Raw genomic sequence first — 109,200 nt, forward strand, 5'->3', positions numbered from 1 at the left:
AATCAACACCCCCGAGTCATTCTAACTACCAGAAATCTCGAAGCACAGGCCGGGGGGGCGGTGTGGCAGCAATTTTTCACACCAGCCTATTAATTAATGAAAGACCAAGACAGACTTTTAATTCATTTGAAAGCCTGATGCTTAGCCTCGTCTACCCCAGCTGTAAAACTCAGAAACCAGTCTTACTTGTTATCATCTATCGTCCACCTGGGCCTTACACAGAGTTTCTGTCTGATTTCTCAGACTTTATATCTAATTTAGTTCTGAGCTCAGATAAAATAATTATTGTGGGTGATTTTAACATCCATGTAGATGCTAAAAATGACAGCCTCAACATGGCATTTAATCTGTTATTAGACTCAATTGGTTTCTCTCAAAATGTAAAAGAACCCACCCACCACTTTAATCACACTCTAGATCTTGTTTTAACATATGGCATAGAAACTGAACATTTAACAGTGTTTCCTGAAAACCCTCTCATGTCTGATCATTTCCTGATAACATTTACATTTACAATAATTGATTACACAGCGGTGGAGAGTAGACTTTATCAAAGTAGATGTCTTTCTGAAAGCGCTGTAACTAAGTTTAAGAATATAATCCACCCACTGTTATCATCTTCAATGCCCTGTACCAACATAGAGCAGAGCAGCTATCTGAACGCTACTCCAACAGAGGTCGATCATCTTGTTAATAATTTCACCTCCTCACTACGTACGACTCTGGATACTGTAGCTCCTGTGAAAACTAAGGTCTCTAATCAGAAGTATTTGACTCCGTGGTATAATTCTCAAACACGTAGCCTAAAGCAGATGACTCGTAATCTGGAGAGGAAATGGCGTGTCACAAATTTAGAGGATCATCATTTAGCCTGGAGAAATAGTTTGCTGCTTTATAAGAAAGCCCTCCGCAAAGCCAGAACATCTTACTATTCATCACTGATTGAAGAAAATAAGAACAACCCCAGGTTTCTCTTCAGCACTGTAGCCAGGCTGACAAAAAGTCAGAGCTCTTTTGAGCCAACCATCCCTTTAACATTAACTAGTAATGACTTCATGAACTTCTTCACAAATAAAATTTTTATCATTAGAGAAAAAATTACCAGTAATCATCCCACAGATGTAATATTATCTACAGCTACTCTTAGTACCATTGATATTAAGTTAGACTCTTTTTCTCTAATTGATCTTTCTGAGTTAACTTCAATAATTACTTCCTCCAAACCATCAACGTGTCTTTTAGACCCCATTCCTACAAAACTGCTCAAAGAAGTCCTGCCATTAATTAATTCTTCGATCTTAAATATGATCAACCTATCTCTAATGATCGGCTATGTACCACAGGCCTTCAAGCTAGCTGCAGTTAAACCTTTACTCAAAAAGCCATCTCTAGACCCAGCAGTCTTAGCTAATTATAGGCCAATCTCCAACCTTCCTTTCATATCAAAAATCCTTGAAAGAGTAGTTGTCAAACAGCTAACAGATCATCTGCAGAGGAATGGTTTATTTGAAGAGTTTCAGTCAGGTTTCAGAGCTCATCACAGCACAGAAACAGCTTTAGTGAAGGTTACAAATGATCTTCTTATGGCCTCTGACAGTGGACTCATCTCTGTGCTTGTCCTGCTAGACCTTAGTGCAGCATTCGATGCTGTTGACCATAATATCCTATTAGAGCGATTAGAACATGCTGTAGGTATTACAGGTACTGCACTGCAGTGGTTTGTATCATATCTATCTAATAGACTCCAATTTGTTCATGTAAATGGAGAGTCCTCTTCACACACTGAGGTTAATTATGGAGTTCCACAGGGTTCAGTGCTAGGACCAATTCTGTTTACATTATACATGCTTCCCTTAGGCAGCATCATTAGAAGACATAGCATAGATTTTCACTGCTATGCAGATGACACCCAGCTCTATCTGTCCATGAAGCCAGATAACACACACCAATTAGTTAAAGTGCAGGAATGTCTTAAAGACATAAAGACCTGGATGGCCGCTAACTTTCTGCTTCTTAATTCAGATAAAACTGAGGTTATTGTACTCGGCCCTGAAAAGCCTAGAAATATGGTATCTAACCAGATTCTTACTCTGGATGGCATTACCTTGGCCTCCAGTAACGCTGTGAGGAACCTTGGAGTCATTTTTGACCAGGACATGTCCTTCAATGCACATATTAAACAAATATGTAAGACTGCGTTCTTCCATTTGCGCAACATCTCTAAAATTAGAAATATCCTGTCTCAGAGTGACGCTGAAAAACTAGTTCATGCATTTATTACTTCCAGGCTGGACTACTGTAATTCATTATTATCAGGATGTCCAAAAAACTCACTGAAAAGCCTTCAGCTGATCCAAAATGCTGCAGCAAGAGTCCTGACAGGGACTAGAAAGAGAGAGCATATTTCTCCTGTTTTGGCTTCCCTTCATTGGCTTCCTGTTAAATCCAGAATTTAATTCAAAATCCTGCTCCTCACATACAAGGTCTTAAATAATCAGGCCCCATCTTATCTTAATGACCTTGTAGTACCATATCACCCTATTAGAGCACTTCGCTCTCGCTCTGCAGGCCTACTTGTTGTTCCTAGAGTATTTAAAAGTAGAATGGGAGGGAGAGCCTTCAGTTTTCAGGCCCCTCTTCTGTGGAACCAGCTTCCAGTTTGGATTCAGGAGACAGACACTATCTCTACTTTCAAGATTAGGCTTAAAACTTTCCTTTTTGCTAAAGTATATAGTTAGGGCTGGACCAGGTGACCCTGAATCCTCCCTTAGTTATGCTGCAATAGACATAGGCTGCCGGGGGATTCCCATGATGCATTGAGTTTTTCCTTTCCAGTCACCTTTCTCGCTCACTATGTATTAACAGACCTCTCTGCATTGAATCATATCTGTTATTAATCTCTGTCTCTCTTCCACAGCATGTCTTTTATCCTGTCTTCCTTCTCTCACCCCAACCGGTCGCAGCAGATGGCCCCGCCCCTCCCTGAGCCTGGTTCTGCCGGAGGTTTCTTCCTGTTAAAAGGGAGTTTTGAATGGCAGTTCACCCATGTCCCTTATGTCAGTCAGCCTATTCTCCAATCTCATCATTTAGCCTGATATATTCAAATAAGTTCAACAATATTTTTTAAAAAAGAGGAAAAAGAAATAAGAGGCTTATGGGATCAATAACGTCATGGGATTTCTGCTGGATGCTTGGCAACCAATTAGCAATGATACAGACGTACACCATTTAAAGTCTACTAAAAATTTATGTGTTAATGCATTTCAGGGTCATTGGGGAGGTTGGACGAGACTGGATACACCCTGGACAGGTCACCAGTTTGCCACAGGGCTAACGCAGAGAGATAAAAAGCCATTCCCACACATCAATGGGCAATTTAGAAATAACCAATTAATCGAACCCCACTAACGGTATGTGTTTGGAAGCAAGCTGGAGTACTCAGAGACCAGACATGGGAGAAGTCTGTGAAGGTTCTCAGTCATCCAGGTCATTGTAGTCAAAGGAGCTTGCAAAGAAAAGCGTCTGGACTTCTTTAAGTTGCTTGAAGACGTTTCACCTCTCATCCGAGAAGCTTCTTCAGTTCTAAGGTCAAATGGTGGGGAGTCCCAGATTTAAAGAAGTCCAGACGCTTTTCTTTGCAAGCTCCTTTGACATGGGAGAAGCATGCAAGCACCACCAGATGGTGGATTCAAACCCAAGGACTTCTTGCTGTGAAGCAACAGTGCTAACCACCACACCACCCAGTAAATTTAGTAAACTTTTTTCTTTTAATATAATTTGGCTTTTTAATTTAATTTGGTTGATGATCCTATAATTCATGTTTTAAAATTAACTGTGTTTTAAGAATATTCATGGAATTTTATGATAAAAACTGTCCAACAATAAAATACAACAGAAAGCACAAATATTCACATAGACCATGGATCACTAAGGGTTTACAAAATGCATGTAAAAAGAAAAATACACTCTATAGGGAATTCCTAAAACAAAGAACAAAAGATGCTGAAAATAAATATAAAAAATACAAAAATAAGTTGACCAATATTATACGTGTATGTAGAAAGGAGAATTATAGTAAAATATTGAACAACAATAAACATAATATGAAGGGAATATGGGATGTTTTAAACGGTATCATTAAAAATAATTCTGGACAACAAAGTTATCCTCAATACTTTATCGACAATGGCAATATTATGGAAAACACTGCTGATAAGGTCAACAGCTTTAATCATTATTTTGTAAATATTGGACCAAAACTGGCAGAACAAATTCCTGAGTCACTGCCATCAATAGCCTGTAGTGAAAACCTGATTGATAGGAACCCTAACTCAATGTTCCTCACATCAGTGGAGGAAAAAGAAATAATTGACATTGTACACATGTGTAAATATAAAACATCTACTGATTGTAATGATATTGACATGAAAATCGTCAAGAAGGTCATTGAAGGAATTGTAGGACCTCTAACATATATTTGCAACTTATCATTTCAGACGGGAAAAGTGCCAAACAAAATGAAAATAGCTAAAGTTGTGCCGCTGTATAAAACCGGAGCTAGACGCCACTTCACAAATTACAGGCCTGTTTCTTTACTACCACAATTCTCCAAAATCCTAGAAAACCTGTTTAATAAACGATTAGACAAATTCTTAGATAAATATAAATTACTCTCTGACAGTCAATATGGATTCAGATCAAAAAGATCAACATCTCTGGCATTAATCGAATCAATTAAGGAGATTACAAATGCTATAGATCAGAAACAGTATGCAGCTGGAGTATTTCTGGATCTCAAGAAAGCATTCGACACAATCAATCATGACATATTAATTAATAAACTGGAACGGTACGGGATCAGGGGGGTTGTACTGCACTGGGTGAAAAATTATTTAAGTGACAGGAAACAATTTGTGAAGCTGGGTGTCCATTCCTCATCATGCTTGGACATTGCTTGTGGTGTTCCACAAGGCTCTCTACTGGGTCCAAAATGATTTATTATTTATATAAATGATATTTGTAAGGCATCTGATATATTAAAATTAGTATTATTTGCAGATGACACAAATATTTTTTGTTCTGGGGGGAATCTAAAGGAGCTGCTGGATACAATTACTTCAGAAATGTGCAAAATTAAAAAATGGTTTAACAGGAACAAACTATCGCTAAATCTAAGTAAAACTAAAATAATCTTATTTGGGAATTCCCTTAGAAATGCACAAGTGCAGATTCATTTAGGTGGTGTGGAAATTGAAAGAGTACTTGAACATAAGTTTCTTGGTGTGATTATAGATGATAAATTAAACCGGAAGTCTCATATAAATCATATACATAACAAAATTTCAAGAAGTGTTTCAATCTTGAGTAAAGTAAAACACATTCTGGACCACAAATCACTCCACATTCTCTATTGTTCCCTGATTGCACCGTATTTGAATTACTGTGCAGAGGTTTGGGGCAATACTTACAAATGTTCCCTATCATCAATCTTTCTATTACAAAAAAAGGCCATAAGGATAATCCATAAAACTGGTTACAGAGATCATACAAATCCACTATTCTTAAAATCAAAAATTCTAAAATTCACAGATCTGATTCATTTTCTCACTGCACAAATTATATATAAAGCAATAAATAACCTGCTTCCTGACAATATTCTAAAAATGTTTTCTAAAAGGGAACGGGGATACAATTTGAGGGGGGAATTAAATTTAAAACATCCTCGTATCCGTACAACATTAAAAAGTTTTTGCATCTCTGTGTGTGGAGTGAAGCTGTGGAACAGACTAAGTAAAGATATGAAGCAATATCCGAGCATGGCGCAGTTTAAAAAGCGATTTAAAGATATGGTTTTTACAGGGTACAGGGAAGAGGTAGAGATTTGATAGGGTGTTCTTGTCTAATATTTTCATGTGTGTGCGGGTGCACGGGTATGTTGGTATGGGTATATATATATTTGTAGGTTGTGTATCCTTTGAGGTGTTAATGGGGTTATTGAAAATGTGTATATGTGCGTATGTGTATATACGTATGTATGGATAGATAGAAACATATATGCATATATATATATATAAAAATGAATAATAAAAAAAATACACATGACATATAATGTAATTGCAAGGAGGTATTTCTGTAGTCTATTGATTACTAGATAGTGGAAAAGGGGTGGGATTAAATACCGGTAAGCTTATGCTTCTTCCTGCTCCTTTTTGAACATGAAAGTTATTTGTAGTTGTGGTTGCTCGTTTTCCTTTTGTTTTGCTTTGTTCATTTGTCTCTTTTAATTCTATGTTGTTGTACTTTTTCAACATGTTCAAAATAAAGATTCAATCAATCAATCAATCAAAATAAAAACCCAGGCGTATGACAAAATGACTGCCAAGTGGCGAGACTTGAAGGGTTTTATCAGCTGTGGCTTCACATTTGTCACACAGACCTGAGAGAAGCAATGCTCATCTCAGCTAATGCTCAGTCAGAAAGAAAAGATGCATGTTTGACGTTATCAGTCAGAGCACACTGACCATCCAGCTCATTTTAATCTGACGTTTTGAGAATGCATCTTGTCTCACACGGACAGACTGATAGGCTGCGTAATAACCTGCAAAAGTATTAAAAAAACCACCACTCCGATAGCTGCTGCTACTGATGGAACTTTTCTGTCTAACTGGATGTCATTACCATAATAGCAAAAATACAATACTTTTAATTACACACTGTGTAGAGAGAGGAACACGATAGATAGAATGCAATAAAATGGAAGACACATGTTCACACGTGGTGAGCTGTAATGGAGAAAGGGCTAGTTTTAGTTGTGTTTAGTTTCAAGGTGTTCTGTGAATGACTGTAAATGATAACTAGGGCTACCTAAACTAACAATTCACACACCACGGTCACGCAAACACATGCGCTCAACGGCAGAACATTTACAACAGCCTCACAGCGCACACAGACTTATAGGACACACACGCAAGCCACGCTTATTCATATTAGTGAATATACACACACATAGTCAGACTTATGGAGCCTCTCACCACACATTTTTTTTCTCTTTCTATTTACAAACAAGTGATGTTTCCACATTCTCTTTACCCGTCTAAAAGAAGCTCCCACCGTACATCATTAGACATACACACACAATTATGGGCACACTAAGGTTTGTCACATGGAATGTAAATGGAGCTGGCACCAGAGAAAAAAGGTTAAAGATATTTAACCAGCTTAAAAAACTACAGGCAGATGTTGTTTTATTACAAGAGACTCACAGGCCTGTCACAGGTTTAAACGAACTTAAAACACCTGAGTTTCCTAATATGTTTGCAGCCTGTTATAATTCTAGACAAAGGGGAGTAGCAATTTTAATACATAAAAACTGTAATTTTACAGTACTCGATACAGTTATAGATCCAGAGGGTAGATTCCTTATTATTAAATTATCAATATTTAACAAAAAGCTATGTAAGTATATATGGTCCAAATGTTGATGAACCCTCATTCTTCCACGGATTTTTAGTGCACTCTCTGAACACCTTGATTGCACACTTATTCTTCGAGGCGACCTCAACCTTGGACTAAATGAAGAAATTTAGTCCAAGGTTATTATAGTCTTCATATTTAGACTATAATGACCCTCCCGGAACATCAGCATCTGTTCTATGGGAAGCAGGGAAAGCTGTGATGAGAGGTAAAATAATTTCTTTCTCATCACACAAAACGAAAGAAGAAAACAAAAATATTCAGGAACTAGAAAAAACCATCAAATCCTTAGAAGAAGCCTACGTGTGCGACCAAGATAAAGAAATAATGAACAAAATATGCAAAACAAAACTAGAATTAAATGAAAGTATTAATAAAAAAAACACAATTCCAAAGACTTCGCTTGCAGAATTTTGAACACAGTAACAAATCAGGTCGATTTCTAGCTAACCAGTTAAAAATAAATAAAGAAAAAACAACTATATGTGCTGTTAAAGATTTATCTGAAAACACAATATATGACCCTGGAAGAATAAACAGCATTTTTAGGGATTTCTATGAAACTCTATATTCATCACAAATACACCCATTTAAAAATGAAATTGATCAGTTTCTTGACAACACAACTCTTCCAAAATTACTAGACAGTCAAGCAATGGAACTGGATTCACCACTGACGCCAAGTGAACTCCAGGAAGCCCTGATAAGCATGCCCAATAATAAGGCTCCAGGTCCAGACGGCTACCCTTCAGAATTCTACAAAGAATTCTGGACAATTCTGGCACCAGTATTCCACGGAATGTTGCAGGAAATCGAGGAAAATGGCAGACTACCACCAAATATGAATTCTGCAAACATTAGTCTCCTGCTAAAACCAGGCAAAGACCCTTTATTTCCCTCAAGCTATCGTCCAATATCCCTTATTAATGCAGACCTCAAAATAATCTGCAAAGCTCTCTCAAAAAGGTTAGAGAAGATAACCCCCCTTTTAATTCATCCTGACCAAACTGGTTTCATAAAAGGTCGGCACTCATCAACAAATGCACGTAGATTACTTAATTTAATAGACTACTCATACAGTAAAAAAATTGAAACCACAATATTATCTCTAGATGCAGAAAAAGCATTTGACAGAGTTAACTGGAAATTTTTATTTGCAACTTTACACAAATTTGGTTTTGGAAACTCTTTCATAAACCGGCTAAGAATATTATATAATTCCCCAACAGCTTGTGTCAGAACAAATGACCAGACATCCTCCAGCTTCTGTCTCCTGAGGGGCACCAGGCAGGGATGCCCACTCTCCCCCTCACTTTTTGCAATTTTTATCGAACCACTAGCAGCAGCATTTAGACAGGCTGCAACAATTAAGGGCATAAAATGTAAGAACATAGAACATAAAATCAGTCTCTATGCGGATGATGTGTTGCTTTTTCTCCAAAACTCACAAACCAACCTTTCTGAGGTAATCACTCTAATAAACTGGTTTTCAAGAGTTTCAGATTATTTCAATTAACTGGTCAAAATCTACAGTTCTTCCAATTATCTGCTCCTTCCATAATTCTTCTTCTGCCCCACTACAATCTGGAAATATTAAATATTTAGGTATTAATGTCTCTCCTAAGCTTTCAGACTTAACTAAATTAAACCACATCCCATTTCTAAAGAAAGTAGAAGGCGATCTGACTAGATGGAAATCTCTACCCATATCACTCATGGGAAGGGTCGCCACTATAAAAATGATGATCTTGCCAAAAATAAATTACTTATTTTTGATGATCCCTAACAAACCATCACAAGATTGGTTCAGATCTCTTGATTTGTATATTTCTAAATTCCTTTGGAAAGATAAACCCCCGCGTATCAGCTTAAAACCGCTACAAAGAACCAAGGATAGAGGAGGATTAGATCTGCCTAATTTTCAACAATATTTCTTAGCCAACAGGCTTCAGTACATCTCAGGATGGTTAAAACGTACCTTCTTAAATGAGCCCTGGCTAGATGTTGAACAGGCACTATGCAATAATCTAGAGATTTCTGACCTACCATTTATCAGCTCAAACATCAAAAGACATGAATGCTTTAAAAGCATCAACATCAGCTCTTCTCTGACAGCATGGTGGGAGTTTCTAAAAATAACGGAGTCTTCATTAATCCCATGCAAACGTACACCTATCTGGAACAACCCTGACATATTACAAAACAATAATATGATTAATTTTCCAGAATGGAGTTGTAAAGGAATTAAATACTTAGAACATATAGTAGAAGGAACAGACTTTATTCCATTTGACAGACTAGTTATACAATATGGGATCAACAAGAAAAGATTTTTAGAATATCAACAAATTAAATCCATAGTAAAAAAGAAATTTAATCCCAGTGAAGCCGAATTACAAACACCACTAAGTGCGGCACATTTTCTTACTCTTAAATCCCCTAAATTATTGTCTAAAATATACAGAACACTTTCTAAAATAGATGAATCAATATCCATTCCTATTGCAAAGTGGGAAGCAGATTTGTCAGTTGGCTTAGACCAAAACTTCTGGTCTCAGATTTGCTTAAAAACCTTTAAATTGATTAAAAATCCCAGTCTGCAATTAATACAATACAAAATACTACATAGAGTGCACTATACAGGTCATCGGATGTTCCAGATGGGCTTTACATCTTCCAACAACTGCTCACACTGTCAAGGCAATACACCAGACAATTACATCCACGCTCTTTCGTTCTGTCCACCAGTGCAGAAGTTTTGGCGCGAGATATGTGAAGACTTATCAAATTGTCTCAAATGTAAAATTCCAACCTCCCTTTAGTGTGCTTGTTGGGCAAATTGGATGATGTCACTACAGAAACTAATACAGTCCACATGGTTTTTACTGCCCTATGCATCACCAAGAAAACGGTCCTCATGAGCAGGAAAAATAAAAATAATCTTAATTCTAGCCAATATAGAAACCATCTAATAGATCACATTAGTCTCGAGACAGCCTCTACCACCACATTAGATCAATCCCTCTGGGCTCCTTTGATCGACTCCATCACCTAGCGGGGGTGGGGGGTCGTAGTTTGGTCCCGCCTTCGCCATTGTGGTTGATGTGGAGGTTGGGACGGCTTAGGGCGTCTGAAGAACCCCTAGGGACGTTATCCCTGGAGGGCTTAACCCAGGGGTTGTGGTCATAACTTGGTTAGTGGCTCTGGTTGCTCTTAGAGGGTGTTCTCCTTGTGGCTGCGTGCAGCAGGCCTGGGGGAGGGTCTGTGCTGGAGGACGTAGGGGGCCTCTGGATGTCTGGAGCCTGGATCTCCTCCATGCCTGCTTCATGCCCTGGGGGACGGGGCTATGGCTCTCTACATCCTCTAGCAGACCATTACATGGGGAAACCTTTTGAATACAAGCGCGCTGATCCACACAGGTGTGCACACGGGTGTTCACTGTTCATAGACATAAACTACACCTTTATTGGCTGCTATTTCCAAGCACATTGTGCGCTGTCAGTCCTGCTTGCTACACAACAACATTCAATATTTAGTATTTACTGCTGTTTACACTTAGCTACATTAACGTGATGGTGTTGTGTTTAGTATGTTGCTTTGTTTTGTTTTGTTTTTTTCTCTTCTTTTTCTCTCAACAGGTGATCCAGGAGATTTTTTTTCTCTTCTGTCTCTTTTTAAGTGCCCTTTCTCACTGTCCCTCTTCCCTTCTGTTTTTCTTTTCCTTCATCTTTCTTTCTCCCTTTCCTATCCCTCAGTCATGTCTGTCCCATCTGTAACAACTGAAAATAAAATAAATAATAACAACAAAGGTCGATCAAATGGACCAATACGGCAAGGCCATGATGATCCGTTTGGCAAAGTAAATCCATTAGGTATCCTTGTTGGTCTTCAGACAACAATTCTGACGGCTAAAGAACCAAAACACATACAGCACGGTGACTGCCAATTTAACTTATAAGAACCAGAGAAAAGTGTGAATACAATCAAAAGGATTTAGCTGCTAGCAGGTTATGCAGTTCATTGTGTCTGTATCAGGTGTGATCCAAACTCACCTTCTAAATGACCAATAGGAATGCAGTATTTTTATCATTAATGGAAAAATTGCATTTTACTGTCTTTGATATTTCTTCAAAGTAGTTTTCTCCCCAAAAAATTTCCAGCTTAACCACAACCTCTATGGATTCTTTGCTTGGATTCCCCCCCCCCCCCCCCCCCCCATCAGTAGCACTGGTTTAATAGATGCTTAATGCCTGTTTGATGAATCAAGGTTAATTCTACCCATCTGTCACCAATTAATTAAAATGGCATTATGTGAGAAAAAAAGTCTTGTGTGTCACAAGACTTTCTTCTCTCACTTTTAAGCTCTTGCCCTTTAAGTGCCGATTTAGTGGGATTTAGTTGTGTCACCTGGCTTCCACTTTCTCACATTCATGCATATTCATTCATTCAGTCATTTGATTTACAAGGATTAGTCTCTATAGGTCTCTAGCTCTGCTGTCTCTGGAGAACAAGGCGACAAGTTCAAGAAAAAGAAGTTTACTTTTTCTTGAAAAACAGCTGGAAAAAAGGCAAAGTTACCTTTAAAATTCAGTAACTTGTAGTAAACGGCCAGCAGAGGGCGCTAGGACATAATTTCATTTGACGTCTGGAGGATTTAACTTAAGTAAGTAATTAATTATGTAATAGATTAGCGGCTACTACTAGTACTACAAAAGGATGGCTCTCTTTATTATTGATGCTTTAAATACTGAACATGATGTTCCTCTTACAGACTGCTCACTGGGCTTAACGTTAATTTCTCAGGACGCTCTTATCAGCTGTCGGTAGCTGATAAGAGCACCCTGACAATTAACCCTCTATTCACTGTTTCTCACATCACGAAACCAAAAACTGATTTCCGGTATTTGTCATAAACAAAACAAAACAAAAAACGACAGAGTATATTTAAACTGGTGTAAATGACTTGATGGCTCACAATGTGTGAAACGTGTTAAATCTATTTATTAGGAATGATATGAGGCAGGGGCGATTCTAGGTTCAAACTTTTAGGGGGCCTCAGCTCCCACTCATAATGTCACGTTATTAATATTAATGTAATATGCTGTTTCCAAATGTAATCAGTCCTTTTCACATTTGCAAACCTCAATTCAATTCATTGACATTAAAAATGTTTTTTTTAAAGAGTCGTCTGGCCAAGAGGGCATCAGAGTTTGCAACAAATATAACACTGCTGTTCTATAATGTGACCAAAAAGGATCGGGCTGATTATAATGTAGGTGCAATAAGCCATACATTGTGTAAAATGACATGCCACTGTGCAACCATCAAAAACTATCTTGCAGGCAGGCAAAGGGGGCTCACTGAGCTCGTCTTATAACAGACTCACAGAGGCTCTGGTTAGAAAACTCAAAGGGCTGATGAAAACGAAGGGCTGATGTGTGTGAATCCCAGCCATTTAATCAGCAGCATGAGCTGATCAGACCTGAAAAAGTGTGTTTAATGTGGAGAAAAACAGCCCAGGGCTCATGGTCCAACAGAGCCACTGGATGATGAAATAAGAAATAAGCGGATATATGGCATGAGGGTTTTGAGTGGTCTGATGGTTTTCCAAACTGTATCAGTCATACTTTTAAGTGGGGTTTAATTCAATGCATGCTATTGCATGATATTTAACAGAACTTTTGTGCAAGTGGATCTATTCTATATGTGGCCCGGTCATGGGGAATGAGACAGGACACAGGAAATACTCTTTTGTGGGCTTTTTTATTCTCCGACTGTACTCGGAGGAGCACAGTTTTAATTCTGTAGTTTTGAGTGAAACGGCAAAATTTAACTATTCCACTGGCTCAGCCTAAACTGCCTTTCAGGGTCTGAGACAACAGTAACTATCATATGTACATGTTAAATCCAAACAGTATAGACAACAGTAGTGACCTGTCAAGAAACAAATACAACAAAAAAAGAGAAAACAAAACAAATAAACACATTGTTTACATCCCACAACTTCGCAGGTCAACTGGCAATAAAGTGCACTGTAAACTCTCTTTTAAACATACATTTCTATGGGAGAACATCATGAACTCACTTCGGTTTCTCCACACAGCTACTGTGCTAGGACAAGTACACACGCAGGAATCACACAGCAAGTGATCTCCCCTCTGAATCAAACAGAAACATACAGAGTTATGCAAAGTGAGTAAAAGTATAAACTTAACAACTTTGAAATCTGTTAGGACACTGTAACTACTCACGCCAACCCGCTCTTCAGTCCCTTTCACAGCACGTGACCATTAAACATGCACCCGTCGCGCGTTAAGAACTGTACAGAAATGGTCACAAACATGGAGTCACTGCTAAAGAAACTTAGCTAATTACAGTCTACTACAACACTGGTGACAATATTTTGCAGTATGCTACACTTTTTAGCACATTTACCTCGTGTGTAGCTAGCCACAGAATCTTTTGCAGTCTCTAACTCTCCAGTGCTCCCGCTCACAGCGCTCAGTGTGACACAAACTTGAGTGCATGCGTGCTCTGGCTTACGGCGGCTCTTAAAGGGACAGTATACCCCCAAAACGCGAGGTCTAGTCATCACCATGACAACCCTACAACAGACCTCCGGTAGACAGGCAACCAGTCAAAAACACAATTCCCTCTTTTTAAACCCTTTCCATGCGTAGTATTAGTTCACTTGGCTACATTCTCCCCTGCTACGAGTCAACGTCCTCGGTGACCCCCTGCTCATCCACCATTCCCCTGAGTTTGGTGGTGTAGAGAACCATACCGGCTAACACCTGGGAGAGTACATCTGGACTGAAGGATACTGCATTGCATGCTGACCTAGGTAGATTAAATGGGTTTGTGTGGACCCCTGCAGTTTCTCTCCTACTCCTGCGTATAGCAGGTGTGGGTGGACCGGCCTCCGCTTTCTCTTTCTTTCCTTTCCTAGGAGCTGGAACAGGTTTTGCCACCGGTTCTTCACTGGAGAATCCAATGCTTCCTGGCCCAGGTGGAAGGTAAGCTGCTGGCTCCACCTCGAGGTCATCAGGGTTGTCGCTGCTCTCTTGCCCTAGCAGATCCTCACCCATATTTTCAGTTCCATTCTCCAATTGGTTTCCAGGCTCGTTGACCGTCGGAACCAAGTTCCCAGGTCCCTGAGCCACTGGCAGCTCCATTGGGTACTGGACCTCCTCCATCAAGGCAAACTCTGGATGCTCAAGCTCCGTATCAGACACTTGGTGCTCATCTGCAGAACTGACTTCCTGGTCACGTAGCCTTGGGTTGGGTGCAGGTATAGACCCCACGCATGGCTTCAAGTTAGATCTGTGGACTCTTTTCACCGCCCCTCCTTCCAGTGGCACTACTGTGTATGTTGTCCCTTGGATATCAACCACTTTGTACACAGGGGCTGCCCAGGCATCTTGAATTTTATTCCTTCCTGGTGGTCGGTAACGGAGATACACAAACTGTCCGATGTCAACAGGTGGACAGAACACCTTTCCTTGCTGCTGAACCACTCTCTCTGCAGCCTTCCGTTCGGCAAATTCTCTGGCTCTGGCATGTGCATCCTGGAGACGCTCCTGGTGCACTGCTAACCAGTCCAGTTTGTCATCCTTCACTTCCTCCCGGCCCAACAATGCATCAACGGGTAGATGTGGGTGGACCCCAAACAGCAGGTAATGGGGAGAATACCCTGTCGTTGAGTGCGGCGTGACATTGTAAGCATACACCAGCTCTGACAGATGCTCGGGCCAGCGCCGCTTCTTCTCAGGGGGAAGCGTACGCAAGAGGTTGTGTAAAGTCCTGTTGAACCTCTCACAATGTGGGTTACCCTGAGGGTGGTGGGGTGTTGTACGCGTTTTCTTCACTCCATACAGTTTGCATAGCTCAGCAATCACTGCGCTTTCAAAATTCCTGCCCTGGTCTGAGTGCAGGCGCTCTGGTACCCCATACTTCAGGAACCACTCTTTCAGGATAACCTTAGCTGTGGTATCTGCTTTTTGATCTCGTGTGGCAAATGCCTGACTGAACTTGGTGAACACGTCAGTCATTACAAGAACGTTTTCACGACCATCTGTAGCCCGCTCAAGGGTGGTATAATCAACAGCAACAACTTCAAGTGGGCGGGTAGCCAAAAATGGAGCGTGGGGTGCCTGAACTTTGGGTTGAGGCATCTTTGTTAACACACACCTCTGACATTTCTTCACCCAGTGCTCAACATCTTCAAACATGCCTCCCCAGAAACATCTTTGTTTCAACAATCCCAGTGTGCGTTCGATTCCCTGGTGTCCCATGTGATCATGCACACTCCTGAGCACTTTTTCTTTAAGACAGGCAGGTAGTAGCAGCTGATGGCACTGTCCAAGGTGAGCATCTTCAATTACACGGTATAGCAGTCCATCCTTTTCTCTGATCCGAGGCCACTGCTTCAGTAGAGAACGTACCGGTTTAGACAGACCCCCTCTCTCTCTGTAGGTGGGTCTCTTCTGTCTGCTCCAAAACTCTCTCAAGACACCAATTGTTGGGTCTGACACTTGGAAGCGATAGAGTTCTGCATTGGAATAACCAGGCATCGTTGGGGTGTTGCCCAGCACAGCCTCACTGACTGCTTCCCCATCTGGTTCGGAGGCCTGCAGCAGTCTGATCCTACAAGCCTCAACTCCAGCCATGACAAGATCTGAGCCTAGACTTGTACCTGCCCTTAGCACATTACATATGGCTATAGAGCCATCATATTCTGCATCCTCACTGTCAGGTTCTGCCGTGTCAACTGTTGGTTGCCGAGAGAGGGCATCAGCGGCAGTGTTGCAGCGGCCAGGGCGATACTTAACATCGAAGTCAAACACAGACAGCTGAGCTACCCACCTCTGTTGAATGGCTCCTAAATTAGCAGTGGGTAGGTGGCACAAGGGATTGTTATCCGTTATAATTGTGAACTTGGACCCCAGCAGATAACTCCTAAATTTTTCGGTGACTGCCCACTTTAACGCTAGGAGTTCGAGCTTCATGCTGCTAAAGTTTTGATCATTCTTCTCAGCCCCTCTGAGCCTCCTACTAGCATAAGCTATGACTTTATTCCTTCCCCCCTGCTTCTGAGACAGGACAGCGCCTAATCCAAGACTGCTAGCATCCGTTTCCAGCGTGAAAGGGAGACTGAAGTCAGCATAGCCTAGAACAGGGGCACTAGTCAACTTTCCCTTAAGCAACTCAAAAGCTTGTAAGCATTGCGGTGTCCAGGCTGAAGCAAAAAGCTGTTTAGCCCTGACAGGACTTATCTCCTTAACACAGACATTCACCACATCATGGAGTGGCCCCGCAGTTTGGGAAAAGCCCTCAATGAATCTCCTATAGTAGCTGCAAAATCCTAAAAAGGACCTTAGCTCTTTCACAGTACTAGGGATGGGCCATTTTGCCACAGCGCTTATCTTGTCAGGATCTGTGCTTATTCCCTGAGCCGACACTTCATGACCGAGAAACTTGACCTTGGGCTGGAGGAAATGGCACTTCTCAACCTTAACCTTCAGCCCCGTATCCCTCAGCCTTTTCAAAACAGTCTCCAGTCTCACAATGTGATCCTGGAATGTTGATGAAAACACAAGCAGATCATCCAAGTAGATCAATACAATCTGAAAGACCAAATCACTCATTGTGGCCTGCATAAGACGTTGAAACGTCGCGGGGGCATTACATAACCCAAAAGGCATCCTTAAGTATTCATACAGGCCAAATGGTGTGGTAAAGGCTGTTTTGTCTCTGTCTTTCTCATGTACCGCTACCTGATGGTAGCCACTGGCAAGATCTATGGTTGAGAAGAACTCTGCACCACTCAAGGCATCCAGGCTCTCCTCAATGCGAGGGAGTGGAAACGCATCACGCCTGGTCTTCGCGTTTAGTCTGCGGTAGTCTACACACAGTCTAAGACTCCCATCTGACTTGCGTACCAGAACAACTGGTGAAGCATAGGAACTCGAACTCTCCTGAATCACCCCCTTTCTCAACAGTTCAGAAATGTGCTCCCTGACCTCTTTGTACTGATTTGGTGGAATGCGCCTGTATGGCTGAGAAACAGGGGCTTCATCTACAACAGGAATTTCATGCTTCACACGATCAGTGTACCCCAAATCCTCATCATGAAGTGCAAAAACATCCGCATACCTTTTCAAAAGAGTTCTGACCTCGGCCTGTTGTCCTGGTGTGCCACCTATGTGTAATCTTCCCAATAAGTCCTGTACGCAGCTGTTGGCCCCCTGACAGTCCTTTTGGTTAAGAGTCACCTCCTCGTGGTTGGCAGATATGCGCTCAAATTTCACCTCGCATGGGTCACCCTCAATGCAGCGGCCAGGACTAATAATGCCTAGTCTAGCCTTAGGTGGAAGCCAGACATCCTCTTGTGAGATGTTCATCACCTGTACTGGGAATACCAGGCTGTTAGTTGACACTAGAGTTGGGATCACCAATAAGCCACCTGGGAGCTGAACATTCCCTGGTTCAACCAATGCGCTACCAAACTGCTTGCCATGGCCCCTTGCATAGACAGTGGTCAGGGATGAGGCAGGCACCCGCACTTTGTGTTTGCTTGCAACACGGGCAGTAGACACCTTTTCCACAAGCTCAGCAGCTTGTACGCAGTGGCAGGCCTTCCTCCAGCTGGACTCCAGCTCTCCCCCTAGAGTGGTGTCAAACTCTGAGAGTACTAACTGTCTACATCGTTTTGCAATGTTCATCCCTATAATGCCATGGGGTGACAAATCCAACCATTTGGGATTGTCTCTTTCTGTTTTATCATCTTTGATTATAAGGAAACCACATTCAGGTATAGTGAGCCCCATGACCTGTACATCTAACTCTACATAGCCTAAATAGGGCAGCGGCAACTGGTTGGCTGCTGTGATTTTAAGCCACTTGGCAGTACAGTGCATATCTTCATCCTCTCCCTGGAGATGATTTCTGAAAAAGCTTTCTGTCAAAGTGCTTACATTACTTCCTGTGTCAAGCAGACATCTAAGGGATACACCACCTATCTGGATATCTACTTCAGGGCACTGACCAACAGCATGTTCTAGAAAATGTTCCTTGGTTAGAGCTTCCTTTGAGCCTTCTGACTTGCCTCGCATTGCCCGGCTCATAGCAATGGAGGGTTCCCGTTTCCCGTTAGCGAGGAACTGGACATGGTTGCAGACTGGCTCGTAGGTTGTTGGGGTGCATTACAGTGTCTGGCCATATGTCCCACCCCTTCACATCGGAGACAAATAGGCTGGCCCTCTCTAGTGTACTTAGGCTTGGGCTTAGCTTTAACACCTCTACTGTCTTCAGAACTGGCAGTCTGTGTTGTGAGCTCCCTCACTGCATTAGTTAACTCCCCTATGGCTTTACCCTGTTGTGTGATTATTTTAACCATCTCTTGCAGAGCCATGGTAAAGTCTGTCTGTACATCACTGGTGGAGGTTGTCTTTTCACAGCTTTCATCTGGCCTGTCACTCACTATATTTCTATGTCTGGCCACATTAGTGCTGCGTGGACGATCTTCCATAGTCCACATGATTGCCTCCTCTCTAACATCAAAGAGACTACACTCAGGCTTGTCCCTAGTGAGCCTACGTAGTTCACGCCGAAGATTTGGGGCATGCACACCTTCAATGAATTGATCCCGAAGTGCCAGCTGTGTGTTGGGTACTACATTAGGGGACTGCTGTATTGCAGCATTGAGCAACTGAGAGAGTGCATGTGAATAATCTCGCAGGTCTTCCCCATCTAGTTGGCGGCGTGCATAGAAAGCATGCAAGAGCTGTGGTGTGGTGCGCTTCTCTCTAAATGCCTCCCTCAAATATGAAAAGAGATCACTCGGTTGCTTCACCTGGCCTGCCATACGTAACTTAACTTCCTCTAGGGCAGACCCTTTCAGCTGTGAGAGGATAAAATCGGTTTGATCCTCTCCACGCAGACCCCTAGTTCTTATTGCTCTTTCCACCTCTTCTATGAATTCATCAACAGTGTAAGCATCTTTAGCTGGTTCCCCACTAAAAGGTACAATCACCTTTTCTCTTGGAATGTACACGACAGATCTGGTTGGAACATTACCCATGTTAGCAATACTAGACATAACAGCATCATGTTTCCTACTCAGTTCGTTAATCTTTGTTTGTAGCTCCACCAACGGGTTACCTGCACTGTCAAACAACGAGGCAGCTTGACTGTCTTCAGTGGGGATAGCTCCGGCCCCTGAAGGACCTTCCCCTTCGTCTTCTTGCGACATACTGCAATGTCTCTGAGTCTTTACTGCAGCAGATTCCCACAGTCACTTGTAGATGAGATTCAACAGTCCAAAATCTGTGTCAGGCGCCCTCCTCGTCCAATGGCTGAAGCAGGCTCCTGTTGTACCAACTGCCACTGCACCGAACCACCTCAGGACGTCCACACTGCGATTGCCGCCCTCTGGGAAGGACTGGGATCTTCTAAGCCACTACTGTTGTCTATAAAGCCCCACTCACTGTGTCTCTCTATACTGAAACTCAAAACTAACCTGAGAATCCCACTTCTGACACCAAACTATGTGGCCCGGTCATGGGGAATGAGACAGGACACAGGAAATACTCTTTTGTGGGCTTTTTTATTCTCCGACTGTACTCGGAGGAGCACAGTTTTAATTCTGTAGTTTTGAGTGAAACGGCAAAATTTAACTATTCCACTGGCTCAGCCTAAACTGCCTTTCAGGGTCTGAGACAACAGTAACTATCATATGTACATGTTAAATCCAAACAGTATAGACAACAGTAGTGACCTGTCAAGAAACAAATACAACAAAAAAAGAGAAAACAAAACAAATAAACACATTGTTTACATCCCACAACTTCGCAGGTCAACTGGCAATAAAGTGCACTGTAAACTCTCTTTTAAACATACATTTCTATGGGAGAACATCATGAACTCACTTCGGTTTCTCCACACAGCTACTGTGCTAGGACAAGTACACACGCAGGAATCACACAGCAAGTGATCTCCCCTCTGAATCAAACAGAAACATACAGAGTTATGCAAAGTGAGTAAAAGTATAAACTTAACAACTTTGAAATCTGTTAGGACACTGTAACTACTCACGCCAACCCGCTCTTCAGTCCCTTTCACAGCACGTGACCATTAAACATGCACCCGTCGCGCGTTAAGAACTGTACAGAAATGGTCACAAACATGGAGTCACTGCTAAAGAAACTTAGCTAATTACAGTCTACTACAACACTGGTGACAATATTTTGCAGTATGCTACACTTTTTAGCACATTTACCTCGTGTGTAGCTAGCCACAGAATCTTTTGCAGTCTCTAACTCTCCAGTGCTCCCGCTCACAGCGCTCAGTGTGACACAAACTTGAGTGCATGCGTGCTCTGGCTTACGGCGGCTCTTAAAGGGACAGTATACCCCCAAAACGCGAGGTCTAGTCATCACCATGACAACCCTACAACAGACCTCCGGTAGACAGGCAACCAGTCAAAAACACAATTCCCTCTTTTTAAACCCTTTCCATGCGTAGTATTAGTTCACTTGGCTACATATAGCCTACATCAAGTGTGTCAAACATAAGGCCCAGGGACCAAAATCTGCTCAGCAAAGACTGAAATCTGGCCCACTGGATGATTTTGGAAAGTGTGAAGGAGGGCACACGTTTTGGACTTTTAGGTAAGTTTTACAAGCCAAGCCATCCATACTACACCAGAGTAAATAAGCAATAAATAGACATGGGTTTTTAAAATGTTTACAATAGAAATTTCGTTTATTTTAAAAAAGAGTCCACAGTAAGTTCCTTGAAATTTAGTTGCGAAGACTCGCGAAGACTGCGAAGATTTTTTTCATTTATTACATTAGCATTTCTTTATCATGTAGAAGACACCTGCTGCGAATATTATCAGTCAAATTCAATGACCGCTGAGAAGCGGGTGTAGAAGAACTGAGAAATACAGATGAAATCTCACCTTTCCCCCCCTTAAGATATCTCTGGCATTAAACGCATAATTGAACTTCTTCACACTGACAGAACGTGCAGTCTCGCTGGTTCGACCCACTTAAGATCAAAATGTAAATGTGAGTAAATGTGATCCAGATGTGATTAGCAGCTAATTACAGTTTTATTTCCACAGCAGACCCACCTTCGGTTTCCAAAGGTTTCTAAGGTTCATGTCCCCAGGGGAGGACCAACTTAGTCGTCGGCCTTCCTCCCAGCTCCTGGGTTGCGTCATGCTTGGGGACTTCACTCCAGTGAGGGACCTGCTTTGTGCTTTGTGGAGAGAGAGAGAGAGAGAGAGAGAGAGAGAGAGAGCGGCGTTCCCACCAACAGGACGGGATTCAAAAAAAGGGGGAAAAAAGCACAGCCAGCAGGCAACATCACCTGCAGAGCGAAACAGCGTTGGATTTCCCCGGTGGGAAACAGACATCCGTGTTGTTTTCCTGTATGTCAGAGGCTTACTGCGTGTAGAAGAATTCGCTCAAGTGTCTTTTCGGTGTTTTGTATCAGGAAAAAAAAAGAGGCGCGCAGTTTTGTCCTTCTTGAGGACCCGGGACCTTGTTGACGCTCGGAGCGGGTACGATGGACCGCGTTTCCGCCGGGAATTCGCTCTTGGAGCCGGGCCGTGCGCACACATGGGGACTGTAGCGCTTCCAGCCCGGTTTGTTTAGCGGTTGAACCGTGTTTACTGTGCCGGGAGAGGAGGTCAGGAAAGCCGCGATGCCCACCAGGAACAGGTACAACCTGGTGGATGATGTGGCGGACTCGAGGGTGCCGCTCCACAACGAGGAAGCTTACCAGCACGGGATATATTTCCAAGCAAAGGTGAAGTCCGGAGAGAGCCCGAACCTCCTTAATATGCAGTGTTTTCAGAGTTACATGAGCCTGCTGTGTGCTGCTGGAGCGGCAGGTGCACTGGGCTGAAGTTTGAACACATGGTAGCTTTGCCTGCAGGTCCTCAACCTCACACATTTATTAGTGCACGCATACATCTAAAGTCTAAAATGTTAAAGACGGGACTCGGAGCAGATGTGGGATGACTCAATCGTCTAAAAGCCGATAAAGATAGATGATCATTTTTGATGCTTTGAGTGCATTTGGGAGCTTTTCCCAACTTGCTGAATTATTAAGGTGATCGCGAAGAAACCAGACAGTATTCAGCTTTAATGATTGCTTTTATAGTGGAGATGCAGCTCGTGATTGCTTTCATCATTGGTTGCTTTTTTTTTTTTTTTTAAGATTATTTCCAATAATAGCAGTAATGGTTTGCAATAGATGCGAACAGATAATTAAAACAAAATCTGTTTTCTTAGATGTGGAAGTGATGTTAGATCCCGCTGTTTTTGTCAGATTAACAGTGCAGGACTTCAAAAGTTTCGGTTTCCGTTTATGTGAAACAGGAAAAGAAGCTGAAAATAGCAAATATCTGGCACTTTGCACAAAGTCATATTGATGGACCAATCGCTGTGTGAGTCATAGGCACATGCGTCTTTAACTGTATTCTGAGTCTGTTTGTTGTTCCGTTTGATCAGCAAACCGAAAGGGTTAAAAAAAAGGGAGTGTTTCTGGTCCAAAGTTCATTCACATGGGTGCTTGTATCTTGTATCTCACTGGGCCTGCTCAGCAGCAGGGTGATGTCACTGTTCCTTTCTTTCGCTGAGTGTCCCATAACTCCTCAGCACAAACCTGATATTTACTGTGAATATACAACACTTTTCAGTCAGATAAAAACAGTAAAATATAAAAGATGAATCCCCCCCCCCAAACAAAAACCAAACAAACAAACAAAAAGAAAAATATGCATGATGCATTTCTAAATTCAAACACCATGAGCTGCAGAATGTACACAAGACAATGAGTTATTAAATTTAAAAAAAGGAAAATCCTATTTACCAAGTAAGCAATAAATTAAGGCCAGTGTTGCTGAAGCTCTCAGACAGTTTACTGTAAAATGATAGAGACATCAAAGGCGTCATTGTCCCCAGAGCCCCTTAATTACACAGGCGCGTATTCAAATATATGCAAGCCACAAAGAGCTCATTAAAAAGGCATAGCTTTGCTTTGTTTGGGTTTTTTTTTGTCATACATTAAACACATTTTGTCTTAGAGACACCCTGTTTGACACTTTGCAAAGAAAATCTGTGATTGGCTGTGTTAGCTGATCTGGGGCGAGCAGTACCACATGTTGGAGGCTCGGTGAAGACGGCTTTTTTCTTTTATTGAAGTGAACAGTCTAAGTGATCCCTAATTTTGGTGCCGTTTGATAACACCCCCCCCCCCCCCCCCCCCTACTTGTCTTCGGGAGGCTGTTTATCTTCCAAGGATGAAAATGGAAAAAGAAATTGCACATTTAATCTTGTGAAGGCAGAATGGCTTTGGGAGTAGAAGCACGAGGGATTGGATACACTGATCTCAGTTTGTGGCTAAGGAATATTAATTGTGCAGCTGTTTTCCATGGGACAATACCTGACGCTGATGCTTTGTGTATGTGTGTTTGCGTGTTTATTGCAGTACGTGGGTAGTCTTGACGTGCCCAGGCCCAACAGTCGGATGGAGATCGTGGCAGCCATGAGGAGAATCAGGGTAAGAGCCAAAGACAGTGTCATCCTATGTTTAAGCCTGGAAGCAAAGACACACACACACAGACTCACACACTCATCAGTGTGTGAGTCCAGCGGTGAGTGGGCCTTGATGGAGGACAGAAACTACCTTTACAATAATAGGAGAATCGCACACACAGTAGAAAAAAAAAGAGCATGCTGTTGTCAGAAGGTATTTGTTCCGAGGAGGCAGTGACGCATGTGGTGCCTGGACAGCGTGTCACGGCTTCTGACGTGGGAAAACAATGCAAGGATGAAAAAGTAAAAGGGCTGAGGTGGATTGTGTGGCTCTCTTTGCTGTGTCTCTTTGCCTCTTTGAAAAATGGGGAGGAAGCGTATACATACATGTTGTGACTGCCTTTGAACAAACTCAGCCTGTGTCTTTTGATTTTTGCATTCTGTTGAGCGGATAGTTTTTGGTTTTTTTTCCTCAAATCAGCTTTATAGTATAAGATGATGACCCCCCCCCCCTCTCCGCCCCCCTCCTAGCTATAAAATCATATCATTGTTACTATCATCTTTGCCCCAGAAGGCCGGCGGTTTCATCAGGAAGCTAACACAAAGCGAAATCAGACAGCCAGGCTGGTCCTGTGATCTAAGTGTGACTCACTAGATGTGCTTGGTTCAAACATGACAAAGCTCTTAGCTTTAGCCGAGTGTGTGTGAGCTACTAAAAAGTCATAATGTGTATTTACCCCCCTGAAAAATGCACAAGATTTAAGGACACTCATGCAAGCATCTCTTGGGGGTTCTATGTTTTACCCTTTTCGGGTAAATTTAAAACACTGCAATAGTGTGAACTTCAAATTTGTATAAACATTTGTACAACCGCATTTGTATAAACATAATGCAACCCTACATCTGGAAAAAAGCAGGGTTGCTCTATAAACCTGTGAAAGCTGTTGGGGGGTGACGATAACACACCTCTAAATTTACCACAATTCCAGCAAACCTGTAAATCAATAAAGGTGTAGAGTAAACATGATCATAAGGGTGATACAGCACAGGCTGCAGGTACAGACAAGGAAGGAAGATGCTGCTGGTTGCTACAAGAAAAAGATCATCTTGTACATTTCAAAAATGTACAACACTTGCAACACAGTGAGATCTGTTTACTATGTATTTATGAAGCTCCCATATAAAAATACACAATTTGTCATTAGTGATTATTCATGTTCATGTCTAAGAGTGCGCTCTCATTCGGATGCATACATGTTGGGGTTGTACATATCTGTATATTCACTTCCTTTCAGAGCCAAAGAAAGCTGCTAAAGCTGCAACTATTAGTGTATTTAAAAAAAATATGACGTAATAGGAAATTATTAAAGCTCTGATTTGTGTCAAATAGTCTCCTGATGACTGTAAATATGATAGTGTGGCTGTCAAACAATTTGGTATCATTTTTATAGATTTTTTCATGTGTTCACAACTACATGCATCAACATGCATGGAAGTGTACCCAGGCACAGGGAAAGCATGTAAACTCCCCATAGAGAGTGCCCAGCTGAACATGGGACCCTCATAGTGTGAGGCAACAGTGCTCACCACGTTACCACTGTACCACCCTATTTACCTGATTATTATTCTTTTGCACTTATTTCAATTCATTGCATAGAAAAAAAAGTAATCAAAGATCAAAAATCCATTTTATAGAACAGTCCCACTTCAGCTCTTTTAGAACTTCGCTCTTCTCTGCAGATGGTTGACAGAACAACCATAGAACAAGCCGGAATCACCCACAGACCAATCGTCAAACATAGTTTTGATGCCGCCTCCATCTGACAACAAACACTCTCTGCAGGTAGACAGGCTGTCCACGAGGTTGTCTTTGCACTAGCCCCATTCAGCCGTAAAACACACTTAAGACTGATACACATATTTGTTCCAAAATATGGGCCAATATTTTTTCTTTTAGACTCGTGAAGCATAAACATTTCTCTAGAATTTGTTATGTGTAGTTATTTTTGAGGCCTTGTTAATTCAATTCAATTCAGTTTTATTTATACAGCGCCAAATCACAACAACAGTTGCCTCAACATGCTTTATATTGTAAGGTAGTAATCATACATATGGAAAAACCCAACAATCATATGACCCTCTATGAGCAAGCACCTTGGCGACAGTGGGAAGGAAAAACTCCCTTTTAACAGGAAGAAGCCTCAAGCAGAACCAGGCTCAGGGAGGGGCGGGGCCATTTGCCGCGACCCGTTGGGCTGAGAGAAGGAAACCAGGATAAAAGGTATGCTGTGGAAGAGAGCCAGAGATTAATAACAAATATGATTCAGTGCAGAAAGGTCTATTAACACACAGTGAGTGAGAAAGGTGACTGAAGAAGAAATACTTAGGACAATATAAGAATGCAGTTTAAAAATAATCTTGCTTTATTGTCACAAGACATGGATTATCTGTTTAAACTGCCCAGCTGCTATGTTGCCAGCAGTGGAGAAACTATGCAACATCACCACTTCTTAACTTTAGAAATTTGCATGCAACGGCTGTTATAGATGCCAATACTGATATATTGCCAAATAGCTAATATCGGCCAATATATCAGCCCTAAAGATATATCAGTCGGGCTCTAAGCTATTCCAGCATCCACAACAGTTGTAGAGGAACCGAGTTGTGTGACGTACACATGGTTGCCTACTCACCAGACCTTCTAGAGAAAGCTACCATTTTTAATCAAACTTGTTTCCTTTATGTAGATTTTGTCAGCAAAAACTAAACAGCAACCTAAAAGAATAAAGTCAACACAGATGTGCCAAATACTCCTGGAGTTTATGTTTTAGGTCTGTTTTCCAAGTGAAATGTAATTAGCGTTGTATAGATGTATTTTGAGTAGCCTTCCTTATTTTCACTTCATCCTTTTTTACAAAAGCAAAGAGGCTCGTCTTTGATTTAATGCGCGACCGTTTGGCTGAGGCACTGAGCAGAGACTCCGCGGTGCGAAGCATGATTAAAGAGAGTGAGGAATAAACTGATGGCAGCGGGAGAAAGACTTGGGAGAAGGAAGTCCTGGAATCTAGCAGGGTTGTGCGGTAGCTGGCAGAGCCGTAGTCGTTTCATATCCCTCGGCTAATCTCTTTGGTCTCAGTGGATGTGAGAAAGCAGGCGCAAACATGAGAAGGGAGAGAGGAAGGGCAGACAGCACAGACCATCATCTTTGTATAAACAGTGGATCTGGGTTTGACAGAACGCAGGAGTCGTGCTAGTTTTTGGGTGTTTTTTTTTTTCTTGTTTTTTCACACACCTGCCATTCCCACGGAGAGAAAGTGAATAGACACAATTTTGTATCCTGTGGATCTTTTCAGAGTCGCTTTTTTTGTTAGACGTCCTCCCATTATGGCTGACTGGTCATACTGTGTTGGTTTTGTCTGAATTTGCTTCATTCAGTGTGACCAGTGACATAGAAAGTTTGCGAGTCTGTGTGTGTGTGAGGTTGAGTGCTCTATAATAGTGAGACCTCTTGTATTCTAACAACCTCCACAATCGATTAACGAGGCAGAATAACAAAGGCTGGTGTTGCTGCATCCACACGGAAAGATTTGCGGTCTTCCACGGCTCACTGCCTCAGAAAAAGGGCGTGTGTATGTAATGGAATTTCTTTGGGAGACAAACGTGTGCTATTTACAGGAGGCCACAGACTCTCTACAAAGAAAAACAAGTTTGAGGCTATTCTCTCTCATTTTCCCCCGACCCGCCTCACCCCCCTCTCCACTGCTGTTTTCTTTCCATACCCTCACTCTTCCCCTACCAAAATAGACTGCCTCGATTTAGCCCATCTCTGGCTATCTACTCAGTGCTGACAGGAATAGATTTTAGGCTGAGGGCAGGCTACGCATGCTTCTCTTTGAATTTTGATCGGCCCTAATGGGATTTTAAGCCTCCCGCACGTGTCTTTCAGGATGCATCTTCCTTTCCCAGACCGCCAACAGTCAGGTTTTTACATCCTTTCTTTCTTTCTGCATTTGTCTCTGCGTCTGTCTGGATCATCTCATGAGAAGAGCCCCTGTCTGCCATGCGAGAAGGAAGGATACTTTTTTTTTTCCACGTTCCTGCTGTTTTAGTTTGGCTTCGCTGATTCTGTTAGTCTTCTGAGAGCTTGCAGAACTGTCATGATTGTGTCAGATGCAGATATTGGGCTGTCGAGGGGGATGAACCTGTCACGGGGTACAGCAGAACTTTTTACATGAGTTAGTTTTACTTTGTTGAGTTTTGTTTATCATGCCTATTTTATAGTCAGACATAACTCCGACTGTAGGTAGAACAACTGTTTTGTTTTGGTTTTTGACATGACAGTAGCTGATTGTTGAATAAGTAAATATTGGTGTGTAGTACTGTCATTACTTCTTCCAGTTTCTCCCAGCAGCCCAGGATTTTGTCAACAATTATCAAGCTGCAACTTCAGGGTTTAACAAAAGGACACCCCAAAAACCGCAGTACCTCTAAACACCACGTGAGGCTGGTTTCAAATATGACTCAAATCCTACAGACTTCCATTCAGCTCATTTACACCTTCATAACAAAAGCATGTGCTTAACATAGATACTGCAGGTCCATGGGCACTAACTGAGATCTGTCTATGCTACACCTGCACAAGTCTGAGCCATTTAACTGGAAGTCTACAAGTTTTTTTTGTGTGTGTATTGTACCTTTTTGAAACATTTCCAAGACAATATTATAACAAGCAATATAAACTGATCTGCAGTTGAATGCACAAAAGGACGGTGGCGAAAGTTATCTAGGATGAATTAGCATTTGTTCTAGAATTTGTGATATTTTGTATGATAGCAAGAAAAAGCTAGCTAGTATTTGTCAACTATCAGCTTCGCTCAAATGATTTCTTTGGAGCCCTTTGAAGACACTGATACTTCAACACACCAGAACCAGGAGATCTGGCTATCTTTTATATACAGTCTATGTCAAAAACCATCAAGTCACCAGACAAATTGAAGGAATCTGCAGTCGAAAGCATGTGCGTTTGTTTTTAACCATCTTCTTTAATTCTTCTTGTTCATTCACTCAGTTGTCATACAACATACTGCATCACTGTGATACTGGTCAACTTATTTGGCAGTGGCACAAATCATTTAGAGAATGACTGAAATATTAGTATTCATTTCCTTCCAGTCTGTTTCCATCGTCCATTAATTCTTAAAGGTCAAATTTTGGCAACTAGCCCTAACAACTGTTTTCCCGTGCCTGAAGGCTCCTAAACATACCACTTAGTCATAGCACTTGTGAATGAGTGTGACGTTCATAAATGAGGCATTTCGCTCAAAGCCTCTTGTAGACTCAAAGTTAGATTAAAACACTTCAGATAATCACATAACATGGCCAGGTATGACTGAACTGCAGTCAGGACTCAACATGAACAGTTCCTGAGTTACAGTTTTGCAAAACAGTTACACACCCTGCATGTCCCAGAAAGCCGGGGGAGAAATGAAAGCACAGCTTAATTCCAGGCAGTTGTAGATCTACAGCAAAGTGGGGGTGATTGGTCACCACGTGTGAATGGGGGGGATACTCTGTTTCCAGAGAGGCATGGACAATAATGAGAGGTTATTGTCTTTTTTTTACTTTGTATTCATGCTAGCTTAATGGCAGATGTACAAGAGCATAGTCGGTGACCTATATGTGTAGTGGATTAGACGTGATCTCAGCTTTGAAAGGGTGCACTCATCTTTTGTTTACCCGGGGTGAACAGTGGTACCGTCTTCTTGATTAACAGTAAAAAAGTTACAATTTGTGACCTGCTGCGTTTGAGCCTGGTAACACTAAAAAGTGGCACAGAAGAATTTTAGCTATAGAAAATCTATATTTTGTAAAGTTGATGTCGCCAAGCTTGAGTCACTGTGCAATTAGTCTAGTACCGATACCTTTGTAATGCCACAGTTCTTAGTATTACACGTGCTACTAAATATATTTTAAATCAATCAAATGAACACATTCCAACAAAATTTTTAAATATACTCAAACTGACAGGATGAATGCTATTCTTTTCTGCAGCATCTGGTTATTTTGATGTGACAAGTTGTCTTTATCCTTTGTAAAAGTTGTATTCAGTACTGCAGTTTGCAAAAACTAATAGCAGAATTTTAGGATGCTGAGAAACAAGGCAGAATGTGGAGCAGAGGAGAGAGACTAATTTGTTTCTAAATTGTCACAATCAAACCTTTTTATTCTGAAGGTTATTTGTACCTTTGATCCTCGTCATATGTAACCATCATTCAGAATGAACCAAAGCTGACCCTGATGTGAAGCATTCATCCAGATTTGCTTTGTCTCCTCACAAAATCCACCGATTGTATAATTCAGTGGAATTCGGTTGATTTTGTAGTAAAAATTCAACAGTTTGAAGTGCTCATGAGAGCAGCTTCACTGTAACGTTCACTGGAAATTAATTCACGGAAACTTTATTCCACATTCAAAATATGCAACACAAGTGAGCACTAGCTATTATGTAATATTTGATTTTGTCTGATAGTGTGGTGTATATTCCTGGTGTGTGGGGTAGATAAATATCCTAAAGGGACAGCAAGTCTTTCTTCACATGGTTGGACAGACGGCTAGTAAGTGGTCCCTGTCTCCAGTACCAGCTTCACATGCACAGACACACAAGCTTCTCCTTTCATCATCATCCCTAAGGCTATGCTTTCTTTCAGCGCCACAATTAGTCAAGTCTTATATACTCTGATGTCCCTACACTCACCCGAAGCAACGGAAAAGACATTTCTAAAACCATGAACTCAATCCTGCTGCACAGCCTGAAAGCACAGTTTTCCATAGGCATTCAATGTCCATTAGACTCTGTACCTCAGCACACAGTTCAGGTTTTATTATATTAACCAGTTAAACTCATTTGGAGTGTGTTTTTAGATATAAAATGATTTACATTACGGTGGTATGGTCTCTGAAAGTGTATAGCCAGAACCTGAGCGGTCCTGTAGCCTGCCTATTTCCACTGTTAATGCTGCCACAAAGCCTGCCGTAGCTAATCTCGAGTACAAACACAACTAAAGTCAACGAACCAGCAAGTGGATATGCTTCTGTGTATTGTTGGAACACATATGCCAGGTTCCTGCCAGAAAAGACACCAGTTCTAGGTGGATAGGACAGTACAAATGACCAAATTACCCCCTCTGCTAAAACACTCATTGTGCTGAGATAGACAGAACAGCCAGTCTGCGTATGTGCAACTCTCCAAGGAGAAACGGGGATGAACACCATCTGACAGGTACAGGTTCGTAACATTTGTCTTGTTCTTCACTGACTTTTTAAAATTGTATTTTTTTCATAATGAAAAAATGGTTACCTGCAGTAGCATGGTTCAGTGACATGTGGTGACTGCTGTTGCTGTTTAAGGTTGAGCTCAGTTTAAATACTTTGTACAGTGCTGTGCCCCTGTGTCACACTTACATTTAGATCATCAAACGTATTTTAATATTAGATTTATTAAGGCAAAAAGGCTATTCAAACCTACCTGGCCCTGTATGATAAAGTAATTGTCCCCAAAACCTAACAACTGGTTGTCTCACCCTTGGCAGCAAGGACTGCAATCAAGTCTTTGGGATGACTGGCAATGAGTCTTTCACAACTCTGTAGAGAAAGTTTGGCCCACTCTTTTTCACAGAATTGCTTTAATTCAGCCACATTTGAGTATTTTTAAGGATGAATGGCCTGCTTAAGGTCATGCCAAAGTATCTCAATTGGATTTCCATCCCAGTCTTCACTAGGCAAACAACAGTTTTTAGCAGGAACAATATGCTAATTCAGTGCTGTAGGAATTCAATTTTATGGCGTATTTTCCAATTATGTCCACAAAAGTTTAAATAAGGCAAAACTCAACTACAGTTAAGTTGTCAAATGATTTAAAGGAGCATTGAGAGAAGCAGGATGTGCCAGTCTAACTTGTGGCATTGCCAAGAGTTTAAATATTCATGTAAATGTGTTATTTCAGTCTTATTTAACAAACTAATAAGCATCCCACAAACCTGTTTTTCATCTTCGATGTGGAGGAGAGTACAGTTAAGACTGAGAAGTGTGTAATGAATGTTTTTAAAGATGAGTCAGAAACATTGTAGAAGAAACTGTGAATGTGCTGTTTTCTATACAGGGAGTGCAGAATTAGTAGGCAAGTTGTATTTTTGAGGAATAATTTTATTATTGAACAACAACCATGTTCTCAATGAACCCAAAAAACTCATTAATATCAAAGCTGAATGTTTGTGGAAGTAGTTTTTAGTTTGTTTTTAGTTTTAGCTATTTTAGGGGGATATCTGTGTGTGCAGGTGACTATTACTGTGCATAATTATTAGGCAACTTAACAAAAAACAAATATATACCCATTTCAATTATTTATTTTTACCAGTGAAACCAATATAACATCTCCACATTCACAAATATTTTTTTCCCCTCCTTGTAAATCTCACATTTGATGATGGACCGCAGGTTCTCAATGGGGTTCAGATCAGGTGAACAAGGTGGCCATGTCATTAGTTTTTCTTCTTTTATACCCTTTCTTGCCAGCCACGCTGTGGAGTACTTGGACGCGTGTGATGGAGCATTGTCCTGCATGAAAATCATGTTTTTCTTGAAGGATGCAGACTTCTTCCTGTACCACTGCTTGAAAAAGGTGTCTTCCAGAAACTGGCAGTAGGACTGGGAGTTGAGCTTGACTCCATCCTCAACCCGAAAAGGCCCCACAAGCTCATCTTTGATGATACCAGCCCAAACCAGTACTCCACCTCCACCTTGCTGGCGTCTGAGTCGGACTGGAGCTCTCTGCCCTTTACCAATCCAGCCACGGGCCCATCCGTCTGGCCCATCAAGACTCACTCTCATTTCATCAGTCCATAAAACCTTAGAAAAACCAGTCTTGAGATATTTCTTGGCCCAGTCTTGACGTTTCAGCTTGTGTGTCTTGTTCAGTGGTGGTCGTCTTTCAGCCTTTCTTACGTTGGCCATGTCTCTGAGTATTGCACACCTTGTGCTTTTGGGCACTCCAGTGATGTTGCAGCTCTGAAATATGGCCAAACTGGTGGCAAGTGGCATCTTGGCAGCTGCACGCTTGACTTTTCTCAGTTCATGGGCAGTTATTTTGCGCCTTGGTTTTTCCACACGCTTCTTGCGACCCTGTTGACTATTTTGAATGAAACGCTTGATTGTTCGATGATCACGCTTCAGAAGCTTTGCAATTTTGAGACTGCTGCATCCCTCTGCAAGATATCTCACTGTTTTTGACTTTTCTGAGCCTGTCAAGTCCTTCTTTTGACCCATTTTGCCAAAGGAAAGGACGTTGCCTAATAATTATGCACCTGATATAGGGTGTTGATGTCATTAGACCACACCCCTTCTCATTACAGAGATGCACATCACCTAATATGCTTAATTGGTAGTAGGCTTTCGAGCCTATATAGCTTGGAGTAAGACAACATGCATGAAGAGGATGATGTGGACAAAATACTCATTTGCCTAATAATTCTGCACTCCCTGTATTCAGATTAGCACTCTGTTTTCTATAATGTGCCGGCAGTTTTTAAAGACACACAAGGTTAAAAGTCTTTTTTTCATAATCGCAACAAAAAAGTCTATTTGACCACGTGTCCGTTTGTCATATTACTTAAAATATACGTGCCATCTTTGGAAGTTGTGCTTCTCTGCCTGGGGGCATTCTTCCTTAGCATGAGTAGGCAGATAAAACTGGGCCTATCGTACTTTAGTATCGTTTGTTGGATAATGATTGAGGAAAGTGCTGCAGGCTTTCGAGCTGGCAGGATAGGCTGCCCTACTTCTAAATGTGATTTGGAGTCGCGTGTGCGTTTGTGTGGGTGTGCGCGCCTGCACATTCATTTCACTTCTCTCATCTTCTTCCAAAGTGCTACATATAAAGCCTGAAGGTCTCAATCTTCCATTCCCCCAATTCAGCTCCCCAAGACCCTGATCTTCTTTTTGTTTTACTACCGTATTACTCTCCCTCTCATCATTCCTCTCCTGTCTCAGATGTGCCGTGGTTCAAATATGCACAAAGCAGTTAAGGATTAAGCTCAGGTTGATGCAAACGTACCTCCATCAGTTAGTTACACATTACTCTTGCTCCTTTAACAGCTTCCTACTGCTTACTTGGGATGTCTTGATACCTTTAATGTAGCAAATTTATGATTTCCATATTTGGAGACACAGCTAAAGCATGGCTAATTTCCAGTTTGAATTGAACTCATCAACTCAGGTGAACCAACACTCCTCCTGACATGAATGTGGTTCAGTGTTCTCATCAGTCAGTCAAGCAATAAATTATTTCCTTCCTTCCTTATCTCATCTCACCTCATCTTAGTCACCATCTCTTTCCTTCCCAAAGCTGAGCTCTTTTAACCTTTGTCTGTGACAGTGATATTTAACTTGTATTTATATGGATTTATAGGACTTGCTTGCAATTAGGGCTGGGCCATATCATACCGTTCGATATAATGTTGGGCAATGATAAGAAAATGAAATATTGCGATAGAATATGGGTAAAATGCGCATGCGTAGTGCCTTTGTTTTCATATGCACATGGTGGAAAAAGCACGGCGGCGACGGAGAATGAGAAGGGCGAAAGCGGATCGTTGAATGAAGAGGATGAACCAGAATTGGTTTGTAAAAATGGTGCAACTTCAGTGGTGTGGAACTGGTTTGGCTTTCGTCCGTCAGATACACAACAAAGCACAATTTTTGGTAGACCATGCAAGCAGGAAATACGGCACACTTAAAATCAATCCTTTGATTTTCTGAAAAATTGACAGTGCCCCTTATAATCCGGTGTGCCTTATGTAGGAATTCTGGCTGTGCTTACTGACCTCGAATCGATTTTATGTGGTACACGACGCTCAAAAATCTGTCAAAAAATTTTTTAGTACAATACTACGAAGCCGCACCGCTTGATGGATTTTCGGAGCATTACAGTTATCGTAGTCAGGAGCCTCGCAGAGTGATACGTACTGTGCTTCAACATAATACTGCCTTATTGTGTGCGTATAACCTCTTAAGTTTTGTGGATATTATACATGGTTATGCTGAGGATATGTCGACCAATTTCCACTGGAAATGCCTTTTGGTTAAACTGTCAGCAAGGAATTTGCATTTGCACTGTTAAATTTTTAGCTTTGATGCACATAAAAAACAGCTGCTTTAAGTGAAAATACATTGATGGGTTTTTTTGCACTAATAAAGTTGTGGAGTTGTAAAGTATTTTGTCTTGCATCAGTTATATCGTCAGTGATATCGTTGTTGCAAATTTTCATATGTATATCGTGATAAATATTTTTGGCCATATTGCCCTGCCCTACTTGCAATTAATATATACCTTGTTTTAAGTTGCATGTAAACCTGTTATGCAAATCTAATTGAATTAAAAGCTGTGCATTTTCAAAAGGCAGTCCCACATTTATGTGTATTATGGACTGATACATAGAAAGCACATTCGAGTGTTTAATTGAAGTAAAAGGCACCTTGTTTTTAGCCTCATTCACCCAATCACAAAGCACTTTATTCTGTGTTTGTCTAACATTCACTCACACACTCACATGGGTGGAAACTTAGGGTTCAACATCTTTCCCAAGGATAATTCACATGTAAACATGTAGACCGGAGCTAGGGATTAAAATAGCAACCTTCCAATGACTAGATGACCCACCACGGCTGCTCCACGGTATAATGAGCTCTAGTAGATGTTTCTTCTTTGTGGACAGGCTGTGATCACCTGACCAGTGATACTGGGACTCTGAGGCTTACTGCTCTTTGTGGATATATGAGCAGATCTTACATGAGCTATCACGACTGCTTTCCAGACCCTAGCCAGTATAAAGTTAGTATAAAGGTGGAATTTGCACATTACACTACAAAGTGTTATCATCTTAAATTGAAATCTATAAATTCTGAGCTAACCTGACACTGATGATGGACACCGCAACCAGTAGTTGTAAGATATTCCACGCCTTAAACTTAACCACCTTATTGCAAATGCACTCCTTTGTCCATTGTAGCCTTGGAATAACACACAAATATTATGTTTGTTATTATTTAAACAACAATTCATTAATATTAGATAAAACTATAAATTTCCAGTATCATGTCACTTGCTGAGCAATACTATTTACCTTTGAAAATGTAATAATCATGTGAATGTAATATTATGTGTATGGCGATATTTGTTCAGCTGTTTGAAATAACCTGCCCATTGAAAAAGTGTAACAAGCTAGGTTCTGAACGTAGCTTTATTGACATCTGGATCCACGTACTCAGGATTGATGTAAAGAGGATAAAGCATGTGAGTGTGTGCAGGCAAGACGTTGTGGTGCCACTGCTTTCTGATTTGAATGTATGCTTGGCATCAGCTGGTAGAATCAGCCTGCAGCACAAGAGAAGTTATAAAATGATGTATAAAACTGCCAATCAGATTTAATAACTTAATAACTGAAGGTGCCAGATTGACATTACTTATTGTTCCCACTCATTTGTACCTCTGACGGCACCCACAAGCCAGTGAATGCGATCAAACTAAAAGCAATCTAGCATAATTCTCCAGTTACTGTATCGCACATTGGCAGAGCCAATGATGTTCAGTGGGAGATTTTGTATTAACATAGATATCTTTGAGGCCACAACCTAACATATAATATATATGTTAAGTTGTTGCAAACATATATCAAATTGTTCAAATACTTTGTAGCACCAAACATGTTCACTTCAAGTAAGACGTTTGTTTGGCATAAGGTGAGCACAACGTTCCTTTTTAACATTATTAATTATCTTGCTCTCTTCGACAGTGCATCTTTTATCCTCTCTCTTTCCCCTCGCCTCCAATCGGTCGCAGCAGATGGCTGCCCCTTCCTGAGCCTCCAGCTGGTTTTGCTACAGGTTTCGTCCTGTTAAAAGGGAGTTTTTCATTCCTACTGTCACCAAGTGCTTGCTCATAGGGAGGTCATGTGATTGTTGGGGTTTCCTCTTTGTTATCGTAGGACATTTACCTTACAATAGAAAGCGGCTTGACATGACTGCTGTTGTGATTTGGCGCTATGTAAATAAAATTGAGTTCAGTTTAGTTTGTCCTTTACTCGCAAATTTGTGAACTCACCTAAATTTGATGTCTGTGGCACCAACGGATGTTTAGTAGGGAAGCTAGAGCTCTTCTTTCTTTTAAACAGAAACGTCGTTGTCACTGGATCATTGAACAGTTCACAAACTAGACAAAGCTTGATTATAAACATAATCTGCCCAGCTTTGATGCATACTCTATTACATACAGTGCTGAGAGTGTTTTAAACAATAGTCTAAGTCAGTCTACTGGATGATCTCACCATTTGTGAACTGTGAGTTTATCCAGTTTATCATGTCAACATGTATTATCCACAGTAGCTGCTAATACCACTCTGTGATTGGCCAATACAGGCTCATACTTGTCTATTAACAATATCTTTGTCTTACAAAGAACCGTGTTCCTGCAGCATAAGCAGTATAGGTTAAAATACAGATAAAATAAAAACTGTTGTATTTTTAGTGGACTGACTGAAGACAAAAACATCAAGGCTTTCATGTTTTGTGATTTCCTTTACAGATTTTATGTAACAAACTGCTGCAGTGAAAGTTGGAGAAACTGTTTGCTGCCTTCATTGTTATCTTCACAAGCATCAAGCCATCAGGGCAGAAGAACTGAATGAATAATGAGGGAAGAGACAGCCCACAAGCTGTATAATGATATGCACTGGAGGCTTTAGCTTATTTTGGGAGCAGAATCTCAATTTCCTAAACTCTGAACTCTTTCATGTTTTCTTGTGCTTCCTTTGAATAATTTGATCCCAGCTGAATTTCTGTGTAATCTTTGACTGGTCTGGTTTCTCACTTTCTCTGCCTGTCTTTGGTGGCTTTTGATAAAGCCTAAGCTCCTTAGATCTTGTTCTTTTTTCATGTCTATTTGTCTCTATTTCCTGTCACCATCACCTAGATTAGGTACATCAGACAAGTGCAGGAACATGTTGTAGCTTTCCAGAATGATCCTGACTCCATTATACCAGCAAGCAATTTCATTCTGCTGACCATCTGTAAAAGAACTTTGGACACAGTCATATCAAATGTCAGTCATATCACCAACCTGTGTCTCTGTTGAAGAGCCAGCTATTTGTGAAAATCTAATGAGATGCCCACAGCAGCCATTGGGGAGCACTTGTGCCCAAACTGAAAAATCCCATGAGTAGATTGCCATGAAACTTGTCTCCAGAGAATAAATCCTTTACTTCTAGTGCCTCATTAAGCCCAATAAACTTTATATGGAATGCGTCTGCAGTTACTGATTGTCTTTAAAAAACTAGCACAAACATGAATTCACCCAGAAGGCCATCAGTCAGTAATTTACTTCATTTAGCACCATGATCAGATACAAGTGCAATTTTTCCTTTATGGTGGTTGCTCCATCACGTCCCCCAAAGAGCCAATTAGAGCCAATCATTTTTATGCATTCATGCACAAGAACGGTAGAGGGTCTGTTCTGTTTTGGGGGATTTCACTGACAAATGTCTAGATGTGGTATTTATGAATACTTTATGAATACTTTATGAATGTTGGCTCTCTTTTCCTATTTTTTGCATAGGGGACTTGCTTCTTTAAGGAGCTAAACTAAACTAATATTGCCCCAGATTAGAGCTTGGCAATTGGATATATGAGCTATTTGCAATCAACTGAGTTCATCAGTGTAAGAGTAATGTAGTTCTTCTGAATCTGGTAATGTATGGTTAAGTAATGTAGAATGGAGCGCCAGTGTGGAAATCTCAATTCTTGTCTCTGAACAAGTTATCTCAGCGCTTATGCTAAGCAAGCTAGTTACTTGTAGCTCCTGACTGAGCCTGACTGATATATTGGCAAATATTGGTTATATGCCAATATACTGATATTCGCATATATAATGCTGATAAAAAAAAATAAAGAAGAGAAGTGAAGACGTGGGAGAAACACCCTTCAGCGATTTTATGACAGTTGCATAGTTTGTCCACCAGAGGGGGTTGGAGTCGAGCCAAGGCTGCTGCATTTAGCTTTGCAGCAAAACACCCAAGATTATTTTTTAACTGCACTGTCTAGGGCTACTCGATTATGGCAAAAATGATAATCACGATTATTTTCACTGAAATTGAGATCACGATTATTTGACGATATTTATTTAACCCTTTAAGACCTACTATAGAACCAAGTCCACCAGAGCTTATATTATTTTTTTACATGCTGTAGTGCCATTTGTGGGAGCATTTCAAGTTGCTATACATCAATACAACTGTTATAGCCCATATTTTAATAATATGTATGTATTAAGTCCATAGTAATTACATAAATTGCAAAAAAGTGCAATAAACTACAAAAAAAATTGAAAATCGCTTTTGTTTTGTTTACATATATTTCTACTTGGAGAAATTTAAGAGGTTTATCCCTCAAAACTTTAAATACAATAAAGTTGCAAAAAATAGTTTCCCACCACAGGAAATTTATTTTGAGTGTCTTCATAGTTTTATTTTGGAGATACAGCAATTTTTATATACTGCAGGAAAAACAAAAAACAATCCTATGATGCAAATTTGCAAAGAAAACAGCATGTGCATCATTTCACTGTGGGAAGTGTTACGAACAGCTGATAGGAACGGCAAAGCGTGTTTCTGGAATATTATGTTTTTGTTCCTGCAAGCGCTTTTTATGCAATTTTTGCAAAGCTATATGTGGAACGAAACCGTGACCGAGGACAAGCTGATGGCATCAGATGTAAGTACAACTCCTCCGGTTTCATATGCAAAACAAATTATTGCGCTAGCTTATACGGTTCAGGTTCTACAGGGATTTAACAATAGTTACGCAAAACGGAGCGTGCTGCTCTGACCGGCTTTAAAGGGTTAACAATGACTTTAAAAAAATAATATAAAATAGTGTGCAACACCATTGAAGTTTGTTTTTTTTAAACTCTCTTTTCAACCAACGGCAGTCACTCTCCAAATAACTTCTGCTTAGCTTTCCGAGCTTCCCTCGGGTCCTCTTAATCAGCGGTCTCCAACCTTTTTTGCGCCACGGACCGGTTTATGCCCGACAATATTTTCACGGACCGGCCTTTAAGGTGTCGCGGATAAATGAGGGAGGGGCTAATAATCGGCTCAGTCATTTTTAATGATCGTTGAAAGCCCAGATCGTAATCGTGATTAAAATTCGATTAATTGAGCAGCCCTAGCACTGTCACATTATCTTAGTAATATGCAATTTTTTCAGATTTTTGTGTGTCTAAGAAGAAAAAAAACCTTTTGCTAATATATAAATACAGCTGGGCTCTAAACACCATCATACATCACAGATTGTGAGGTTTTAATGACTGCTGGCTTTTTCATGTTTAAACCCCACCGGTTAAATCCCCCAAATTGGTAATATATTCTTTTACACGACAAACAAGTGTGTATGTGTGTGAGCAGCGTGGGTCCGCTGTAGACTTTCTGGGTAATAAGTGAAAAGGACAGTACAGGAATAGTCCTGGTTATCAGACTGCATACTGCTCATCTCCACTAAGTCCTTTGATTCTGCACAAAAGGCATTCGGTGTATTTGATCTCTTTGATTGCATCCAATCTTCTGCAGTGTATTACTACTGAAGGACCTCAAAGACTCAGGGCCGCGAAATGAAAACACCAAATAAGATACCTGATTAATTTAAAGAAATGAATGCAGGCCAGATTCAGTCTCCTCTTTCTCTGTGACTCCACTCGACCCCTGCCATTTGAGTTTGTAGTTACATTCCAGGTATTGTGGGAATCGTACAATGATTTAAACAGTTCACTTAAATATTATTACATACAGTGTTAACCCTGTCTTGTGGAAGGATGCAGTCAGGTTGGAATGAAATTTGCAGACAGCACTAAGCTGACTGTCATCAATCAATGCCATGTGGTGGCACACTTTGCACTGCCTTCTGTTGTCAGACATGTTGTTGCTGGTGTAGTGGGCTGCATGAGAAGCTGTCTCAGTCATAGATTTAAGCTACTCACGTCTGAGCTTCATGAAAGCTCTCGAACTCTCTTAAAGCCTCCTCAAGGGGACTTTTTGGGGGATGTTTGCATGTAAGGCACAGATGGTGGGCAACCCTGATTCACAGCCCATGTTTGCCTCCCTAAAACAGGGTTAGCATGTGATTAAGCACTGACCTCAAACCTTGCATTGTTCGAGTAAATGGTTCATCACATAGTGTTTCCCCAACACCCAAGATGATTTGTTTTTAGCCCAACAAAGAGACAGCACACAGAGAACAACTACTGAAATGATTAGTATCCATTCATCCATCCATTCTCTTCTGTTTATCCAATTAAGGTTCACAGGGGGTCTGGAGTCTATCCCAGCTGCCATAGGGCGAGAGGTGGGGTCCACCCTGAACAGGTTGCCAGTCTGTTGAAGGGTTTGAAATGAAATGCTTAACAGATTAACAAAAAACTGTTTTACCAGCTATTTTGACAATCAGTTATCAGTTATTCTTAAGATGCTTTATATTGTGAGGTACAGACAATAACAGAGAACACGCCATATGAGCAAGCACTTTCAACTGTGGGAAGGAAAAACTCCCTTTTAACAGGAAGAAGGACTCAGGGACGGGCAGCCAGCAGCCATGAAGGGTTGAGGGGAGACAGGAAAAACTACACACAGTGGAAGAGAGCCAGAGACTAAAAATGACTAATTATTAAATACAAAGTAGTGTGTAAACACACAGATTTCTAGAAGGGGAAATCAGAGCCTTATTCAAAAAAATCTAAAAATATCAAAACATTTTTTCTTCTGGGTCTCAGCTTATTTATTTATTTTTTTCAAAGCAGATGTCAGATATTACATACACAAGTGTTTATTAGTCAGCCTATAGTACCGTACAAGCTCTGTTACAGTATGGATGTAGATCGCTGATGGTTGCCCCCCTGCACTGGGTGCTAAGGGGATTTTATGGCTTGTGATCTGACAGCGTTCATCCCAGTAATCCTATTACTCTGACTGCTGCTTTGCCAGACTACTGCTTTGGACAGAGTCACACTCAGCATCCCTGTATCAGCTAGATGCCTTCGTTTACCCCCTTTCTGTATGATGCCCTGTTGCCCCAGTGGCTCCACCTGCCATTTCAGACACACAGTTTGGTTTCAGTTTTCATTGGTGCTTTTTTAAACAGAAACACTCCGGCCTAGATGGCGTCTTTATTGTAATATAAACCCCTGGCTAAATCGATCCTGAGTGGTATCCAGACAGCCGTGCGCTTTATAAATGACACAGAGGGCTATTATTTGCATCACTGTTGTCAACCATACCGAGCAGGTAAAATTATCCAACAGATTCAGCTGTTCAGATTCATCATCAGGGCCAGATTTCCTTTCCTTGAGAACTGTGTTTAACTATAAAGAATGAATAATTTTTACCCACACTCTTTGGAATAAGTCTGATTATGACCTTCAAAACACCAACAAGTGTTCATAGTATCACATTTAATGTAGATTATTTCCATAATTTTAACAAAACTGCACAAGTTTCAGACACTGTCACTGTCTCTTAACCTCCTAGGACCTGCGTCCACATATGTGGACATCACATTTTGGGTTATTTAGACCAAAATACTCAATTTTGCTCTACAAGGGCCTGATATCCACTTACGAGGACATTATGCTGCTACTGTTCTATCAAAATTTTAAACGAATATCCTCATATGTGGCTCTTATTTTTCTTAAAAACAAAAATAAGGTAAAAAAAAAAATCTGGTAATTCTTTGTTTTTACATTCATCGGGCTCCAATATGCACAAATATCAAAGAGAAATTAAAAATGCATGCTGTGGAAGAGTTCGGGTCCTAGGAGGTTAATGCAGCACTGGGTACTGAGATGCGTGTTGGTACAGTTCGCCCTCGCTTCCATTTTTTCAGATGTCAAGACATGCCTGATTAATTCCTCTGTTTTACACAACGTGTTAAAGCGCACCTGAAACACAAAGAAGTGTGTAACTCACTCTTTTAAGATAAGGGTTTTCTAAGTTGTGAAATAACATGAATAACAGCCTCAGCTCCTCGTTCACCTTCAGCCTGTTTCTCATTGAGTGCAAGTGCTTGGCATGCTCAGGTTGTTCCTTTGTATTTCCTCCCTTCCCATGTGACTAACCCCGAGTAGCTGCCGTCAGCGCCCTGGGACTGGCTGTCCTTTCACCGTGCCTGTCAGTGACTCACTCAAGCGTGCGCCCATTCTCACTCCAAGGGCGCCAGCGCTCGAGGAGTGCCTGCCTTGGCCCGCACTGGGGCTTAGCTGCTTCTTCTGACAAGTCTGCCTCAAGTGTAGTTGAATCCTCTCCAAAGGTACTCACATCTCACGTCACGCTCGCTGCTTACCATCCGCGGAAGGTTTTCGTCTTGACCTTGCCGCTTTCGTTTCAAACGTAACGACACGATGGCGATCAATCCATGCGCTCCGTTGTATTCGCTTCCCAGACTTTCATTCTTTTCCTCTCCCCCCTGCACAGATGCACGAGCACGAGCTGTGATGGTCAATTCTGTCTGTCAGTCACTGTAAACAGACTTGCGGTGTAAGTAATGAAAGCCATTTATCTAGAAAAGTAACAGCTGGAGGTCCCAGATGGAGCTGGTGGAGAGTCGGGACCAGCTGGTGAAGCCTGTATTCCTGGTAGAAGATTGTCACTAAAGTCCCAAAATAAACATGCTGAGGTCAGGTTAAAGAAGAGTAAATGACGGTGAAGCAGCGTAAACAAAGCCCTTCGATCAACACTGTGCCATGTTCTACTGAAGAAAAAAAGCTGCAGTTATTTAACAGCCTCCCGTCTTGCGCGTAAGCCCGCTGTCATGGAGGAGCCCCTATTTAGCAGGCCGTTAAGTATTCTGTTTTCTGCTAACACCAGCTCTCTCTTGAGAAAAGACTGCTGCTGCTCACTGGGGGCTGCAAACAGGAGTAATATCATTACACAGTAGAGAGCAGTCAGCACACGCGTTATTTCTCTTCATTTTGTCCCCTCAAACACACATATATATCTATATATATAGAGAGAGATATGTAACGTCGCCGGGGTAAAGAAAAATAAAACTCCCCTCCATTTCTGATCTAGGCCAAGGTCGTTTTCCGGGGTAATTGCACCGACACACACATTCCTGCTGACTAACGATGAGACGTGCCAGGAGGTCTGGGCATCTCTGCTATCGTGAGAGTCACTCTGTCCTCCCTGTCTGGCCTCAGGAGTGACCGGCAGCAGCAATTTAAGCTCCACTTTCTGTTCAACTCATGCAGCAAAGTACATTTTCTTCATTTTTAATTGAATTTCGTTTTTTTCCCCCAGTAATTTGATTTCCCACCCCTCTTCCAAAAAAATCTTTATTTTCATGTTAAATGTTCAGCTGTTGGAGTAGCTAGTCTGTCTTCCTGCCTCAGTTCTGCTCCCAACAGTCATCTCATTGTACCCTGAATCCAGGAAAAAAAGCAGTGAAATTCCTTGGAACTCCCCAAATCTGGGGAATTATAATGAAGCCGTTGCTAGGTTGCGATCTATAGGGCCTATTGTGGATTCCTGTATGGATTCAATGGTACAACGGGGAGCATGAGTGACCCACAATGCACCTCGCATTCCACTGCTTTTCAGGATTGCTGAAAGCGGGGAAGGGTTGTGAGTGGGAGTCGGGGGTGCGCCCTTCTCATTCCATGATTTTTATTTGCCCAACCTAAAACCCTCCTCATTTATTCATTCTTAAAATGTCCATTAACATCAAGCAGGAGGGGGAAAAATGTCCTTTTCCAACCTCTCATTTTAATTTTCTCAGAAGCCAGAATTTGAAACATGAATCGAGTAATGTTAACTGTAGGACTCGGTGGCCTTTCATTTAGAGGTTGCTGGCAGGTACCATTTGGGACCCGGAGGTTTATTTACAGTATCTGCAGTGTAATTACTTCCACATAATGACTGGGAGCTCTGTTCTTTGCTCTGCAGCCTCTCAAGAAAAAAGGGATATCAGTCACATCTTTGTCTCTTTTTCGTCTTTATATATGTACAGTAAGAATACTAAGAATAGAAAGATTACTGATCACATTCAGGGTGAAAATGGGCGTTACTTGTATACAAACACTATCTGAATTCTCCCATGATCACCATACAGGGTTAATTTAGGTAGCAGGGTCTATAGTATTATAATGTTTCTGATATCTGTATTTAAGGTAATCTAATGGTTTAATGGAGATTTTTAGCATGTAGCATGGTAACATTTGCTCATTAACACTGAACTAAAGGTGCACCTGACTGTCCAGGCCAGTCAAAGTCCTGGCTAGTCAAAGTCTAGCAGACATTTCAGTGATAAAATGTAGCATCACAGTGACGCTCGAGGGAAAATTAGGAAAGGTAACAGGATTTGTCTTTTGGACATGAATGTCAAAGCTGCTGTAATCCATCCACTAGCTACTGAGATATTTCAGTCTGGGACAAAGTCGTGTACTAACATTGCAGGCCTTAAAACCACATGAATAGATAGTCTTACATATTAAAGCTATTTTCCAAAATTTTAGTATCATTCTGAGGGCATTGCAGTTTGTCAGATAAACAATCTCAAGTATCTGATCTGGCTGCGGCTCTCATTGCCTTGAAGCTATTAAATATTTAATTACTCACAAATTGAAAATGCTCTGTAACCTTTTTTTGTCTTGCCTTCTTATACTTTCCTAATAAAAAGTGATTGATCTCTCTCCTTTGGTTTAATCTTCCTCTGTGTTTCTCTGTTGTAAAATAGCTAGCTCAAAACAAAATATAACAGTGATCTGAAATGTTCTACTGAGAGTGAGTTTTCCCTTCCTCGTTTTGTGCACATAGCAACTTCCATCACTATTCTTTCTGACACTTTCATAATAGATTGCAGAGAGGAAACGCTGACTGGAATTTGTTACGCTGTCTGGGAAGACTGATGAGTCTGAAGGCTTAAATGCTCACATCCAGGCTGAGAACGGTCTGAAGTAAATGCTCTCAGTATGTTCGCCTTGAGCTTTTACATTGCTGTAGTACTGCAACACTCACTGTCAGCATTGCAACTAAAGTTTTATGGTTAAAACCTAAGTCTTTGAAGGGAGATTTTTAGCTCATGTGCCTTTGCATGTCTGTTCAGTCTTCATTAGTCATGCACCTTTCATTACATTTCAGATCTTATTCCTCTCACGTGAGCCTGTAAATCTGGTTACCTAAATTTCTCTAACCTAATTCAGAAAGTTTCAGCATCCGTAGCAGCGCGCTAAAGTGAACTAAGCTCTTCTCTGGAATATCCTGAGGGTTTTCAGAGCTGACATATGCAACGGCTTAGTGCATCTTGTGTCATGAGCTTTTAATTGTTTGTTCTGATGTCAATACCGGGAAAACCATAACAATGCAAGTGCATTAAAAAGCCTTAATATTTCAAAACACTTTGCACTTAAGCAAAGAAAATATAAAAATTTCATACTTTGGATGAAGTTGCAAAATCCCACTTTGCTTCACCATAATTCTGGCATAAACTGTGAATTATAAATGAGCTGTGTGAGTGTTCTCACATCCTTGTGCAAGTACAGTATAAAGGTAGTTTCGTGTCTCCTGTTTTGGTATTTATTAGACCTCACAGTGTAGATCAATGTATGGAGGATATTTTTGTTCTATTTTGTATTCCTCTGTCTTACATTAGATTGGTGTTGCAGATTTTTGTTAGGCTTTGGAACTGTTAGTTAGTGTTAGTACTTAGGTAATTCAATTTTCAGTTCAATTCAATTTTATTTATATAGTATTTATATAGGCTGCTATCATGACCGGTTGGGGGTGAAGGGAGGAAGGCAGGACAAAAAATACTTGGAAGAGTGTCAGAGATTAATATTAACTAATAGCTCGCAAGCTAAAGTATTTTAGTCATTGTCATAGCAGTTGTGTTGTTTAGGTTTTAATTTCTGGTTTATGACCAGACACTAGCCTCATGATGCTAAAGTATGACTCTGATGCTAGTTTGCTGCATGTTAGTATTTAGCTCAGAGCACCTCTATGACTGTGACAGTCCTCTTTTTTTAGCTCTCGGTTTTTTTTATTCCTCAGTCTTACATTAGAAATCTGTTGCAGATAATCCGTTTGGTCTTGGAGCCCCAAAAATCTTTCAGAAGTTAATTCTGTTACTTTCAGGACTTACGTTTAGCTTGTAAGCTAAATTGCTTTAATCATTGTCATAGTAGTTGTATAGTGTAGTCTGTACTATCTTGCTGATAGTGATTTTTTACACAGCGTGGCTCTCAAAAAATAAAGAAATGATTTAAATTCTGGTTTATGACCAAACACTAGCCTTGTGATGCCAAAATATGACAGTAAACACCAAGAATGCATGCTAGTTTTTTTTTCTCATGTGGTGAATTTGCCCTGTAGAGTCTATTATTTCTTGCATGCTCCATTTGCCTGTCACTTTGTTGCTGGAACGTGAAAGTGAATTTCCCCAATGAGGGACAATAAAGAATATTTCTATTCTATTCTAGTATTTAGCTGAAAGCACTGCTATGGCTGTGACGGTACTCTTTTTTTGAATCTTGACTAGAATTTCTTTCTGTTTCTGCAGTGCATTTCTCTGTCCTCTTCCACTTTAAAGACCTATTCTCTGTTGAATCAGCTCTCTCAGGACTCCTTTCTGTATAATTAGAGACTGAAACTTTAATCACCATGGATCCAGGGCTGAGAGAGCAGGGCAAATAGACACAAGGAGAAAATCATCACAAAACACGGAAACGGGTGACAAAAATGACTTCATCGAGTCACAACAGTTATTTACTCTGTCTTTGGAGACATTCAGAGTGTGAATATATATAAGGTTAAAATACAACACAGATGTGACTCAGAATCATATCTGTTAGGTCTTGAATTCATAAGGCTCAGCTAATTGCTATTTACTACCATTGTGTAGCTGAATTAAAAGGTCACAATTTCCAGGGGGTCCTTACCTAACAACGGTTGTCTCTTAACCTCCTTTCCGGTTGTCTCTTTGTATCTGCTCGCCTCTCCTCCTATGTTCTCTCTTCCATTTTATAGGCTTCTTACCCTTCTTTGTCTCTATACTTTTATTCACATTTATTTTGCATGCCAACATCTTATATTCTCTTCTCTTCCATTCTTTTTACTCATTCAACGAACTGAAGTATAATCACATTTGCAATATAATATAGAAAATTTACTTTTGTCAGACAAGTTTTTTGCTGAGATTTAGAAGAAAATATATGAATCTGACTGCATTTGGATACATGAGTGTACTTTGGTTTTGGTACAACTAGATAAGCAACTTCAATGATGCTGAAGGCTTTTTTTATATTAAGATGGAGGAAGGGGAGCTGTGGAAGTTGTTTAAGTTGAGCTGAGTTGAGTTTTCTAAGCTAATCACAATCATGTTCAACTCCAATCAACTCCAGGCCTTGAGGGCCGGTGTTCCTGCAGGTTTTAGATGTGTCCTTGAACCAACACAGCTGATTTAAATGGCTAAATTAGCTCCTCAACATGTCCTGAAGTTCTCCAGAGGCCTGGTAATGAACTAATCATGTGATTCAGGTGTGTTGACCCAAGGTGAGATCTAAAACCTGCAGGACACCGGCCCTCGAGGCCTGGAATTGCCCACCCCTGTTCTAGATAGTAAGGTCTCAACATTTCCCCTCTGCAGCTGAATTTCATCTCATATTGCAGGCATATGTTACCAAATATAGTCCACAAAATATAGGCATTTTGGGACATGAAAGATGGATGTTTCCTGCGGCCTCACTGTAAGCCATTATAGCTGGTAGCTCACAAGAGTTGCTTCTTATTTATAACTGATCTGAGTCGACAGGCCAGACTTGCTAACTTCCTCGGCAGAGTGCCTGGCCAGCTGATGAGGTGGAAATGTGTTAGTCACTCTGTGCAGACACAGCTGTTGTGTACTTTTCAGCTAACAGAATGGAGACAAACCCATACCCAAGGCCTTGTACTTAAATGTTGTTTAATTTAGTAGGATAGTTTGTGTTCCAAGAAGAGATGTGGTTCAGCTCTGCAAGGCCACAGTCTTTATAACACGGTACTCGACTTGCATTGCAGCTGAGGGGCTGTTTTGTCTGTCTCTGAGAGCTTTGGCGAAGTGTTTTTTTTCTTGGCTGCAAATGTTTATCGGACTTGATCAGAATTCTTATTGCAAACTGCCAAGCCATTAAAAATGCTGATAAATTAAAGTGCACTGCTGTTTTTGTTTTAATGCTGATAGATTGTTCTCTTAATGCTGCCACCCTGCCAAAGCAAGACATCTCTCACTGCAGTGAAGAACTGGAGTTGTTGGTATATGTGTGCGATGCGACTGTATAACAAGTATGAAACACAATGTCAGAGTGAATTTTAAGTGAAATACAACAACCAAAATCCCTCTAATCACGTTCAGTGTTGGGTTTGAGCACGTGATTGACTGATTCGGTAGATGCATTAATGAGCAGCTGAACAGGTGTATGTAAAAAGTGACTGGTGAATGTAGTTTCTAAGCATTTTTCCAAAGGTATCTGATTTCATCCTGCATGTGTCTTCAGATAATCATCTGCAAGCAAACAGATGGAATTAGGAAATTGCTATAAAAGACTTATTTTCTATGATCATTCACTATTGTGCAGTCTAATTCTTTTTTTTTTTTTTTTTTTTTTTTTTGCCTGTCCTGTTTGGCTCTTTTGCCATCAGAATTGTTGTCTAAAGGCAAAGAAAGATGCCCAACGGATTTACTTTACCAAATTAACCATCCCAGCCTTGCCGTAATGGTCCATTTGATTCACCTTTTATTGTTTATTTTATTTTCACTTACTGAATACGGGACAGACTTGACTGGGGGAAAGAAGGGGAGAAAGAAAGAGGGAAAGAGAAACAGCTGAGAAGAGGGACGGGGGAGAAGGGCAAAAGACAAAAACCAACAGAATGAGCAGAAAAAAAAAAAGAAATAAAAAATGCATATATCAATCACCTGGGTCACCTGCTGAGAAAGAAAAAAGAAAACAAGCAGAAGAGAACAAGAGTAATAGAATAAACAACATCACAATGATATATGGGAATATGACAGTAAATACTAAATATTAAACATTATTGTGCAGCACATAAGATCAACAGCACACAGTGTGCTTTGAGGTAGGAGCCAAAAAGGGTGTAGTTTGTGGGTGTGAACACCCGTGTGTACACCTGTGAGCATGGACGCGCTTGTTTTTTGTTTTTTTAAAAGGTTCCTTCATGTAATGATCTGCTAGAGGGTGTGGGGGGGCCACAGCCCCGTCCTCCAGGGCATGAAGCAGGTATGGAGGAGATCAAAACTCCAGACATCCAGAGGCCCCCAGAACACAAGAGACCAAGGAAGACCAACAGAGGGGCAGCCGCGCCACTGTCCCAGAAAGAGCTGAGGAGAGTCCCAGATGAGGGCTCACTCAGCAGCCGCGGAGCAGAAGCCAGGGGGAGTTGCAGTGACGCGCCCGTGAGCTCCGCCGGCAGCCAGCTGCGCCTGAGTGACCGAGCCCCAGGCCGAGAGGCCAGGGGCACCCCACCTCCGAAGTGGCCCGAGCGAGCCCCAGGCCCCGATAAGCGGCCGCCAAGGAGTGAGCCGGTGTGTACCTGGACGCCCATCCCCGGACACAAAGAACCACCAACGCACCGATGTCTGAGGGAGTCCGCCACTGGCAGGGGAAGTGGTGGTAGGGGGAGATAGGCCTCCAAACCTTGGAGGGCCTGAGATGTCCCCAGAGAGGTGGCGCCTGACACCCAACCTGACATATAGACACAGACATACAGGCACACACATATACAAACATCCATTCCCACCCTCATGCTCTCATATGCTCTTACTCCACACTCAACCAACGTGGAGACAGACATAAAGAGACGCTGTACACACGATCACACTCCCCAAGCGTACTCTACAAACCGGGTCTAGGTACCCTTTCACCTGGAGGGGGAACTGCACCCAGACCCAGGTGGTGTTACCCTTTTCCCTGCGGTGGGGGGAGGCAGACCGCCCCGACTCCGCAGCAGCAGGGAGGCCCCACACTCCAGACCGCAGTCGGACGGCCAACTCCTCCTCCTAGCCCCCCCGCTCCAGCAGGTCGCAGAGAACGGGGGTGAGAGAAGACTCCAAACCTCCCTCCACCCGCTCATTGTAGTGTTGATGCATGTGTGTTCTAAGGTGCATTTAAAACCCAGGAGGGCATGGAGCTACCTGCCAGAGAGCAGCAGGTAAGCGCATGGTCCCTCCTGCTGGCCCTCAATGTCTACGTGTATTTAACCTTGAGAGGTGGGCAACGACGCCAGGGGTGGGGTGTACACCCTGATGGTACTTTTGGTGCAGTCTAATTCTTACTTAGTTAAAGCTCCACTACTGCAGCAGTCACATTTCTATCCTGCAGAAAAGATAAGATGCTCTTTATGTATGCATGATTAATATTCCGATCTACTTTTTTTCATTTACTTTCCCAGTACGAATTCAAGGCCAAGAACATCAAGAAGAAAAAGGTCAGCATCGTGGTGTCTGTGGACGGGGTCAAGGTGATGCTAAGGAAGAAACAGAAGGCAAGCTACCAGAATCCAAAATGACCGTTTTCTCCTGGATTCAGAAATGAAGCACCACCACGAGAATATTAGAACTGAGATATAAGCTCTTTCTTTTCATTCACAGAGAAAGGAATGGACATGGGATGAGAGCAAAATGCTGATCATGCACGATCCAATATACAGGTCAGTGCACCCCTCGAAACAAGTTCATATCTTCATATATAAACAAGCAATAACATCTCATCTTCCCTTTTTCGGTTATAGACTCAGAGGATAAAGCTGCCTGATATTCAGCACAGTCTGTTCTTTGCTCTCTGCATCTTGATGTATGCTTTACCCAAAGTAATTGCTTTGAGTAGACTACAGGTTATACAGTGTACCCCTCTAAGTGGATATTTTGTCCTTTACTGCGGGCCCAGTGGCCTACATTCATAATACATAGGGGACAGCTTATGCATGAACTGTAGTTAGTGAAGCATGTTTCTGTCATTGTTTAATTTTTTTTTAGTCAAACAGTCACCAGTTGACAAGGTGAAGATGTCACCTGCTCCCAAGCGATTTAACTGTAACGTGTCAAAATTGTACTGCATATCAGATGCTAGTAGGAGCAAGGTTTGTGTGCAGTCAGAGATTTGAGTGCAAGTTCATGTAAATTATGGATAAATCTGTGGGAGGATCTCATTTGGCAGAACCACACCTCACCAAGGGTCTTAGTGATGTTCAATGTAATTATCCTTTCTGTGTGTGTAAGTGTGCTTTTTGAGCAGTAGGTCGCTATAATTTGTTTGCCTGCTTCCCAGTGGAGACATTTGACAGTAGAGGAGCTAGAAACAGATGAAACATTGACCTGTGCCAGTTTACTGCACTGGCAGTAGTGTAGTATCAACCACGACATAATGTCTGTACAGTATAAGCCACAGTAGTGTAGTACAGTAGCAGGTGTCTTTGAAAAAGCACTTTGAGCACAGTATTGCTCTTTTACTTGATTCTGAAGAAGGTGAATTATTTGTGCTTGATTAATGGCTCCACACCCTCATGATATAGGATTTTAAGACCGATAACAAAGCCAAGGTTCTGCGATCACGTTAAAGCCACTAATATTTTTTTCTTTTAGAAAAAAAAAGTCCCTTTCAGTTGTTATGTGTAGTTATTTATTAATTAATTTATTAACTTATTTATGCTCTGCCTGGCTCTGCTGATTGTTTGTGACACTCCAAACACACGTTGCCAGTGGGGAAGTTGCAAAGTGCCCTCCGGTGGACAAACTATGCAACATCAACATAGACAAAGTAGTTGAACGGTGTTTCTCCTGTTTTTTTCAGCCATAATAAACGCCAATACTGAATTATTTGCAGATAAGCAAAAGGCAAATATCCTGGCGCTGCTAAATCAGTGGGGCTCCACTCATTTATTTGCTATTAGATACAAATGCCTAATATTAAAAGGCAAGAGAGTTTTTTTTAAATCAGCTGTTGTGTTTTCAGGATTTTCTACGTATCACATGACTCCCAGGACTTAAAGATCTTCAGCTACATTGCAAGAGATGGCTCCAGTAATTCCTTCAGATGCAACGTCTTCAAGTCAAAGAAGAAGGTACAGTTTGACTGGCTCACACGTCTTCTAACCAGACTCATGAAAAGCTTATTATGGGTCCCCGCTATGTCCACTATGATAGTTACAGCCATTTGAAGTTAGGGCCAGCAGAGCTTGGTTACAGGGGCATAGCCGCCTTTAGAGGCAGAAGAAAGAAAACACTGTGCAGAAGACATCAGGTCTGGTAGTTTAGTATTCTGTGATTTTCACTTTGCTGTTTCATTCAAGAATATTTCATTCTGATGATATCAGCTCTGTTATTCGATATTTGGTTTTAAATTTGATTTAAGATTCAATTTGTAGTGGCTTATTTAATATTCGGTGGCTTACCAGATCCACAGCATGCTGTGAATACAGAACAGATGCACTCAAGGACAAAGATTACAGCTGCATATTTGAGACAAGGATTTCTTTACTTTTCCCCATTTTAGGTTCTTTTTATATGTCCGCAGTTTTTTTGCAAGTTACTGCTGCTCTGGTTTTTACATCAGTCATGAAAATTGTGCCACAAAGGGGATTTTGTTTTCGTCCAATTCATAAAATGTCAAAATTACTAATAGTTCATATTTAAAACTTGTATTAGGCTGATCAGTGTAACTGACTTATTATGCTGTACTTCTGCTATAAGCATTGATTTCTATCACAATGTTCCTCTTTTCTGTGGCAGACACAGGCCATGCGTATGGTGCGAACAGTAGGTCAGGCGTTTGAGGTGTGCCACAAGCTCAGCCTGCAGCACGCCGAGCAGGACGCTGACGGGCAGGCTGACGGAGAAAGTGACAAGTCAACAGAGGAGCCCAGCAGCCACGGTGAGGACAACATGATGAGATTTACTAATTTTTCTGTCAGTTCTAATTCAGCTTACTATCTACACGTTTATTTATTTATTATAATAAATATGACATTAAAATGGAGCAGCACTGTTACCTCACAGCAAGATGTTCCTGGGCTCAAATGGCCATGGACACTCCGTGTTTGGGTTATCTCAGAGCACTCCGGCTTCCTCCCAAGACATGCAGTTAGTGAAGTTAGGTTAACTGATGATTCTAAATTGCCCATAGGGCTACAGGTGAGTACTAATAGTTGTCTCTCTCTGTGTTAGCCCTGCACCAGATTGGCGACCTGTCCAGGGTGTACCCCGCGCTTGCCCTATTGCACCTGATCTGAATGCTATAATATACAGTTGGTGCAAAATTTCCATAAAAACATCAAGAGAAAACTGAAAATATTATTACGGTTTTAAAAAAAAAAACTGGGTGATTGCCAGTGTTGCATGTAATGAGGGTAATTTTCAAAGTGACTGAAATGTTATCTGACATAAGAGAGCTATTCATGATGTGTGTGCTTGAAATAGCATTATTATAGAGTTATATAAATTTGGGCCGTGTTTGTTTGATAGGCGCTTGTTCAGTAAATGACTCTTTAAGTTGGACATGTGAGAGAACATCTAGCATGTACCAGATGTGGACATTTTTGTGTATTCCTCTACAGGTCGCACACTGACGGGGGCAGAGCGAGGGGAAGATGAGCAGGACAGCAAACATGAGGGACGGCGAGGAGGAGAAGATCCTGCAGCTGGCAGCTCTCTGTGTGAGAAGGCAGTGAGCGAAATTCTCCAGAGCTTGGCTGAACTCAACGTCGTCAAGCCTGGACAGACCATCATGGTAAGATACTGTAAGACAAAGCTGGAACAGGTTTGACATATCAGGTACATGAACATACAGAAACATGTTGTTTTATTATTCATGAAGCTCAGGATATTTCACCTAATACACAGGTTTTTATTTTATGATATATTTCCCTTTCTGAAAAGCCATCAGTCTTACTCTGTATTGCACACAGAAGTTATGGTAACATTTTGTATGTCAGCATCTTATTTATTTTTCAAACTCACACGATTACATTTGGACAACACGTTAGAGCTGGAAGGGTTTATTTCCCATTTCCAGCATTAAGAGAATGAAATAAATTCCAGCCGAACAGCCTCGTTCACATACAGTCTACTGCAATAAGTGGACGCATACATTCATTTGATTACTGTAGAGAGGCAGTTTTTGTTGTTTTATTGGAGGTAAGGTAAGATGAGCATGGGAGCCAGTCGATGGTATCGGTTCCTTCATCCTCCAGAAACGTGCATATTTTTGCCACATGAAGCCCAGCATTGTCAGGTGGAGCCCAGAACTCATTGCACCAACACAGGGTCTCATGATGGATCCAAGGATTTTATCCCAATACCTAATGACAGTCAGGGTGCCGTTACTTAGTTTGTAGCAGTGTATGCATCCCTCCATGGATATGCCTCCTCAGAGCATCACTGACGCACCACCAAACCAGTCAGACAGATAACATAACGTTCTCCATGGCTTATCCAGACCCTTTCATGTTTGTCACATGTACTCTGGGTGAACCTGCTGCCATCTATGAAAAGCACAGGGCACTAGTTTTAGCTCCACTTCTGATATTTCATGACAACTGCCAGTCGGGCTCCATGGTGTCAGGCAGTGAACACAGGGCCCACTAGAGGATGACAGGCCCTTAGGTCACCCTCGTGAATACTACTTCTGATTGTTTGGTCAGAGACGTTCATGCTGGTTGTCATTTTGTAGCTCTGGCAGTTCTCATCCTTTTACTCCTTACACAAAGGAGCAGATACCTGTCCTGCTGATGGGTTAAGGACCTTCTACAGCGCTGTCCAGCTCTACTACAGCAATTGTCTGTCTCCAGGAATCTCCTCCATGCTATTGAGACCGTGCTGGGGGACAGCAAACCTTTTGGCAATGGCACGTGTTGATGTTGAATCCTGGAGGAGTTAGACTCATGCTACCATTTCAATGGCCTCCACCTACAAAACAGTCAATAATATAAAGCGCCTTGAGGCGACTGCTGTTGTGATTTGGCGCTATATAAATAAAATTGAATTGAATTGAATTGAATACAAAACCATTTCTGTTTTGTGTCCCATTGTTCCCCCTCTGTCGATAATTTCATTAACACCAAAGCAGCTGAAACTGATCAACACCCCCCTAACTCACCTGATCCATATCCCACAAATTAACCGACTTGATGCTGTACTCTGATTAAAAATTCCCCTTTCAATTTAATGCAACAATGAGAAACAAGCTAAAAAAAAAAAACTGCCTTAATTGGCATCATTCATAAGCACAATCTCAGTTATAACAAAAAGTCTGTTTGTTTTGAAAAATCACACAAAGAAGCAGCACAAGCCAGGTCTTACTTACGGAGAGTACAGGGACTATTTCCCAAGTACTTCTATGAAAGAGTACTAACTCTTTAACTATGCCAATATTTTTATTAAACTTGACATGCAAAATTCCCTTACACTGCAGTTTCACATTCACAAACTTGTACTATAAATGCCCGTGTTTTATACGGGAGTATATATTTCCACCACATTTTCCATGTGGAAGCTCCTGTTTTATTTCTGACACTGGCTGTAGGGGTGAGGCAGGAGCTTTCACACTGTAATGATGACTTTCATTTTTGCATCAAACGGCTTCTACCTTTGTAGCTGCAGGGCATCAACTCTGATTCATTGCTTTGGCTCTAGTGGTGTTTTGATACTATAATCTAGGCATATCACTGCCAAATGGCTCATTGAACTAAGTAAGTACAGTATAGTGCTTTCTCATCTACTGCAGTACCTGACCACATCACTGACTGCAGATCTTCATGACTAATAAAAGATGCTATTTGGCAGCCTATTGTAGACATAAAATAACCTGATAACTCTTGCATGAGGTGGGAAATAATAGATTTTGGTTAGATTGTGTTTAACATGTGGCAGAGCTTGAATCCCTGTGAAATTAAAAGCTGACAATGATCTTTCTTTATGGTTTTGAGAGCAATAGGAGGAAAAGATGCAAAGGCTTTGGTGTGTTCTGATGTCTTGCTTTTGGATTTGTCACCAGGACCAAGTGTGGCAAGCACAGTTGTTATCATGCTACTAAAAGAGGGAGAGTGCAATAGGAGCAAGGAACCTGAATATTTTTGCTGGCTGGGTACGGGCGACACTTAATCCCAAAAACCCAGCGTGTTCCCTTTGATTTTCTGAGAAACGCCACCGTAATCCCATTGAGGGGTCCACCAACATTTGCACCATGAAGATAAGCAAGAAGGGAATAAGAGAGAGTGAGCAGCTAGTAAAAAAATAGATGAGGGAAGGAATAATGAGAGATATTGGATATCAGGAAAGACGTAAAGTAAAGCTGACAAAGGGACTGGCTGTATTTGAATGCCAGGATGATAACACTCACCACAAGGGTGGGAAAGAAATGAACAGAAATGCCCCTGACACCATCTGAAGTGTTAAATCAGCTTGCTTTTTTGAGTGTATTTTTTGTTAGACAACTACTAACACTGATTTTCATCAGTTTGAAGCTTTTTCATAACTTTTTTTAAGCTAATAATGTACATTTAAAATGTTATTACCTTAAAAAAGTCTTCCTTAACTAGAATTCTTAAGTAAGTGAACATTTGTTGCCCAATAGGCTGTATATAAAAGATGGACATGGCCACTGTGATCACCTACTGATTTGTAGACTACCATTTTACTTATAGTTTGTCATCTTATGCCTCAGTCACACAGGCCTAGAGACGAGTCGGGGACCCTCTGACAACCTCTGGTCACTGGTGAAAAATGTGTATTCCCCAACTGGTTTGAGAGTGGTTCCTGGTTATTGCTTTGAAATTGCTTATAAAGGGGGCACTGGATTAAAAAGCTCTTTGTGGTTGCTAACACTTTGTTGCCTGTAGTTCGTATGAAAGAAAGCTTGTCTGCAGGCAGTAGTAAAACCCACGCTGTTTGACACAAACCTCTTCAGAGTAAAAGTTGTGCCCAACTTTTACTTTCAAGGCCAACGTTTTCCATTTCTAGTTTGTGTTGCACTTTTACCAGTATCCGCTCGTAGAGCAGTTAGCAAGTGTTTGTAGACATGGAAACTTACATCCAAACCATGGGTAACTGCGGCAAACAGCTACCAAACAACCAAAGATATCACAGAGAATTTTTCAGCACAGCACTTTGTACCTCTTTGAAACCAATTTCATCTACCAAGTACCAACAGCTTCCAGCAACTGTTTGCCTACTGGCAGGGGATGGGTCACTGACTGGTTGTAGGCCTATGCAAATAAAGTTTTAGCAATCAGTTTCACAGTGTCTGCCATCAGCCTCTTACCATTTGATATGTTTTTCCTCTGAGTCTGTGAAACCAGGGCCTTATGTCGCCATCTTGTTTTTTGGTTTGCTTGTTTGCCTCTATTTGAACAAAAGAGTAGCAAAGGTGATGCGCTCTAGCTCTAGCTAGCTAACTTCCCGTGTCCCGTGTTAACTATGATGATTCCAATTTTAATTAGCCAAAAAACAGACTGTAAACAAAATGTATTTTTTGTTGTGCATTTTGATGGTTACTGGTTACTAAGGTGCCGGCCATAGCCTATCCCAGTGGTGGCTTGAAGCATGTGACATTGTTTTTATTAATTCCCATCAACTTCAAAAATAGCAAGGATGTTAGAGACTAAAATGGAAAGCTCTTGTGTAAAATGGACAAAATGGTGTGTTCATAAAGTTATGATCACTATAGTTTGTTGCTCATAGTTGATTAAAAATGTGGTAAAGCAGACTTGCTATGTGTCAGTGTCAGAACCTGTGAGAGCAACATTAGATACATTGATACATTAGAGCTAAAACCTCATCTTTAATGTAATGCCAGTGAGCTGCCTCTCATAAAAATCTGCCTGAACTTGAAAGTACATTACAGTGTTCTGCCTGCCCTCTAGTGGTGAGATGTGGCATTTTCTTTTCTTTTCATTTCATTTTAGTAATAATAAGTGGTGTAATTATACACATATAAATCTTGTGTTTTATATGTTTTACATGTATGTTCTGTCATGAAACCATCACCACACATACAGACACACACACAACCTCCATTTTTTGATGACTGCAAATACCCCAGATGCAGAAACCCACAACCTATCTGCCCTTCTTACTGTGCAAGGCAGGAGGGGAAGTGAAAAGCTACTTAAGGAATGCCCTATATCTCCAGGAAATTTTTATGCTACCAGAGATCATCTGGAAAATCGTTAAAAATGTGTTACAGGACAGATGGAGGCAGGATGGAAGGAAACGAGAAAATCATATGGTAATGAGCATATAGCTTATAGAAGTGGCATTACAGCAGGGGCCCCTCGGGAGCTCAGTGGATGACTATCTTGATCTTGGGGACAGAACAGGAAAGTCTATATCCCGCTAGTATGGTAATTGCATTAATCTGTCCAAGGTCTATAAATAGGTCATGTTATGCAGCTAGGACATGCAGCTAGCAGCTCCGTGGGTTCTGAAGGCTCGAACCTCATACCTTCGTCCCAAGCCAGCCTGTTTTCATCAATAAGTGTGTTTTTTTCTCTCCGTGTTGTTTGTCTGGGGTTAGGACTTCGATCGAAGGTCCCTCTTCACTGTGACATCCCAAGGCATTACTCCCAGCAGCCCTTGCTCTCCTTCTATTACTCCGCTGGCATCACAGCACTACCTGCAGCTTCTTCAGCAGCAGCTGCAGCAGCAGCAGCAGCACACACACGTGGCTGTTGCTCAGGTAAGAATCATATACACACAGTCTTACAGGGTGTACAGCATTAGACACACACAAAAATCCCAAAGTACAGAATACTTTTTAATCCTCTGCTGTACATGTAATAAAAATACAGATTCAGAGCTTTATGATGAGATTCACTGTAACTGGACTTAGCTGCACGTCAGATATTAAGTGGTAAATGTCTCTATTCACACTTCATAAATAACTAACATTTAAAAAATATTCTTTTATGTTTTTTATTATCGTCTTCTACCAGCAGGATTTCAGATTATTAGAGGCACTTTGAAGATGGCATTTCATTACTCAGAATTAAAATAAATGATTTTTGCTATTGCCAGTAACTTTTTAGGTTGATCCTGGCTCATGCTGTGAATTTGCCTAATGGCAAAAATGACTAAACTTCCTTTGGCCTATTTAGAAACGTACATGGATAATGCACAAAAATAAGGTAGACTTTTCTCTGCTTCACCCCAGAGCACATTCCGAATTTGCATAATGAGAAAACAGCAACAAACAGTTTATTACCTGCTTCTCTGTGTTTCTCATATTAATGTTGTCCCACTAGAGGGCAGAACTGACACAGTAATGGAAGGACAGTTATTGCAGCTTAATATCTCACTGCCTGGGCTGAAACATAGACACACAAATGATGATAACAAAACATTTGAATGCAGTAAGTCTTCTGCACCAACCACTTAGTCAGTCTTAGACCCAAACAGCCAGAATGTCAGCACTTCCCATTGCAGTCTAGTTATTATAAATATAGAAAGTAACGTAAATCTAAATTTGTCTCCGCAAAATTCTGGAGCTTATGCCGGGTGCGATGTATAAGAACACTGTTTATGTTTCCATTTTGCACGCTCAGGTCAGAAATGTTCCCACTCAAACAAAACACACCTCGGCCTTTGTTCTCTCTCCAGGTACAGCTGCTGAAAGATCAGATGGCAGCAGAGACCGCCGCTCGTATCGAGGCTCAGGCCCGCGTCCACCAGCTGCTGCTGCAGAACAGGGATTTGCTGCAACACCTGACCCTGCTCGTGCAGCAGCTGAAAGAGCTGGAGGCCCGCGCCCTGAAAGCAACACACCCAGGGCAGCCGCAACAGGAGCTGCAAGCTAATGGACACGGTAGGCGACTGGAGGGGTGACTGCTGAGAACAGCATGTTGCCTTTTGAGTAATTTGTTGTCAGGTCAGGTTGTCTATGTGCTGCGGTCTTGATTGCTCACTCCTTTTTTTTTTTGGCCTGTGGATGAAAGTCACGACACAAGCCACGCTCACTCACCGATTTCCCGCGCTTGCCAGCATTGTCATCTGTGCTTGTGGTGATGGAAGATGAAATTTCAGCATAAACTGTCGAGCAATTCAGCCTGGAGAAATTTAACCAAACTGAAAAGGAGTGTGTGGCTGCCAGCCCGACAGATGACATTTTACGTTGAAAGGACTACTGCGCTTTTATACAGGCTTGAAAATTAAAATCGAGAACCATGCATCAACCCCATACTGTGTTATCCCCCCCCCCCACGCATTCCCGTGTAACGCACAGTGGCATAAATCATACTGTGCGCAGTGGATTAAAAACACTTCCCCTCAGCAATATCTTACTTCTCAGTGAGAAGGTGATGATAACAGCCTTTATTCTTTGTTCTTTTTCAGCTAAAAGAATGAAACTAACTAGAGGCAGAGCTGTCAGTCTCTACATTAGTTGTGTTGGCTTAGAGAAAATCTTGCTGACCTCAGGTGCGGCTGGCCTGAGATCAGTGCACAACCAGATCTTTTTCTATAATGAAAGTTAGAAATCTTAACAAACTATTCTAAAAAGTCTGCATGCTGGTTACAGGTGACTCGTGTCATTAAACCTCTTCTTGATTTGTCTCCCATTTTTTCTGTTTTTCTCAGATGGCCAGCAGTCATCAGGTGGCTTAGTTTCAGCATCAGCAAAGTCCCTGTCCTTAAATCTGAAGAATCACTACAGTCAGACCCTGGACCACCTCATCACCTCCACGCCCTCACGGCTGTTCGAAACCTCGCCCCTGTCGCCCACCCAGGTGGGCTGTGCTGAGTCCTACCTCAATCTGCTTAACATGGAGAGCGGCGTCAAACCACCAGCCTCAGCCAACAATGACCTGGACCCCTTCATCAGAGCAAATGGCGCTGTGGAAGACAAGGAGATGTCCGGCAATGAGATTGTCCCGTTCACATCCCGAAACTCTGCCAGCATGGATGAAAAGTAAGACTGCTGTCTTCATGTTTATTGTAAAGAAAAAGACAATATTGGGTGGCTGGAGTGAAGCAATTACATATACATACATACAGAAATTTCTGTTTTGTTGTAACGCTATTACAAACAACAAATTGGCTTATCCCAGCATTGGGAAATTGTTCATATCACTTCCTCAAATACACAAGAGTGAGAATTCTTTTATACAAGAATTCAGAGAGTGGAGGACATCACATGCAGTTGCCTGAGGGGGGAATTTGGTATATGAAAATTCCTTGGCTATCTAGCCTAGGCAAAGCCCTGCCACTAACAGTTCAGAGTCTGTGCCTTCACAGCAGTGTGATCAACATAGCACTGTTTGTTGGTAATAGCAGCAGCGATGTATCCACCAGATAGTGGTGGGGCGTGGAGATTTTGCTCATCCATCTCCCATGTCCATGATGACAGAAGAGAAATACGGCTTGTATAGTCAATCAGTCGTTTTACATATCAGGAGATAAGAACAAAAATTATGTGGCTTTTAAAATAAAGTAAAATTCAGATGAACAACTACAGATGCCATATTGCACTGTGTAGTTATTTAATTAGTAAAAGTTCAAATGCACATGCTGTGCATAAAAATTTATCTACACCTTCATTGCTTCTAAAGGAGTTAAGAGGGTAATTAGCAGCCGGGTGCTGCTAATCAAATGCATTTGATTTATTCATCATCAGCAAGTGTGAGCACCTCTCTAAAAGGAAACGTTTTGGCAGTTTTGCTGGTCTCGAGCATGCAAGTGTGTGTGTTAACGAAATGGCGAGGAGGAAGGACATTAGCTCTGATCTCAAAGAGGCAATTGTTGCTGTCATCAATCTGGGAAGGGTTATAAAGCCATTTCCACACAAGTTGTCCATCATCCTACAGTGAGAACGATTATTTAAGAGTGGAAAATATTCCACACACTTGCCAGCCTTCCCAGGAGCAAATTCACCCCAAGGTCAGACTGTGCAATTCTCAGAGAAACTACAAAAAAACCCAAGAGCTACATCTCAGACTCTACAGGCCTCAGTTGGCATGTTAAATGTTAAAGTTCATGATTGTACGATTAGAAAAACGCTGGAAAAGTATGACTTGTTTGGAAGGGTTGGTAAGAGAAAGCCTCTTCTCTCTAAAAAGAATGCGTAAGCATGGCTTAAGTTTGCAAAGTTGCACCTAAACAAATCTTGAGAATTCTGCAAAAATCTCCTTTGGACAGGTGGAGGGGTGTTTGGTTTAATGCACAGTGGCACATTTGGTAAAAAACAAACCAAATTGGAACTCATTCCAACTGTCAAGCACGGTGGAAGAGTGGTGAAGATTTAGGCTTAGTGTGCAGCCACAGGACCTAGTCACCTTGCAGTCAGCATTAACTCTGTATACTAGTATTCTAGAGTTAAATGTGAATGATGTGGAGTATTATAAAAAACTGAAAAGTAATAACAAGCAGAACTTTGTTTCAAAGAAGTTGATTGGATTGGTAACCTTTAACGACGCTAGCAGGCGGGTTTTGCTAACTTTGGACTGAACAGCATTAGCTGTTTCTCCTGTTAAGTTAAACTAAGGAGTATAGATTGACATTTAGCACACATATCCTCGTCCAACTTGCTGAACATTTCCCCCGAACGTTAAGCTCCTTTAATGGCCATGCATGCTGCTTATGTCAGTTTGTGTTTGGGGTAACCAGGCTACGCAGCGACATACACATCCGCTAGCTTTCAGTGTTATTAGCGGGGAACAGCTCGACTCAGCAGAAAACGCCTCCAGCTAATCAAAGTGTGACTGCAGTCAGGGGATTACAGAACACGGGGGAGAGAAGGTTTCGGGTTAGACAAACAAAGAGGGGATTGGAGTTGCTCATGAGAGGGAATGAGATTTAAGAGAAACACACGAAACTCCATCAGCTCTAAACTCTGGCCTCGTGTTTCTGTTTCATGAAACAAACTCATGTTGAGAAGCCATTAAACCACACATCGAGAGAATAAGGACAGTAAATGTGATCGTTTTCTTGCAATAATTCATTATTAATGTGTTTTGCTTTTCAGGCTTACTCGAGGCTCCATTTCTCGCTTGCACATTTTATCTTGTGAATTGCTTTTACTACCTTACCTTTGACTCAGCATCTAAATTGTCTGGCATGCCGCCCAGTGATACCTGTGCACGCACACACACACACACACACACACACACACACACACACACACACACACACACACACACACACACACACACATGCCTTGCAAACATATATAGAACTACTGTGTATAATCACTTTTTAATTAGGTTTAAATGCTCTTAAAACCCCTCCTGCTCTAAACTTTTACTACAAAAGATCCAGGAGAGTTCTCAGTCAGGATAAACTCTTTTAGTAATTTCCTTTTTATCCAGTTTCCTTTTCCTTTCATTCACACACTTAAATTGGCTCTACAGAGCATCTTTAAGATGATTTCAAAACAGTGAAGGAGGAAAATGGGAAGTTGACCTGGCAGATTGCTTGTGCTTATCCAGACTCATAGCCTGTGGTTTCGTCCCAGCCAGTCCCCACTCACATCCATTCACAACCTGAAACTCTACCCTGCTACTATCTTTTTTTTTTTTTTGCATAAGCAAAAGAAAAAACAAAGGTTAACCTCAGACGTCTTCCAAAGAGAAGCGTCCTGTTACTGTACATTTCCATCCGAATATTGAATTCTTCTGGGAGTGTGCGGCTCGCATGCAAGGCCCTCTCGCTCCCGCTGTTTCACTGCCCCACCACATTTTCTATTTTAAAAGACGAAGTAGCTCAGGAACTTACCACCAAAGTGACTTTTCTCTGGCTGCCACCCTCCTCCTCATCCTCCTCCTCCTGTATTGGCTTGTGTTAGCGTCCTCTCCTGAGTGACATCATCTTTATGTAAAAAGCAATCTTGAAATTTGATGCCCGGCTCTTACACAAACGACATACAAAAGGGATGAAAGTCAGGGTTACTGCTGAGCAGAAGAAATACACAACAAACAGTTTTGACCTTTTTTGCTGTTTAGATTAGGTGATGTGATGAAGCTTATGTAGCCCAGCCAGATCTTGTAAATTTGCTACAGCATAGGAAAAATAGAGGGGAGGTGGGGGCGGCAGTGGAAAAATGGAAACTTCATCTCCTTTGTGTTATTGTGTCCCCCCAGCCCACCCGTTTGCCAAACTCCTTTGCATTACCTTTGACGCAGTGAGACACCTCCTGTGTCTGCCCTCCCCCACCCGCTGCATAGCAAATTTTATTGCTTCCATTTGCTTTTGTTTTCTGGATTTCCCCAGCGGATCAATGTTTACAGCCTGAGTGGCCCAATTTTATGTTCTGCGAATGACTAGACAGGTCCTCCAGTGCCATCTTCTCCCTCCCATCTCTTCTTTACCCCCCTCCCCGCCCTCCCTTGCTCCCATATCTAGCACTGGTCAAGCAGAGTGACAGAATCTATTGGCACTGTTAATGCAAAATCACCACGCATTATCCTACAAATTCATATGTGTGTTCTTCAGCTCGCCAGCTGTCCCCGGTGCTTTATGTTGCCGCTTATAGCGTTCGGTGTATAGCCAGCCGTGTAGTGAGTCAACCTTTACACAACACGAGTGGGATCAAAACAGGATGTTATAGTAGGCTTAAAATACACTTTGTTGCCACAACTTTGAGCTGAGTAAGAGGATGACTAAAGTGAGCGGAGACTCCTGAGTGCACGGACGTTTGTACAAAATGTTGAGTCAATCCATACGTTAGTGAGATATCTCTACCTGGACCAAAGTGGTAGACAGACCAAAGATTGACATCCCTTGAGCCACAATGCTGCTAAAAGCTGCAGCCTGCCCACACAGAGCTCAGACAGAAACATATAGTAGCCAGCTTATATTCACAAGTGAGTCATACTTTCCCGTGGCATACACTGCACTGTATACACTGCATTCTCTTCCACTCTCTCCGACAGGACTGCATGTTGCATAATCACATTTCCTGACCTATCTCATGATATTCCTTTCTCCTCCATCTTTTCTTCATTTTGCTGCTTCATCACATCATGGTCTCTGTTTCCGAGCTGCACTATCAGACCTCGCCGGCTGATAATTTGATTGCACAAATGTGATGGGAGCGTACTGGATAATGGTTTTAGGCATTTGGGCAGAACCCATACTGTCCGCTGAATTTGCATGCTGTTTTTCACAAACAGTTACTGTAATGTTTTTTGACAGTTTTTCAGCAAGATTCATTCGTGCCTTCGGACTCAGATTGGGCTGAATGTGATGTCTGCAAAGCTGGAAAGTTTGTAAGAATGAGCTTTGACAGGCACTCAAATTGGCAGGTTTCTGCTTTTCAGAAAAATTAGTGGAATTTTGAAGTTTTGCAGACTTTCACGTTCGTCCATCTACAAACTTAAACGTCCCACACGGACATCTAACCAACACCCTCGACTGGGGTTAAGTGTTAGTTTCTGTAGAAAAACAAGATGCTTTTACAAAGGCCCAGCGTCCCCTTTGAGTTTACACGTCCTACTTCTTTTCTTCTTTCTCTTCGTGATTGACTGCTTTGTTCCTTTTTATTTAATGGTTAAAAAATTAGTCATGTGTACTTAGGTTGTAAATAAATGTTTTAAAAAGCCTTTGCTCCTCTCTCCGCTCTGTTCGTTTATTTTCATGTGAGATTTATTAGTTCAAGAACAGACAGTGAAAAGGCTGTCACATATCTTTGGTAGTAAAATAATTCAGGGAAAAGGCACTGGTACTCCATCTACTAACCATTTCTTAAGTAATAGACTTGTCTGTGGAAAGTTTTTTATTAAGAAGATATTTTGTTTTTGTGATATTTTTGAGTTATGGAAGGAAAATTAATCACTACTTTGCAGATTTATCATGTGCCACCAAGTAGCAATGCACCAATCCAATCTAATGGAGTCCAGTCGTGAGCTCAGTTCAGTCCTGACTCGAAAAACTGGATTGGATTGGATGTCAGAGCTGGCACATTTCAGTTCAAACCATGCATCATTAGCTGCTAGCAGGATCGCTAACGTAGCATGTAGAAAGCTAGCAGCAAAGCGACAGCAGCTTGGAGATATTTTACTGTAGCTACACCAGCAGCTTTTGTTTTCTCTGCAAGTTTTTAATTTAACCACAAATTATTTTCAAGCGAGGTAATTATTGACATTATTTATGCATGCCTAAAGTAGTTGACTTGCATTGCTGTTCTAAGGCAATTGACAGGCCTCAAGGTTTTGTGTTCTGTCCAGTTTTTACAGATTACAATACATGAAAAAAATGCAGTAACTTATAGTGCCAGAATAACCAGCACAGTGAATGACAGTAATCCTTTCAGTTTTAAGTAAATTCCAAATTCCAAAAATGTTAGAATTGCTGTGAAAATGTAAATAAACGAACAAAATTCTGTAAAATGGTATTAGCGCTTTTTGAATTTGACAAAAGCCAAAAAGGCTAGAAAAGTAAGTAGCACTACAAAGAAACAGCTGTTGGGGGGAATAACTAGGTTAACAGGTCAGTAACATGGTTTTTACAGGCAGTGGTTTCACTGGTCTGCAAAAACCTGGTGCTACAAATTGTGGAAAAGTTCAGAATAATGTAAAATTGTGAAGAATTTGAGAAAAGCATCATCAGTAGTACATAGCATTGTCAAAACATTAAGAAAATCTGGAGAAATCTCTGTGCGTAAGAAAGAAGGATAAAAATCAATACTAGATTTCCATATCTTCTGGCCTTCAGGAAGCAAGGCATTAAAAACAGGCGTGATTCTGTCTGTAAAGTCACTGCGTGGGCTCAAGAACACTTCCAAAAGTATTTGTCTGTAAACACAGTTCATTTTGCCATCCACAAATAGAGGTTAAAGCTCTAACATTCAACAAAGTGCCCATATGTGAACACTGCTCAGAAATTCTGCTGTCTTCTCTGAACCAACGCTCATTTCAAATAGACTAAATTAAACTGTAAAATTGTTCTGCGGTTGGATAAACTGAAATTATTTTTGGAAAACGTGGACACTGCATTCTCTGGAGTAAAGAATAGAAATTGCATCTCTGATTGTATTGGGGGTGCATTATTGTCTGCATAATTTGCAGTTTGCACATCTCAAAAGCATCATGAGTGCTGAAAGGTGCAAACAGGTTTTGCAAGGAAGGCATTTCATATTTTAGATAGACAATCCTAAACCGCTTACTGCAGCTATTAAACAGCACAGCTTTGTAGTTGAAAAGTCCAGGTGCTGCCCTGCCTGCTGTCCAGACTTTTTACTAATTTAAAACATTTGGTCCATTATGAAATAAAAATGATGACAAAGAAGACCCAGGACTGTTGAGCAGTTAGATTCATATATCACAAATAAAATGGGACAACATCCCTCTCCCAAAAGTCCAGCACCTGGTCTTTTCAGTTCCCAGATGTTTATCGAGTATTGTTAAACCATGGTGAACATGGCCCCTTCCCTACTTCACAGCTTTTTTTAAAAGATGTGTTGCTACTATCAACGTCAGAATGACCCTATTTTTTGTTTAAATTGGTACATTTTCTCATTTTAAACATTGGTTATGTTTTCCACATTATATTGCAAGTAAAATATGGGTTTGTGAGATTTGCAGAGCTTTGCTTTGTGTATTTATTTACATTTTACACAGCACTCCAGGTATTTTGGAATTGAGGTCATGCAGTACTTTGCAATGCTACCTTTGGATTTCAGGTCAGCTAAAGGTGACTTTTGTAAAATGCATATTTTCCACAAAGCATTTTGAATGCGCTATCTCTCTGATTTTCACCTCTTGCTGGCATTTGCAGCTGTATTCAGCGCCACGCACCAAGTCAGACTGATGGAAAAACCTTTGGTCTAGTCAGGGAAGTGCATGTTTCCACCTTATGTAACACCGAAGTTATTATTGACTTGTTGAAGCTGAGTTTAGAATGGGGGAAAATACTTCCACACCCAGCTGCTCGACCGAATATCTCCATTCCTGTCTGCTACTGTGTGGTATTAGATATTACCACGGAGGGTACCAATGATGGAAATGTTCAAATCCAAAACCTTTTAGCTGTTATTCCTTCCACATGCATAGCTCCCCGACTCTCTGTCGTCTAATTGTGGCCTCTCTTTGGTACAGGTGTGAGGACCCGCTCCTGCTCATCCTCTTCTTCCTCTAACCATCCCTCATTTCCTAACGAGATATCATCAGCCACTGCCTTAAACCCCCCCAGCTCATGCCTTTCATCGCCCTGTCCCCATCCCCATCCCTCTCATCGTTTACCGCACCAACCTGCTTCTCCCTGGGAGCCCGGGGAGCTCTCTGCCACTGCCTAAGCCCCCTTCCTCTCTTCCTCTTCCTCCTCTTCTCTGCCCCTTCTCCTCCCTCTATGTGAGTATTACTCATGGTAACCAGCATGTGGAGCATGTGTCTGTGGCACAAGCATGAGGCTGTGCATGCAGTGGATGAACAGTGTGGGTGTTCGCTGGCTCGTGCGTAGGTCTCGCCAGTGATTTCTCTGCTAATGACTGCGTAACCTCTATTTACATTCAAATGTGCTTCTGCAAATTTAGAAGCCGCATTAGCATTGAGGTAATCAATGAGTCACAAATGTTTTATGCACAGCACTTTTGTCTCTGTTTTCCACCTTTTGTTGGATTGTTTTGTCTCTCCCGGTTTTGCCAGAAGAGAGGAAACGTTCTTGTCAAGACGTGGTATTATTTTATCTGTGGAGGTTTGGCCTGAGCTGTAAAACTGTCAGAGCAGGGCTGGAGGAGCGGCACATCTTTATGTACCTGTCTTAGACTCGATCTGTTAGAGTCGGCTCTGTGAGATATTTTAGAGTGTGAGTGTGTGTTTTTGTCACATGCATGTTTTGATTTACCGAGAGAATCTGAGAAGACCATCCACCGCCATAAAGCACCAGAGGTCTCACGTACTGTTCTGCTGCATGTGTGACAAGCAGCTATTAAAGAAACCATCAGAAATCTTGTAATTAATCAAGTTCAGTCAGGACTAGAGCTGGGCGATAGAACGATAACGATATGTATCGCGATATAACTTTTACTCGATAGAGAAATTAAGCTATCGCGATAGACCTCGCCGCTCTTGTCCTCAAAAAAAAAGAAAAAAAAAAGGTCAGCCAATCCAAATTAAGTAGCGCAGAGCCGCAGCGTCACGGCCGCAGCGTCACGTCGCGTGACTTGTTACGTACAGCACAAGTGCCAAGCCGCACGTGTGTTTGTTTGGGAAGCAGCCAGCGGGTAATGGAGCCAGCGCGTAATGGAGGAAATGAGTGTGCCGACTAGAAAAATCAACCGAGCGTGACCGAAGAGAAAACAGATGATGGTTCCAATGCCGGAGAGATTGTCAAACGGAAGAGCCAAAGAAGTTCCGTAGTGTGAAGGTATTTCGGCTATTTCAAGTCTGACAAAAACAGAGTAGCGTGCACTGTAAATTGTGCCGAAAGCAAGTCTGGAAATACAATAAACTGGTGCATGCGTCACACTGCGCCACGTTATTGTTTCGGTGAAATGAATTTCTACAATACTGTTACTGTTAATTCTACTCTCTGCAGTGTTTAAATGCTTACATATACACACAGTTACTGTCCCTCCACACTTACGACTCGGTTCTGCTTCTATGCCCCAGCTTTGTTTACTTTTTCCCACCGAGGCTTCTAGACTTCTGATTGGCCAACATTTAGGCACGGTTAGGAATCTAGCGCCACCTGCTGCTTTGGCATGTTCATAGCAGCGTTTTCCTTCATTTCTGCCTTTATGTGTGGACGGGATTATTTTTTAAAACGAAAACGGAAAATCTCCGTTTTCAAAAATACCCATGTACGTGTGGACGTAGCCTCAGTCTCTGACTGGAAGCGCTAATTCGTCATTCGGCTTTTGTCAGACTAAAGTAACTGTTAAAACTGTTTGAAAAGCTCAGCTATACAACAAGGAGAGCTTGAGAATTTCCTTTTAGTTCTCAGTTTATTTGATATTGACAAAAGTTAGTCAGTTTTGTCTGTTCTTCTGTAAAACAAACTAAGATTTATTTTTAGAATTAATATTTTGTTTCTAAGTGGAATTGACAATTTAGTCTGTTTCGTTTGTCCTATTTTGAAACTTAAACGCTTTAGCGGCTGCCTTTTGTGTAGTTTGCAATATTTGCCTTTATTTATCTGAAAAAGTCTCATGTTCCTTAAGTACATCTACCCTGTTGAACTTATTATGGGAAATAAATATTTAAATAAAAACAAGCTGCTGATTATTTCACATTTTACTTGTGAGCAACGGCACATTTAAATCTTACAAATATAGTTATTTGGCTTATATCGTGATAGATATCGTTATCGCCTGAAATGAAAAAAACATATCGTGATATGAAAAAATCTCATATCGCCCAGCTCTAGTCAGGACCACTACAGTCAAAACAGAACTGTATTTACATCAGAGTTAATTTATATTAATCAGCATTTATGAAACGTGGAAAGGCCAACCGGGAGCATTCCTCCCATAGCAGCAGCAAGACCTGCAGCACAGATCCGAGTGGCATTCACTGACCAATATGACAATTAAGTCACACACAGCACTAAGGGAGGAGCTGGGGTGGAATCCAAAGCAGCTGGCAGGTGCACAACAACTAAACTAGTTTTAATATCACACCCTATATGAGATTCCAGTTGGATGCGTAGAAGATTGCTGAGGAGTCATTTGCTGCTGGTTAGCTTGGGATCAGCCGGGAATTGTGACTGCGCTTGTCTTTGTGCCCTGCCTCAATTTAGAAGTAGTGGAAGTAGTAGTTTTCCAGCTGCATTGTGAAAAAAAGATAAATCCACAGTGACCTCAACTGAATCTAATTGCTGATCAAATGATACACCAGAAGTAAGCACTCATGTTCTCTTTTGAACTGTGTTTGTACTGTCATTGCAGGTACTCTCATAATAATCACTTGACTTTATAGGATAATGAGCACTGGACGACTTGATCACTGTGGGCTACTGTGGGCCATTTCACAGTCAAAAGTCTGACCCCAGTCCTTAGCTCATCTTGTATTCTGTACACCTAACGGGACTAACTGAGCATTGGATTTTTAAAGTTCAGTGACCTATTTTCAGTATTTTCTTGCTAAAGTATCTACTGTTTAATCACTAACACTCTGTAGCTCTACATAATATAGAATGAAAGCTGTTATGTTACATAATAATAAAATTTAAATTAGCTCTTCAGACTCAAGATGTGAAGGATAATACATGTTTTATCCAGCAACAACAGCTGGTTATAAGCTAACGTCATGCCAGCTAATGTTAGGCTCATGTATGTTACAAATCACGCTTTCACTCTGATAAACAACTTGATTACATTCTCATAATGTATGAGAGCTTATTTGCTAAATGTCAAAGTTTCGCTCACAGCAGAAAGGGTTAGCAGACTGACACTCAATACAAATAAACGGTGGCCACCATAGCTAGGATTGTGCTCTTGAATTGGGAAGGGTAAAGAAATCTACTGACGTCTAGTGGTGAGATTTTACACACTGTAACTTTAAAATACAGACATGGTGTTGGCAGAGTATTTATTTAAAATGTTAATATTAGAAGTTGTAATGTTATATACATTAACATTAGTTTAAGCATTTATTGAAGCAATAATTTACTTTAATTTAGCCAATCAGCTAGGGCTGCCACGATTAGTCGACTAGTCACGATTACGTCGACTATCAAAATCGTCGACGACTGATTTAATAGTCGACGCGTCATTTGAAGCTTTGTAAGATCCCAAAAGCAGGAATAATGGCAGGATTTAAGAGTGTAATAACGGACTGAAACAGAAGATGGCAGCACTGCATGTACAAGGATGCCAGCTGCCGTTAAACCCCGAAGAAGAAGAAACTGTGTCCCAGAATTCATAGCGCGGCCCAGCGCAGTTGTCAACAATGGCGGCAGCTAGTTAGTTTTAATATTACTCTTATTATTCTTTCTGGGTCACAAAATAAACGTTTAACATATTTTCAGGCGAGAATGTAGCTGTGTAAACCTCAAATATCTGCTCAGTTTATCAAGACACCACATATTTTCAAAAGCGCTCCGACGTTTTCGGAGGTGTCTGTTACCCACTAGCTCGATAGCTAGCCGGGGGCCATAAGAGCACCGGACTCCCGGCAGATCGTTTTCAAACCCACCGCCCTACTCAGGTTAAACATATACAAGTCACTTAGATAACTTAAAAATGTTATTGTTTGGCTTTTTTCAGTATTTTATTTGTTCCTGAGTAAATCGGCTGAGTTTATTAAACTCCACCGAAACAATCTGCACATTTAATTAGAATTCAATTAACTATCATCTTGTCTTTATTTTTAGTTAGCACAGACCTTAAACACTTAAAGCTGTAAGCTAATGATAGTTATATAAGAGCAGATGCTGCTGGTGCAATAAGCTGTACTTTTACGTTCAATGGATGATGATCTGATTAGTCGACTAATCGCAAAAATAATCGGTGACTAGTCGACTATCAATAATCGTTTGTGGCAGCCCTACAATCAGCACTATAGCTGACTTAACTTTGGATGCTGTTGAATGTCAGTTGTTTTAAGTGGTTCGCTAAAGTATTGGAACTATTTCCTCGTCCCTTGCAATGACATGACAGCATTTTTACATTTTGCCTTTGGCGAATTGGTTGACGAATTCGTTGGTCATCTACCTCGAATACTAAGTACTTCCATACCAGCCGTCTTATTAATGAGCGTGGCAAAGCAATTACAGCAGCTGTACTAGTCACAATCTTCCAAGTGTAGTTTATCCTGTGCTTGTGTGTGTTCCTGTTTTATTTCTTTAGCAAGTGAGGATAAACTAAAACACTTCCTGGCATATTTCATCTCGTTCAGTTCCAGAAGATTCACAGCTTCAGTACAAAGGCCTGCTAGAGTACTTAAGGCAAAAACACAAAAGTACTGTCACATTTTCAGAATTTTGGTATTGAAAGATATCAGCAGTATCTGTTCTGTTGACAACCCCAATCCCAGTTGTATGTCCTGGTCTTCCAGAGTAGTGCTAAATCAAAATAGTGACAGAAAGTAGAGGAAAAGAAAATAGCCTGATGCTCAATCCAGCTGGAATCCAAGCCACAACTTGGCAGCACTTTAAAAATAACACCATTTAAACTTGCTGCAGAGTCAAACCGTTAAATGAGCAGATTGTGCGTGAACAGTGAACCTACCAGCCCAAAAAGAAGCTAAATATGAGTAAGAATCAAGTGGATTCATTTGCCTTTAGGGCTCACTATGTGTGCTACTTTGAGTATAAACATGAATGTCTCCACCAAAAATTTCTTAACATCGTTTCATGGAAAACCACAAATGTTAACCTGCTAACCTCATTAAAACTCAGCCTTTGGCCACCGTTGATGCAGGTGCCACATTTTGTGTCAGTCCATAAAAACAGTTTCCAATACATTTAACTGAAAATAAAAAAGTTACCACATGCTGTCCTTTGAGGAAAAGTCGAGGGATCCTAAAGCAGTCGGCTCCATTCTCAGGGAACCACAACCTTTGAATGCCGGCCCTTTCATTGCTACATTTTTCTTCATCTGCATTGCAATCCCCACAGCTACACTGGCTTACTAATGATACCCCCCTGTGCCTTTGGAGTCAGTGGAGTTCAGGTTGACTTTTACCTTCCTGTGCTACGTTGTGCTGCTCCATTTGTTAGTGTAGGAAATGGCGGATAATTATCTCAGGAGATGTTTTCCCCATCATTACTGTAGCTGTCATCATCATCCTCGTGTGGAGACGGCAAATACATCATTAGGTCACATAAGTTCATTACTCAGCCCAGGATTCACCCACGGACCAGATTTCTCGGGGGAACGAAGTTAGCAGCCACAGTTATAATGTAAATGGGAGGAGTCGGGGAGGAAGTGAGGCTTGTTATCGGATGTTTGTCAGGAATCATTTTCCAAGAGAATGCCTATAATTGAGTGTGGTTGTGAGCACTGGTGCTTGTCATGATGTTATGGTGGTAAAATCAGAGTGAGCAATGTAGCTATTTCTGGTTGGGGGAAAGCCTGCAGCTTTTTCCTTGCTTCTTTACGCTTCCCCTCCCGCAGTCTTTGGCTCTTTTTCTTCGCCCGTCCCTCCGTTTCCCCTGCAGAGAAGCTGTGGGATGTAGATAAGTTCCTAGACAGCCGGAACAACAGGGAGCCAGAGACAGAGTCACTGTGTCGTGTAGTAGCAGCTTACACCACAGTGCACTCAGGTTAATGGAGTATAATGTGACTGATGGAGCAAAACTGGCTCAAGGTGCATTCTTCTACTAATAATGTAGAAAATTATGCTGAATATAAATAAGCAAAAAAAAACCCAAAAAAAACCAAACAGAAAATGTGCTCATGAATCTACTGTTTCTCAACATGTTAGCCGGTTGAAGGCTTCACTAACCGGTGCCTCTGTTTTCTCACCGACAGGTGCAGGCAGATAATCCCCAAACTCGACCCTCCTCCACCTTCCGTAAACCGCAAGAGAGCTAGCAGGACATTGTCTCCAGGGTCAGAGGTCGCAGCTGCGCCTACGCCCGCAGAGGTCACCTCTAACGACGCAGCCCCCAGCCGTAGCAGCAGTATCTCGTTCCCTGACATCACCCCCAGCTCGCTGTCATCCGGTGACTTCCACTCCCTGAGCAACGGCGAGAGCAGCTCCTGCTCCACCAGCGAGGACTCGGGCGTGCGCTCCGAAACCAAGTCCCTGCTGTCGCCCCTGCGTGACGACGACGACCTGTTCGGGGACCGTGGGACATTTTTAACAGCCTCCAGTGGCTGTAACAGTCCCGTGGAGGAGAGGGGGGAAACCGTTCTCTCAGCCGCTGAGTCGTATCCCACTGAAGCCCCCACCCTCACTTCACAGTCGGACACTTGTGGCCACCCGCTGCCCTTCTCCCCGATGAATGATACCTGCCTTCACATCAGCTTTTCTGAGGATGAGCTGCTGGAGAGCAGCCAGGAGGACCCTAACGTCCCTCAGCGGAGCTAGGAGCTATTGATCTCCTGGAAAACTTCCATCATCTTCTGCAATCAGCTTTTAATCTAATATTTACTATCAGACCCTCCTATGTTTGCACTGGGCTCTATTTCAGGGCCTTTAATCGTTCCACCCACTTGTGACACAGTACAGGCACACAGTAGCTGATACCAGTTCCTGGAAAGTACTCTATTGTACAGTTGATTAGCCTGTGGACAGATTTAGTATTTTTGTAATAAAATAATGAGCTAATTTACTTTTTAGTGACTAGAATGTTTAGCAGAATACATGTAGCACCTCTTGCACCGTTAAAGTCAATTTAGCGTAGAATTCAAAGCCAACGAGGGAACACGTTTTATTTTTGCTAGTAGTCGACGTTAAAAGATTATTTTGTATGATGGTTCACTGTGGTACAAACTAAAGATACACGATGACCATGCAAGTGCTTGTGATTTTGATGTTGGGAGAAGCCTCGATTTCTGCAGGAGCACCCGACGGGTAATGGTGGGCGGAAAGAAAAGAACAAGAAAGTCAGTAAAAATGGAAAATGATGTGTTGCGGTCTGCGCACAGCTGTGTAGCGCTGTGCATTATGTTTTTGTACTCTCAGAGGTTAGTGGGTTTTAGAATGGTTTTTTTCTTACTTGCATTTCGTGGGCCTTAAAGCACTGCTGGGAAAATGAGTGGAATGTCTGCAGGTATTCCGTGTATTCAATTGATTTGTTTTGGATGCAATCCTTTAAAACCAAAGGGGATTTTTGAATTAAAAGCATTTTCTTTTTGAGAAACTCGACATGAAGCTAATGACCGTGAAAGTAATGGATTGCGCCCGTCTGAGTGGGGAGTCTGTTACAAGATACTGAATGGGAAGATAATTGGGGAATCAGAGAGGACCTTGGAGAAAGACAGCTTGGCAGATGGATTTTCTCTTCTTTGCTTCTATCTTTGTCAAATCTTGAATACCCAACAAATCTGCTTTCGTTTTCAGGGTGAATTAACCTAAACGGTGGGAACATTGTTGGCATTCAATCGAGAGAAAAGGACCTCGAGTAGTTTAAAGTGAATCAAACTTCACTCTCATCCCAACAGTTTAGTTATAAAAGAAATAATTGTATGAAGTTGAAATGAAAATGCCAAAATGTTCCACCATAGATCAAACCAGATTGAAAAATTCAATAAACTGAGTTACTTTAAATGTCTGACATTTTATAAATGAAATCATAAAATGTTGAAGAAAATGCTAGAGATAATAATCGGAACGACGGACGATGAAAAGCAGTAGCTGTTTAACTTCACGTTTATAAGGTTTCTGTTGCCTTGTTAATGGTGTTGAATAAAGTGCCACCTTCTGCGAGTCGAAGTGAATATAAATGGAGATGAGGGGTAAAGCACACAAGGTCACAGGGGGGGAGTGTAAAGTTGCAGGTGTACAGGCAAAACACAGAAATCAGGCTTTTCCCAACATTACACGTGGCAGGGAGCTTAACAGCAATAACATGTGGATGAAAAAATAATAAAGAGAAACAGCTGAAGAAAAATTTGTTTCTGGTTATTTGTGGATCACTTGAAATGAACTAAAGTCTTAGACCCTTACTTCCTGTTACCTTCTGCACACAGGACACCTAGGGAGAAGAGTGCTATGGAAGGAGGGGGTTCAAAGAAAACCTGTGCTTACTGTACTGCTTACATTTCCTGTCGTTGCACATATTTTAATCTGCTGCCGATCTTTGTTCACACGCCTTTTCATTCAGTGTAATTTCCTGTAACCGCTGTATAGTCAACATCATTTGAACCACAGCCAGAGCTGAAGCTACATTGAGAAGATTACACTGCAAATAGTAACGCAGCGGTGTAAGATATCAGCGCACAGGTGCGGCTCTGAGGAACTACTGTAGCAGCTCACGGCTGGATTCCAATAAAGACTGTGCTGTTGGTTTCGTCTCCTCGCTTTGAATGGAAAGCAGAACAGACAGATCGTCCGCTCTTCTGGCCTGTTTGGCTATGCATTCATTATATCTCATTACAGTCCCATTTGACATTAGGAATTCATGCCTCTCAAATTCTTTACCACACACTTAACATTTTCAAGGCTTGACGACACTTCCTGTCCCTTCCTCCAAGGCGTTGTGCTCCCAAGGTGTCCTTTTGAAGGTGAGCTTTTTCTTCTCTCTAGTCCACGAGTCTGCAAACTTCGCTTCCACAGAGTGCCCTGTCACTTCAGGGTGCAAACATCTGACTGACAGGCTTATTAGCCTTCAGGGCCTCAGTGTAATGCAGCTGTAGCAAAGAAGGCAATGCTGTTATTTCCCTGCGCACCTCTCTAATCTAAGGACTGCAAACACCACCTCAGTCTGGAGATAAGAAATTAGCTGTGTAGTGTCCCTGCGTGCCTTCATTCTCACCTTCAACATGGAATTCCCCTGCTGGATAATCAATAATGCAGGATGCTTGTGCAGCTTGTCCCTCCTCTCTCTCCTATTTCTCTCCAGAGAGGTGGTTTCCATCCTGTTCAGTAAGCCCATTCAATACAAGACTGCATCTGATCTGCGATCAATCTAACGTAGCCCATAGAAGCTGGAAGGCAGCCTCACGCCAAAGCCCCAGCTCCTCGGCTTTACATAGCCGTTTAAAGTAGATGTCCCTCGTCCTTTATATGCCCATTAATGCTGCTGAAAAGTCATTAGTCTGTGTACGGACAGGAGCGAGCCGGTCAGTGATAAAAGCTGTGTGTGTGTGTGTGTGTGTGTGTGTGTGTGTGTGTGTGTGTGTGTGTGTGTGTGAGAGAGATGCTGGTGATCACAGGCACAGGGACCGACTCATTATGCAAAGCCTGCTGCTTTTAACAGCTGCCAGTAGAAACCAAGATAAAGAAACAAATCAGATCTTGTTACCTTTTTTTTAAAGAAATCATCCGAGAATGAGGAAGCCCAACAGTTTAAGATAAGATAAGATAAGATAAGATAACCTTTATTAGTCCCACACGTGGGAAATTTGTTTTGTCACAGCAGGAAGTGGACAGTGCAAAAGTTATGAGGCAAAAATTAGAATACAATAAGAATAAATACAGTACACAACTGTACAGAATAGAATAAAATAAAATACTATATACAGTAGAATAAAATAAAATAAATATACAATAAGATAAAAATAGAATACAAATACAAATACTATATACAACTGAGTAAAAATACAACGATGACAGAAAGGATTATTGCACTTAGTATTATTGCATATGTATGGATGTGTGTGCTTGATCAGTTAAAGTCTTTATTATGGAGTCTGACAGCAGTGGGGAGGAAAGACCTGCGAAATCTCTCCGTCCCACACCGTGGGTGCCGCAGTCTCCCACTGAAGGAGCTGCTCAGTGCTGTCACAGTTTAATTCTGACATCAACACAACAGGGTTGTGAAGATAGCAATTCAGCGCATTTTAATTAATCTAATGTTTAAATGTTCAGCTGCATTTAGTATTTACAGGGCAGAAGGCTCAGAAAAGTAAACAGAGAAGATAGAGGGTGTGATAGTGTCATCTCTCTTTAAATGCAAATTTGTAATATCAAAGTCCTTGCTGGATACCATCAGTTTTTCTCGGGTCATAATTATGTAGCAAACACATTAGCAAGAAGTTCAAAGCAGAGGGCAGGATACAAGTTTTCAGGGTAAAACTCTTTTCCTTTTAAATGTTTCAGTGACTCCATTTTTATATACACAGGATGTGAAAAGTGTCTTGCTTCCTCTTTGTTATTGTTATTAATATGTATAGTGAAATCACTAAGCTGGTGCACAAAGAAGGCTGCAGCCACGTGACTTTTCACCTTTCAGACAAAGTGAGGGAAAAAATGTCTGTATTTTAATTGCTTTTTTTATCTGTTACAAATTTACTTTGGTGTGGTATGAATGACCACAGGAGAGTTCTCTATCAATAGGAAAAGCTGTAAAATATCAACACATTCTCACTCCCTAAGCTTAATATTTTACGCCAGGTGACAAATTGTCAACATTTTATGCTTTTGGGTACCCAACGCGTTCCTAAATGACGACATCGGAAAAAGGAGAACATATAAGAACCGTTTGGACTCAATCTACACATGTTCGTTCATTTTCTTGAAATCGCTTTGGAAAACACTACTTTACGCCATTTAACTGCTGGTTAAGGTTCAGAATAAGGTTATGGTTACGGTTAGGGATAAGGTTAGGTTTAGGGCTGGAACACATGGCTGGAACATCTATTACCGTCATTCCACTGGAATTCAGCCATAACCCGGTGGCTGAAAATATATGGAAATACAGTTAAAAGTCCAAATGCTATGCCCTCCTTTACATTTTCCAAAGTTGTCCAGTGGGCCAGGTTGGAGTATTTGCTAGACTGATTCTGGCCCCCTGGGCCTTATTTTTGACACCAATGGTTTAGATATTGCTCTGTAGTTATTCCTCATAAAAAGCTGAAGTTTAACATACTGATTCAACAAAAAATATTTTTAAAGCATAAACACTAGCTGTGTATTAAATTGCAGAGAAGAGTTGTATGGGAAAGACTTTGGTTGGCTTCACCATCTATACCACAAAGCACATCTAAAAGAAAGTAACTTGATTGATTTCGACACTGGTTGGAATGTAGCTGTGGCAGGGTAGCGTTTTTAGGTAAACATACTATGGCAATGCAAACCAAACCAGTGTAATATGTACACATCCCTGCGTTTTATCACGTCCTGGTAACAGTTGTGATGATTACTTCCAAGGTCGGCTGCAGATGACTTTTGCTCTTATATTTTTGAAGAGATGCTTTCAGGCAGAAGTGATTGTCTCGCCCTTTTAATGTAGCACCGCTCCAGTTTTCTTGGGTCCTTGGATGGGTCCTTCTTTTAGCTTCTTTAGTGAAATACTTTGTGAAATCTACCCTTGTCTTGTTTTTGATGAATGAGTCAAGTTTGAGGTGCCCGTCATTACCAAGTGCAACCGAATCAGGTATCAGACAATGTTCTGTAAACTTTTTTTGATTGTCCGGTTATACTGTTGTTCTATAGTGTCAAATATTTTAAGTGAAACAGGAAATAGGGGCATGGTGTGCTGCTTGTCTTCCACTGCCCTTGTGATCTCTTTTACAGCATTTTTGAAAACACCTGATGCAAATTCTCAGTCCTGCATACAAGTTTATGATTGGTTTTCTGGAGGCTGTTTATATCACAACTTCAGTTCAGTTCAGTTTTATACATAGAGTGCCACTTCACAGAAACATGCTTTCTATTGTATGGTAAGGACACTACAATATTCAAGAGAAATTCAATTGAAATCCACTGTGAACAAGCACTTGGTGGTGCTGGCAGTGGCAGTGGGAAGAAAAAACTCCCTTTTAACAGGAAGAAAGCTTTGGCAGAACCAGACTCAGGGAGGGGAAGCCATCTGTCACTGGTTGCGGGTGGCCTGCTTGCCTGCAGTTTAAATTGCACCAAATCATAGCAGTCCTCTGAAGGCTCTTTATATTGTAAGGTAATGACCCTACAATAATACAGAGAAAACCCCAACAATCAGACAACCTCCCACTGTCCCGTTTGGTGACAGTGGGAAGGAAAACCTCCTTTTTAACAGGAAGAAAACTCGGCTAGAACCAGGATTAGGGAGCAGCAGCCATCTGCTTGGTTTGTTGGTTGGTTGGTTGTGAGGGGAGGAAGATAAGACGAAAGAAGAACAGCAGGAAATGGGCCCCCTAGAAAGTTTTGAGAAGCAGTTAGGAAAGCAGATAACATTGTACCCAAACCTTTATTTTTTTATTATAGTAACTAGCATGTAAGTCTTGGGTTGTGGCAGGGATAATAACAACAGTCTAGGCTGACCTCATGTGATCCAGCCCTAACTTTGACCTTTATCAAAGGTCAAAGTTTCAAGCCTAATCTTAAAAGTAATATGTATGCATTGTATAAGGCAGGGGTGGGGGAACTCCAGGCCTCAAGGGCCTTTGTAACTAAGGGCTGGCTAAATTACCTCCTCAACATATCTTGACATTCTCCAGAGGCCTGGTAATGAACTAATCATTTGATTCAGGTGTGTTGACTCAGGGTGATATCTAAAACCTGGCCCTTGAGGCCTGGAATTCCCCACCCCTGGTATAAGGGTTATATTTTTTAGTAATATATAGGTTACACCAGGACTCCATATCTCTTGCCTGTTGTCCAATAAAATTGTTTGTTTAGAACTAATGTATATTAACTATAAGCTAAAACAGAAATGGTTAAAAAGTAAAAGCCTAAAAAAAACTGCTTTTTTACCCTGGCACTACATACTAGGTCTGATATATTTCTAAGTCAAATTTGCTTTTGTAGAACCGATCACAGCAAGCAAACAACAGGATGCAGTGAGAGAGCACTGACGCTGAATTTCAAAGAGGATTTGACTTTTGACTGTCCCACAGCATGTGAATAAAGTACCCAGCTGCCCTCAGCCAATGCAGCAGAGATCAGGAGAGGCTGAGTTAAATATGGTGACTCCAAAGTTCCCCCTATACGCTGGAGGGCTGAGGTCACAGTGAGGGAGAGGCTGAGTGCTGAATTTCTTGGCTTTTCCCTAAATAGATATGTAACTGTAATGGATTTAATGATCACGAATAAGTTAAAATATCATGAAATTCAATCCAGACAAGCACAAGAATCATATCTGTGGTCTTGTTTATATCAACATATGTGCTTTCACATGAAGCCCAAACCAGACACATTGGAGCACTCCTCTCTGGTCCTTTGTAGCCAGAGTCTTCTTTCACTATGTCATGGCTTTATTAGGAAGACAGACATTTCAGATATGTAAACAGGCAGACAGATGGAGCTGGGAACAAGAGAAAAAGTGATGGGACTGTGGAGACACACAACAGCTCACTGGAACACAAGTGTCATGAAGCTGTTGGACTGTCCACCTTTTGAAATGTGCGTGTAGATGGTCTTGCATCTTAATGCTGGTAAAACCCTGTTATCTTTTTTTGGGGTTATTTTTACAATGAGAGAGCCATATGCGGGAGTTTAGAAAATGCAGATTTTATTCATTTATTTTTTTGTCTCTTGGTTGTCTGGAGGTGTGTAGCACAGCTTACATTTTCTGTTTGTCATTTCTTTTTATCAGCTTTGAGCACATGAATGTTAAGCGGGCAAAAACTGCTGCTGTGTGCTGCTTGAAGAGCCTGTGCAGAATATCAGAGCGAAAGCTTTAGGTGAGCTTTTTGTACAGCTAGACCCTGGAGCCGATAAAATACTCACTAGTTTCAAACCATTTCCTTTAACAGATGTTTTTTCTCCCTCTCTCTTTTTTGGTAATGAGGTCAAGCAGAGGAGTAGTAATACCTATCACATTTGCAGTGTGCTCAGAAAAGATCAGCTATGGTCTGAAAGCCAAGCAGCCCTTGTTATTTGCACTCCTGCAAGCTGATAAAGCCAGGCCCTTTTGCAAAGTTAAATATAAGTTACAATGACCACTACTTGGAAGTGATGTTTGATTTTAAGTTAACAAAGGTTGTCCAAACAAAGGAAGCTAGATGATGAGTGTTCTGCAGAAGCTGTTGCTTGGTTAATCATGAAAACTGCACCTGTAACATGGCAGCAATCCAGTCCACTCAGTTAATCTCACTGTTGGAGAGAGGTTAAATTACTCATACTGTCTCTCTTACTGGAAAATAATACTGTGTTATGTTTTTACAATAAATATCAAGCGGTCAGTTAGTTTTGCTATAGCAGGTACTGGAAACACATCCTGGGCCACCTTAAATAATGCCAAGCCCCACTTGTCTCAGTTAAGGTCAGACTTGGTTATTTAGCAATAAGAAAAAGACTGAACAAAAATGGTGTCTATGGGAGAGTCCTAAGGAGAAAACCACAGCTGACCAAAACAAAACGAAATGTTCTTCTAACACTTGTCAAAAAAAACACACTTTGATGACTCCCAAGACTTTTGACTCTTCTGCGGACGAGACAACAGTTCTACTCTTTGGTTTGAGTCCATTTACATCTGGGGAAACTAACACACCATTAACACAGCATTTCATAAAAAGAGTTTATTTGTGCCGGTAGTACAATGGTCTGGGGTTGATTTGCTGCCTTATGAGCTGAATGTTTTCCCATAATTAATGGAACCATGACTTCTGTTCTCTACCAGAAAACCCTGAGGGAGAATCTCTGGCCATCAGTTCATGCTATTAAGTTCAAGACAATGATCTGAAACACACCAGCAAGTCTGCCTCTGAATGCCTCAACAACCCAAAACAAAGGTTTTGGAGTTGCCTAGTCAAAGTCTAGACTTTGAAGGCATGACCTTAAACAGACTGTTCATGCAGTCCTTCCACTGTGGCTCAATTAAAACAATTTTGCAAATAGGAGTGGGCCAAAATTCCTCCACAGTGATGTGAAGGAATTTTGCCGGTTATCACAAATGCTAAATTGCAGTTCTCGCTGCCAAGTGTGAAACAAATAGTTGTTAGGTTTAGGGGGCAATTACTTTATGACACAGGGCCAGGTAGGTTTGGATATTTTCCCCTTTTAGTAAATTAAAAAATAATTTATCATTTAAAGATTCAACATTTAAAAGCTGTATTTTGTTTAATGATGTGAAACATGTAAGTGTGATAAATATGTAAAAGACTGAGAAATCAGGACAGCACTGTCAGGTCATCGTTATTGTCTATAGCATTATACTGTCTTGATCATTACCAGTATAATCCAAACACTGGTGCGACACATCGACCAAAAAATGTACAGATGAAAACTGCAGAGAATATTTGCACTTCTACTGTGTGACTAACAATAAAAGATATATTTTGTTGAAATCAAAACATGCAGAGGGACTTTCAGGAATACAGTGATTAATGGTTTGCACAGAGAGTAAGGAATGTACGTTTACAGCATAATATTATCTCTGGCAGTTTTGCCTGCGGTTTTTCCTGGCTGCTGCAGACGACGGGTAAGAGCCTGACATCTTTTCAGCAAACAAAAGCAGAAACAAAGATTAGGCTACTGCATGTTATGGAAGAATTAAAAACAGGGTCTAAGGTTTGGCACTCGGTGGCCATTGTGAGCTTGTGAAGTTCTGAATGATGCTGTATATTTTTCTGTGCGTGCTTAAAAAGAAGGGATTCAGCACCCATGCACTTACTATACTGTATCACCGAGAGAGGCTGTTAGACTCAGATCATTTTTCGTTTCTGTTTTCATAACTTTTTAAACCTTCACAAGATGAACTTTAGGACTTTAATTAATCCTCTCGGCTCACAGCATAGCAGGAAGAGAAATAACCTGCTTTCACCGGATGATTAAACATTCCACGGCTTTAATTAACAGTGCTCATCTGCAAACTACCTACACGTAGTCTATAAGATCTATATCCTTGGCTTTCCCCATGCTATTATGCACCACAATCAGCACACTTTGAAATTCTACAGGCTTTACAGAGTGAAGATGGCTACTTCCCACTGCACGCATCATTTCTCATATTTAACCTAATACGTCAACAGCACCCATTTTGACAATTCGTGCTGGGGTGAACTTAGGTGTGGTTACTGACATGAATTATGGTCCCATTTTTATTTAGTAAGTCACAGCCACAGTACAGTGAGTCAATGTGCACAACACCAGCTTCATGGTCCAGTCTAAAATCAAATGGTCCGTGTCCATTTTTCAGCTAGTAGTATTACCTGAATTTCCCTCTGACTCCTAGTGAATTACCACAGTGCTTTTAGTATATGCATCAGTGATTCACCATTCATTCCAGTCTATTTTTAGACTTGGCTATAGCTTTCTAGCCTGCATTTTGTGTTGTGCCTTGTAAATTAGCTGAACCCAGTAAACCTCAGTTTACACCATGCTTTTAGATCCTTATTTTCTGATCTGTGACACAGACGTGTGGAGCTAAGGATGAAAGCAAGATTATTACCGGTAGTTTAGCATATAGGTCATAAGCTATAGTAAATACATTAATGCAATTTGTTCTATTTAATTCAGTTGAATTTGGTTTATAAATAGCACCAAATCACAACAACAGTCACCTCAGTGTGCTTTATATTGTGAGGTTTAGACTTCAAAATAATACAGAGAAAAGCCCAACATTCAGACAAGCAACAGTGGCAACAGTGGGAATAAGAAACTCCTTTTTAACATTATATAAAAAATGATTGACGTTGTCAACTCTATAATACTGTTCAGTTTCTGTGGGTACAAACCCAATAAATAACAAAGGCCTGTGCATCAGGGGTCCATTCAGTGTACAAGGAGTAACGTAAATCACATTGTTAATAATTTGGCGTGATATTTTCCGTTCTTTAAATCAATAATTAGATTAATTGTCACAGCCACAAAGTCATACCTACACTCAGTGTAGTAAAATGTGGTTTATAGTTCTGCCAATCCACATATATATCATTAGTAAGGACTAAGAGCTATGCTAACCCAATCTCACAGATTAGCTCTCCTAACTCTGGAGAAGCATTAGCTGCAAAAAATATCAGCCTAAATGTGCAAATGCAATCTTGTCGATTTTACGCAACAGAACGCACCAAGTCTTTCGTCCATGTTTATTATTAGTACATTATCATGCACACCCATGGAAGTAAAGTAATCTCCACCCCAATTTCATGATGGCTTCAGCTCAGTTTCACTTCCTCTTTGTAAACTCCAGAGTTCAAAGAATTTTCTCAAGAAGGCTCCTTCTGTCTCTCTGCTGTCTTGTAAATTCTTCCAAGCACTGAAACATTTAATCATCTTCATCATCCATCTTCAAAAGTGTTCACTAGAGGATGTGACCGACGTTCCTATTAAAATGATACTGTACTTATGCAGTGGTACTTAAGATCGCAAGACCCTGAGTTTGTTGTGTTTTAGTATGACTTCATTATTCAGTGTTGTCACTAAGGCTACAAATCTTTAGTGCAGCAGCGTCTGAGAGTAAGGGAGAGAACACCACAAATACCACAGAAAAGTGAGCTCAGAGTGACCTGTGTCTGACCCTGTATGCAGGGCGGTGACTCTTAGCTATCAAAACAGTGACTGTTAAAGATGGAAGATATAGCCCATACTGAATGCACTGAATGCATGCTTGTTTAATAAATGCTAAATAAGACCACAGTTTGTTAAATGTGCCGTCATTTAAATATTTTTTTGTTTGGGGGGTCATGTGACTACTTTTGTGTCAGAAACGGTTTATCCTGCACTTATAATCAGAGATGGGTAATCCGATTACTTTTTTCAAGTAACGAGTAAAATAAGGGATTACTATTGCAAAAACGGTAATTAGATTACCGTTACTTTCCCGTAGGAACGCTGTGTTACTGCGTTACTAAAACCGTGATTTTTTTTGCGAGAATGTCTCATGACAGTGACGTAAGCGAGTGCGATGTTCGTGACAACAGCTGTGTGCAGATCAACAGTGGATGAGAGAGTATGAGCGTGCAGCGTTTAAAGCGTGGAAGTACTGACCTTACTTTGAGTTTGATTCCATAAAAAGTGACAAAAACATTAGCGTCCATTGTGCGTGGGAAGAAAACTTCTTTTTACAGCGAAAAACCCCCTAAACTTCCAAGCAAGCACCGAGTGCGCTATGACATAATGGGAAACTCAGAGAAACTCGCGGATTCCTCCACTGACCGCTGCGGCACACCTGCACCAGGGTAAACCTCCGCCTACCCGACTCCTGCTTTACAGGTGAAAATAGAGCAACAGGACCGCTAGTCTTTGACTTTATTTTTTCTGCTGTGTTTTACTTGCATCTATTTGAAAGAGTGAGTGTAAACACAAAAATATATATATATATTTTATGTGCTGGAATGTGCAGAAAATAGGTTTAAATGTTAAACAAATTTCTTCCAGTCAGAGAATGTTGCATATAATTAAATTTTTGCTTGATGCATAAAGTTAAAAGATTAAAACTAATAAAACAAGTTTTAAAAAGAGACTTTTCCATTTGATTACATTTTGTATGATGGATTATGCAGAAAAAGTTGAATTGGACTGAAAGATCTATCGCTTTATCACCTCTTCAGGTTGTAAATCGTGTTTTTAAAAAGTAACTAAGCAATTAATTACTTTTAAAAAAGTAATCAGTAAAGTAACGGGATTACTTTTTTGGGAAGTAATCAGTAATTAGTTACTGATTACTTTTTTCAAGTAACTTGACCAACACTGCTTATAATGCACCCAAATCCTTGACCCATGAGTCCATGCACTGAAGGGCTAATGGATGCACTTTCAAACTACGCTATTAGTGAAGCAGACACATTTTTGACCTTTTCACATGTTTTCCTCCTCCTGTTATTTCAGTTAGACTAAATCCATAAAATGACATCATGATGTTTAGTGTCATTTGTTATCACATCATATCCAAATGTCTGTAACATGTACATTTCTTAGAAAGTTTGTCATATATCCACTTATAGTGTCCAGTGGTAAGATATACTATTAAAGCACTGATTTTTCCATTAGCTGCCCCCCTCCACAGCCTTCCTTCTTTTCTTTTTTTCATTGCTTGCCTCAGTGTTGTTAATGTATTTCAGACTTCTTCTCATGGTTATCAAAACAGTAGAGTACTGAAATGAATTCTAGCCAGCAGACCCTCATTGATTTTCCAGCAGAGAACAATCATTTCATTAAGTTCCACCGTGTTTATCTGTGTGTGTGTGTGTGTGTGTGTGTGTGTGTGTGTGTGTGTGTGTGTGTGTGTGTGTGTGTGTGTGTGTGTGTGTGTGTGTGTCCTTGTTCACAATCTGCCATCTGGACAAAAATGCTTAGCTCAGTCTTCATACGCATGGACAGTAGGAGAAAATGACTCACTGTTCGTTGCACAGACAATTGTGTGTTGATACAGTGTTTTCAGTTGCACTCACAAGTGTCTCCTCCCTAAAACAGCTGAGGCAGATTGGCACCATGCTCCAAAATGAAGAAGTAACATGTAATCAGTTGTGTCTCCGGACTTCAAAGTGTTGCGATATTTAGCTGGGCGATGCAGAGCTAAGAAAAGTGCATGAACTATGTTTAAATTTTTTTATACTGTATATGTAAATGAATACCAATGGATTACAGTAAAGCGAAATTGAAATGAAGCTTTATGTGTAAATTCAGTAAGGAGGATCTATAATCACTCATCTGCCTGCTCATCACCCGAGTGTTCGGCTGCTTTTCTGTTCTTTACATGACTACCGCTTTCCCACGCTGTTAATCTCAATACTGATATCATTTCTCTAGTCCAATCACCTTCTCGCCCACCTACTTTGCCCACCTATCCAATCAGCCTCTGCTTTGCATGGATTAAACCTGTGCCCACCATTATTCTCCCTTTCAGATTCTCTTTCGTACAACCCACCTCCTCCCCATCTCCACCTCACAGACACCTCAGAGCTCCATTCAGCCCTCGGTCTTCATCTTCACCACCAGCGTCTAGACCAGGGGTGGGCAACTCCAATCAACTCCAGCCCTCGAGGGCAGGTGTCCCTGCAGGTTTCAGATGTGTCCTTGAACCAACAACACAGCTGATTTAAATGGCTAAATTAGCTCCTCAACATGTCCTGAAGTTCTCAAGAGGCCTGGTAACGAACTAATCATGTGATTCAGGTGTGTTGACCCAAGGTGAGATCTAAAACCTGCAGGACACCGGCTATTGAGGCCTGGAATTGCCCACCCCTGGTCTAGACTCTGGGCGGCTCCTGTCCTAACTCCTATCACACCTGGGATGACCATCTGCCATGATGGGTCATGGGAGTCTAATCGCCAAATATATTCATTTCTTTAACTCAGTAAATCATGTTCAGTTCTTCCAAGTGATCTTATAAATGAGCTATATTTAGTGACATTTAGAAATCGTCACTAGTGTGTTCTCAAATCAGGGACTTTGAAGGAATGCTGGACTGTTTTTTTCCATTTTAGCTAAACAATACCCATCATTTATCATTTAAATAATTTATCTGTCCCATATTACAGACGCTGATTCATTTGGATGGTAAGAAATCAAGAAACCACAAATAATCTTTCAAAAAGAAAGTATGTTGGAAAAGTATTTTAAATGTGAAGCACAGCATTGATTATATATGTCATTGTCCTGAGTCTGTCGACTCAGCGTTTTGTGTTTCTTTATATTATTCTATGTGCTTGTTTATTCTGTTATATCTTTTGCCAAGGTTTACCATTTGTTGGGGTTTTGTTCTATGCCTGCCTGCTCCCACTTCTCTGTGTCTGTGAGTTTCCTGTTTTATTCTGAAGGTCTCTGTCTCATGTGAGTGTGTTCAGTTTGATTTCTCTGATTTCTCCCAAGTGTGTTCCTCTCCTGTCTCTCATCCCTTGATTGCTGCTGTGTGTATTTAAACCCTGTGTTTCCATTGTTCTCTGTTGCATCGTTAATGTCTACTCACCCTCAGTCTACGCTCTATGTTCTGGTCCCTGTTTACCTGCCTGTTAGTTTATATTTTCCCAGTATAGTTAGCCTTCTGTTCAATCTGCAACCTGCAAATAAAGCTGTTTACTTTGAGTTCAACTTTGCCTCACTGAATCCTGCATTTTGGGTCCTTCCTCCCTGCCTGCCTACACACAGCCATGACAATATATGTGTAAACGTGTATTCTTTATTTTTACCTTTTATTTAATATTCTCCTTTATACTAACGTGAGAAACAGTAAGTCAGTTCTCCTGTATGCCTATATACGTAGTAAATTAACAATTCTTTGAAAAAAGTCATTACAGCAGACTAGTGCTGTCAGCGTTAATCACGTTAAAATGACCTTAACGCCATAACCGCAGTAACGTGGCAAACCTCTGTTAGCGAGTTAACGCGGATCACCCCGTATGAGGGGCTGCGCGGCGCTAACGTATTAACGAGCTAACTGCACTAATGCGTGGACGCCATGCAGCCCTCGCACGGGGCGATCTGCGTTAACTCGCTAACGGAGGTTTGCTGTGTTAATGCGGTTATGGCGTTAACGTCAATTTAACAAGATTAACACTGACAGCTCTACAGCAAACCCACGTTAACAGCAATCAGAGATTAATATAAAAAAAATTTACCGATGGCAAACAACATATGTAATATGCAGAACTAGCATAGCGGTAAATCCACACAGCTAAATTATATGCATGCTAATGCTAATAAAAGCTTTTTCTATACATCTTCATTTTCCAGACAGACACTGACCAAATATCAGAAAATCTGGCATGGCTTTAAAGTGCTGTGTTTTAAATATTGCAGTGTGTGTGTGTGTGTGAGAGAGAGAGAGAGAGAGAGAGTCATAATGTAAGTGACACAGAGCAGCCAGTTAGTTGGTATAAGCTCATTCAGCTGTTTCAGCTCTCTCTAAATCTGTTTTCACACTCAATTTGTCACATGAAGAGGGGAGATGAGATTTGAGGCTGCCTTCACAAGAGGGAATCCTTTTTTAAGGGAACATCAAGCAGGGGGGAAAAAAGACAACCGAAGCTCTCAGCTGTAATTTACTCCAACCTTTTGTGCACTCCTGTAATTCTTCTGATTGTGGTTTTAAATCTGCACAATAAACTGGAATATTTCACCAAAAAGATGTTTTTATTTTATAAACTCAACACTTTCCACCAGTCACACTTAAAAAAAAAGAAGAAGAAAAACAAGAGATAACAAAAAAAAATCAATTCCTTCTTTATGGAGATGAATCAGATTATTCACACTGTAGTGACAAATTGATTGGAGCAGTGCTGAAGCAGCATGTGCACCACTCACCGGAGAGACACGGAACGGAAAAGCATCCCGTCTCATTTGCTGCGCTCAATCTCATACTTGTCATGAAGGAAGAATGTGTAGGCAAGGACGCAAACCCACACACACATGAAATACACACATGATGCCATAAACTCAGACCTGAATCAGGGATAAATCTGACTGATTTATGTTTTTAATATATCTCCCTCTCTTGCTTTATAGCACATACATTGCAGTCCCATTCGTTTACCATCCTCACATCAAACTGCACAGCAGCAGGTAATTTTGTTATGGTGGTATCTTAAAGCCAATATGAGTCTCCGGTTTGGCATTGCAGCTCCATTTGCCGACCCAGAGGCATCATCAACCCATCAAATAGACAGCTGTGTTTCGTCCATGACCTTGAAGAGTAATTTACCTCCTCATTCATAAAAATTGCCATCCTGTCTCATTCTAACCTCGTTCTAGCTTTTTCTTTTCTCCCACTCCTTCCCCCCCCCTCTCTATAAGTGCATCTCTAGCACACCTGTTTGCATTTCCCCACCTGGGATTTCTTTGATGGATCGAGCTCTAATTGAAGCCAGCAGATGAAACCTAAATGGCAGAACATGAGGACTTAATCTGTTCAATCTGATCAACTCACAGAGGTATTCCACTCACAGATGCAGCTCAGAAGAGTGCACAGAAGACGAAATACCTCAAGAAATCCTTTAATGTCACGTGAGGGATGTTTGATGTGGACTTTGATACGCAGTGGTGGAATACCAAAGCAAAGCATTCACAGGCAGACCTCATTTTCCTTCTGACATACAGATATCTGATTTACAGGAAAACAACCATATGTGCAATTCTAATAGGATTTTGGAAAATTTCCCAGTTACAGTTATATATATATATATATAAAAAAAAAACTTCAAGAAGTCCTGTCACATGCTTTCCAAGATCTTTGGACTGTCCACACTCCCCATATACACAGTCTGTGTTCCAATTCTGGTGAATAAAATTCTGGGGGTTGTTTGTATTTTGCACTAACTAATAAGGTACTAATTAGTGTACTTACACTAAATAACAGGTATCTGAGTGTGTGATGCTAGCTAGCATGCAGTGCTCTCTTCTAAATAAGGTCTCTCCCGTACACGGTAACAGCCACAAAGCTTTCGTTTAAGGATAGCCAAAACGGTGGTCCATGAAATAATGAGTAACATCAGGATGGCTACATCTATCATTCCTAAGCCACATGACTAATTCTTTCTCATTCTTCCAGATATTAATCACAAATCAGACCGTCAGACATGTTCAACAGTGAAAACTCTGGCACAAAAAAACAGTCATATCTAAGTCTGAGACTGAGTCAGTATCTGCAAACAAGCGTCTCATCTTCATTGTGAATCTCACTGGATCCCTCTCTTCAAGCGTAGGCTCTACATATCAGATACAGACATTAAGACCAGGACATGGTCCCACAGCAGGTAAATTATAGAACGTCTAGATGTAACTTAAATGAAATCCGCACAATTCAACTTTGAAGCAGTTGCTAGCCTTTTCACTGTAGATGCGTGTGTTCTTCATATCACTAAAGTGTACCACTCAAAATCTTGGCCATTGTGTAAATAACAGATGCTCGCCACCTCCGCATCACTTGTTTCTAGGACTGAGGCAAAAATAGAAAATTGACATGAAATGAATTTGCAGAAAAGCTCCAAAATAAAAGTCCAGAAGATTAAAAGAAACATATTAAAAACTAAAAAGATGAAATGAATCGCACACTGAACACAGAGAAGGAGAGAGACGGTACCGCAGCTCATTCGACTTAAAGGTTTATCAGCAAGGATAGTAGATAAAAACCCTGTTGTTGGTCTCTGTGTGCCTTTCCTATTGTCTCATCTCTGAGGATACTGTCGCATCTCTCACATCAAAAATGAGCCACAAGAGAACCTTCTCTTATCCTCCTCCTCATCCTCCACTGTATGAATTCAAGAAAGGAAGAGACACCAGTGCCTGCATGTGTGTACACTTGGAAGAGGAACATGTAAGAAAAAGAATAGCTACGTGTGCGACAACTAAGCCTTTTCAGCAACCAAAGCAATGAAAAACAGTGCGCTTTAATCACTTTTTTGGTGTTTTGCTGTGTTGCCCCTGTGATCAGCAGAGTCATATATATGTAAATGAGTCTACAAATTCATCTTCAGAGAGTGAGAAACAGGAACGAAAGAACAGCTGTAGGATTTTCTGTTAGGGGGCATTCAACCTATGTGTACCTTTGTTTGCAAGCAATGAAAATGCATCACCTAATACTAAAGACGCCAGACACTGGGACGTCAACGTCAGGCACAGTTTTAACTGTCAGCCTGCGATTGTTTGTAATAAGGGAGTGAGCCTGGAGCTGTATCTGGAGCAGCATGAGTGACAGTTTCCACCCAGTCTTTTCCTGTGTGAAGACAGTCAGATGTCCAAGCCCACTTATAGATTATATATTGCATTCAGCTAATATCAGCGTATGCATGCCTATTAATGGTAACTAGAAATATTCATGTTGATAAAAGCTTCAGTTTACTGATGTCGCTTCTAGCTATGACCAGTGGCTGACTCTGTGCTACTCTCAATGTGTCGTGCGTTAAATCATCTCTTATTTGCCTCTATAAATCCACACTCCTGTTACATCCACACCACCTTATGTAGTTGGCCACTATAGAGGCAAAGGGACGGAAACAGATGCTTCAATTTGTTCTGTTAAGTCGAGCAAAGTTTTCATTAACATACATTTCCATTTTTCCATCTATGAAGAGCAGTGTTTTTAAGACATAAGACACAGAATACTAAACGTGGGCGAGTGGGAGGAATAAGAGGCTAAGAATAGAGGTGACAAGGACAAAGAGAAATTTATCAGTGAGAAGTGGGCTGCAGAAATTATTACTACACATTTAAAACAGGAAAAAATCCATCTGTCCTTCAAGTTTCTTTTCCTTTCAATAATACATCTGTATCTCCGTGTGGAGGCAAGGAAAGCCCTTCAGGTACATCCTCGCCTGAGTGACTGACAGATGTGGTGACTGGGAATCCCTGCAATCACAGATGGCACCTGCCCACCTACCGTCCTCAGGGAAACAGCCGGTTTGCAGTTCCCCTCATGTGTATGCATTTTCAGGTGCGCATCACACAAACAAATATAACAGTGTGTCTCCAGCTGCGTCGCCACATGCAACTGAATGCCGAGAGAAATTGATGTTTCTTATATCCAATAATCCAGACAATGAGCGACATTTAACAGGAAAGATGTGGTTATTGCACGGATGCATTAGACAATCCTAATCCAATATCTGACAGGATGCTGTGACACAGACACATTATGAATAATTGACATCTGTTCCTCCAATCCTCCTAAGGTCACAGAAAGCCACCAAAGGCCAGGGACGCTGAAGAGAAGCAAGTGATTTGCATGAATTTCGTCTTGTATGGCTTGTTGTGTACAGGTGAGAATAATACTTTGATCACGCTATGTAACTGTGCCCTGCGTGCACAGGCAGACTCACACTACACCATCAAAACATCGTAAGTAAAGCTGGCAGACACACGATACAGAGCTGCATGTATTCATTCAATTAGTAATCTATGTTTCCATCAGAGGGACTTCCTCTGCATATACACAGCAGCTCACTTAACATCTGCTGATGAGGCTTTTTCATGTAAAGGGCACGTCCAGTGACTAATGCTTGTAACCCAAAATATCTGCAGCTCGTTACTCTTAACCTTCACTGCTGTCCAGAAAGTACTGCTAATATTATGCTTCATTTATTAACATGATAACTGGCAGTGTTTTAATCCGCACACCTTTCTGCTCTAAATACACTGAATGTGTATTGATCCAACAGCCTTCAGCAAAGGCAACATTTTCAGCTATTCAAGTAACATTTGCTAAAAAGCATAATGGCTGGCTGATTTAGGACATTATGTTTTTACCCAGGACTAAAACCTTGCTCCAGTCGGCTATATCTTTAAGCAGCTAATGCTAAGATTAGCATGTCCACTTACTCGTGATAAAAATGTGATGGAATAATTATCCTGACATTACGATTGCAACTTGGAGCAAAGCATGAAGTACAACTCGAATCACTGTGAATGTCATTTGATAGAAAACTGTCTCAACAATAAGGGACAGTCATAGACTGCATAAAACAGATGACGACATCCACAGTGTCTATCTCTCTTTATCTTTATCTTTTTTTGAGCTAGGAATGACAAATGACATGAGGGTGGAGCGCTAAGTTATAAGCTAATGCTAGCAAACTTGGTAGACAAATAATGCATGGGTGTGTTGGCCAGACACAGACAGGCCTACTTAATTAGTGGCAAAAGCGACTGACAGACATCTGGGAAGTAAGAGAATTGAATTTAAAATGCTCCAAAACAGGGCAATGCTTAAGTCATGTTCATGAGGCTCCGCTTAGTGATTCACATTAGCTGACATAATTGCCTATCACACAGCAAGTGGCCAAACCTCTTAAAAGTCGTTTGAGAAGTGGAGGATAAGTTTAGCTTCAGAAATTGTAAAACTTGAATAAACAAATGACTAAAATAAGACAAAAACAATACCAATAATAATAATTCAGTTATTCAGTGTAAGTTTGTATTTAGGAGAAATAAGAAACCATGAAAAATTAGATTTGTCCATTGTCCTTTGACCATTAAAGTAATGACACTCACCCTCATCTCAATTTCAGATAAGCCTTGAATTAGAATATTTTAAGGAACGTTGAGTAGCACCATCTGCCCCATTAAACACTGCTACTCTTGGTGACCCCAACCTGTGAGCTAAGTGTTGTTTTTTAAAAAAAGGAAAAGAAAGAAAGAAAGAAAGAAAGAAAGAAAGAAAGAAAGAAAGAAAGAAAGAAAGAAAGAAAGAAAGAAGACTTTCTGGCTTCCTACCAAGGACTTGGTGTTTGTGAGTTTCTGTATTTGTTTGTGCGTTTGAGTGTGCCTCCTTCAGTAATAAGCTAACACTGTAATAGGCACACAGAAAGCAGTCAGAGTTTACTCAGGATCTGCAGTGAGTCAACTAAGCACTCGTTCTTCAGGATAAACTCAAGTAAATTACAAAGACCCATTTCTTTACATCAGTTCATTGAATACATATAGTGCAGTGCTGTGTGTTAATGTTTCTGCTGACATTTCTTTTTTTACAAACCTTAATGTCAAAACCAGCCACACTGAAGAAAGCATACTGAGACCTTGCATTGTATTTTCTCAGCTTAGCACAAGGAAAACACATATTTAAGTGGGCAAATGTTAACATTCGCACTCACACGCTCACATGGCCATTAGGTCGACATCAGTGATCACAGACCACCGGGCTGTAATTACTCTGTCCCTTTGTCTGCCCTGTTGCAGATGGGGGCTTGGGCTTTTATTGACACTTGAGTAGATAAAAGAGGCTTGGACACCTGCACCTAATCGAATAGAACAGTATTATGATAAATCCACACTTTGAAGGCTTAATATTGAATTTTTCTTGACTCTGTCTTATAGGTGTTGATTTAATTCTGTGTAATACTTGGAGATGGAAGTTAAAATTGAAGCAGAAAAGCTTACAACTTCGCTGATTATAGGTTTATCACATATATTATCAATAAACTGCAAATATTCATGTTTCTTGGAAGATAAACTGTTAATAACATATTCCGCACTCACAGATCATAATATTGTTTATTATATCATGGCAATAAGAAAAAATATAATAAAACTAAATGAGTTTAGGCCCCATAAAAGAGACCTAGGGAATCGTTGGCAACTGTCTGGCAGCCGCCAGTCGCTAGGGAAAAAGTTTGCCAACTGGTTGCTGGAGGTTGCTTGCTAATGCCCGGGGAAAGATTAGTTTTTGGCTAACACTTGCAAGCTAATTGAATAGCTTGGTAGTGATTGGTAAGGAAGTTTTTAGTGTGGCAACCACAGCCAGCAAACTTCAGGGACCACTTATTCATTGGTCCATTTAACGGTGCTTGTGACGGGTCAGATAACCATCTTCCAGGCCCGTGTGTCTAAGACCTTAGCGATCAACTTCACTGAAATATCTCAGCCAGCATTAGCACCTGCCATTACATCCGCCATTGTTTACAATTGCAAATGATCATATAATTTCGTTTTGTCCTTTTTCTTTGACTTTCTTTCTTTCTTTTTTGCAAAAATGTACTGGCTAGTTTGACAAATCTTTTTATGATCTGACTTTCTGACTAGACAGAAAGAAGAGGCTTTATTATGGAAACCATGAATAGAAAAGGTTAGGAAATACTCATTTTAGTCTTTATCAGTTTACTTGTTATGTTTTAGTAATGTATATGGTTTTACATATAATATTAAAGTCCGTAGCAAACTAAATTCATGTAAGTAAACTACCTAAATGCAGTGCTGTACTTTCACTCTCAGATAATTTATGCTACAAAGTACGAGGGTAGCGATAAGAGAGCACAGAAATCCAGAGAAAGAAAGAAGGAGTGGAGTAGCAGAGAGGTTTACGGATTAGCGTCAAAACGAAGTAGCACTCTGGGAAAAAAAACAAAAAAACTGAAGCACATTCAAGATGATTAGCCGGCAAAGTACGTGCAGCTGTGAGAGAATTTGTAGGAGAGCGATGAGAAGGTGACTGACAGCCTGCCAATTAATACATGAATGTATTCGTGAGCAGAGAGGGGTTTTTTCTATCTCCCTGTGACGACTGAGATTAAACGCATGTATGAAAACATTACAATTCAGAAGTCGAAGCAGCCTTCATCTTTAATCCATGGAATATTAATCAATCCATTCATTTTAATTCTGGTTTGGGGATGTGGGATCACCGTGTTCAGACAAAAGGATGCTAATGGCTATTCTACAAACATCTTTGTGCTATAGCCATTCACATACCCTCGACACAGCTGGAAGAGAAAAGACATTCAGACTAGGTTTTGTTTGTTTCACATGGGGTCAGAAATACCTGGCAGAGAGTAATTTTCCCCCCTCTCCTTAGCTGAAGGAGGATTTTGACATTTTGATGTTTAGACTTTTCATCCTTCAACTGTTAATGGCTTTTGAAAGCAGAAACAGCTCTGTCAGTGGCTCAGCAATTATGAAATGATGGCTTGAGCTGTGATTTCATAGCAAATTACTGCAGGACATCAGTATTCAGACACTTTAATGCGCCTGTCTCTGTGATTGCTCAGATTTTGCTCCTACGTTATGCATTTATCAGTGTAATCAGTTGCCGCAGGAAGCGTAAAGGTGTAGGAGATGTTTCTTTTATTTGATTTTGTAGCTGATGAACAAGTGCAGCACCTAATAACATTTGCTCTTCAGAGTTCCTCAGTTTCCTTTGTTATCATGATTTCCATCTGCAAAGTCATTTCTCTGATTGGCTGTGCGATCTTTTAATCAGGCAAGGGAGGGAGAAGCAAAGAAGTAAATAAAAGGTTGTCCCTTCCTGCAGTAACAGTGCCCTTGACGTCTTTCTCCCTGTGGCCTGAGTGAGGGCAGTCAACCCCAACGAAACCCCTGCATCTGTTCATCCTCGGCTACATGCAGACGCACACGCTGTCAATTGATCTTTAGCTGAGAGTCTCCTCTGAATTGATTTGAATAATGATTAGGGCTTTTTGCAAGGTTTCTGTTCCTTTTTTACATTTTAAGGACTGATAAAGAGCGGCACTTTAGCTTAGTCTGCAAAAAGAGGTCGCGCCTTTTCACACTTTTTTCACACTTTAAATGTGAACACCCTTTAAATGTTAAAAAATATATTCCCCCCCCCCCGCCATATTTTTGAACTGAACAGGCATGACTCACTAAAATGAATAAAAGATGCTTAATTATGATGTGTGGAATGAGAGGTTGCTTTTGTCATAGACATTCGTTGTCATTTAGACGTAGGGTATCCGAGTTAGACGTTTTTTGGCAAGTCTTTAGGAAGTTAGAAGAGTTGAGGATAAACCAGACAACATGTCCACAATCCAACACTTTGGTAGGTGACCTCAGGAAAAGTGCTTGATGCTTTAGCAGTTCTTGTTTGCACATCACTGTCACTGCAGTTGTGCTCTCTCAAGCATGAGCCCCAATTTGTGAAGTGAGTAGCTTGTTCAAGGATACTTGATTTGAGCTTTATATTTAAGAGTCCCTGTTCTTTGTTGGTGTGCATTACTTCTGTGTTTGGCTTGATTACTTCCTGGGCATATCTGTCTATTCCCTTAAGAAAACATGAATATTGCTTTTTATTCAAGTCAACTACCGTACATAAAAATGCTTTTAACGAAACAGTAGATAGACTTTGCCTCTTAAATGAAAACTGATAAATTAAGAATCTACAGCCTCACTTTCGTATTTCTGAGGCAGAACCCTGAAGTTATACAGGGAGTGCAGAATTATTAGGCAAGTTGTATTTTTGAGGAATAATTTTATTATTGAACAACAACCATGTTCTCAATGAACCCAAAAAACTCATTAATATCAAAGCTGAATGTTTTTGGAAGTAGTTTTTAGTTTGTTTTTAGTTTTAGCTATTTTAGGGGGATATCTGTGTGTGCAGGTGACTATTACTGTGCATAATTATTAGGCAACTTAACAAAAAACAAATATATACCCATTTCAATTATTTATTTTTACCAGTGAAACCAATATAACATCTCCACATTCACAAATATACATTTCTGACATTCAAAAACAAAACAAAAACAAATCAGCGACCAATATAGCCACCTTTCTTTGCAAGGACACTCAAAAGCCTGCCATCCATGGATTCTGTCAGTGTTTTGATCTGTTCACCATCAACATTGCGTGCAGCAGCAACCACAGCCTCCCAGACACTGTTCAGAGAGGTGTACTGTTTTCCCTCCTTGTAAATCTCACATTTGATGATGGACCACAGGTTCTCAATGGGGTTCAGATCAGGTGAACAAGGAGGCCATGTCATTAGTTTTTCTTCTTTTATACCCTTTCTTGCCAGCCACGCTGTGGAGTACTTGGACTCGTGTGATGGAGCATTGTCCTGCATGGAAATCATGTTTTTCTTGAAGGATGCAGACTTCTTCCTGTACCACTGCTTGAAGAAGGTGTCTTCCAGAAACTGGCAGTAGGACTGGGAGTTGAGCTTGACTCCATCCTCAACCCGAAAAGGCCCCACAAGCTCATCTTTGATGATACCAGCCCAAACCAGTACTCCACCTCCGCCTTGCTGGCGTCTGAGTCGGACTGGAGCTCTCTGCCCTTTACCAATCCAGCCACGGGCCCATCCATCTGGCCCATCAAGACTCACTCTCATTTCATCAGTCCATAAAACCTTAGAAAAACCAGTCTTGAGATATTTCTTGGCCCAGTCTTGACGTTTCAGCTTGTGTGTCTTGTTCAGTGGTGGTCGTCTTTCAGCCTTTCTTACCTTGGCCATGTCTCTGAGTATTGCACACCTTGTGCTTTTGGGCACTCCAGTGATGTTGCAGCTCTGAAATATGGCTAAAATGGTGGCAAGTGGCATCTTGGCAGCTGCACGCTTGACTTTTCTCAGTTCATGGGCAGTTATTTTGCGCCTTGGTTTTTCCACACGCTTCTTGCGACCCTGTTGACTATTTTGAATGAAACGCTTGATTGTTCGACGATCACGCTTCAGAAGCTTTGCAATTTTGAGACTGCTGCATCCCTCTGCAAGATATCTCACTATTTTTGACTTTTCTGAGCCTGTCAAGTCCTTCTTTTGACCCATTTTGCCAAAGGAAAGGACGTTGCCTAATAATTATGCACACCTGATTTAAGGGTGTTGATGTCATTAGACCACGCCCCTTCTCATTACAGAGATGCACGTCATCTAATATGCTTAATTGGTAGTAGGCTTTTGAGCCTATACAGCTTGGAGTAAGACAACATGCATGAAGAGGATGATGTGGACAAAATACTAATTTGCCTAATAATTCTGCACTCCCAGTATGGATCCGTAAGCATCGAAAGATCCACTTTGGCCTTCAAAGTGTCAAATATATCATCGCAGGATGAACACGGGGCTCAGTGAAAACATGTGGGTACCCTCCACACATACACTGGAGTTACACCAGTTAAACTGGAGTCCTTCAGGTGTTTTTCTAACAAACCTAAAGTAATACAGTGGGGCAAAAAAGTATTTAGTCAGCCACCGATTGTGCAAGTTCCCCCACTTAAAATGATGACAGAGGTCAGTAATTTGCACCAGAGGTACACTTCAACTGTGAGAGACAGAATGTGAAAAAAAAATCCATGAATCCACATGGTAGGATTTGTAAAGAATTTATTCGTAAATCAGGGTGGAAAATAAGTATTTGATCACCTCAAACAAGGAAAATCTCTGGCTCTCACAGACCTGTAACGTCTTCTGTAAGAAGCTTTTCTGTCCCCCACTCGTTACCTGTATGAATGGCACCTGTTTGAACTCATCATCTGTATAAAAGACACCTGTCCACAGCCTCAAACAGTCAGACTCCAAACTCCGCCATGGCCAAGACCAAAGAGCTCTCGAAGGACACCAGGAAAAGTATTGTAGACCTGCACCAGACTGGGAAGAGTGAATCTACAATAGGCAAGCAGCTTGGTGTGAAAAAATCAACTGTGGGAGCAATCATCAGAAAATGGAAGACATACAAGACCACTGATAATCTCCCTCGATCTGGGGCTCCACGCAAGATCTCATCCCGTGGGGTCAAAATGATCATGAGAACGGTGAGCAAAGATCCCAGAACCACACGGGGGGACCTGGTGAATGACCTGCAGAGAGCTGGGACCAAAGTAACAAAGGTCACCATCAGTAACACACTACAACGGCAGGGAATCAAATCCCGCAGTGCCAGACGTGTTCCGCTGCTGAAGCCAGTGCATGTCCAGGCCCGTCTGAAGTTTGCCAGAGAGCACATGGATGATACAGCAGAGGATTGGGAGAATGTCATGTGGTCAGATGAAACCAAAGTAGAACTTTTTGGTATAAACTCAACTCGTCGTGTTTGGAGGAAGAAGAATACTGAGTTGCATCCCAAGAACACCATACCTACTGTGAAGCATGGGGGTGGAAACATCATGCTATGGGGCTGTTTTTCTGCCAAGGGGACAGGACGACTGATCCGTGTTAAGGACAGAATGAATGGGGCCATGTATCGTGAGATTTGAGCCAAAACCTCCTTCCATCAGTGAGAACTTTGAAGATGAAACGAGGCTGGGTCTTCCAACATGACAATGATCCAAAACACACCGCCCGGGCAACAAAGGAGTGGCTCCGTAAGAAGCATTTGAAAGTCCTGGAGTGGCCTAGCCAGTCTCCAGACCTCAACCCCATAGAAAATCTGTGGCGGGAGTTGAAAGTCCGTGTTGCTCGGCGACAGCCCCAAAACATCACTGCTCTCGAGAAGATCTGCATGGAGGAATGGGCCAAAATACCAGCTACAGTGTGTGCAAACCTGGTAAAGACCTATAGTAAACGTTTGACCTCTGTTATTGCCAACAAAGGTTATGTTACAAAGTACTGAGTTGTATTTTTGTTATTGACCAAATACTTATTTTCCACCCTGATTTACGAATAAATTCTTTACAAATCCTACCATGTGGATTCATGGATTTTTTTTTGCACATTCTGTCTCTCACAGTTGAAGTGTACCTCTGGTGCAAATTACTGACCTCTGTCATCATTTTAGGCGGAGGAACTTGCACAATCGGTGGCTGACTTTTATATTTTTATGACAGTATGTTTGCACTGAAGCACCGCAGCAATTTCCTAATGTTGTAAACCTGCTCAACATTTGGCAATAAAACCCTTTCTGATTCTGATTCTGACTAAATACTTTTTTGCCCCACTGTATATCACTGACTACACATCCATGCTTTCCCCTTGATCCACAGGCATGTCCACAAGCAAAACACTAGCAAATGCTAATCCCAGAAGGATAGTCTATCCAGTGCTGGGTTTTATTTCCTGTTTCTGTGACCAGTTTAACCAGTAAATGAGAAATAACAAGACTGTACTAGGACATTTGAATATTTTTAACAAATTAGGGCATGAACAGAATAATAATAATGGTTGGATTTATATAGCGCTTTTTTTCTAGGCACCCAAAGCGCTTTACAATGCCACTATTCATTCACTCTCACATTCATACACTGGTGGAGGAAAGCTACAGTTGTAGCCACAGCTGCCCCGGGGGCATACTGACAGAAGCGAGGCTGCCATATCGCGCCATCGGCCCCTCTGGCCAACACCAGTAGGCAAGTAGGGTAAAGTGTCTTGCCCAAGGACACAACAACCAGGACAGAGAGCCCAGGGATCGAACCGGCGACCTTCCGGTTACAGATGCGATTCCCAACCCCCTGAGCCACGGTCGACCCAAAGAACCTAACGAACCTTTAGAGTTGTTCGTGGTGTCTGGCATTAGAGTGTTGGGATGTTTTACAACAGTTGATGCCGTCTGGCTGGGATATTGCTCTGCTGGGGGAGGAAAATTTGTCCCTTCGTTATAAACTCCATTATCATGTTGGATTTTGACTCTGACTCACTCACAAAAGGCCCTGCTTTGAGCTGCCATGCCCACTGAAATAAAAGATCATCTCCAAATTTGTTGCTTTATCGTTACACTGTAACCACGTGAGACTGAAGGATAATACTGGCAAAGGTTAAAGGTAACACCAGTGAGATGCTATTGTTATGTAATAACACGGAATATGTTTAATTGTTAGGAAAAAGAAAATAAATACATTTTAAGACATTTGTCCATTCAAAATGTGACATTTTGTTATGTCGCATTATCATTTGTTGTTTCATTATGAAAGTACCATCATCTCAGCTCCGGTGGAAAGGCAATTTTCACATAGCACCCAATTGGAATGAGAGAGGCACAATTACTGTTATGCTCTGGAGGACAATTCTCTTCTCCAGATTGGAAAATATTATTATTTGACACATTTAATTATGCCGTAAACATGCAGAATGAAGATGCATGCGTACTGTTTATCAGATCTGCTGTGTCCGTGTTAGTTTCTAGTGGAAACTAGTCTCCGACTGACTTGCTTTCATAAGCCATGGCTGATGTGTGAATGCTTTTACGTTTTTGGATGCATATAACTTTGGGGTAAGATGATAACTTCTGCCCTGTAGTTTGTGTGCTGTCTCTGCAAAACTGGATTCAAAACAGATATCATAGTAAATGTGCATACAACTGTAATTAACTTAAACAGATTAGTTATTTAGCGTACCACAAGGTGCTTTATATTGTGCTTTATAATGTAAGGTAAAGACCCTACAATAACACAGAGAAACCCCCAATGAGCAAACCCCTTGACTACAATGGGAAGGAAAAACTCGCTTTTGACCCCCCTTTTTTTACAGGAAAGTGCAACTATAGAGAAAAGGTGACATGCAACGCCTCGCATAGTGGCGTAATGGTGATCGTCAGCGTTACATTTCACATCTTTTATGGATTGCACAGAGGTCATTGGGGTCACAGTAGCTCCATTATTTAATTTCGAGGGGGGTCACATGTCGAAACTGTTGAAAACAATCCCACAATACATCCTTCTGTTCAAGATTCAAAGCGTGATGGAGTCATTAAAGTCAGATTCGGTGTTAAATAACAGCCTCTCTTTCGCATATAAAGCGTGGTGCTCAGACATTTGTTTGTTCCTCCTCATCTCATCTCTCCACATTGCTCAATGAGTCTCCTCTGGGGGACGACAGGCTGCCGACGTGTCCCTGCTGCCAACCACCATGCAGCCACCTAGCCTCTTAAACCCTGGCAATGATGCCAGTTTTGGCATCGTTCTGCTTGATTTCACCACATGGCAGTTTAGGTTCGGGATGCTGTTTCTGCTGGCACTGGACTCTGTGTCATTGATAGACTCACCTCTGTTGTGCTTTGGCAACACGTTGCAGCAACCCCCACCCCTGGTTTCTTTATTGCTCAAGTCAGCAAGACACGATGAATTAGTCAATATACAGGCAGCTGAGGCACAAGGTAAAGAAATATGGACGCGGGTCCAATATTCATGTTGCCAGATTGCACTTTTCTCTCTCAATCACTGCATTACAACATTAGAAGCAATAGGAGGGGATATCAGAAATTATTTATTTCAACTACACAAATGTAATTAATGGAATCGACAGAAACCTTTTCCTTTTACCTAACCGTTCAGACAAAACTAAATGTAGATATTACTATGGATAACAAAGATCCTGACAAATACAGTACTGTTGAGACTCTGGTACGTTGTCTCATTAGCTTGATCGTCTGCACCTGTATGTTTCCCTTGATTAGCTCTCTGTGTGTAGATACAATGCTGTCTTCCTTTTGTTTCCTGTCTGCATCTGTCTATTGAAGGTGTGCATATGCTTATGCCTGCTTTTGGGCCCTTCAGCCTTGCTATTACAGTTACATATTCTATTCCTGTTGTTGAAGCACTCTGTCTCTTGCTGACTAATCAAGGCTACTTTCAGAATTACGTTGCCATTGTATGATTGGAATGACTGTAGAGGTCAGTGGTTTGTCTGGTTGTAGAGAAGGAGCCATAATCCGAGCCGAAGGCTGACTACAGCTCATAAGCCATGCTCCCAGTGACTCGTGTATTGTCTGTGTTGATTAAGGTGATATTCTTTTCACATTGTTTCTGTTTAAACTGGCATTCAGACCATTTCATCTGCCTTGTAGTCCTGAATTTGGGTCAGAAACCTTGGCATGCGGGAAACAATAGAAGCCAGGGGTTAGCTTTGTTAGGAAATCCCTTCAGTGCCTTGAGTCTTTTTTGATTTTCTGTCTTTAATAACAACAACAAAATCTCTGCAAAGGTCAGTGTGCTATACCTGTCGGACTTCAAATAACTGTTAAGAGCTAAAATGTGAATGCACTTTACAGAGGGATTTATTACTACGCAGTCAGATCTTTCCCACAGGAGTAAGAGGCAAAAAGTAGAACTACTACTGGACTTCAAGAGGCCATTGATATTTATTCAAACAAATGCTAATCTCAGTGTGTCTGAAACAGCCAACAAGCAGTTTGTCATAAAGCACAGGTAAGCAAACCTACTTTAAAAAATACGACTTAAGCTTCTTTTTTAAAAACTACTTTCCTTATTTTTATTCCTCGCTGTGGTCCACAGCAGCACAGGATTTGGAAAAGGCCAAAACATGTTTAGATTTTCGTTACATCCTGCTGCAGAGCTGATGACTTTCTGTTCCTCGCAGCGTTATCTGCACCTGTTCAGTAAACACAAAAATGAACCACTTACAGACGGCGTAATCTCTCTCTCCCTCACATCTGAATGCAAACATTCACCTTGAATGTTTGCATTTTATCGACTCAACAGTCTATTCGACAGCGTAACATTAGGGGTCCAATTGGACATGGAATTTTACATCTTCCTACGATAACAAAACGTCTTTGTAAGGTCACAGTCTGCAGAATACCACAAACACCAACAAATGAGCTATTTAAAGGTGTCTCTTACCACCTTTAAATAGGAAAACTACTGATTCACAGTAACTCAGAAGGTTTGAGTAACAAAACTGAAGCCCCTTCCGATCACACAAACATGGACGAGTCTTTCTTTGAACGCAGCTGTGAGTCACGTTGTGAGAATTCCCCATCTAAACAGTGGGTTGACAAATTGGACATGCTGTGTGTGTGTGTGTGTGTGTGTGTGTGTGTGTGTGTGTGTGTGTGTGTGTGTGTGTGTGTGTACATATTTTCGTGGGGATTCAGCTTACTTTTCCTTTTACTGGAATAAGAAAGTGAACCATGCAGCCAACAGGTGACTGTACTTCTCCATTTCCAGTTATAATGTAATGTCTTCCAGATGAAAAGTTAAACTGAATGATTGTAGTTATCGGCTGCTATTTATGACCCGTAGTTCTTACTTTTTACATTTAAAACGACAAAAATACTTGCTCACAGATTATTTTTCATGAATAAACATTGACAACTTAATAAAATAAAAGACAGATGGCTGGATAAATGAACTAATCCTTTGGGGAATTGCATACAGCAGCTGATTAGTAAAAAAAATTCCTCTACTGCTCAAAATATCTCATCACAAGTGGATTTCTCTGTTTTTACCTGGTCAGTTTTACAACCCTTCAGTCAGGTCACATGACATAATGTCGGTTGGTATTGAAAAAGAGATGAGTTTTTCAATATCAGCTAAGACGTAACATTATCAGAGGAAGTAGGTGTAATGTGCCATTACTTGCAGTTGTGTGTATTTCATTCACCATGGAGGTTTGTGTTCAGTGTCATTTCTCTGTCAGTCAGGAAACGTTACACAAATGCCACAGGGCTGAATTTCATGAAATCTGATGGACAGGTGAAGCACGGGTAAATTAATTTGCTTTTAGCTTGAGCTGCTTATTAGTAGTAGCGAGGTGAGTGCTAATACTAATGTTATAAGTCCATGCTTCATTCAGATGACTTGACAAATAACTGACATTGGCCTTACGTGGGTTCACAGCATACCTTCTAAATTTGAAGTAGACTGCATATACAGCTGTTAGGAAACGCTACAGACTTTGTGTGAACTCAAACACAGTCCGTATTATTATTATTATATGTCAACAGTTCAAATATCCTCATTATTTATCAATCTATGATTTGGTTTATCGTTACTTTTCTTAAAATTGATGTTTTGTTTTTGTTTGCTTGTTTGTTTGGATGTCACCGTGACCTCATTTTAAAAAGACAGAGCATAACCACGCTCTGACTTCACATTCTGAGGACAAGACAACAGCGCAGAAGATTTTCAGTAGACAGCAGCTTTCTCAAGATGTCCAGAATTTTCTAGGTCTGTTTCTGGCCAAGCTTGGAACAAATCTGCAAATGTTCAGACAAATTGTATTAATCTGACCCACAACAGCACAGCGTACACCTACAGACAGCATCAGGGCCAGCTCCCTTCCTTGTTCTCGCCCTCCCAATAGGGCTGTGACACATTCGGAGATATACATTTATGCGTGGAGACATTATCAGTGAACTCAGACCTTTTTAAGCACAAAATAGATTAGTTTTGTTTCCTTTGCAGATTGATTCAACAAGGCCATTATTTTAAACTTTCCTAGGTGGCTCCAAGAGGTCCACTGCTCTAATGCATTTTTCCTATGCTTCATTTTAGCTTTCCTGATTTCATTTTCCACTTTTATGCAGACATCCTTTTTAAGATGTCTGTAATAGATCCATTTGGGTTCTAATTCTTAATAACTGTTTTACAACAGCATCTTTTTTTTCTCTAGTATTGCAATTGCATTATGTTTCACATCAGTTCTTACATAAAGAGCTGTGAAGGGGGTTAGTAGGGTTTGGTGGGGTGGCTGAATGGGGAAAGTGGTATGGCTGAAGAGGTAAAAGGCAGAGGTGGAGGGGCGGGGGATAAATGGATGTGTTCTTTTTGGGGGGTTGGTAGTAAGATTGAAGAGAAATAAGAGTATCAGAGAACATAGAGGTTAAGGTCCTGAAGGAAAGGCTAGGAGGGTAAAAGGTTATGAAAGTGGCAG

General features: G+C 41.1%; 1 protein-coding gene across 2 annotated transcripts; it reads left to right on the plus strand.

Annotated features, from left to right (window-relative positions):
* Window positions 1–21,068: 21,068 nt before the first annotated feature.
* On the plus strand, window positions 21,069–77,568 carry LOC113025520 (carboxyl-terminal PDZ ligand of neuronal nitric oxide synthase protein). Of its 2 annotated transcripts, XR_003272808.1 has the most exons (13): window positions 21,069–21,143; window positions 21,602–22,290; window positions 23,977–24,048; window positions 51,554–51,646; window positions 51,753–51,811; window positions 53,113–53,221; window positions 53,889–54,030; window positions 54,713–54,885; window positions 59,671–59,832; window positions 60,753–60,957; window positions 61,728–62,058; window positions 69,179–69,430; window positions 75,496–75,559. XR_003272808.1 is itself a non-coding variant. In XM_026173362.1 (12 exons), exons 2-12 carry the CDS (start codon window positions 22,186–22,188, stop codon window positions 76,055–76,057), a joined length of 2,013 nt encoding a protein of 670 aa, XP_026029147.1. In that variant the 5' UTR covers window positions 21,069–21,143; window positions 21,602–22,185; the 3' UTR covers window positions 76,058–77,568. The 2 variants fall into 2 exon arrangements, 1 of the variants encoding a protein (XP_026029147.1); XM_026173362.1 differs by lacking the exon at window positions 69,179–69,430 and having other exon boundaries at window positions 75,496–77,568.
* Window positions 77,569–109,200: the final 31,632 nt, after the last annotated feature.

The sequence above is a fragment of the Astatotilapia calliptera genome, chromosome 7 (assembly GCF_900246225.1).
Source record: "Astatotilapia calliptera chromosome 7, fAstCal1.2, whole genome shotgun sequence".
Taxonomy (NCBI): Eukaryota; Metazoa; Chordata; class Actinopteri; order Cichliformes; family Cichlidae; genus Astatotilapia; species Astatotilapia calliptera.

Excerpts from the sequence above, each read along its gene's own strand:
- LOC113025520 (XM_026173362.1), top strand. The coding sequence starts at position 22,186 with ATGCCCACCAGGAACAGGTACAACCTGGTGGATGATGTGGCGGACTCG. Across the intron at positions 51,647-51,752 it reads TGCTAAGGAAGAAACAGAAG|AGAAAGGAATGGACATGGGA; the intron begins GCAAGCTACCAG and ends TTTCATTCACAG. Across the intron at positions 54,886-59,670 it reads AGCCTGGACAGACCATCATG|GACTTCGATCGAAGGTCCCT; the intron begins GTAAGATACTGT and ends GTCTGGGGTTAG.